The sequence below is a fragment of the Tenrec ecaudatus genome, chromosome 14, assembly GCF_050624435.1.
Source record: "Tenrec ecaudatus isolate mTenEca1 chromosome 14, mTenEca1.hap1, whole genome shotgun sequence".
Taxonomy (NCBI): Eukaryota; Metazoa; Chordata; class Mammalia; order Afrosoricida; family Tenrecidae; genus Tenrec; species Tenrec ecaudatus.
In genome coordinates this window covers 110,943,470-111,065,365 of record NC_134543.1, presented here as the reverse complement: position 1 = coordinate 111,065,365, position 121,896 = coordinate 110,943,470, and the positions used below count along the sequence as shown (strand labels likewise).

The 121,896-nt window shown below is 39.8% G+C and overlaps 2 protein-coding genes and 1 pseudogene across 5 annotated transcripts; 2 read left to right on the top strand and 1 right to left on the bottom strand.

Moving 5' to 3' along the window:
* Positions 1-24,056: 24,056 nt before the first annotated feature.
* DTWD1 (DTW motif tRNA-uridine aminocarboxypropyltransferase 1) lies at positions 24,057-39,671 on the bottom strand. Of its 4 annotated transcripts, none has more exons than XM_075530522.1 (5): positions 39,545-39,671; positions 36,434-36,750; positions 33,173-33,316; positions 31,188-31,446; positions 24,057-25,982 (listed from the first exon to the last, which is right to left on the bottom strand). In XM_075530522.1, the coding sequence occupies exons 2-5, from the start codon at positions 36,695-36,697 to the stop codon at positions 25,735-25,737; spliced, it is 915 nt and encodes a 304-aa protein (XP_075386637.1). In that variant the 5' UTR covers positions 36,698-36,750; positions 39,545-39,671; the 3' UTR covers positions 24,057-25,734. The 4 variants fall into 4 exon arrangements, with proteins under 4 accessions (XP_075386637.1, XP_075386636.1, XP_075386633.1 ...); XM_075530521.1 differs by having other exon boundaries at positions 39,535-39,664; XM_075530518.1 differs by lacking the exon at positions 39,545-39,671 and adding an exon at positions 39,198-39,522.
* A 121-nt stretch (positions 39,672-39,792) lies between these two features.
* Positions 39,793-96,957, top strand: FAM227B (family with sequence similarity 227 member B). The gene is made up of 10 exons (XM_075531293.1): positions 39,793-39,938; positions 54,097-54,205; positions 57,610-57,663; positions 63,664-63,895; positions 67,419-67,489; positions 71,865-71,900; positions 72,380-72,484; positions 74,385-74,483; positions 83,918-84,044; positions 96,006-96,957. Exons 2-10 carry the CDS (start codon positions 54,152-54,154, stop codon positions 96,149-96,151), a joined length of 924 nt encoding a protein of 307 aa, XP_075387408.1. The 5' UTR covers positions 39,793-39,938; positions 54,097-54,151; the 3' UTR covers positions 96,152-96,957.
* Positions 96,958-108,934: 11,977 nt separating this feature from the next.
* On the top strand, positions 108,935-112,435 carry LOC142426750 (spindle and kinetochore-associated protein 3 pseudogene; annotated as a pseudogene).
* Positions 112,436-121,896: the final 9,461 nt, after the last annotated feature.

Below are 121,896 nucleotides of genomic sequence, written 5' to 3'. Positions count from 1 at the left end.
CAGCCAGGAAGCAGAGAGACGAAGAGATTAGTCTCCCCTTTACAGGTACATTTCCTAATACACTCACAGTAATGGGAAGCAATACCACGACATATCATTTTCTTGAGTTGTGTTAACCCTGCTTCACTTTTACCCCCTTAAGCTATTGCTAGAATTTAAGTATTGAATGTTGGTTGTAGGAGGATGCCGGATACTTGGGAAGATTTGTCCTAAAATCGAAACGGCATTTTGTAAAAGTTAAGGAAGGACTTCAGGATTTTGGGGGGAGACAGGCAGCGACAGAAATGGAGGAAAGGCGATTATTACAATGAGTGTGCACAAGGCCCAAAAGTTGTCATATTTAAGTTTGAGAACAATGTCATTAATCATGAACTGATCTTATCATCATTATCACCTTCCTGTAATTGGACCTCTTAGCCTGTGCCAGTCAGTCCTTAAGCTGCACCTCGAACCTTATTGGTTCTATGTTTAAAACCATCTGACTGTGACTGCCTGCTTTGCCCTCATTGACTGGCACCCTTCACCTTCTGCTCAGATAGTATTTCTCGTTCCACCTCCTTTGAGTTTTGAAAGCCCCCTTGGCTATGCTGCTCCTTTTTGCAGATCCTGCCTCTTGTGCCTGGCGGGATTTGTTCTCTTCTTGTAGTTTTCCCCAAGTGTCTCCTCTTCGAAGTGATCCCTGCCCATTCATGCAGTGGAGGTTAATGAATCATTTTTACTTTTATGAATGTTGTATATTGTCCTTTAATTATAACAAGTATCACGGAATAATTGTTTGTATTTGTTTCATCACTGATCTGTGAATACCTGGTGGGCAAGGGAACAACACGTTTTTTAAAATAATTTATTCTATGGTCAGTTTTTAATATTGGTATTTATATATTAAAATATATAACGTATTTTCAATTATATTATATTTATAATATTTTATATTATTGCCATGTTATTTTTTATTTGCTTTCTTTTTTAAAAAAACATTTTATTAGGGGCTTATATAACTCTTATCACAATCCATACATATACATACAACAATTGTATAAAGCACATCTGTACATTCTTTGCCCTAATCATTTTCAAAGCATTTGCTCTCCACTACAGCCCTTTGCATCAGGTCCTCTCTTTTCCCCTCCCTCCCCGCTCCCCCCTTCCTCATGAGCCCTTGATAATTTATAAATTATTATTTTGTCATATCTTGCCCTATCCGGCATCTACATGTGACCTCCTCCCTGGGGGACGGACAACAGAAAAGGGGGTGAAGAGAGATGCCAGATAGGGAACAACACTTTATTTGCCATTTGGTCATCTGTGTACAACATGATCCCTGTTGTACGATAGGTGCTTGGAGAGTGTTGTTTGATTTAAATATTAACTTATACGAGGATACTTTAGAAAGCTCATGAAAAAATGGAAATAAAAGATACTGAATTTTTTAAATTAAATACCTTTTATTGGGGTCTCTTACATCTCTTATCACAATCCACACATTCATCCATTGTGTCAAGCACACCCATACCTATGTTCACATCATCATCCTCAGAGCATCTTCCCTCTACTTGAGCCCCCGGCATCAGCACCTCATCTTCTTCCCCTCTCTCCCCGCCCCCACCCTCCCTCATGAACCCTTGATAAGTTATAGATTATTATTTTCATATCTTGATCATCCTCTGTCACCTTTAACCCACTTTTCTATTTTTCATCCCCCTGGGAGGGGGCTACATGTCCATCCTTGTGATTGATTCCCCCTTTCTGACCACCCTCTCCTAATCCTCCTGGTATCTCTACTAGTCTCCTTGTTGGCCCTGAGGGGTTTATCTATCCTGGATTCCCTGTTTTTCGGGCTTTTATCTGTAGCAGTGTGCATGTTCTCGTCTAATCCGATTTGCAAGGTAGAATTGAGGTCATGATAGTTGGGGTGGGGGGGGCATGCCGGGGAGGAAGCCTTAAAAAACTAGAGGAAAGTTGGAAATTTCATTGGTGCTATACTGCACCCTGACTGTCTCTTCTCTTCCTGTGACCCTTCTGTGAGGGGATGTCCAATTGTCTACAGATGGACTTTGGGTCTCTACTCTTCGTCCCCTCACCCCCATTCACATTGGTATGATTTTGTTCTAGATCTTTGATGCCTGATACTTCATCTCTTCGACACCCGCGATCACACCGGCTGGTGTGCTTCTTCCATGTGGGCTTTGTTGCTTCTCAGCTAGATGGCTACTTGCTTATCTTCAGGCGTTTAAGACCCCAGACACTATATCTTTTGATAGCCGGGTACCATCAGCTTTCTTCACATTTTCTTATGCACACATTTTGTCTTCAGTGATTGTGTCGGGAAGGTGAGCAGATAATGAATTTTTTCATGAACTTTTTTAAGCCCCCTGATATAATAAGTCACCACATAGACTTTCATTTTTTATACTCTTTGCTCAAACATACCACTGTGTTATGTCAATTATAACATGTAATTTATCTGTTCAAAATACAAACAAAAGTGGAAAACTGTAATGGGCAGAGAGACTTTTTCATGAGACAGCAGCCGGTGTAAGATATGAAAGTAATAATAATAATTTATAATTTTCAGGCATCCGGGAGTTTGGGGGAGTGTGGGGAAAACTATCCAGGCCTTAACCAGAAAGAAAATGTGTTGAAAATGATGATGGCAAGATATGTACAAATGTGTTTTAGACAATTGATGTATGGATTGGTATTAAGAGCTGTAAGAACCCCCAATCAAATGATTTATTAATTTTTAAAAAAATAGCCTTTATATTTTTTAAAGCCAGTTGGCAATGGAGTATTTCTAAAAATAATGCCCCGAGGAGTAGCGGTTATAGAGACTACTAAATCCAAGCATGGCTAGCTTCCATTTTCAGCTTGGAAGCAGTCACAGCTGCGGTCAGCCCAGCCACACAATGGAATGCAGTTGAGAGAGAAAAGTGAGTGGGGTCTGCATAGTTGCTGGGTCCCCAGCTCCCCTCACCGCCTGCCTCCTAATCTACTCATCATGTAGGAAATGTATTTGTGAGCGGGGCAAGATCTGGTGTTTGGATTCTGTTTGTAGTCTTGGGAATATCATGGTTTTAAAGGTTCTAAACATATCAAAGATGACAATATTATACTGTATGTCTCTAACTCTCTCCAAGTCTGAACAAATCCCAAAGTAGGCCACAGCAAATCTGCTCTCTTTTAAAATTTTTCTATAAATGGCACGTTGCAATTTCTCTGAGACAAACACGATAGTTCCAACTTCATTAAGTCTGTCTTTCCCCGAATTATTACAGGTCGTGTGTCTGCTGGAATTGACACACCAGTCTTTACCTGGCAATCTTTTTCTGGAGAAGATTTCAGTGTGGCCTTCTGCCTCTGTCCTTGTCTTCTCCCTGCCTCTTCACTCGTATTCTTCATCAAATATCAAGGAGGGGATGTGATGATCATAAAGACCTTTTCTGTAACGATTATAGGGTCCTTAGCTTCATGGAAATCCTATGTCTGTCCTGTTGAAGTCAGGATAATGGCTACCTGTGGAAGCAAGGTCTACGGAGTAGCTAGAAAAAGGCATGCAACGTCTCCGGGTGCTCCTCAGCTCCTACTTCTTCATCTGGGTGCTGAATACGTGGGTATGTCAAGTGATGCAAAATAAATGAGCTGTTACTCTGTGACCTTATATTTTTCTCTAGTTAAATAAAAATAAATAAGACCCATAGAGTTACTCTGTGACCTTATATTTTTCTCTAGTTAAATAAAAATAAATAAGACCCATAGAGTAAGTCTCCGGATTACACACGCCACACTTAAAAGTTATGACAACAAATAATTTTTATATTTCAAACAATATAACCACTCAGTAGGTTCAGGAAAAATGATTGGAAAAATAAAGATAAACATATATATATACAATGTTAATAGTAGCTTTTAATACATTCTTTCAAGAACTGATATATCAGGCAGTCAGAAAATATAAAGATGTTGAATATATTTATAATAGTAAACACTACAAACAGAAAATTCACAGTTCACATTTTCTGACCAAGATGTAATGATACTAGACATTAATAACAAAATACAGGCCCAAATATTTATCTTCTTAGAAATTTCAGTAAAAAACAAATAAAAGTCCTTGAGCTAGAGAGAAAACCAAGTTATTTGCGGTCTGTTTCATAATATCACCATACATTAAAATTTCATAATACATCAAAACATATGGAATGTTACCAATACATATATTACTAAAACATAAAATAATAAGAATAATAAATAGAAGTCAACTGAAGAATGTATAAAAGAAAGCAAAATAAATCAAAAGAAGAAAACATCAAGAATTCTTGAAGATATTATCAGAAATTAATCAGGTAGAAGAACACAAAAAGCAAATGGTAATGATAGTTAAAACAGAGATAGTACTCTAAAAGACCAGCAAACTCCTGAACAAGCAAAGGAGAGTAGTGTGCGCACATTAATTTACTGAGGGCCACAGTCTTCCAGGCACCGTTCTAAGTGCTGGCATATTGGCTAGATTTTTTGCTTGTCCTTCATTGTAGCCTTTGGCCCTTGAAACTCCTTTCCTTGGCGAGGCTTTAATGACATTGACTTTGACTCTCCCACACCTGGGTCCCCAAACCGGCCAGGTCTTCTTGATACGGTTGATTGATCCACAGGTAGGTGTTTGACCTAGGCAGGTACAAAGAGAATTATTTCTAGGGATTCATATGTGCCCGGGGAAGGCTCTTCTCACGTCCGAGGGGACTTCAAAAAGTTCATGCAAACATTCTATGATCTTTGAGTTCTGTTTTTCCACAAACTTCTGACGCCCCCTCAGATGGTGTTTTCAAGACAAATAAGCCTGAAGTTTTCGGAGCCTGCATGAGAACATTCGTGAGGATGGAGCCTGCACAAAGAATTTTTGTCAAGCGACAAAGAGGAGAAAACAGCACGTATATGCCTGGTCACACTGGTCTCTCTCTGCCTTAAGAGTGGCTTTGGTTCTGGGATTTCAAATGTCCTGCTCTTTTACTTCAAAACAAATGTGCTTTCTTGGCCTTGAAGGTATAACTCTGGGTACACGGGGGACTTTCTTTCCCTGTGATATAATTTTCTTAACCTCTAGGGGAACGCACACGAAGAAGGAAACGATGATGTCCCCCACTGACCATCAGCCAGGCATAGCCAGGTGCTTTGGAAAATTGTGGGGATGGTTTTATCCTTACGCCCACTGCCTCCCTATTTGGAAGAGTCTTACTTTGTGACACAGAGCATGGATTTAAAGACAGCAGGCAGGAGACAGTTTGGTTAAGAAACTGAGTTGTGCTAATTATCCCACACTGGGATTAAAAAAAAAATGTTTCATTGACCAGTGAGTGGGGAAATAGAGTTAATCAACTTTTAACAGATTGACTTGGTATCCGTGGTACATTAAAAAAAAAAGAATAATTCAATGTATGTGGACTCTACTTACCTTAGAAATACTAACTTTGAAACAAGTCTCCAAGAACAATCACACACTTGGCTCTGTGCATATTTACCTGGACCAGCTACAAGGACATAGGATGACAGTCTCCTACCTCACCATTGATAAACCTGGAGATGAACTTATAACAGAATCTCCTGTCTTCCTTTCTTCCCCTTGTTATCTTCCCTTTTATTTGCATGTGAGACAATGTCCTGTGACTATTGTGAGCATGGAGCTAATAAACTTGGCTGCTGAACGTTGAATAACTTATTTGATTTGTGTTTTTGATAAATAGATGTGTTTGATTCAAATGAGCAGAGTCCTTGTGGCAAGGGCTAAATAAACATTTTTGCTTTTGGATTGTCAACTCAAGTGCACTCAGCTATGCCTTCTAGAATTCTTTTCTGTGTGGCTTTTTGTTTGTTTGTTTTTGTTTTTCAGTTCCTATGTAACCTCTTACCAGGAGGAAGGCAAAATAGTGTGCTCTATTGCACAATCCACAAATAAAATATTTACAGAGTCCAGCCAGGAAAGAGCTCTTGATTTCCATCTCCTCCACTGATGGCGAGTTATTGGCAGTGTAACCCGTATGTGGAAGGCGGAGTGAGGCTCCACTCCATTCAGTGCCTCCTGGCCCCTCCTCAGATAGGAAGGACCTCAGATCTCCTCCTCAGAGACTTCCTATGGGGTTTCCTCTCGTCCAGATACATAGAAGCCCTTCATCATTAAGTATGGCTTTCGCTTTAAGTTATAGGTATGTGTAAGCTTACTTCCTATTATGAACAATCATACAATTGCTACCACACTCAGTTTCAAAACATTTTCTTCTGTCTTGAACTCCTTGATATCAGCGCTCCACCAGCCCTCCCCCACTACTGAAGCCCCCAGGACCCCTTATTCAAGTTGTTCTCTCTATAAGTTCATCAATCCTGCATTGAAGGTTTTTCTTTTGTGGACCCTTTACATCACCAACTACAGAGTTTTTCCTCCAGGAATTAGTTCTTCCTGATTACATATTCAAGTTAAGCTAGCCAAAGACCTGACGGCTTTGTGCCTAAGAACTATTCTGGCTGTGCTTCTCCTAAGACAGATTTGCGCTCGCTCTCCTTCTCTCTCTCTCTCTCTCTCTCTCTCTCTCTCTCTCTCTCTCTCTCTTTCTCTCTCTCTCTCTCTCTCTCTCTCTCTCTCTCTCTCTCTCTCTCTCTCTCTCTCTTTCCCTCTCTCTCTCTCTCCCTCTTTCTCTCTTTCCCTCTCTGGCAGTTCTTGATAGATTCAATATTCTTTGCCAATGCCATAATGCAAATATATCAACGCTTCCTCAGTCTTACTTAGTCATGGTCAATCTATGGCAAGTATATGGGGTGATTAAAATGATGTCTTCCATTAGAGGCACCTGAGTCCTCAACGTGACTTCTGGGCTTTTAAACACCTTACAGTAGGTTTTGCAGCAGCTTTGCCCAACACAACCCATCGTGATGTTGCATCTTGGTCCAGTTGTAATGATTTTCCTTTCCTTTGAGTCGTAATCCATAATGAGGGATGTAGTAGCCTTTGCCCCTCTTTCATAAATGCTTCCAAACCTCTTCCTTTCCAACAAGCAAGGTCGTTCCCTTTGCATACTGCTAGTTGCTCATGATTCCTCCTCTAATCACAAGGCCAAATTCTTCTTCACACAGTCTAATTTCTGGATATACACATTGAAGAAGTATGATGCACACCTTTTCCAATGTTAAACCAGACAGTATCCCCCTATTTTATCCAAAGGACTCTTCATCTGTTCAGGTTCTGCATGGGAACCATTAGTGTTCTGGAATTCCAATCATATTCTAATAGATTACTTTTGTTGAGTTGTCTAGATTAAAAAAAAAACAGTGACAGTCATACATGTGCAGGAAATACCTTTAGATCCAGAAAGAATCAGCCCAGCCAAGTCCAACTCAAATCCGTGGGTCCAATGCTACCTGGAGATGCTCAGATTCATGCAGCTAGTATTGGATGAAGCAGGAAGGCAAAGTAAGAAACAGGGAGATTGCAGGCCAGTGGGTGCAGATCCAAAGTCTGCAAGGGACATGGCAGGGTGCTGACTGCTGCCAGAGTCCACAGGCTGCGTGTGCTACAAGTCCAAAGCCAAATGCACAATACAAGCAAGTAGGAAGGTGAAAAAAAGGCAGGAAAGAGGGAAATGCTCAGTGTTTCTCTTCTATGAAAGCTGTTACCCCCAAGGAGGCATCATCAACCATGACCTGAATGAGAGGTTAGACTCCATCCCTACCTGCACAAAGGTACCATCAAAAGTTGACATAAAATCTAACCCTCGCATTACTTACTGTCATAAAGTCACAAAAGGTGTTCAATCTTATCAATTCAAAATAAACTTAATATGTAAAAGGACATTGACTGCTGTTATTTATTGTAACACAAACACCACTAATTTTTAAAAGACTAAAAAGACTCATGGCAAATGGTAACTGTTCCCATAGTGGAGAACGACTGGGAGAGGGAAGCTATGTGGACATCAAGTAGTCCAGATACTTCCTTTGAAACCACAAAGGTCTCTGAATACTTGTAGGGTACGCTGTCTATAAAAAAAACAACTCGTGTTTAAAGCTCAGTCTAGAAATTGACAAGGCCATGGGTCAAGACCTGGAAAAGTGACCTTCATGCTTGTAGATGTGTGCCACTGGGTGGCACAAATGGTTAAGCACTGGATTACGTAGTCAACAGTTCAAACCAACACCCACGCATCTCAGAAGACAGACCTGGTCATCTGCTTCTCAAAACCCACAACCTTGAAAGCTATTCTGTACACGCGAAGAGAGGTAGTCATGTGCTCAAGGTATTCGGTGCACCTTGAGTCTAAATGACTGGAGGGCAGCTAGCAGCAACAAGGGCTTCCAGGTAGAAAAGAAGAACAGCTCCACCCAAATTCACCAATGCATAATCTTATATGGAGAACAATATACATGCTATCCCATGGTTTTTAGGGAAGAACATTTGAAGAGCAAATCTTTTTAATCATTACTAATACATGGTAATTTGCAACAGTTGGCAAATCCGCATCAGTGAGCAATATGCTCTTCAGTAATGTTAGTGGACACATCCAATTTAAAGACCAAGGTGGTTGCTGCATTGGGTTGCTAACCGCAAGGCCCAAAGTTAGACTCCACCAGCTCCTCCTCGGGAGGAAGATGAGGCTTTTAATTTCCATTAAGAATTACAGTTTCAGAAACCCACAGGGGCAGCTCTACTCTGTCCTATAGGGTTTCTCTGAATCAGAATTGACTGGACAGCAGAAAGTTGTGTTGCGTTGAACGTCAGCAACTTTGAGGGAAAACAATTGGAAAATGTTCAGCTTTCTTTTATATTGGCAAAGGCTGTGCCCAGCTAGTGAGCCTGCATTCACATAGCAACAAAAGGATGGACTAGATAAAGAAAAAAATTCAGCCAATCTTTGGTTGCTTGATCTAATAGTGGAGGCCCGGTGGCTTAGTGTGTACACTCTGGGCTGTTAAACACAAGAACAGCACTTCAAAACCGCCAACCAGTCTTCAGGAGGAAGATGATGTTTACTACTTTTATAAAGATTTCGTCTTGGAAACCCGCAAGAGCAATTGTACCCTGTCCTACAGAGTCAATGTGAGTCAAAATCAACTCCGTGGCCATGCATTTGTTTTGTTTTGGTATCGATTTTCGATAGCTGCTTCAAGTGTTGTGAGCTGAATGACTACATTCAGCTGGTAGAAAGACCGAGCTAGAGGTTTCAGGAAGGCCTGTCTCACTTGTCTAGACCTTGGTACTGTTGCCTGGTGTACTTCACTTCCCAATGCCACCTCTTCCTGCTGTGTCCCCAGAAGATCTGTTCTACAGTCCCTCTGTCTACTGGCACAGCTTGGCATTCTGAAGAGAATAGGGTTCAGCTTTCAATGTCTCTGCACATTGATTTCAGCTGAGAAGTAAAAGCACATTACTCTTGGAATAGCTTCTTAACTCCCATCGAGGTGCCATGGAAATTGTTCTTAACCTTACAAAAGTACAAACATATTTTCCAAAAAATAACAAAGACTTCTTTTTTAAAAAATGAAAAAAAAAAACCAAAAATCAGTTTTCAGGGAAATGTGTCTTGAAAGAAAAAAAAAACACTTTTTTTTTCCATCTAAGATTCTTATAAAACATTAGGCCACTTTGTTCAGTCAACATGTTGCCTCCCCTGCCCGGCTTGTTCCCTCTTTTATTTCCTCTTTTCTTTCTTTCCAGACAAAGTGTTTGCTTTAAAATCAGAAGTTATTGTGTTAAAAGTAGTAAGATTTTTCTCTAATTGAGTTTACTAAAATGTTTATGAAATATTTTCTTGAGAAACCCAAGGGGGGCGAGTTAAAATACAGTTATAATAGCAAATAGTAACTTTAATAATTAATTGAAAAAGAGAAGGAAATATTAGTCAACATGAAAAAATTCTCTGTAATCAATGATAAAAAGAAGATTAGGTAATCGTCTCTTGGAATGAAAGACTAGAAATGGTTTTATTTTTATCATCCATTATTAAAAGACTTAAAATGCCCTGAAGTCAACCAAACATTGTTTTTCATATTCCAAAACATTTGATGAATTAAAAAATAAATAGAATCCTCAAAAACTCAGCAATTTGATTCAGGCTATTTGCATTCGCAGCCCTGACAAAGATGTACATTTGTTTAAAGAAACCCTTGTGGTGGTTAGCTGCCCGTAAGTTGCCCCAACTCCTGGCAGCCTCAGGTGTTATGGAGGAGAACTGCTCCCAGGGAAGTCTGAGGAGACTGCTCTTCTTAGCCTTCCAGTTACCAGCTCAATGTTCAATCCACGGTACCAGCAGAGCTACTTCATCATATCTAGGCTACCCTAAATAAGCCATTGTCTTTGGTGATACTATTGCGAAGATTAAGTTCATTCAACGTTTTGTCATTGAGTTGATTGCAACTCCTATCCACCCTAGGAGACAGAATAGAAATGCCCTTTGGGTGTCCGAGACTGGAAATCATTACGGGGGGAAGAAAGCCTCATCTTTTCCCCTGTGAGCAGCAAGTGGGTTCTAACAACTGACCTTGCAGTGAGCAATCAACTAGTCACCCACGATCCGACAGGACTCCTGAATGCCCAAGGGTAAAGATTACTTTCTGAATGTTTACATTTGTGTTTCATTCCAAGCAGAGAACTGGGTTAAAACAACATTTCGGACAAGACACTTAAACATAAAGTCTTCCTTAGACAGAATAGGTGCCTAAAACCGACAGCACCCTCTGTGAGAACTTGGGTTTCATCCTAAGCCTTGAAATAGTCCAAATGCCATCTTGAATATCCCTACATTCACTTTCTGACCACAAACCACCACAGTGAAGCCACAAGGGACAGGCGAAGCAGTGGCCCTGAGCCGGTTCCCTGACAGTTCAAGAAGACAGGGGAGAGTAGGCTACTACAGGAAAGACAAGTAAATGACAATAGGGAACATAGACTTAAGAGGGGCCCCCTCAAGACTCCAAACTCAACTATCATCGAATCAATTCCAATCCTGTGACCCCATAAGACAGCATAGAAGTGACCCCTGTAGGTTTTGGAAATGCAAACTCTTTCTGGAAGTAGAAAGCTCTATCTTTCTTCCTTGGACAGATTGGTGGGAACCACTGTCCATAAGCACTGCACTGCAGGGCTCCTTTTATCCCACCCTCACTTAAACGGAAAGTACTGAAAGCGAATGCAAGCCTTTAGTGGCACCACTGAAAGATCCTATGTGACAAATATTGAATGATGCAGGAAGCATCGAACAAAGACTGATAACTGATACAAGGTGTCACAGGGAATGTACAAGAGGGGGGTGGGAGGGGGTGGGTTGGGGGCAAATCATTAGGGTGGGAGGCAGAGAGAGACCAGAGCTTATTGTGATTTCTCAGCTCATCTGGGGGGAGGGGGGTGAATCAACTGAGGGGGTAGGGAATGCTCTAGGATGGATGTGGTCATTGTTGTACAATTCCCCCTTGATATGTTTGAATGATTAAACGATTTCATTTTATGATATGTAAATTATGTGCCACTAAAACTGTTGGAGGAAAACAATTGAAAGGGTAGACAGCACTGTATCAAAACGTACTAGTCTCCCTCAATGCATGAATACTTTCGTTTATTAAATTGGCACTCTATGATGCTCACTCTCCCGACACAACTGCTGAAGCCAAAGTGGGTGAACAAGTAAATGTGGTGAAGAAAGCTGATGGTGCCCAGCTATCAAAAGAGATAGTGACTGGGGTCTTAAAGGCTTGAAGATAAACAAGCGGCCATCTAGCTCAGAAGCAACAAAGCCCACATGGAAGAACACACCAGCCTGGGTGATCGAGTGGTCCCAAAGGGATCAGTTATTAGGCATCAAAGAACAGAAAATCATCATATCATTGGCTGCACACCTCCATGATAGGATCGCTGAAGACAAATGGGTGCATAAGCAAATGTGGCGAAGAAAGCTGATGGTGCCCGGCTATCAAAAGAGATAGGGTCTGGGGTCCTAAAGGCTTGAAGGTGAACAAGCAACCATCTAGCTCAGAAGCAAAAAAGCCCACATGGAAGAAGCACACTAGCCAGTGCGATCACGAGGTGCCAAAGGGACCAGGTATAAGGCATCATGCACACACAAAAAAGAATATATATATATATATATATATATATATATATATATATATATATATATATATATATATATATATATATATACCATATTGAATGAAGGGGGAAGTGCAGAGTGGAGACAAAGGCCCAAGTGTCGGCCACTGGAGATCCCCTCATAGAGGAGTTTAGGAGAGGAGATGGGTCAGTCAGGGTGCGAGGTAGTACCGATGAAGAACACAGCTTTCCCCCAGAACCTGGATGCTTCCTCCCCCCAACTACCATGATCCGAATTCTACCTTGCAGGACTGGATAGGGCAGAGGCTGTACACTGGTACATATGAGGGCTGGAGGTACAGGGAATCCAGGGTGGATGATACCTTCAGGACCAAGGGTGTGAGGGACGATGCTGGCAGAGTGGAGGGTGAGTGGGTTGGAAGGGGGGAACTGATTACAAGGATCCACATGTGACCTCTTCCCTGGGAGAGGGACGGCAGAGAAGGGGGGAAGGGAGACTCCGGATAGGGCAAGATATGACAAAATAACGAGGTATAAATTACCAAGGGCACATGAGGGAGGGGGGAAAGGGGAGGGAGGGGAAAAAAAAAGAGGACCTGATGCAAGGGGCTTAAGTGGAGAGCAAATGCTTTGAGAATGATTGGGGCAGGGAATGTATGGATGTGCTCTATACAATTGATGTATGTATATGTATGGATTGTGATAAGTTGTATGAGTCCCTAATAAAATGTAAAAAAAGAAAAAGGGGGGAAAAAAAGAAAAGCAAATGATTAGGGCAAAGAATGTACAGATGTGCTTTATACAATTGATGTATGTATATGTATGGATTGTGATAAGAGTTGTATGAGCCCCTAATAAAACATTTTTTTAAAAAAAGAAAGAAAAAAAATGTACTAGTCAACATTCCACCACTTCAAGTGGTAACACGAGCAAGAACTAAAGGATGCAGTTCAAGCTTCACTGAAAGCAGCAGCCAAAAACAAGTCTCCAGGAATTGAGACATCAACCTATATGTTTCAACGAGCTGATGAAGCAGCGGAAACACTTACTCATCGATGCCAGGACATTTGGAAGACAACTACTTGGCCAGGTGACTGAAAGAAATTCCTCTGTACCATTTCAAACAAAAAAGTGACCCAACAGAATGCACACGTTATTGAACAATATCATTAATATCACATGCAAGTAAAATGTTGCTGAAGATCACCCAACAACAGTTGCAGCAGTACATTGATAGAGAGCTGCCAGAGATTCAAGCTGGATTAAAAGAGATCAAGCAACCGATTTCAGAAGGATTGTGGCTGAAAACAGAGAATACCAGAGAGATGTTTTGTGTTCCATTGACTATGCAATGGTATTCATCTGTGTGGATCATAACAAACTATGAATAGCCTTGAGAGAGTTTTGGGAACAGAACAAGGGAATACTGGATGCTTTGGGATCAGAAAAGATATGTATCAGCATTGTATCATCTCATCATATTCAATCGGAATGCTGAGAAAACAGTCTGAGAAACTGGATTATATGAAGAAGAATATGGCATCTGGATGGAAGGAAAGCTTATTCATATGCAGATGGCACAACTTTGTTTGCTGAAAGTGAGGAGGACTTGATGCACTTGCTGATGACGATTGAGGATTGCAACCTTCAGTACTCATTATTCAAGGCTAAGAAGACCAACATACTCACAACTGGACCAATAGGTAGCAGCATGATAAGCTGAGAAAAGACTGGAGTTGTCAAGAATTTCATCTTGCTTGGATCTACACTCAATGCTCATGGAAGTAGCAAAAGATAAAACGAAGCAGTGCACTGGGTCAATCAGCTGAACAAGACCTCTTTATTGAAAAGCAAGGATGTTACTTTGAGGACTAAGGTATTCCTGACCAAAGCCATGGTATTTTCAATGGTCTTATATGCATGCGAAAGTTGGATATTAAATAAGGAAGACTGAAAAAATCAGTGTTTATACATTGGTCTGTTAACTGGAAGGTCAGCAGTTCAAAACCACCAACCACTCCTCAAGATAAAGACAGGCTTTCTACTCCCATAAAGAGTTATAGTCTCAGATACTCACAGGGGAGATGGCATTGACTCGATAGCAGTGAGTTTGATTTGGTTCAGTTTGCAAAGAATAATGTAAGTCCTACAGATCACCGAAAGAACAGACAGATCTGCGTTGGAAGAAGTACAACCAGAATGATCTTTAGCGGTAACAATGGCAAGACCGTGTCTTACGCTTTCTGGACATACCATCAGGAGAGACCAGAAGGACATGATCTTGGTAAAACGGTTGTTGTTCTGAAGCGCCATTAAGTCAGCTCTGACCCAGTGTGATTCTACGCAGAAAAAGAACGAGACCCTGTTTGGCCCCACACCACCCTCACCATTGTTCCTATGCCTGAGCCCGTTGATGCAGCCATTTTGCCAAATCCATCCCATCGAAGGCATAGCAAAAAAGAAGATCCCGGATGAGATGGATCGATGCAGTGGCTACAACAATGGGCTCGAACGTGTGAACTTTTGTGAGGATGGTACAGCACCGGGCAGTGTTTTGTTCTGCTGTACATAGATAGGGTCACCGTGAGTCGGAACCAAGGCAGCAGTTTACAACAATAAACAAAAGCAGATTCACTGCTATTGAGTTCATTCCAACTCACAGAGACCCTGTGGGGCAGGGTAGACCTGCTCCTGTGAATTTCTGAAACTGTAACTCTATATGGGAGGAGAAAGCCTCGTCTTTCTCTTGAGGATAATCTTGTAGTCTTGAACTGCCACCCGGGCTCCTAAAAGACATGCAAATTTATAAATGCTCTCTCCTCTGTCCTTTTCAATTCTATGCAGACCTTGTGGATCAGCAAAGGGCTCATCCAGACTGTCTTTACTGCAAAGGCTTTTTAGAAAGCATAAGCAGAACTTATATTTATGCCACCATTTTAGAAATTAACAGCTGCATGTTAAATGTTGTTCGATGCTTGTTAGAGGTTTCGTTAATGAAGTTTATAATCAAATCTATTCTTGAAATGTTCTTGGCATTCAGATGGAATATACCCCATTATTTGGGCTCTCCTGGATTTGACTCATTGAACACTAATGACAGAAGGTCTGATGATCTGTAGGCTGATATCAAGAACATCACATATGAAGAATGCGACGGATCGTAAAAGAGTTAATAATAATATCAAACCTGCACACGGGAATGGTGCCAGTGTCTAAATCCTAAAGTACCTGGTTGGCAGAAAGCTATGAGCGATATGGTAGCTGCAAATCCATTTACAAGGTTCCTCTGTGAAAGGAGCCTCAGTGACTCCCGAATAGGCTCGGGATGTCATCAGGCCACGGGTCAGACAAAGCGCCTTGTAAAGTGGATTTTAGCACTTGGACTTGGACTGGGATGTATCACCTTGTAATTTGATCTCCTTAAGGACCCAATGTGAAAGCAGTCTAATTTTTTTATAGTCTCTGCTTTCTCTTAGATCGATGTGTCTATCAGTTTTATGTGGTCATTGTTGATAGATCCTTCTTTGTTGTAATCTTGCATTTTTTTCCATATACGGAAACGAAGAGGAGTAGCATTATGAAGTAATGGCATTGATGATTATTTGGGGGACATAGAGGGAGAGGCGAGCTGGAAAAAGGAGTCAACATCAATGTGTAAAAGCAGGTAGAGGGCTAGTCTGCTCAGTGTTAGTGGGTGGGAAGGTGGGGAGGGGTGTTTAAAAAAAAGCAGGTAGAAAAAAATCCCAAAGTGGATTCTAACATGATTGAACTATTGAATTATATGATATATTAATTATAGCTCAATATATAAAATTATAAAAATAAAAAACGGAAAGAAATAAAATGTCAAAGTGGATGTCAGAAGAGACTCTGATTCCTGCTCTTCATCGTAGATCAGCAAAGGCAAACAGAAGAAATGATGAATTTAAAAAGCTGAACAGTAAGTTTCAAAGGGCAGCTCAGAGACGAAGCAAAGGATTACACGTGGAGAGCAAATGTTTTGAGAATGATGAGGGTAATGAATGTACAAATGTGCTTGACACATGGATGGATGTATGGATGGTGATGAGTTGTATGAGCCCACAATAAAATGATTAAAAAATAAATTTAATAAAAAGAAAACAAAACAAAAATAGGAAGAAGATGCCCAGCATATCGTAAACTGAAGGAACTGAAGAAAAGAGTCAAGCCATAAACTTCTAATATTTTATAATGGGCAAAATATTAAACAGTGAAGGAGGCATCCCCAAAAAAGATGGAAGGATTATACAAAGGCACTATTTGTATCAAAAAGAACTGGTCAACATTCAACCATTTCAAGAAAAAACATATGATCAAGAACCAAGGGTACTGAAGGACGAAATCAAAGCTGCTCTAGCATTCACCAAAACACGTCTCCAGAAACTGACAGCATATCAATTGAAATGTTTCAACAAGCTGATGAAGCACTGGAAACACTCCCTAATCTATAACAAGAAATTTGGAAGATTTAAATTGACTGGACCTGGCCAATTGACAGGAAGAGATCCATATTCAACCCATTCCAAAGAAAAGTAACCCCACAGAATGTGGAAATTATTGAATGATATCATTAATATCACATGTAAGTAAAATTTTGCTGAAGATTATCCAACAGCAATTGCAGCAGTACATTGACAGGGAGCTGCAAGAGGTTCAGACTGGATTCAGAAGAGGACGTGGAACAAGGGATATTGTCAACTAGAGATGGATGTTGGCTGAAAACAGGGAATGCCATAAAATGTTTAACTCTGTTTTATTGATTGTTCAAAGGGATTCTACTGTGTGAATCATAGACAATTATGGAAAACATCGAGAGGAATGGGAATTCCAGAACAATCCATTGTGTTCATGTGGAACCTTCAAGGGATCAAGAGGCAGTTGTGTGAACAGAACAAGGGTTGAAAATCAGGAAAGATGGCTGTCAGGGTTATATCTTTTCCCCACACTTATTCAGTCTGTGTGATGAGCAAGTAATTATAGTATATCAAGAAGAGCCTAGTACCAGGATTGGAAGAAGGATTATTAATAATTTTCAATATGCAGGTGACACAACTTTGCTGAAAGTGAGGACCTGAAGCATTTGCTGATAAAGATCAAGGATGGCAGCCTTCAATGTGGATTGCAACTCAGTGCAGAGAAAACAAAATCGTCCCAATTGAACCAAAAGGTCACACCATGATAAATGAAAACAAGATTAAAGTTGTTAAGGTATGAATTTTGCATGGATCCACAACCAATGCTCGTGGAAGCAGCAATCAAGAGATCAAATGATGCAGTGGATTGGGTAAATCTCTGGCACAAAATTCTAAAGTGTTGAAAAGCAAGGATATCACTTTCAGTCATGGTGTCTTCCATTGCCTCATATGCATATAAAAGTTGGACATTCAATCAGGATGACCACCGAAGAATTGATGCTTTTGAATTGTGGTGCCGGTGAGGAATATTGAAAGTAACACGCACTGCCAAAAGAACAAACACGTCTGTCTTGGAAGTAGTCTGAATGCTCCTTAGACATGAGGATGGTGAGACTTCATCCCATGTCCTTTGGGACATGTTATCAGGAGAAACATCTCTGAAAAGAATAGCATGCTGGGCAAAGGAGGGCGGCAGCAGAAAACAGGAAGAGTCTCAAGGAAATGGATGGACACAGTGGCTGCAACAATGGGCTCAAATATAAGAACCACAGAAAAGACGGCTCAGGACAGGGTGACGTTCTTTTGGACAGAGGGTCACTATGCGTCAGAACCGACTTGATGGAACCTAACAATAGCAACAAACTTATAAGTTTATGAGTTTAACTTATGCTCAAGTTAAAAAACTGCATTTGTTAAAGCTTTCATAATGGACCTAGAGAGGAAGGAGAATCAGTAGAATCATATCCTCCTATATTAGAACTTAAATTCTGAGCACTCCATTTGCAGTTGGCCATGGGTGACAGTGAAAATCCACAATCCATTTGCAGCCTTCCCATATACATGAAGCTTTCATTGAATTTCTTCTGACCCTTAACCAAAGACTTAGATAATCTTGCCCCCAGGCAGAGTGCTTTGGAAAGTAGATCACCTCCACTATTCTTCAGTCAGCCCAAGGCGGGGCAGTCTTTTAGGGGGTTGCCTGGGATCCCCTTGATGGACAGTACTGGGGGTTGAATAGTCTTGAGTCATACCCTATCAGTTGTGCCCCAACTACCTTGGCCCTGGACCAATCTTAAAAGCGTTCCTAACAATGTACGTATGGTAACCATGGTCCTGTTCCCAATTCTGTAGTCATGATATAACTGTGATATGCTGATCTGCCACCAGTGATAAACCTGCCAGTTTCCTTTATTGCAAGCCTTATTTCACTAGTGACTCCTTGGACAGCACTATGACCGCGTGCTGATGGCCTCCCTCAATAATGACTCTATCATTTATCTTTAGCCCTTTTCAAACTTAAGAAATGTTCTCCATATAGTGTATTGGAGATCAGGGTCTCTTTCATACCCTAGAACATTCTTCAAAGCTCATAGCACATCTAGAAGAATTCCAAGATAATGTGTTAACCCAACTCATTGCCATCAACTCAACCCATAGCAGCCTTATAGGACAGAGTAGAACTGTCCCTATGAGTTTCTGAGATTGTAACTCTGTAGAGTAGAAAGTCTCATCTTTCTACCAAGAAGCAGCTGGTGGCTTCAAACTGCTGACCTTTAGGTAATTTGTTAACCACTAAGCCACCAAAGCTCCTCACAAGAAATGTCTGATGCTGATGTCTGATAAGCATTGGATAACTAACAGTAAGGTTGGTGATTCAAACACACTGGCCCTTCTGCAGTTGACATTGAGACTGTAAGATCCCGAAGATTGACGGCCTTGGAAACGCTGTATACAGGGTCGGTACAGGCAGGAATCAAATCTATAGCAGGGGCTTGGGTTTTATCTTTTTTTTTTTTTTGCTTTGAATTATTTTTCCTTCAGTTCATTATTTTCTTTTAATTTATTATTAATTTGGAGTTAATACATATATATAATTCCATAGTTCAATCATATCAAGCAACATTATATAACTGATCCCACAGCTTCCAAACATTTGTTTACTTCCTGGACTTCTTGACATTGTCTCTCTTTTACTGCCCTCCCCTCCACAGTAACACCCCATCTTCACCCCCACGAAACCCTCATTCTACTTGCTGTTCCTACAGGCTCATCAATCTTGGGTTTCATATACCAAAATACATAAAAACATATAACACAACATCATGAAGGTGACCTCACAAGACCTCTGAGATAGACCCTACAATGAACAAACAAAAATGAAACAAAACATGGGTTTTATCTTTGGTGAACATAATTCAATTCCTAATATCAACAAAGAACTTTATGTTCTTTGACTAGCTAGTAAATTCACTCATGACAGAATTCTGAAAAATACGGTGAGAGACAGTAAATTAATGTAGAAGTGCTATTTAGTACTTGCCAGTGCAATGTCAAATACACCAATAAAACCAAACCCACGGTCACGGAGTCGATTCGGAGAAGTACTGCTTTTAGGTCAGCAGAACCATGTGTAACCCACTGCAACACCAAAACTCACAGTAATGAAGTTTGTTATGGTTGTTAGGTGCTGTCGAGGCCGTTCAGATGCATCGTGACCCTGTGCACTTCAGAAGAAAACATTTCCTGGTCCAATAGCCTCCTTGCAGTGGCTCTCTGTAAGTCCATTATTGCAGCCACTGGGTCTCATTCGTTGATGGTTGAATGGCACTGTTGAATAAGCACTAGGTACAGAGGGCATCCTTGTCTTGTTCCAGATTGGAAGGAGAACGTGTTCAATCTTTCACCATGAATTATGTTAGCTCTGAGCAGCAGTTCAAATCTACCAGCCTTTCTGAGGAAGAAAGAGGAGGCTTTTTATCCACTAAAAATGGACAACCTTCAAAAACCAATGGGGCAGTTGTATCCTGTTCTATAATGTCCCTATGAATCAGAAGTATCTCCAAGCAGTGAGCTTGATATTTTAGTAATGATCTTAGCTGTGGATTAAAAAACAACACAAAAGCCCATCACCTTATTGAAGAATTTTCCTTCTACTCCTAGTTTGCTGAGTGCATTCATCTTGAAAGGTTAATTTTGCCCAATGCCTGTCTTTTTGCTGCATCTCCTGATTGTGTGGTTCTTTTCCCTTCATCGGATTAGTGTATCTATTGTCTTATGTTGAGCCACTCTTGCATTCCAGCGGAAAGCCCACTTGGTTGTTGTGCATAATCCATTCTATGTGCCCAGCTGTTTTGCTAGTAATTTGCTGAAGATTTCTGTAGCTGTATTAATATGAAAGATTGATCTGTCATCTTTCTGTGCACTTTTTCTTGTTCTAGGAGGTAAAATATTTCAAACATAATATATCCCACATCTAATTTGGGGGGTGTATAGTAACCTTATTTCTCTAGAACCAGAACTGTTCTTTTATTTTAATTATTTGTACCTTTTTTCTTTGTCAATCTAGCGAAGAAGTTAGTCAAGTTAAAAGTGTCATTGTGATTTAGGTGACAGCTTACAAAGCAAATTGGTTCCGTTATGAAATCACTCATGCAAATTTTGATCCAGGACATTGGCCGCAATCCTCATCCCACTTCCTGCCTATGGTCACCATTGTTTTCATCTTTCTTTTCCCTTCTGGCCTTTTGAGAAGATGCTGCCCTTTTGATCTCACATGGCTAATTAAGTTTGTCCGTTTTATTGATCTTTTCAAAAACAGTTTCTGAGTTCATTGATTCTATTGTTTTTCTGTACTTAGGCTTACTTTCCTTTTTTTTTTAGTTCCTCAATGTTTCCTTAGGTTACTGATTTATCACCTTTCTCCTTTTCTAACACAGGTTGTTCATTGCTTTAAAATGTCCTCTGATACTGTTGGTATTGCAGCCCAGAAGGATCACGATTTTGTGCTTTTCTTTTCATTCATTTCTAAGTATTTCCTTATTCCCGTCTGATGTCTTGGTTAATAATAGTGTATGGTTTAATTTTTTAAATATTTGTAAAATTCCTTTTTTGTGTGCAAATGATTTCAAGTTTCATCCCTGTTATTGGAGAAGATAGTTTGTAAGGTTTTAAAAATCTATGTAGATTTGTTTTGTGACCGTTTGTGTGTGTGTGTGGTCTCTGCGGGATGATATATCTGCACTTGGGGGCTCTCTTGTTAGATCTTACATCTTAGTTATTATATCTTCTGGATGAGTTGACCATTTTATCAGTAGATGTCCTTTTTTCTCTATTTTGACTTGTCTGTTTTGTCTGATATTAATATAACCACCCCTGTTCTCTTTTGACTATTTACATAGAACATTTTTTTTCTCCATCCTATACCTATTGTCTTTTGGCTTGAAGTTGGTCTCTTCTTGACATATAATCTGGTCAGTTTTTCTTATCCTTTCTTTCAATCTCTTAAAAAAAATTTTAATCTCCAACTTTTGGCAAGTCTACTACACTTGATCTTAGCTAAAAGGCCGAGAAGCATGGCAAGTTTAAGCTTATGAGAATACACTTCTAATATTTTACTACTTGTCTTCTGTGTGGCATATGCGTGTGTGTGTGTGTGTATTCTCTCATTTCCTGCAATACTGCTTGGTTTTGTGCTTGATTTTTTCCCTAATGAGCCATTTTTATTCTCCTTTTGCGTATTTTCCCACGATGCCGTCTTGGTGGTCATCATATCACAGGGATATTTTCACACTAAACTGTAGATGAAGTTCCTCATCCAGCCTTTCCATACAATGTATGATGTGACTAAATAGGTACCCTACTAAAGGTCCTGTTTTGACTCTCATGGGTTTGATTTTTTTTCCAGCTTCTACCTGAACTGAGGAGTCTGTTCCACAGTTAGCCTTGCTTTACTAACAGTATCTTTCTATAGGTGTAGTGAATTCAATTCCTGTGTATTCCATCTGGCAAGGTCAAAAAGTCATTTATGTTGTTCAAAAAGGTATTTGCAATGGCCAAGTAAAAGTTCTTAAAAGTTCTATCTTGTGACCCCAACTTTATTTCTACCGCTGAGGCCACATTGCTCACTATTATTGATCACTCTCTAAAACAGAGGTCTGAGGAGCAGAGATCCTTGCCCAGACTGGATTTGGCTATGGTGACCAGGACCTGGATCGACTCCAGGCATGTCTCACCCGCCAGCAGGCTAACTCATGTATGCGTGTTCTTCTGGAGAGAGTAGAAACTGAAGTGTAAGTGGAAATACACTAGATCTTTAGAAAGGCATTTGGCCCAGAATCAGAGAGGGTACTTCAAAGGAACATGAAAAAGGACCATGTATTCAGGGAGGGGCAAAAAATGAGGCCACTTTTCAGTCTATCATACCAAAGAAAAACAAGACAAGTACAGCCAGCCCATTGTTCTAGCAGGTATCATCATCTTCTTTTCTGAAGAACTTCAGATTTTATCATGCCTTAGTTGTAAATTAGGCTTTTACGATCTATGTGGGTCATCTTTCTTATGCCAGCTCTGAGATGGAGCAAATAGTGATAATATTGTTCTGTTTCTCTTATTATTTTTTCTCTTATAACTGTTATGTTCAGTTAGCTTGTAGAGCCAGTTAAATGGCAACAGGATTTGGCTCAGAGAAGTCCAGATTTAGCCCAGAGAAATCTAACTTTGGCCCTGTTTAAATCAATCAGGCCTTCCTCTGTTCACAGGGCCAAGTTCCAAATATGAAGAAATCCATTTTAATTCCATTCTTGTAAAATAATTGCTAAAGAGACAAGCTAGTGCAATTGGCTAAGATTACGGGGGCTTATATTGTTCAAACCTTATATAACCCACATTCCTTTTTATGAATAGCAGAGTATAATGGTGGCCCCACTGAATCAAATCATTATTCCCAGATTCTAACAATAGTGGGCCAGCAATAAGTGTGTCACCTATGGCTAAGTCACTTATCCTCCTTAGGCTTCAGCTATCACATCTAGAGTTAGAAGGGTGCTCTAAATCAAAATATTCCCAAATGTGCATTTTTCCATAGGAGCTTATTAGTTGTTACCTACCCAAATAAGTTCAAGAAATACTAGTTTAAGGTTCTAAATTCTTATTTCAAGACTTTTCAGAACCTTTATAATGCTATCGCTTTTGAATCACCAAGAGAAAGAATCTAACATGTAATGAAAACGCATTTTCTCACGTGTCCCAGTGTATATATTTTGAAAAATGCACTGTCGTTTCTAGCATCAAACGGGGCAGGTTTAGCAGTTAGGGTCCCAGAAAGCACACACTTCCAATGAGAACATTTAAGAAAAGTGTAGTAAACTATGTACAAAGGGGCCATATTCAAGGTAACCAGGAAAGGGCATCAAAGTCCCTAGAGGCTTCTCCCAGCTGGGTGTCATTCTCTTACAGAAGTCAAAGGAGGTGAAAGGAGGGTGCAAGGACTAGCAATTGGGATAAATGCTTGGACAGAGATGCCTGCAGGGACCTGAACCCAGACAGAATAAACGGGTTCACTGTTTGGAAATGGATGCATGACAGAACGGGCAAGAGGGGGACACAATCAGCCCCTGGTGACCTGGAAGGATGCAGGAAAAGAAATGCCATGATTTTATTTTTCCATCAATCCCATCTCTTGCCGGTTCTTCCCAATTCTTCATTCCAAGCAGGAGTCAGAGATCACAGTGGCCCAACTAACTCACAGAACAGAAAGCCGAGAGAAGAAGGGAAGCGTGGACAGTTTTAACACGAGCGGGGAACAGAGCTAACCAGCACAGGCCTCCAGTGGTGTGCAGCCAGATCGAGGTGATGAAACGATGTCGTACGGTTAGTCCTATCTTTACCCCTTGACTCTTTCTATCCTTTGCTGGCCAGACTCAAACAGGCTCTCATCACCGGGCAGCAAGATCGCTAATGAGCAACTGCTGCGTTTTCTCATTCTTAGTCTGCAATTCCAAATAAAAACATAAAAGGTGCATATAGAAGAATGTCAAAGATATTACAAAATCATAGGGATTTTTATTAAACAAAAATAGCAACACGGAAAGCTACTGTTTCTCCGCATATCCTCCATCTAAGTCTATACATCTCTGAAGGAGAGGTGCTTTTATCTCTCTCAGGCCTCCCCCAGAGCTCTGTGCTCCTCAACGTACCCCACATCCAAATGCAGTTTCGGCTTCCTTGGGGGATTCAAATTCTCTTTCAACAGTGAGCTTGGGGAAGAGAAGTTTGAAGGGGCAAGATCCAGTCTGTCGGGTGGGTGTGGTGAGCGTTGCCAATGAAATCCTGACTGGACAGACCTTGCCGCCCTGTGGAAGAATGGAAGCTCTCCTCCGCACCACTTCCCTGGCCGTTTTTCTTAAAATTTCCTCATGATCATGCTGTGTCCTTTAAAAAAATGATCAAGACCTCCTCCCTTTCTGTCACTGACTCAATTCTCATTCTTACAACCCTACAGGAGAGGGGCGAGCTGCCCTGTGGGTTCCCACGGCTGTGAATCTTCGCAGGAGCAGAAAGCCTCACCTTTCTCCTGGGGAACAGCTGGTGAACTTGAACTGCTGGTCTACTACACCACCAGGGCTCCTTGGGGATCCAAACACGGGGCAGAACCTTCTCATCTGACCTCTCTCCCTTAAATCGAACTGCGCTGTCCTAGGAAACCTTTGTTTGAGACGAGGATAGGTGCATTACTGAGAGAGTGTGCGCAGGCACTTGGTATTTCCAGGGACAATCTGTTTGGAGCAAGCCCAGGCATGTGTGAACTGGAGTCCTGGTAGCAAAGCTTTGGGGGCTGACTTTGTAGAGCACTTGCGACATGCCAAATGTTGTGGAAGGGCGTTCGGATCTGTCAACTCTGTGAAACCTCATAATGCTGCTTTGGGGTAGCCTTTGTACCATCCTTTCCAGCTACGGCAAAGGCACTGTCATTGAGCTGATGACATGGGCAAGGCCAAGGTGGAATTCCGACACAGGAAGTCTAGCTCAAGAGCCTGCGCTCGCCACCACCACGGTTGCCTGTTACTGCTTCGAGCCTCCGTATCAATGATCCAAAAGGACCCGAGGGCTGTCAGGCCAGGCGCTCGGCTCTGGATCCATCACTGTGTTTAGTGGAGGGAAACATTTAGCGTGTTGAATCACATCAGAGAGCCCTCTCTTGGCGGGGCCACATGATTAACAGCATTTCCTTCCCCTGGGCACAGTCACACAGAAGTCAAAACCAGCCCGTGGCTTTCACATAGGATGTGTTCACAAAAATAATCCTAGAGGTGGGAGCTACAGTTCTAGTTGTGCCCCTTTTCCCCACTAACTTAAAAAAAAAAACAAAAACACTTTTTTTCAGCAAGAAAATTGTGATCCCATCTTTTTTCAAAAGTAGTGAAAGATAGGAAGATCTCCCCAACAAATGTAGAGGATTGCATGAACATAAATTATACTTACGAAAGCATGATATCGCGGATTTGAGCATATAGATTCTGGAACGAGTTTCACAGTTAATGCTAGCTCTGAAAAAATGGCCTTAGGACTCCTTTTAAAGAATCTGAAATAAAATGAAACTAGGATTGTTTTCTAAGGGGTCTTGCAGATATGAGACATGAGCATTTCTACAAATAAGCAAAGCACAATTATATATTTATAAATTTTAGAAAAATAAAATGAGGAGAGTCTTTTGAAAAATTAATGGAGAAGTTTTCCTGTTTGTTTGTCTCCAGAACACTTGGCCTTCTTTATCAGCTGATACATAAAAGAATAGAAGAATAAAAGATTATCATATTGTCCTCTGTATTTCTCTTCTAATAGGTCAGTGTGGTACTCTACTAGAAAATAGTAAATGGCTTCAATTGTGGAAAGGAAGGTCTCCGGCTTTCCCTTTTGATGACGCCAAAAGCACGTTCTTCTGGATTTCAACTCAACTTGTAACAACCCTGCCAAAAAATAAGAAAGGTCTGAACATTTCTTCTTAACCACAGGGTGTGACACAAAAATAATGATTTCTCTCAGGTATCTCAGGATTGTTATCATTTCTAAAACACAAGATACATGTCTTTAATCCCACCTTTAATTCAGTCCTATTAATGTTTTCAGGTATACCCCAAAGCAATGTAGGACACAGAATAAAATCTCAACACATGAAATGACCATTGAGTCTTGGATCTTGTAGAGAGGGATTAAAAGTAGTTAGCATTTAAAATACTCACCTTTTTCTTTCTATTATCTACTAATGCCACCAGGTTTAGTCTGACAGTCCTAAATGCACCAATTTTCAGAAAGGTAAAAAGGGTTTTTTTCTTTCCTTGATAAACTTACATTTGACACATCTTTCTAAAACTCTGAGATGGGCAGCCTAATGGCCTTTAATTAGAGTAAAAGTTGACTTTTAGATGATCTAATTTAGGCTACATCCTAAAGAAGCTACAGTGTCAGGCCCAGAGCACCCAGAGTTGTCTCGGAGACTCCTGTCGCATGTGTGCCCCAGGGCCTCACGGTGGTGCCGTCAGCATGAACGCCGGCGCCTGCACGTTTAAAGAAGAAACGGTTTGTGAAATAGCAGAGCAGGGCTCTCCTCTCTTGAAACACAGAACTCACCCTGTAAACCCAGGGTGATTTCTTCAGTTACTTGGATGCATTCTTGGAAGCGCACCACTTATATCACCAGACTTTATTTTTAACAGATTTTATTTTAAAGTGAGAAAGAGGGTAACATCACAATCAGCCCAGACTTGGAAATATTGACTAACGATTACCTACTTTCACACAGGCCCACTTTATCCCAAAAGTTACTAAAATATTTGGGGTTACCTCAGAAACGTAGCAACATAATGAGACAAACAGACATTGAGCGATTAAGCGCTATGGAGGACTGAACGTCTGTGGAATATGGGGGAAGGAATGGAGGGGAACGTATCCAACTACAAGGAGGAAAGAAAACCTCTGTCTGCCCTCCACCTGTCTTGGGTGGTGTGTATGAGGAGGCACAGGGAAATGTGTGACAGCCAGTACTCAATGGGGCTGCCTTGCTCTTCTGGGACTCGCAAGATTTTCATCTTTGACAGGGCGAGTTCTTACCACTTCTCTATCACTTGTTTCCGTGGAAATATTTGACTTTTCCTTCTCTGACAGCGTCCCATCTTAGAGGCTCCGTCTTCTGTAGGTTTCACTATCTACAATGTTAGTCAGTGACACGTGAAGTACAGTCAGCAACGCTATGACAGGCGCCAAGCTACCGCTTTAGAAGCTGGAACAGTTCAGTTAGTCACAGTCAAGGGACAGAGAGGACTAATGGTATACTAAGGTATAATGCCATTTTTATTGATTCAGACTTGTTCTCCAACAACACAACACAATCCTTGGTATCTCTGTATCTTCCTGGGGCTTCCTTGGGGGGAATCTTCAAGAACGCGAGGTCCACTCTTCCCTTGCAGGTGCAGGTTTACATTGTGTGACTGAACTGCATGCGCCGCCTTCAAGGGCTTTGCTTAAGTACAATCGCTGTGCGGTCTTGGGCAGTGATGAAATAAGCAGCTCAACCTCTCGCCAAACTTGACCAAGCAGCACCACTTTACATCGCTAACGTGGTTCTTCCCCTGGGTACTCACAATGCATAAAGGAAGGAAACCCACAAATCCCAATGTGTGACGCTTGAGGATTTAAACTAGTGTAATCCCAGAAAATGATAAAATGTCTTAAAATTTTAAAGGCAATGATTTATAATAAACATGGATTGTTTCTTGTGACAGTAACTTGGCTGATCTAGAAACCAGAATTTCACATATACAGGGGCTATAAATATGTTCAGAGCCTTAATTATTCCCTGTGGTGCACTGAGGGGTCAGAAAGGGCAAGGGTTGAAACCGGGCACTCAGAGAAAAGCCTGCCTTTAGAAAATGTTTCTTTCATTATGTTAAAGGGATAACACACACACCCCTAAAAACTGTGATGTGGCATAGAATTGGAATACATGACAGACATTTTATGTGAATTTGGAATAACACAACGCTTATGCACAAATCTGATTTTAGGCAAGACTAAAACACAAATGCAGACACACCAAAATCAGACTTTGAATCTCACTTCAAAAATTCCTTTTATAGTTTTTTCAAGGGTTTATACTTCAGTAATTTCATTTGGCTATTTCAATTGCCATATAAGGTAATTTTAAAGAAAAATGGCTCAGAAAAAGCTTCTGACGAGTAACTTGCTGCTGTAACCATCCAAATGAATGTGGCAGGCAATTCTCTCTCTCTCTCTCTCTCTCTCTCTCTCTCTCTCTCTCTCTCTCTCTCTCTCTCTGTCTGTCAGAAAGAGTCTTAGGACTGTCTCTCTCTTAAACACGGCAACAAATCTCCTCCAGGTTTCATACATTCAGTACATCGCACACATATAAATACAGCCTCGCCCTTCCACCCACTACCCAGCCTTTATTACTTTTTCACACACACCTAAGTACACTCACAGGCAATCAGAATACCAAAGAAACTCTATTTATGTATGTAGAGATCTCAGAAGTACAAACTATATAAATTAAGCTAGTTAAAGCTAATATGCATTCATTTGCGTTCAGGTCTAGTTATCATAAACCAGATTCCAAAACCTGCCTTGAATTCCTTTTCTAGATGATGCACATTGTTAACACTAGCCTGGGAGGATGTTCTCCCGCTGAAGCTGCTTTGGCAACTACTACCTGGGCTGTGGCCTTGTTTCTTTGTACATGGCGCACGGAGCCAGTGAAGAGCTACAAGCAAACCCAAGGCTTTTAGCAGAACTACAGGAAAGGCCTGAAGAACTCAGCGAAGTCAAAGGGAGCAAGAGAGGCCGTTTGAGCTCCGGTTCTTCACTGTACTGGTTGTGTTTCTTAGGCAAGTACTACTTTTGACCTACTCTTCCTACACGATGGGGATGAAGCTCGCTCTGCCTGCACAGTGCGGGGGTGAGGATCACAATGGCACTGCTGTGACAAATACAAAACACGAAATGGAACAAGTGCAGCAGCTACATTAATGGACGCAGAGTTCTGGCCTCTGCTTTCTTTCCTCCCCAGCTTATTTCTTTATCGTATTATTAAAATAAATAAATAACCCAATAATTTGAGAAAGTTGGATTTCTAGGATGCCTCTTTGCAAAAGCATAAACCTTCAGATTCCAATGCATTCAGACCACAATAGACATTACTTCCAAATTTAAAACGTGTATGTTCCATACATACTTTTTTAAAGTACTAATTTCAAAAACTGTTTAAAGACAGATGCGCATTGCTATGGACTCAAGTAACTGTATTATTTTAACGTATTTGATTAAAAGCTTATTTTTCAAGTGCCACAGTCAAACAGAAATGATTGAATTCTGAAGTTAGCACAATTATTTCCCCGGTGCCTACTCCAGTACCAAGGAAACACCTGATCATCCGGGAAATTATAACAGACGGGCAGCCTTCTGCAAGGCCAGCAGTCACCTCTGTCCTTCTGTGAAGGCACAGTCTCAGAGAGCCATCGGCAGCTCTGCCCTGACCTCCAGGGCCGCAGGAGTTGGAGTCGACTCAATGACAGCGATTTCCTTTTTGGGTGGAGGGCAGTTTGGTAACAAACAAAGATTTAAATTGGACTGCATTTAAATTCAACCCTTCTATCTGAACGGTGATGCCATTTTCACTGCCGATAGTTAACTGTACCATTTATGTGTTGGCTGTGTACCTCACCCTTTATAGTAAGCAAGCTGAGAGACAGAAAGATGAAATCATTTCCCCCAAACTAGGACAGGAGCCCATTACTTAGAATCTGAGGTTCATCAATCTTGCTTTCTAGCATCCTTCCAAATACAAGGAACCGACTTCTTAGAAAAACTGATGGATTCCAGGCCCGGGGCAGGAGAGAGTACAAATCAATTTGGGGCACATCCTGTAGTACCAGACAGACTAAAGAGGCCAGAAGGGCTCGGCGGTGCATCCACAGACAACGTGGGATCATGGAAAAGAGTACCAGCAGTGAGACATTATCACATGCTGGGTTAGAAAATAAGACCAGTGTTCTCAAGATAGTGGGGCAAGTGGGAGATAAAGGAGGGGGTGAAAATGAGAAACGCTTCTTTACGTAGAATGGATGTTATCTAATGAATGTAGAAGAAATAATAAACTTGGGACATCACTAGTTTACAACACTCGGGGAATTACTAACTTAGGCAAAGGGCGCCATGGATGCTGAAGCCACGTGGTGTTGGCTTGGAGAAACACTTCTGTCTGAAAGCCTGTCCCTGCAGACTGCATTAATTTCAAACAGGAAATAAGCATGTATAATGGAGCAAGCTGGCAGTCACTACTTGAGTCAAGTGAACAACCTGTATTATACAAGGGGGCTTCAAATAGCTCGTGAAAATAATTCATTTTCCATTCACCCATCGGCCATGAACTTTCCAAGGTCCCTAGTGTGCCTCATGACTGGATGCAGCCAGTATACCACTTCCTCTCGCATGGAATGGCTACTTTTATCAGCTAGACAGGTTCATGTCTGTTCACGAGCATGCTATTAATCATGCCATATAATAGTTATAAACTAGAAGCATCATGAATTTAGCTTTTCAGAGAATTATCCTTGCCATAAAGTTAAACGAAACTTAATTGTAAGGGCACCCTCAGATAACTGACCTCTTCCAAAAAATCTAAGCCACGAAAAGCAAAAACAGGGGGATTACTTTAAAATAATAATGTGTCATAATTAACTGATGGCAATGCCAGGCCTTTTTAAATGCCACATCAGAGAGAAAAAGTCACAAAAGCTATTTGGGGGCTATACAAAAATCAGATTATACAGCTTTTCAGGAGTGCTAATAGTTTCGCCACCATGATAATAGTGCTGTTCCTATGCACAGAAGCGCCAATATTCTTAGGAAATATATATTAAGGATTTAAAGGGAAAGTATGATAAAACCTCGAACTTACTATTCAATGGAATAACCCAAAATACCTCTTTAAGTCCACACACACAATAATTAAGCAAATGTGGCAACTCATTAACAACCGTCACTCTAAGGGAGGGTGGACGGGTATTCAGGGCAACTTTATCTGAACACCTGAAGTCTTTCAAGATAAATGATGGAAGGGGAAGAGCAAGAAAAACTTTCTCTTTTTTTCCTTTCCTTACCTTGAAGTCGCTCATCGCTGACTATTTTGTTTGTCTGGTTCCAGGTGCTGTCTATAAATACGATTCTTTTCAGTGCTGGGCCTTCCCACTTGCTGTCATTCAGAGAATGGCCATCCTGCCCTGCCGTTTTCTTGCGTTTCACAGGCGGCTTGTCGGGGTCATCGTGTTCGTCCCTAGTGTGATTTTGAATCCTTTTTTGCAGATGAGAAGAAATATCTTTTACTGAGACAGACTTAGGTCCAGGGAAAACAAGTGCAACCTGAAACCAAGGAAACTCTTGTTAGTAGTTCCTGATGAACTTGAAACTCTGAGAGGGGGAAAAATGTTGATTACATGTACAACAAGCCTTCAGCTCTACTGTACGTTCTTGTAGTAAGCATGGCAGTGTTTCTTCTGGCTCTTTTCTACTAATTTATCATCAGAAATACAACCAAAAAGTACTACAGGCAGTCCCCTGGTTATGAACATCTGACCTGCGGGCATCTCCTACTTTCTCTTAAAGTGAGGTTCGAAACTTAAATATTTAAGTAATTCTGTGACGGTGACGATATGAAACACGAACAGATCTAAATTTTTACAATTTGGTGATTCATTGAGGGAACCAGAACAGAAAAATTACCAATGAGTAAAGTATAAGGCTTCGTCCTTGTTTATTGATTTATAGATATAACACATCTCATCATAGAGCCCCAAAAAACCAAACTCACTGCCATTGAGTTGACTCTGGCTTATAGCAGTCCCGTGGACAGTGCCCAGGGGGCTTCTGGAACTAGATCTTTAGGTAGAAAGCCTTGTCTTTCTCTCACCATCGCAAAACTACTATGTTCTTTTTAAAAACATAAACGTTACCAATTTTTCCAGAGTAGGAAATATAATTTCTTGATTCAAAATGCTCAGATACAAGTTTCCATACAAGCCAAGTATAGATGTGCTTCTATGTATGCAAACTATGGGAGAATGAGGACGCTGTCTGCTCCCATGAAGATTTACTGCCTTGGGAAACCCAGGGAAATCTAGGGAGTGGTTCCATTCCACCCTATTGGGCTCCTGAGTTGGAATTAACTCAGTGGCTGTGGGTTTGCTGAATCTTGGGTTTTGTATAATATGTGTGTGTAAATGTTACAGAGAAATAGAAAGAAAAGGTAATACCAAGTAATTTCTGGAGCAAATGAATATATTAATTTTTATCTTGCTTTAGATCAATCACAGTAACAAATGATCCTCCAGAGAACTAAAAGGACCCAGGGCCTCATGTTCTGAGATCTACTTTAACATTCAGTTTTCAGCACAGTCCGTTGTAGCTCACAAAATCTGCCGATTCCAATTACTCAGACTCTAAAAGTGAGTGAGGAAGATCTTTAAACAACTACAAGAAGCGTTACAGAGACCATATACGAAATCGTCCTTCCCAGTCTTTCTTTTCCTTTTTTTTGAAGGGGATTCCAACAGCTTTTTTCCCAGTTTGCATCAAATTAGACCGGAGAATGAAGGCCGGAAAAAGTAAGGCAGGTACAGGAATTCTGGCAACGAGTAAAAGCCTGAAGAAATATGGCATTTAAAGAAAAGCAGAAAAGGCTCGCAGAAGCATAAAGATCCAGAGCAGCGGTTCTCAACCTGGGGGTCACGATCCCTTTGGGGGTCGAACGACCCTTTCACAGGGGTCGCCCAACTCAGAACAGTAGCCAAAGTGGAGTGATGAAGTAGCAACGAAGATAATTTGATGGCTGGGAGGGGGGGGGGGGGGTCACCACCACATGAGGAACTGCATTAAAGGGCCGTGGCATGAGGAAAGTTGAGAACCACTGTCTGGGATCACCGGACACTTGGACATAAATAAAGTAAAATTCACACTACTCTATGCCACATACGGGTAATACTAGAAATCTAAGAACATTAATTTGTGTTCAAACAGTTTAGTAAGGCAAAATAACTTAAGATTCACTTTTAGATTCATTGTAAAGAGTTGTAAAAAACAAGGCACTTACTTCATGGTCTTTTTCTTCATATTCTGGAATACATGGATACGTGTAAATATTTACAAATTCAGGAGCTAAAAGTTTTGCATGTATAGCAGTACTTTTTCCATCTGTTTCATTTGGATGCTTAATGATATCAATCTTCAATGGAAGCTAAAGTTGAAAAAGTGAATAACAGATATAGCTATTTTTAAAATGAAGAAAGATGGCTTCTAAAGCTTATGTGGTAAGCTCAAAATAATTTGCTATATATTCTCATTGTTTGAAAGTCATTCTTTTCTAGAGCAGATTAAAAGTCAAAGCAAACCTACATTTCTTCTTCACTATTATTAATCATTAATAGAACTATTTTCAACTTTTTAACATAGAATCTGCTCTTGAAACTCCAATGTCACTTTCCTGTAAGTTACATAGGTATGAAATTTCATGTATTTCAGTTTCAGTGCCAAGAACTGCAGACCTTATGCTATTTTCAAATGAAATGTGGGACAGAAGTTTCAAATCAAAAATTCAAGTTACAATGTTGACCCTTGTACAACTACCAATGCCCAAAACAAACTTTTCTTTTTTGTGAATATTGTGATTCTTATTAATGGCCTTAAACAACACAACTGAAATAAAATTACATCTTTTAATTGGAATAACAGAACATGTCTATGGAGTACAATCTTTATGTCCAAATAACTCTCCTCAAAACCATCGTACTTAAAGTCTTTACCTTAAAGCTCCACTATTTGTTATAGATTACATACCTGCCTCGATGCAAAAAATAAAATCTTTTTCTCAATTCTAGAGTTATTTAATTCTATTATTTCACTTGGTTCCTCTGCCATAGCTTTCTTTAGAATGCCCGTTCAAGCCCTGCATTGTCATGGTTATAAGAATGAAAACTGAGTCCTATCTCCCCATGATATGTACAAGCCCTCCCTGAGTTTTACATCACTTCAGATGTCAAAGGGTTTGTTGTTAAAATAAGAACCCTCCTATTGCCTAGCTCTGCAGCTCATCTCAACAGGCAGGGGTCTAGAGATTTACCTGGAGAAAAAGAGTTATTTTCACAGTTAAGACAATGAATTTTTTTAAGTAGCTAATTGAACAAGGTTTCATGTACATGACACCCTGAATCCATCGCTACCAGCAAGAGAACACATCCAATGTTCCCAACACTCTTTGTGCCTTCCCTCTCCCTCTTCCCTTTTCCTCTCCCTCTTTTCTCTTCCCTCTTCCTCTTCCCTCTCCCTCTTCCCTTTTCCCTGTCCCTCTTTCTCTTCCCTCTCCCTCTTCCTCCTCCCTCTCCCTTTCTCTTCCCTCTCCCTCTTCCTCTTCCCTTTCCCTCTTCCTCTCCCTCTTTCTCTTCCCTCTCCCTCTTCCTCTTTCCTTTCCCTTTCCCTATCGCCAACTGTCTCAGTTTTCAACCACTAGCCTGCTCCCTGTAAGTGAGCTGCGTCTTCTAGGACTTTACATAAAGGGGATCACGCAGCTTCGGTTACTGGGCACCTTTAGTCTGGGACTCACTCGTGTTGTTCCGTACGTCATAAGTTCCACAACAATAGCTGAAAGAAACAGCTGCCGCAGTGCTAGTCAATGATCTCAACTTTATATACTTCTATAGTTACATATCTTGTATATTTCATTGATTGGGCAAGGAGAGGATGCTATTAATAAAACACCTTAAAAGGACCCACGCCCACAAACATGTACACAGAATGTTTTTTTCAATTAAAGTTTCCAACAGGATTCCGAGTCTCCCTGTTTGTAACAACAATAAAACCTGGGTCTACTGATCATTTATAAGTTAAGGCCAATTGCTTCCAACCAATTGCTACTTATGTGAAATTCACCCTTTAAGTTCACAGTCATCTACTTCAGACTTTCCTCATGATACTCAGTCTCGGTTGGTACTACTCACTCCCTTTCCCAGGGCCTCTCCCATCAGATCAGCCCGGAGAAGGTGGTACAGTGGAGAGAAAGGAATGCGGATCACAACAAAGTATTCTAGCAGACTGTCTTATATGCAGATGGAGGCAGATAGCCAACATTCCAGATAAACTGGCTCTCTTCAAGGGTTAGCGTTGATAAAGACACAGGACTGAATGCTATTGATATAGTTTACAAATCATGGGGCTGCCCTATTTTTTAAATTATACAATGAGAATTTTTATGAACTAAAATCTATAAGCCTTGGAAAATTATGCAAAAGATGTGCTCAAGAAACATGCTTGGGACCCAGCTTGGGTATCTTTAGTTCTCTCAGAGCAAGCCCGAGACTTCTGATACTTTTAACACAAAAGCTGCGCGTATTTCCTATTTCAAATTTAAGTTAACCCTTAAAACCACTACATTATATAATGTCAAATGTAGTTTTAACTTTTTTTCTTCCTCGCAAGTTGGAAAGAGTACACGTGTACTGAGTTTAGATCTTACAGATAGTTGTCAAACTTCATACTTTATTTGACTTCATCCTAAAGTCCATCACTGTAAATATCCATGAAATACACCTGGTGATTAGGTGGACCTGGTGTCTGTGGGCCTATTATATAATCTTGGTTAGCACCAATAAGTATTAATCTAATCAATCAATTCTAATCAATTCTGAAATCTCGCTTAAAATTACTATAACACAGATCAAGAGATCTGTCATCTTAAGGTGATTTTTGTTTCATTTTGGCCACTGATATAAAACCTGGAACCAAGTCACCAAAAAGTAGGAAAAACCAACCTAACTCTTTGAGGACAGTCTTTGCTGAAGGAATAGTCCTGAAATCACTCTGAAAGCTGCACACTGTTCGTAAACTCGTCTCTTCAGAACACGAAACTCCCTGCTATCGAATCCACCCTGGCTCAAATAAACCAAAAACTTCCCGGGTTGTGTGTCCAAGACTGTTAACTGGTCACGGGAGAAGAGAGCTCTGTCTTTCTCCCATAGCACGGCTGGTGGTCTTGAACTGCTGACCTTGTAGTTAGCAGCACAATGTGTGTAACCACTACACTTGTTTCTGAAAACATGCAAATGTATGCCACATTTTCCCTGCGTCGTAAATAGTTCATATTTATATGTAGCACAATGCTATGTTAAAGAAAATTTTTTTTATATAATTGAAAACAATCCCATTCATTGCAGACCCGAGTATTTAGTCATGTTTTAAATGTTTCGTTGATACAATGCATTTTCATGACATCTAATGTTTCAGTTACGTTAGTACAGATACATCATAAGACATTTTTAAAGGTCTATGTCCCCACTTTCGAACAGTTACATTTCTTACCAACCTTTACAAGTGGAATCTGTTCAACAGGTACATTTTCAACTGGGACATAGCAGGTATAGCAGTAGAACATTCTGGAGCCACCACATTTGAGACACCTGGATCTCCCACTTTGCTGAGCTTGTTGAAGAACTTCTTGTGACGCTAAGCATAGGTTTTGAAGGGGTCCTTCTGAAAGGACGGAAGGCGTTTGTGACGGCTCTATGTCCACACATTTTGAATTACTTTGTTCATTTTCTTTGAGAACCGTAGGTGGGCTGGAAGACATTTTCCATTCAAACTCAAGTTTCACATCTACTTTCAAACGGTATCACAAGTGCACTATAAAAAAGAAACACACATTCTAAAAACTGGGAGCAAAGTAAAATAGATAGCATTTGATGCACTGCTCCTAGAAAATAAATTACTCAAAATAAAACTGACATAATGTGTTATAATTTTAGTACTGATAAATTCAACAGCAACCAATTGGAGTTACCTTTCTCAACTATTCCCTTCATAAAAATAAAAGGGTGGCGATTTAGAAAACTTATTTCAACTATAAAGGTTGGGTGCCAAGAATACAGTTCTTGACAGCCCTCTTTTCTAAAAATGGTAACCTGGACTTTGATGTTATAGGACCATAAATCCCAAATGAACTCCAATGAAAATATATGGTCCCAAGAAATGAGCCAAATTTAGTTAGATAGCTTCTAAAACTAAGAGGTATGTCTTTCTCCAGCTTGCACTAAAACACACACACACACCAGTAAATACCACTAGTGAACAAGAGGCATCTACAGCCAATTATAATTTATAAATATCCCACAAGGTGAAATATACACATCTAGAACACTAAAGTCTTATTATACATTTTACAAAGTCACATTAATGTCCACTCTGAAAATTTATAGTACTTTAAAAAATATAGACACATTCAGATCCTCTGGGATTAAGAGATAAAATAGGAAAATGACTTCATATTTTCTTCAGAATTGGATGGTGGCTGCCAAAATTGTTGCTGGTGGACTGCTTAAGCAAGATAGCTTTTACAGGAGAAACAGAGCCCGGGGCCCTTTTGATTTGATATGCATTCCACAGCTGTAAACTGATTCTCTTTAAATTATAAACCCGTATGCTATTGTGTTTGACTAGGAGGCTCCAAGCACTGACAGGAGAAACCGTATGACTGCACCAGGAAACTGTGGTCTTCTGGACAGAAAGCGAACACAGAATCCTACAGAACATAACAGGCAACATAATTTGTTAAGAAAGGAGTGACACCAATTTAACTACTTATCAGGAGCTTCGGAAGAGTGCAGGGCCCAGGAACTCAGGGTCAAATAAAGAAAATTATGCTGGTCATTGAAGGGAAAGTATTGTATGCTTGCCAAATTCACCCAAGTTTGGGAAACCAAAATACAGTAAATATTTGGGTAAGTACTGATTAGGCACCGGTTTACATTCTGGGTTGCCCAGAGAAAGTGATATTTGAGAAAACTGGTCCAATCCCTTCTTGCTGCTTCACAAATGGAAAGTATGACTTACTATCCCTCTAAATCACTTGCCTGAAAAGTGGGTTCTAGCTTTGTGAATTTTCCCTCAACCAGAGAAGTGTGAGAGAGTAAGCTGCCAATTTCCCTTGAGTCTTAGGTTCTTTGGGCAATTGGACAGGAAACAAGTACCTTAATATACAGACACCGTATTTCATACACAATTGCAGGGGGGTTCTCAGATAGAGCCGATCTACAGACTCAGGTAAAGAACTCCTGACTCAAACGAATAGATTCATTCTAAGGAAAGGAGGAGCCTTAAGATTTGGGGAAGAGATTCTCTTAGCCCCTGGAGCAGGAGCTACAATTGCTGTTGGCCAACAGAATGGCCAACTGTCACCCATGAAAAGTGTAGGAAACTAATGAAGTTTCATCTAAATCGTCTTAGTATGGTGTCACTCAACATGCTTATAGACGAACATTTAGAAGCTATACTTCCTGACCCAAATCATGGGCTCATCTGATAAGCATCTGGTGAATTAGCCTAATTTAAACTAACCCCATTTCACTGAGTATTTTAGTGGATACTTAGTGGGTTCACATGTGCCACCAAAATACTAAGAGTAATGGGGCTATCGAATGCCATCCCATGGGAATGCCATGAAAGTCAATGTGTTTCCGTGATGTTCAATGGGAAGGTACTTGAGAGTTTCTAGAGTTATTCTTCCTGGAGTTTGTTTGTTTGTGTTTTAATCTGGTCACATAGCTGTGCAGGTCCAACATTAATTTTGTTCTAAAGCTGAGATACCATACCAGACTTTTTCATACAGACTCTTGGCTCCTTCCACACCACCCTACCATGTGGTAGGCAGGCTGTCTTGCCTTCTTTTAAAAATTTTATTTTTTTAAATAATAAGCTGGTTAAGAATCCTGCTGAGGCACAGGGTTCAGCTTTGGGCAGCTAACCACCATTGACTGGGTGGTTCCGCCATCATGGGGGGGAAGATGAGGCTTTCTCTTCCCTATGGATTTTCCGTCTTGGAAACCCTGCGGAGCGGTTCTACCCTGTCCTACACCATTTGAAGGCAGTGGGATAGGAGTTCAGTCAGTAGATCTTCAATGTGGCGATTACAAGCAGCCTCTCTGTATCACTCAAGAGCGTGGACTATGCTTGAAATATACCTGAAACAGAGTTTACCTGCCCTACATTCACAAGACATTATTCAGACACAAGAACCAGGCTCCCTGGTGATGTACCCATTACCCTAAATCGTTCAAGTGCCCACAATTGCAAACCTATTTCAGTGTCTGCCCTCAGCTTCTCTTTCGTGACCTATCGCTCCAAATCCATCCGAGCTGCACATTAGAAGAGGCTCCTAAGGCGCCGGGTACCTCCGTGCTGCCTGCTCCCAGGCCGGAAAGCCCTGGACACAAGCGGGGTGGGAAAGGCGTGTGACGCACAACGTGGAAGCCGGTTTCCACCGAAAGGCCCGCAAACGCCCAGAGAGCCAAGCGCTCGCGCGGGGCCTGCGGCCGCGTTCAACGGCGCCCCGCAGAACGGCTCCGCGGAGGCCAAGCGGACGCCGCCGGGCCCACGGGCCCCAGAGTCGCGGAGACGCGCCGGCGAACGGACCGAGACTCACAGCTCCACGCGCCGTCCTCGCCGCCGGCCGGGCAGGGCGCCGGACCGCGCAGGACGGGGATCGCTGCGGACCGCGCCGGACGGGGATCGCGGCGGACCGCGCCGGCGGAGCGCTTTCCCGGAGACACCGGTGGGAGGAGCCAGGCCCGTCGGGACTTCGCTGAGGCTGGGCGTGGCGCGCGCCGGCGGGAAGGCAACGGGCGGGGCGGGGCGGGGTTGGACGGTGGCCCCGCCCCCGCCTCTCCTCTCCGGAAGCCAGACGCCCGTGGACTTTGGTGACTAGGGGCCTGAAGGTCCAGGCCTGGCCTGACCCCTCCTCGGCTGTCGCGGAGTGCGCACCCTACCCTGGGCCCAGCCTCCATTTCCAGGACAGGGATTTCGAAATCCACTCTCAGGTGACGAGTTGTGGGGAAAGAAAGAACGGGAGAAGGGAAAAGAAAAGGTGAACCCAATGTCCAGGAATATTGTATCCAGGGAGATATCCAGGGAGATCTTAGTTCTGCAGCTTTGTGAAGGTCGAGATTGAACAGTGAAGGAGATGGCTGTCAGTGGTGGTCTCAAACAGCCCTGGTGAGGATGGCGAGCCACGGCCAGCGCCCCTTTCTCTTCGCCCTCATACCCAAACCCAACTCATGGCCATCAAGTCTAGACCGAGCCACAGCCACCCTCTGGAGTGGAGTGGAACTTGGCCTTGGGGTTCCCGATGCTTTACGTCTTGATGGGAGCAGACAAGCCTTGTCTTCCTCCTGGGGTGCGGCTGCCGGGTTCAAACCGTTGGCGTCCAACCCCCCGCCTTGTGGTTTGCAGCTCAGTGTGTAGCCCATGATGTCACCCTAAAGCACCTATACCCAACAACATAATATTGAAAGCTACTAATAAGAGTGATAAGAATTGTAAGAGTCCACAATAAAAATGATTTAAAAATTTTTTTCAGGACCCTAAAAAAAATAACAAAAGCTACTATAAAAAAATCACTTCTAGGTAATTTGATTTGAGTGAAAATTAAACAGGGCTGGGATTACTTTGACTATAATCAGTATGAAATTAAGCATACTGTCCACCTTTTTTACCCCTGCCAAACTCCAGAGAAAACTAAAACAAACTATGTAGAACAGTCTACGAGTTAGAAATACAATGGTCAGATATTAAACAGTGAATACTGTGAATTAAGCAAGTAGATAAAACAGAACGTTACCCTGGAGAGGCTTACAATGCTCAGTTAAACAAGGGTAACCGAAAATAAGAGATGCTAGATGACAATAACAAGGGTTGAAGGACTAAACTGTCGGCAGCTAGATCCCACTTGGGAAGAAAGGCCTGGCGGTCCAGTTTGGAAAGATCATTCTATGTCAAACTGGGTTGCAATGACACGGCATACACTGGGGGTTCCCAGGAGTCAGAACAGACTCAATTGCAGCACAGAAAATACAGTCTTGTTGCCTGCAGACCCAGGGTCCCTTGAGTGCCTATCATTCTTTCGGTCAGAGACCAGGTGGATTTGAGAAATTCTAATTTTATGTCTGAAAATGCTGACAAGGAATCAGTGGGGGTTTGCTACCTCCAAATTGCTTCAAAGATCCTGCGAAAGCCAAACAAGTTATACATCTTAAACTATGTGGCAGGTTGATGAAGAAATGATGAAGCCAGAGAACTGAATATACAATTTCAAAGGCCAACTCGAGAAGATAAAGTCAAATATTATAATGAAATATGCAGAGACTAACCAAGGGTTAGAAAGCCCAAAAGGAAGGATATAGCAAATATTAAAGTGAAGGAACTCAAAAACTTAAAGCAATACTGAAAGATTCAAGTCTTGAGTTACAACATTAAAAGATTTTTGGACAAATATATATTTTTTATGTTAATCATTTTATTGGGGGCTCTTACAGCTCTTATAACAATCCATACATCAGCTGTATCAAGCACATTTGTAAAACATTTCCTTTCTATTTGAACCCTTGGTTTCAGCTCTTCTTTTTCCCCTTCCCCACTCTCTCACCCTCATGAATCCTTGATAATTTATGAATTATTTTTGTTTTCATTTTTTCCACCATATGGACAAATATTGATGTAGAAAACATTAAAAGAAGATTAAAAGAATCCAGAGTCACTGTATTAAATAGAACTAGTCAACATTCCATCATTTCAGGAGGTAGCATATGAGCAAAAATCAATGGTGCTGAAGGAAGAAAGAAGTTCAATCTTCACTGAAAGCAATAATCAAAAACAAGTCTCCGGAAATGGATGGAATACCAAATGAAATATTCCAATGAGCTAATGAAGTACTGAAAGCACTTATGCATCTATGCCAGGAAATTTGGAAGACAGTTACTTGGCCAACTGACTGGAAGAGATTCATATTTGTGCCCATTCCAAAAATAGGTGACCCAACAGAATGCTCAAATTACAGAAAAATATTGAAATCACAAATAAAATTTTGTTGACGATCATCCAGCAATAGCGGCAGCACGTTGACAAGGAGCTGCCAGAGGTTCGTGCCAGAGTCAGAAGAGGACACAGAGCAAGGGATACGATCAATGATGTCATGATGTCAGATGGATCTTGGCTCACAGCAAATACCAGAAAGAGGCTTACTTGTGTTTATGTGACTAGGCCAAGGTATTCAACTGGATGGATCATAACGCACTATGGGTAACTGAGAGACTGGGAATTCTAAAACAATTGTGCTCATGAGGCACTTGTACAAGGATCAAGAGACAGCTGCAAGAACAGAACAAGGGGATTTTAAGCTCAGGAAAGGAGTGCTACAGGGTGTATCCGCTCCCTGTACTTATTTAATCCATATGCTGGATTATATGAAAAAAGATGCCGCCAAAGGCTTAGAGGAGGGCTTATTAACAACCTTAAATATGCGACTGATTGAACCTTGCTAGCTACAGTGAGAAGGAATTGAAGCACTTGCTGATGAAGATCAAGGATTGCAGCCTTGAATATGGATTAAACTTATTGTAAAGAAGTCCACACAACTCCTCACAACTGGATTAATATGTAACATCATGATACGTTGAGAAAAGGTTGAAGTAGCCAAGTATTTTTGTCTTGCTTGAATCCACAACCAGTGCTCATGGAAGCAGAGTTACGTGTTGTTGCATTACGTACATTTGCCACATAAGTCCTCTTTAGAGTATTGAAAAGCAAGGATGTTCCTCTGAGGACTTGTGTGCTCCTGACCCAAGCCATGGTCTTTTCCATCGCCCCAGATGCATATGAAAATTGGATATTGAAGAAGGAAGAGGGAAGAAGAATTGATGTATTTGAATTGTGGTTCTGGCAAGGAATATTGAAAGTACCCTGGGCTGGTAAAAGACAAGAAAATCTGTCTTAGAAGTTGCATGGCCAGCATAGTCCTTCAGCGCAGAGATGGCAAGACTTCATCTTCCATACTGAGGACATATTGTCAGGGAGCCTGGTCCCCGGAGAAGGGCATCCTGCTTGGCAAAAGGGAGGAGCAGAAAAAGGACGAAAGCCCTCAAGGAGATGCATTGACGCAGTGGGAGCAGCAATGGGCTCGAGCACAGGAGCAATTGTGAAGAAGGTGCAGGACCGGGGGCAGTGTTTCCGTCTGTTGTGCACAGGGCCAATATGGGCCAGAACTGACTGGATGGCACCTAATAACAACAGATTGTGGCAGGATAGGGTTGGGGAAAATCATTAACGGGTTTTGAGGATGATCAGAGGACCTTCGAACAATGAAACAAAGGGAAGAGGTTCACAGGAAAATTCTTCAAAGAGATTATCAGACTATCAAGTGTCAGCATTACCTAAGGGGCTGTGGGACCAGTACCACCTAAATGTTTCAGGCTCCACTGCTTATCTAAATGGCCCTACTTATCCCCTTCTTGAATTAGAATATCCTTACTGATTAAGTTTAAAAGGAATTTTTACTACAAGGGATGGGGCTGTTACTTTCTAGTGTTTGATTAAGCACAGGCAAACTCTTTCGCCCCTTCTAGATCAATAGGATTTCTAAGTTCCAGGAGGTTTTAAGTTCAAAATAGGGAGATCAAGGGGGGGGGGGGGGGGGCTAAACTTGTAAGGCCTTGAATGTTTATGGTTTACAAAAATAAAACAGTTAAAAACTCAGTGCCATCAAGCTGATTCTGACTCACGGCAATCTTTTTGGACGGAGTAAAACGGCTCCGTTGTGTTTCTAAAACTGCAGGCATAAACGGCCTCAGATTGCTCCGTTGTGGCAGCTGGTGGGTTTTAACCACTGACCTTGTGGTTAGCTCAATAAGCAGCTCACACAGCGCTCTTTTCAACTGTGTGTGATCTATGAGGAAGAGAACAGTGTGGTGGTTTGCTTCCATAAAGATTGGCAGCCTCGGAAACCTTATGGGATAGCTCTATCCTGTCCTATAGGATTAGAATCCTCTTGACAGCTCTGGAACCAATCGGGGGTCATCCTGATCTATGTGTAAGTGGGATATATTTAATTAAAAATGCCACTTTGATCAATGAAATGTCATAAAAATGGAAATACCAGTGCCCAATAGCTCGCAAAGTTAAATATATGATTGGCTAAATGAGAGGGCTTCAAAAGTTGATGGAAAAATGAAATTAAAAGACAAGGAAATGTTTCCACAAAATTCATGAAGCCTGCCCAGATTCAAGAGGAGGAAACATAGACTCCACTTCTCAAAGAGTTTATGATCATTTTTTAAGAGCCATCACAGTGCGTTTACAACAGAAAAATCAAAAGTTCAGTGGGTTAATACATATATATATCCATGTTAGTAAAATGTTTAGGTTATTGTAGGTTGAAAGCCTCTAATGTAGGGATAAAGGTGATCTTGCTGGGTGGAGTAAGTAGTAAAACATTATCTTCAAGCCAGGAATACATAGTTTACTACCCCACTATCCTTTTAAACTTAATTTCTAGTTTTGTCAAAATAGTTCAAGTGCACAGATTAAAAAGCAATGAGTACTAATTTCAAATTAAGGTGAATATTCAGTTATGATTGTTATACAATACTCTAAAATATTGAGGCTTAAAATGGCCTTGGTCATAAGTAGTTGGGGCAGGGCAGATGGACAGCTGTTCTCTAAGAATGCAGAGGGGCAGACCAGGAATGGTAGCAAAGCTGCTGTCTAGGCCTCTCCAGGCAGCCTGTCCTCTCACAGCTCTGGAACAGGAGAGGCAGACTTCTGAGCTTTGCCCCAGAGCACCAAAGCTGAGCCTTGCAATGACTGACAAGAAACAGCATGTCCTTTGCAGACCTCACCTCAAAAAGGAGCCCAGTGCCTTTTCCTGTGCATTCTTTGAGCTACCAATGAGTCAGAAAGCCTTGGGGACTCAAGGGGAGGGGACGGAGTTCTACTTCTCAAAGGATTCTGAAAGAGTTTATGGACTTTGCGTTTGATATAACCACCACAGTACATTTATTGCTGTCAGTGAACCCAACATTTCAATGGGTTAAAATAATAAACGTTTATTTCTCAGGGAAATTCTAGTGTGGATGTTCCCAGACAGCTGGCCATTTCCTAAAGTTAGACTTTAGGACGCAGATTTCTTTTCAGTGATACTGTGCTTTGCTAGGACTTGGTGTCCCCAGCTTGTCCGACAAGAAAGAAGGTGTAGCGAATGACGCAAGACGCCGAGCCGTAGGTGTCGATTCTTAAAAGTGACATGTGTCACTTCACCCACATCCCATTAGTCAGAATTCTGGTCCCCAACATTGCTTTCCAAGTGGCCGTACCATTTCACGTGCCCACCACGCAGGAGTGGGTGTTCCCAGTTCACCGGAGCCTGGCTTTGTTTTTCTGAGCATAGTGAGTGTGAAGTGCTACCTCACTGTGTACTTCCCGCAGACCTAAAATGGCATTGAACCCCTTTCTGTGTATTTATTGGTTACCTACATAAATGTGTATGATATGCACACATCTACATTCATGAATGTTATGGGGAAAGTCCATTCTCTTTTAATGCAATGATTTCATGAACTTTTGGAAGCTCCTTTGTGTGGATATCCTGGCTGTAAATTTCTGGAGATATGTACAAATTGATGATTCCATTCAAATGAAATTTAAGAATGGACAAGACCTATCTAGAGTAATAGTTTCATCTGCAGGACAAATGACTGTAAAGGAGCGAGTTTACTCTGGCTTACAGGTAATATCCTGTGTCAACATCAAATGCTGAGTGTGTTTTTCATTGAAGATTTATAAAACTGTTATCTATTCATGCTATTAAGACTTGTGAAATCCACTCTACAATGCTCTATTTTAGTAAAGGTTAAGAAGTCTCAAAATGGCAAGGTACTGGTACAAGGAGAGATATAGAGACCAATGGATCAGAACAGAAAATCCAGGCATAATGCATCAGCCAACAGGCAACTAATTTTTGATACAGGATCTAGAAATATCCAATAGGACAAAGACAGCCTCTTCAACAATTGGTATTAGACAAACTGGATTTCCATATGCAGAGGAATGAAGCAACCCATATCTCTTCCATGCACAAAAACAAACTCAGGATGGGCCAAAGACCTAAATGTCAACACCAGAGCTATTAGGACCATCCGTGAGAAAGCTGGGACAAGCTTAAGGGCCCTATTACAGGGTATACATCAAGTACCAAGTATAATGAAGGAAGCACACATAGCAGAGGACAAGAGATGACTGGGAGAAGCTGAAAATATACCACTTTTGCACAACAAAAGACTTTATCAGGAGAGCAAAATAAGAGCCCACAGATTGGGAAATGTTTTTTTACCAATGGCACATTGAATAGGGGTCTACCATATATACTCGTGTATAAGCCAAGTTTTTCAGCACATTTTTAATGCAGTTTTTGTGGTAAAATTAGGTGCCTCCGCTGATATTTGGGTCGACTTATACTTAAGTATATATGGTAATTACCAAAATATACAGAACTCTCAACAGCTCAATAAATAAATGGCCCACTTAAGAAGTAGGATAGAGACATGAACAGATAATTCACCAAAAATGAAGTACAAATGGATCACAAATGCATGAAAAAATGCTCATGATCACTAGCCATCTGGGAGGTGCAAATTAAAACCACAATAAAATACCACCTTCCACCCACAATGATAGCTCAATTAAAGTTAAAAAAAAAACACAACAGAAAACAACAAATACTGGAGTGGTTGTGAGAGAAAGGAGCCCGTTTGCATTGTTGATGGGCTTGTAAATACATATAATCACCATGGAAAATAATATGGCAATACTTAAAGCAACTGGGAATTAAAATCCCACAGAATCCAGAAATACCACTATTAGGCATAGACCCTAAAGAAATAAGAGACACAACATAAGTGGAGGTGTGCTCTCCAATGTTTGTAGCAGCACAGTTCAAAAGAGAAAGAAACTGGAAGCAGCCCGATGGCCCAACAGTCGAAGAATGGATAAAGAAACTGCTGTACATACACACAATGGAATACCATGCATCCCTAAAAAACAGAGATGGCAACATGAAACACCACATGATATGGAAAGACCTGGAAACCATTACAGAGTGAAGTTAGTCAATCACAAAAGGACAAATATTGTATGAGCCCACTACTATAAGGACAAATACCAATTAAACAAATCTTCAAGACCAATTCCCAAATATAGGCGTATAAAGTCTGCCTATTGGCCATGAGCTATACCTCACTCCCCCTACGTACACTTCATAAGAACCACCTGGAAAGAGTAGACCTCACATCAGCTGGGGTCACTCCTTCAAGAATGGGGAAAGGGGAGATGACCATCCACTTGATGCTCTGCAACACCAAGGCAAGGCTACAACAAATCGACAGCTCTTCATAAGAATGAGAGAAGAGTCTTACTGGAAAATCATGTGAAGGCCGGGGAGGGGAGCATCTACATCTCAGAGGAGGCACTGATAGCCCTGTTGGTAGGTGCGGTGGGTCAATGGGGAGGAGCAACCTCACATTTGGAAGGGATACTATACAATAATTGTTGGGAACCCAAGAGGAAAACAAACCCGGTTCTATGTTCCTGGGTAGACACTTTGAATAACCTTCTACCCACTCCTCGGTGAACCACGCCATGCAAGGGACTAAGCTCTGTGATTGCCCTTGGATGCTGGCCTTACAAGGACCTCGGCATCCTCCAAGGACCACTCCAGAAGGACTTGACATGGAAGCCCAACTGAACTAACAGGGCCCTACCTCAAAACTACCTGTAGCCCTTGGACTCTGGACTGAAATTTCTTAATGGGGAAGAAAGCAAAGAATAGCCACCCCAAAAGTGTGGAAATGGCAGTCATTGGACCTTGGGTGGGACCCTGGGCTAAGTGGGCATCCAATGAAAGGTTACCCAGAACTACCATATATATAGTATCTCAATGCTCCTCTGGCATTAAAATGACAGGTATTAATCTCAACGGCAAAGATCTGCCCTTGTAAGAAATATTACGGTAAATTTTCCCTTAGCACTAGCCCCATGCTCAGTGTAAACAGAGACCAGTTAAGAAATCAGTCTGTACAAAGCAACAACTCATAGATCACAGCTCATAGTTGGACTATACTTGCATAAATTCCTCATATCAATAGTACCTTAAAATCTATGACATTGGATATATATTGATGTTATCAATGCAATTGCCTTATACTCCAGGGGGCGGGGGGGATGATTGACAATGCTTTTCTTTTGTTGTTCAGATTTTGGAAGGGGGAGTAGGGGTGTTGTTGTTGGGTTTTGGTTTTGTCATAATATGACCAATGGATTCTGGATTCCCACTTAATTCTAGCCCCAATCCAAGAACAGTTAGTTATTATATCATGGCCCTGCTCGATATTCGCTTTCATGAAGAAATTACTGAAATAAGGGGGCTACAGCACAGGGTGGTAAAGAAAGTGGAGGGTGCCCAGCTATCAATTGGAATAGTTTCTGGGGCCTTAAAAGTTTGTATTCAAACAAGAACCACTTAAATGAGACATCAACTTAGTCCACATCGAAGAAGCACACCAGCCTGTATGATCCAAAGATGATGATAACAAAATGTGAATATTATGACAGAGACGTATCAGTGCTTAAATTGTGAACACCCAATTTGTAGAAGGCTCTGAAGGACAGGAGGAGTCCAAAATCCATCTTCAGAATATTTAGTCGTATTAAGCGTCTGGCAGACCCCCTCCAGCCTCAGGCAAGGGACTCAAACAACTTTACTATCAGACAGAGATTATTGTAGAGTTGATTATGGTATAATATGATACTTGATCAACTGACCTACCTCTTGGCCCAACCTGAATTTGCTCTAGGCTTAAATATTTCTTACTTGCTCTGTGACAGAGATTTCTTCTCTGGCTTTTAAAATATTGTTTGTCATCTTTTCTTTCTTTTTATTTTTATCATTCTTACTTTTTTTCTTTCTAGTTCATTTTGGCTTTGTTTTTTATTGTTTCTCTCAGGTTTCCCTGTTTGTGAGTCCCAGAAGGAGTGGGTGCCTAGAGACTGTAACTGATGCAATGATTTATTGGCAAGGGGGGTCTTAAGGGGAATTGGGGCGCAAACAATGCAGGGGAGGGGAGGGAGCACTGTAGCTGATTGTGATGATGTACCAATCACTCTTTTTTGAAGCAATTTAACTATGCAAGTGTACGATATGTGAATGTTATATCGAGAAAATGACTTTAAAAAAAAAGAAAGAAAGAATCACAGCTTGACCTATGTTAGCATGGATGAGGAGGAAGAGTTTTTGCTTAGGGAGCATTTAGTTTATGTCAATGGTGGTGGAATAATTTGGAAAAAGCTATCACTAATGGTTGTACAATGAGAAGAGTGTAGTCAATTGCATTGCATTATAATGTGGAAGTTGTTGAAATGGGGAATGTTTTGTTTTGAATATTTCTACCAAAATGAAAAAAATCATGACATGAATAGCTGAGTAGTACAAGGGAGAAGAAAATGTTCCCAAATTGATTGTGGTAATGATTGTACAACTCTTCTTGATCTGACTGAACTATTGAATTTTATGATATTTTTTTAAGAAAAAAAATCAAATGGACAAGTCATTTGCATAAACACATGGTAGCTTTTGTTGTTAACTGCCATTGAGCTAGCCCCTGCTTGTACAGTCCACAGGTTTAAAATCGCTCCAATGGGATTTCTTCACTGTAATCTCTAGGGAAGCTATTTATCGGGCCTTTCATTCGCAGTCATGGGATGCATTTGAACCATCAAGCTTTAGGTTAGTAGTCAGTCACAAATCACTCTATGCACAAACATACAGGATTTAAAAAAATAAGCAATAAAAAATAAATTATAAGCAATTAACAAGGGATTGTTATCAGCAACAGTGGAACTGCAGGGGTATTTTGGAAAATGGGGTGCTATGAGTCCATTTTATTTGGACTTTGATGACAATGGTAAGGACCTTGGTTTTTATCCTAACTAAATTCACTGCCTTTGAGTCAATGCCAACTCACAGGGACCACACTGGATGAACTAGAACTACTCCATGAGCTTCGGAGGCTTTAGTTATTTACTGAAGCAAACTGCCTCATCTTTACCCCCATGGAGTGGTTGGTGTGTTTGAACTACTGAACTTGTAATTAGCAGCCTATTGCCTAACTCACAATTCCACCGGATGTTCCTCCACCCTAATTACAAAACACTAAACTCACTGCCATTAAGTTGATTCTGAGAGGGCACAGTAGAACTGCCTCTGAAGGCTTCCAAGACTAAATTTTTTGCGGAAGGAGAACACTTCGTTTTCTCCTTGAAGCAGTTGGTAATTTCCCACGGTTGACCTTGCTGTTAGTGATCTAATGGGATACCTACTATACCACCCCCACGAAACACATGCACACGATCTCTTTAGAGTATTGAAAACAAGGATGCTACTTTGAGGACTAAGGTGCACCTGGCCCTTGTCACAGTATTTTTGATTGTCTGATACGCATGTGAAAGTATGGCATTAAATAAGGAAGACTGAAGAAGAATCGATGCATGTCAATTGTGGGACTAGCGAGGAATATTGAAAGTACCCAGGACTATAAAAGAACAACCCGACCTGGCTCAGATGAAATAGCCAGAAGGCTCCTTAGCGGCAAGGATGGTGGGACTGCATCTCAAGGACTTTGGGCATGTTGTCCGGAGAGACCAGTCCCTGGAGAAGGACCTCACGCTTGGTAAAGCAGAAGGGCAGCAGAAAAAAGGAAGTCCTGCAAGGAGATGGATTGACACGGTGGCTGCATTAATGGGACACTTGTGATAATGGCTCAGGACTGGGCAGTGTTTCATTCAATTGTAAACAGAGTCTCTATGGGTCTGAACTGATTTGATGGCACCTCACAACAACAACTATACCACCAGGGCTCCTTAGTAGTAGTAAATGAATTCGATCCAGGAAGATGAAGGAGATATCATGATAGAGCCTCCAGTTATTAAAATGACTAAAGCATGCATGTAATGAAAACTCATGTCAGTAAATCAAGTTCTAAATGACAATGCAGAAACATTTAGACAAAAATTATGAAAACTAAAAGAAGAAGGTGTATTAAACCTCAATAGGGATTTTAAAGATCATTTTAGGTTATTTTTCCTAAAATTTGAGTTAGTAATTATAAATACACCTAAAAAGAAATTCAAGTATAGTATATATAGCAGCGAAAAATTAATGGAAGAAAGAATACCAACTTAATACAGACTCTTCAAGAAACAGAAGGGCAGAGTTCCTAAATCATTTTATGAAATCAGTATAACTTTAACATCAAAATCTGAGAAGAATAGTACCCAAAAGGGAAAGACACTGAAAGTATATACCAAAATCCCTCAAAAATACAGAAAGAAAAATTCCTGACAAGATTTATTCTCTTAACCCAAACCCATTGCTGTCAAGCTGATTCCTGTAAGACAAAGCAGGACTGTTCCATAGGGTTTCCAAGCCTATAGGTCTTTATGGAACCAAACTTCCCCACGTCTTTCTCCCGTGGAGTGCCTGCTGTGTCCGGGCGAGGACTGCTCTGTGTGTGTTGCTGTGTGTTTGTGCTTTGCCATTATTTTATTGTTGTTTTTTTATTTATAGAGAACATTTATTGAGCCTTAAACAGAACGACCAGAGTGCTCCAGAGATATATCATTTGGGTGAGGGAGATCATCAGCCAAGATTATAATGGTGTCCAATGGTTTGCTGAGATATAGAGCATTAAAAAAGGTTAAGGATATGGCGGTCAAAGGTTGTCCCAAAACATGGTTGTTAGCAGATCAGTACCTCATTGTTAAGGATGTATGTAAGAGTCATGATTGGGACACAAACACTATGTTAGACAGAGGGGCTTACAATATTGGTCCATGAGCTTCGCCAAGGCAGTCATGACCATGATACTCATAGTACGGTGGTCTCCATCAAAGACACGCCCAGGCAAGCTTCTAGAGCAGTGGTTGTCAACCTTCCTAATGCTGCAACCCTTTAATACAGTTCCTCATGTTGTTGTAAACCCCCCAACCATAACATTATTTTTGTGGCTACTTCATAACTGTAATTTTGCTAGTGTTATGAATCGAGTGACCTCTGAGAAAGGGTCATTCAACCCCCCAAAGGCATCGCGACCCGCAGGTTGAGAACCACTGTTCTAGAAACTGTTCTTTTAAACTCCTCCCAGAGGTAAAGTAAGTTCTAGGGATGGCTATATTAGATTGAGTTTACCTGTAATTAACCTGAACTCTGACTTCCCCTTTTATATTATATCAACATTTGAACTGGTACTAATTTGTACTGCACTTTTAGGTATACTTTTATTCAAAATATCTTTGAACCAATTGTTTATCTTCAAGACTTTACGACCCCAGATGCTATATCTTTTGAGAGCAGGGCACCATCAGCTTTCTTCACCACATTTGCTTAGGCGCTCACTTTGTCTTTAGCAATTGTGTTGGGAAGGTGAACATCATGGAATGCCAGTTTAATAGAACAAAGTGTTCTTGCGTTGAGGGAGTACTTGAGTAGAGGCCCAATGTCATTCTATCTTAATACTAACCTATAAATATATGCACATAGATCTATCTCCCCATCATCATATATAAATATATTTGCATATGTACATGCCTGTATTTAGACCTCTATAAATGCCCTTTGCCCCTAGTTCTTTCCTCTATTTCCTTTTACTTTCCTCTTGTCCCACTATCATACTCAGCCTTCATTTGGGTTTCAATAATTCCTCTCAGTTACACTGCCCTTGATCAAGCCCTCTAACACCCTCCTTCCCATCGATTTTTGGATCCCTTGTTGTTCCCTTGTCCCTGGGTTTGTTAACACCCACTTCCTTTCTCCCTTGTCCCCCTGGAACCATTGGTCCTGTTGTTTTGTCCTCTAGATTGTTTATCCCGCCTATCTTATCTAGATAGTCCTGCAGAGATGATAATATGCACATAAAACAAGACAGAGCAGAACAAAGCAACAAAATAAAAGAAACCAACAACAAAAATTGACAAGAAAAGAAAAACCTGTAAATAGTTCAAGGTCTGTTGACCTTTTGGAGTGTTTTCTAGTCAAATCTGATGGGGGTGCCATGCCCTGGACCCAAAAATCTATTTTCTGTATTTCCTTGGGACTTCCTTGTGCTGCTCTCCTTGCTCTCCTGTTGCACGCCCCCAGTGTTTTGTTTTGTTTTTGGCCTTTTCCCTGAGCTGTCGCTTCAGAGAAGCAACAAAGCCCATATGGAAGAAGCACACCAGCCTGTGCGATCACGAGGTGTTGATGGGATCAGGTATCAGGCATCAAAGAACAAAAAATCATATTATTGTGAATGAGGGGGAGTGTGGAGTGGCGACCCAAAGCCCATCTGTAGGCAACTGAACATCACCTTACAGAGGGTCATGGGGAGGAGATGAGCCAGTCAGTGTGCAGTGTAGCAATGAGGAAACATACAACTTTCCTCTAGTTCTTCTATGCTCTCCCTTACCCCCACTATCATGATCCCAATTCTACTTTACAAATCTGGCTAGACCAGAGGACGTACACTGGTACAGATAGGAACTGGAAACACGGGGAATCCACAACCCCTCGGGACCAATAATGAGAATGGTGATTCCAGGAGGTGAAGGGGAAAGTGGGGTAGAAAGGTGGGCCTGATCACAAGGATCTACATATAACCCACTCCCTGGGGGATGGACAACAGAAAAGTGGGTGAAAGGAGATGTCAGACAGTGTAAGACATGACAAAATAATAATAATTTATAAATTATAAATGTTTGGTGAAGGAGGGGGGCAGGGAAGGAGGGGAAAAATAAGCTGATACCAAGGGCTCAAGTGGAAAGCAAATGTTTTGAGAATGATGAAGGCAACAAATGTACAAATGTGCTTGACACGATGGATGTATGTTTGGATTGTGATAAAGAATTATGAGCCCCCAATAAAATGATTTTTAAAAGATTAAAAAAAACATCTTTGAACCTTGGGAATCCACTCTGTCAATGACCTGGAAGCAAGTATGATGATCATTTATTGGTTTCTCTGATTTCTCCGTGCTCTGAGCTCTTCCTCCACTGCTGCTTTCCTGGGCGGTATGTAGGGATATATGACTGAGTCCTTTGGTTTTGCATGTGCATATCTTTCAGACTCCTGACTTGGGGTGTAGCTGATTTCTCTTCATCTCTGCAGACTAACCGTGTCATGGCAGGCCCAGGCTTCCTGCCACAGGTACGCAGAGCCACCATTAGATCCCAGGTAAGGAAAACTGCTGCAACTGCCGCTCACGTATGAAGCGCACATTTTGCTCTGGGTTTCAACTCACCAAGGCGTCCTGAGAGGGTAAGCTTAATCGTGTGGCACCTGGAGAGTTCCCTCCTCGGCCTTCAGACTCAGCAGGACCTTGTTTAATACTCTGCTGTCAACATCTTTCTAATTTTTAAGCAAGGATCCCTGCTTTGAGATTTTTGCTCTGGGCCACACAATATATGCAGCTAGCTCTTTCACCTGACACCTGTTCCTTCTCACTAGCCCCATGGAAACATGTGATTTGCCTTTTATCCACTCTTTTTTGTTGTTGTTCCCATGGAAGTGTACCTCATTGGAAACAGGGAAGTCTATTTCATGTCTGCCTCACCTTCCTTTTAAGTTAACCCCTAGAGAACTAGAGAAATTTCTACCTGAAACGAGCTTTAACTTTCCTAAGCAAGTGACACTGTTTTATTCACTTTTCTAATATCCCATAATTGAAGCACGGGAACTACTTTGTGTATTTTGTGCTAAAAGAGGTTTGACAGCCATTACAAGAAAAAAAAATCAACATCTAAATTGTTTAATTATGCTCTTTTATAATCTATGTATTTCAAAACTACTACAAGCTTCCTTTTAGCCAAGCTGCCCTGTTCACTGTCTGGGAAGATATGCTATCATTGCCTAGTAAGCAGCACCATGAAGCCGGTCCCCACCCAAAATGTGGAAATTGATGTGGTGCTTACATTCACCAGCCACCCCACAGGATTCCCTTATTCTAACTCTAGTTGCTCAGGGCTGGGTCAGCGTTCATAAGTTAAAAGGACACCATATTTCAGACTGCCAAATAGGCAGACACTAGCTGCAAGTTTGGAGAGTCAATATGATAACCCACCCTAAGAACTGCTAGCCACAAATTAAGGACTGTTTTCCCCATACCATTTCAGGACGGCAGCCTTGCTCAAAAGAACACAAACAAAGAGAAAAAAAGAGTGAAGCCTCCATGTCCCAAGGAATATGTTATTCTCCCAGGAATATATGTCCTTATCAACCAGGACTCTAGTGTTCCAGGCTTTTATCAGCCAGTCCTGCGTGATAGGCTAAATAATGCTTCCTGTGAAGAGTTGATCTCAGGTCCCTAGGCGAGTCTTTTCTGGTATGGCCAGCCTCATTTGCCAGCACAGTCTCAGGTGTGGCCTGGAATCCTGGACCAAGGCACGCCAATCACTCAAGAATCATTTCTTTGGAGTCAAGGACAAAAGCCATATAACACATGACAAACTGAGAACTTTACTCCACAATCATGAACATTTTTCTATTCGGAAGTCTTTTCTGTACTTAATGCATCTCATCTCTCTTGATGTGACTAGGCCAGACATTATCCATAAAATTTTATTCACAGCTGTATGCATCTTTGTTTCTGAGCGTTCGTTTTCTGTAATAGTTATACAGGGCAAATCAAAAAGCATTGCTATAAAGGTTTCAGCTCACATATGCTCATGGTTTCTCCTACCAACATGTGTTTAAATGTGTCTTTGCAGCCAGTAGAAGGCTACAGACAAATTCCCCAGTAATACATGTGGCTTCGTCTCCTTAGGGTGCTTTTGAAAAAGTCCGTTCAAAACAATGTCTTCTGAGAGGCCCTGTTGGGCCAGATGAATTCAAGGTCAAGGCCAGCTAAGAAAGATATGGTATATTTGGAGGAGATTCCCAAGGGATCATCTTTATGGATTTTCTTGAAGGAATAAGACGATTTGGGAGTCTTAATAGAAAGAAGTCTTTTAAAATTGAAAATGACATTGGTGAAAAAAAGGTCAGGAAATTTGCACCAAGGATTTTTTTTTTTTTCATCGTGACAAGGCACCTGCTCATTCTTTAGGATAGAATGCCCTTAGAAAGTCTTAGTCCATCCGTTCTAGAGTCCTGACCTTGCCCTGTCCAACTTCTGTTTGCTCCAAATGCTCAAAGGACATTTCAAAGGAAAATTGCGTGAGTCCCTCATGATGCCAAAGCCACTCTTTTAAAGCCACTGTTTTGACACGATGTAACTTGAGCAGCACAGAATTCTCTGGGAAAGGGTTAGAGACGGGCACTAAGCACACCTTCAACAGGGTACAGGCCTCGCGGGAGGACATGTCAATAATAATCGCTTCCCTGAAACTGATTGTGGTGGTGACTGCACGCTTCTCAATATGATTGGATGGTTAAATGGCGTGATACGGTAAGCACAGGCCAAGAAAACTTGTTTAAGAAGAAATAATAGCTTCACATTTTGATATATTTGCTTAACAAAAGGTGTGTAGAAATACTTCTTGTCTCAGTAGGTCCTTTGTTTTATTATTGTTGTATTAATAGTTAGACTTTAGCTATATTCACTCTACACTTTAAATACTACTAAGAAACTGAAATTTGTAACTAAATTGTACTCTTCAGCCTCAAATGTATAATTAAATAATAAAACACGGGCTTTGATTTTACAATCTTGATCTTTTAGCTATTAATATAAAATGCAGCCCACGTCTCCTGCTGCCTCATCATCCGACCATTAGGCGAATAGACTTTGGATTCTGAGTCTTTACCGCCTTCTGATGGCCTTTCCTTTTCTGAAAGCATTTTGGTCATTTCTTTCCCCAGTACACACACCCTTCTTTCTCATCCGTCTGCTTATTTACCCATTAATTGATTCACACTATAAGTACTTATTATGCACTGACTGTGGGCCAACCACCGTGTAAATGTGTATTCAGTAGTGATTGCACCATTACTTCTGTTTCAAGGAACCATAGAACAGCTTTTTGGAGGCCAAGGAAGGGTTTCTAGAAAAAGTGACTTAATTTGTGATTTGAGGTAACCATTAAATAGCCCAGCAGGTTTCGAAGGGGAGGGCTTGGAACAGGGAGCTTTCTAGGCGGAAGGAAGACTGTATCAAGTCTCTAAGTAAAAGAAAATCAAAATGTGGTCAATAAGAATTCATTTGGATAATAGAAGAATACATTTTCCTCTAGCCAAGAAGCTACTAATAAACTACTTATGAGACTGAGACATCAAAAGATTTCAGTTACTTTCACCAGTTCCTGAGTGTGACCTTTAAAAGTATTTCAAAGAGCAGAAAAGAGAGTGTTTATGTATTTGCCTCGGGTTTGATTATAGAAGCCATCCAAGATGACGTAAAATGTTGCAAAATACAAGGAGATTTTACAGAATTTTGTTTGATGGCTCAGAATTTAAAGAGAAATGTGTATATCTGACCCTTTAAATATGCTTATTTTAAAGAGTGAATATTTAGCAATATCTTAGTTCTGAAAAATTATACCTTACGTTCTGAGTCATATTTTATTTAAGTAAATTATGTATAAGCAATACTTAAAAATCCGAATTTATGTGAAAGAGCAATGTTGATTTTCCTTCCTAAGATAATTCAAGAACCTCCAAAGACCCTTGAAGAATTCTTAGAGTCCCAGAATTGGGTGAGTAGAGCAGCCCATTTTATATGATAATGTACATTTTAAAGAAATCATTCATGGATGTGAGAAACACATCTCAGTATGAATAGTGTTTATACATATTTATCTCCTTGCAGTACAGTCTTTTTGTCAACATTTCTTCTTGCCAACATGCTGTCCTCTGTTTCATAGTTTAAAAATTCTAACCTATATCCCATCAGAAGAATCATATAGCCATTTCTACATGAGTTTGCTAATAAGATTTTCATCTTCTATATTTATACCTTGAATCATCTCTGAGAAATATACCTCACATAACCATCCATCATAGCTGAGATGCACAGGTAACCTTAGAAATATTTCATCAACATTTTCTGATCATTGAATAAGAGTGAAATATGGAAAACGTGTTCACATGGACAGCAGTTTCCTTTGTTATGTACAACTCCTAAAATATTCTGAATTTATTAGCTTGGTACGAGTTTATCTTGGATCCAAAACAAAACAAGCAAACAAACGTACTGTCAATGAGTCAATTTTGACTCATAGTGACCCCCCAAAAAAGGGTAGAATTTCCCATGTGGGTCTCTGAGACTATAACTCTCTATGGGAGTAGAAAGCCCCATCTTTCTCCCTCAGAGCAGCTGTAGTTTCCACCTGAAGCCCTTGCGGTTAGCAGCCCAATCCATAAGCACTGTATCAACAATGTCTTTGCAAATCTGAAGGCCGAGTTGCTTTTGTATTGAGGAGTGTTAACTAAGACTTAAGATAAAAACAACGGTTTAGAAGATCGAAAAGGAGACTGTGTGTGTATGTGTGTTGGTGAATTGAAATATAAGTAAGTATTATCTATATCTGCCCAAGGACAAAGGTCAGAGGGCTTGAAGGGTTAAGAAAGAAAGAGGAATGAAAAGTGGAAGCACAATGTTTTAGACTGGCTTCATGCGAAAAGCAAAGCCTCTACGTATATTTATATAGAGAGATAAATATATATCAGTAAAATGGCTTACACAGTTGTAGAAGCTGGCAAGTCCAAATCCAGGTAGGATTCAAGTCTGTTAGGCTGGTGATGAAGAACCCAAGTTCAGGCTGGTGGCTACAAAGGCAAATGAATCCAAGGTCAGCAGATGAGCCTTCTGACTGCAGGGGTGGTGAACGAGTCCAAGGTCAGCGGGTCTGATTTGTAGCTGCTGAAGTGAATGGACCCCAAATCAGCAGGTCAGATGGAGGGTGCAGATAAATCCCTGGATTGGCAGACAGTATGGCAGAGAATTGGTTCAAGTCCAAAGAACCAAGTCAATGAGCCAAATGCAAGATTCAGAGTGAGCAAAAAGCAAACAAGCTTTTCCAGTGTTCACTTGTGGAACAAGCAGGCTACTACCCACAGGAAACTTCCTTTCAATTGACTGCAGTCAGGGCTGTGACCTGAGAAAGGGTGTTACAGCCCACCCTAATCTTCCTACTATGCTACTAATCGGCTGTGATTCCTTTGTGCCAGAGCAGGTTTTGTGTATTTACTAGGTGTTAATTGCCAAACCACTTACCCAGTCAAGTTGACACAAAACCTAACTCTTACACACAGGAATGAAAGGAGACAAATATTATCATATTGTGGGGATTTCCATCAGTGACATGAAATAAAATGTGTATAAATTACTAAATATAAAATGGATTTTCTCTGTAAACATTCACCTAATGCACATTTTAAAAAAGATGTAATAAAATAAAAATCAAAGTGTCTATCTTATTAGTGCCATTGTCATTAGCACTATCCTTATATGCAAAGCATAGCATCTATATTTATGACTTTTTATTTGATCATTTATAACATTTGATAGAATAATATTGTCTAGTTGAAGTATCATGAAAGGCGTGTGTCAATGTTGTACCCTCTCTCCATACTTATTCAATCTGTACACTGAGAAAATCATCAGAACAGGTGGATCATTTAAAAAAGAATGTGTCATCAGGATTGGAGAAAGACCTGGTAGCAACGTTCAATAGGCTGATGACACAAGCTTGTGTGCTGAAAGTCAAGAGGACTTGAGGCACTTACTGTTGAAGGTCAAGGCATGCAGACTTCAGTATGGGTTACAGCGCAATGTGAAGAAGACGCCAATCTTCACAACTGGACCAGCAGATCACGCTAAGGTAGAAAAGGTTGATGTTGTCAAGGATTTTATCTTGCCTGGCCCTACAATCAAAGCTCATGGAAGCAGCAGTCAAGAGATTAAAAACCCATCACACTAAGTAAGTCTGTTGCACAAGACCTCTGTAGAGTGTTCACAAGCAAGGATGTTACTCCGAGGACTATGGTATGCCCGACCCAAGCCAGGGCATTTTCAATTTCCTCATATGTGAAAATTAGACCTTGAATCAGGAAGACCTGCGAAGAATTGATGCATTTGATTTGTGGCGCTGGAGAAGGCTATTACTGCTGAAAGGACAAACTGATCTGTCGTGGAAGAAGTAAGGCCAAAGTACTCCTTAGAGGCAAGAATGGCAGGACTTCGTTTACATGCTCCGGACCTGTCCGTAGAGAAGGACATCATGCTTGACTAAATAGAGTGGCAGTAAAAAAGGGGAAGGCACTCAACAAGCTGGATGGACGCAGTGACTGCAACTGTGGGCTCGGGAAAAGAAACAGTTGTGATGATGGCCCATGGCTGTGCAGTGTCCGTTCTGTTGCGTGTAGAGTCGCTAGAGGTCAGACGTACTCAATGGCACCTAACAGCGGTAGTTACAGAACATTTACTACTGATATGCTGATGTCATATTTGCCTATAGAATTTATTCCTTAATCTTTTTCTAGATTTCCAAAAAATATATTCATGTTTTGTAATTTTTTCCATTTTTCTGGGGCTTGAATATGTTTATGTGTTGCCAAACTATTAGACCTATGAAAACACACAGGAATGAAAGAATTTACTAGGTTTTAATCCTGACCTGTGTGTTACTTAGATCTTTATTGTGACTTTTCTCAGAAGGTCAAAGATATTTTATAATAGAGAGAATATTTACCTCAATCTTATTCCTTTTACTCAGGAAAGAGTCCACACTTATTTTATTTACTTGCTTGTCTTCATTTTGTCTATTTACATATAGGCTCATTAACTATTAATTCATTCAAATCTCTTCATGGGAAAGCTTCCAAAGAGAGAAGTCATCCCAATAAATAGCCCCATCCTCCTCTAACCCTTGTCGTGATTCTTATTATTTACCCTTTGTCACAAAGTTCAGTACTATCTTTTGGGACTGAGAACATGACTGAAGCTCTATCTTCGGTAAACAAACCTCTCTTTATCTACCCTCCCTCCTCCATTTCTTTTCTAGTCGTACATAAATAAAACAGTGTACTTGGGTCACTGCCAGGGTTAATTGCTATCATCAAATTAAATATAACACACAGTCAAGAAGGATTCCTTCACTCCCCTTGTTTTAAAGGAGATAGCTGTTATCTGGAGTCGGGACTGAGTACCACAATACTAACGGAGCCCCGGGGCACTCTCGGGGAAGTGCTGTTGGATTAATTACTACCCTCAGGAGCACTGGTTCAAACTTACCACCCACTCTATGAGAGAACGATGATGCCATCTTCTCCTGTAAAGGTGTGTAGCCCCCGAAGCCTTATATAGGGTCACTATGAGTGGGGAATCGGCTCGATGGCTGTAGGTTTGGGCTTGCGGACAATAGTGCTCTAATGAAAAAGGACACTTTCCAATTCAGTTTTTTTGTCCCTTTATTTCCTTTAAACGGATGTCATCACTGTGGCCCTGACTGCTTAAAGTTGTAGAGTTAATTTCCCCCCAAAGGCAATGCCACCATTACAGCCTAACAGCTCACCTGCCCTTGCCTGCTTGTCCTCCCCAAGTCTGTCTGACTGCAAACTATACTTTCAGACAGTGTTCTATCCAAGGGGTAGCTGGTTAGAGACAAATAGAAAGAAAAAGGAAGGTATCACCTATTTATCTGATATCCATGCCATCGTGCAATTAATAAAGAGCCCAGTAGAGGGTCATTGCCTTCTTTGTGTTAATCAGTTACTCTCCTGATTTTCTTGTCAATGAGGAGGAGAGTCTCTGGTTTGTAAAACTTGACCATGCTTTATTCACCATATAGCACATTTCAATATCATGGGACCCGATGAATTATATGTCAACAAAACTGTTTAAAAAATTTAAATGCATATTGTGAGAAAAAAGATCATATTACCTCAAATCCAGAACAAAGGGTACATGTACATAGTATAAAGGGTGTAGTTTCATAAATGTTCATACACATTTTAAACTCTTTTCCATTGTGACCTAACTTTACTCTTTCAACTTCCATAAGAACAGATCCCATGACCTACAAAGACTGTGTTTCCAGTTTGACTCGCCTCCCAACAGAAGGATGTTGGTCTTGGGGATTTTAACATGGGACCTTGTCTTGTTCTTAGGAGAGCTTACTTGAGTGTGTTGTGGTGATTGCTTGACATATAAAGCCTGAATATCTACCTTTTACTGCTGGAAATTTACCCCCAGATGGTTATGTGTTTTATTTAAGATACATGCTTATGAGTTTTGGAAAGGGAAACTTGTCTTTCTAAGTAATATGGTTTTTACAGAATAGCAAGGGGGTCTAGATCCCTATGGGGAAATCTTCAAGAAATAAAAGCTGAGTATCATTCAGCACCTGTTACCATTAGAAAGCACAGGTTACATATAGGGTCATGGGTGATGAATCTTAGGGAACTTTTGAGGGAACAAAAAGGGAAGCAGAATATTGACCAAGGCAGGTTTAAAATTTCGCATCTGCAGATCTCTCATCTTTTCATTCAGCTAAATTCCCAGTAGGTCTTACCTGAATTCCATGGCAGAGTTTCATTCTATTCAAGTCTCCGAATAAGACAGAACGTATGATCTCATTCACAAACCTTTAATCATCTTGGGTAACTATCTTTGATTTGCTAGTACTTGATTATTCTGAAAAGATGACCTGTAGATGGTTTTATAAATATTAGTTTTTGTGGCTCTATTCCCCTCATCCCTTCCCTCCCCTTGCTTTCTCTTCCTTTCAAGAAAGCATGGAAACACTCAAAGAACGTAGACACATTTCACTATCCAAATGTGGGTTATTTTGTGCATCAAAATAAATAATGATCATACCTTATCATAACCCATTGAGTACACTGCTCTTACGTGCCATGGAGTTGATTTCAATATTCACAGTACTTTGAATAAACAAAATGAAAGTTTGATGAAGAATGGAATTTGTATATAATTTAAGCGTAACCCTGCCCACAAAGGAATTGTTCATTATGAAAAGGGGGCAAATGTACCTTTTTAGTAGAAACATTTAATAAGCATGACCTTAATCATTTTGTCAAACCCATTGTAGTCAAATTTGGATAAAATCAAAGTTTTACATCAGCAGCTAGAAAGCAACAAGGACACAGCACTATTTCTATGATATTCTGTCCCCCAGAGATACTATAACCTAAATCTAATTGTGAAAATATATGAGACATGCTTATGTAACAGAAGATATCCAAAATAACAACCAGTCTGTAATCTTCTAAAGTATCCGTGTCATAAAAGTCAAGGGAAGACCAAGGAATTGTTGCAAGCTTAAGGGAATTAAAGAGACACGATGCCTAAACACACGTATGATTCTGAACTAGATCCCTTTGCTCAAAGAGCAGTATGGGTTCAATGGATGAAATTTGAATAGAGTCTGAGGATTAAATAGGAATAAGGCATCAATGACAGCTTCCTAATTTTGATAGTCACAGTATTTTAGGAGAGCGTAATTGTTTTTAGGAAATATCGAGTGTGAGGAAATGAAAAGGTATCAATCAAGTAGACTACTTCATCTGAAATGAATAAGGAAAATATATTGTATAAATCATTCCTGACTATTTCAAATATTAAAAATTAATAAATGTTCTGGAGAATAAAATCTCAATCTAAATGTATTTGAACAATATTATTTCAATTTACTGAAATTCATTTTAGTTGTATTCTCTGTTTCTCACTTTTGCAGGACTATTGGCCAAGGGAAGTTCATTTGCATTACGATCCTACATGTGAACACATTTTGAAAACTATTAAAGAAGATTGTTCATTTATTTCCATTTACACATATTTATGGGAAAAAGTCCCTCGAATATTTGAAGAATGCCTGGACATGGAAACAAAATTAAAAGAATGTTCACTACTTTTGGAAGACCACGTCTCCAAATTACTTGAGTGGGACACCACGATTTCTAAAACAGGTGAACTTTATTTCATTAAGAGTAATCTGTGTGTGTGTGTGTGTGTGTGTGTGTGTGCACGTGCACCCACACATTCACATGTGCATGTGTAAGCACATAAATGATGAGAATCATAGAAATGGAATAGCTTTATACATAAGAATTAGTCTATCTGTACAACCTCTTCATTCAGAATGGTCTGATATAAATATGTAATTGAACATGAACCTGTAGATTCCAAGAACACGTTACTCAGACACAATAGTAATGCACTTTACAAAACTGAAGATGGAGATATCAGAAAAATAACAGAGAAACAAGCAAAGGAAGCAAAAAGGGAAAACCATAAATATTGGTACCGGAGACAAGCAAGCCAGGAAAGGTCTGATGGATTCTAGATGGACTGCGAGAGAGCCAGTTAACAATGACCTTGTGTGTTGCTGTTGCTGTTAGATGCCATCGAATTGGCTCCAACCATGAGCAACTCTCTGACAACAGAACAAAACTCTTCCCTGTCCTGCACCGTCCTCAGAATTGTTCCAGTGCCCGAGCTCATTGATGAAGCCACGGTGTCCATCCATCTTGGTGAGCACCTTCTTTTTCACGGCCTTTCCACTGTACCAACATGACGTCCTTCTCCAGGGACTGGTCTCTCCTGACAATGTGTCCGAAGTGTGTAAGACGAAGTCTTGCCATCCTTGCCTCTCAGGAAAACTCCGGCCTTACTTTTTCCCACACACATCAGTGTGTACATTTGGCAGTATATTTTCAATATTCTTCTCTAGCACCATTGTTCAAATACACCCATTCTCCTACAGTCTTCCTTAGTCAGTGTCCAACTTTCACAGACAAATGATGCAATAGAGAATATCATGGCTTGAGTCAGGCACACCTTAGTCCTCGGAGTAACAGCAGTGCTCTTCAATACTCTGAAGAGGTCTTGTGCAGCAGATTGACCTAATGCCGTACATCCTTTGATCTCTCGACTGCTGCTTCCATGAGCATTGATTACAGATTCAAGACAAAAATCCCTGACAACTTCGACCTTTTCTCTGTATATCATGATGTTACCTATTGGTTCAGTTGTGGGGATTTCGGTCTTCTTTATACTGTGTGGTAATCCATTCCAAAGACTATAATCCCTGATGTTCTTCAGCAAGGACTTCAATCATCCTCACTTTCAGCAAGCAAGGTCGTGTCACTTGCCTATTGAAGGGTGTTAGCAAGCCTTCTTCCAATCCTGCCACCACACTCTTCTTCTATGATCCAGCTTCTCTGATGATTTGCAAATTTTCTGGCATAGACAAGTGAGTGCTTCCAGTGCTTCGTTATCTTTCTGAAACATTTCAATGGGTATTCTGTCAATTCCTCATCAAAACCTTATGTATAGCTTTGATTCATTCCCAATACTTACCTTAAATACAACAGGACAACGCAGTCCTTTCCGTGTCCTCAAAATAGCTGTCATGTTCAAGTCTATTGTTGCAACTATTACACCTATCTGTTTCTCTAAGCATCTCCCTCACCCTAGCTGTCCTCTCTCCTCCTCACCGGCCCTCGATTTCACAAAATCTGATCCCTCTAGCACACAGACATACCAATTTATCCCCTCTGATGACATGTCACAAGCAAACATTGTTCTCTTGTGAGCGAGAAGGGTTTTTTTTGGATAAATTTTGAAAGATGATCACCAGGCATTTCTTCCTAGTCTGTCCTAAGCTAGATGCTCCATGAAACCATTTCAATGTGGGTGACACTTCTGGTATTTGAAGTAGAAGTAACATGGTTTCATCATCACGGAAACATGCAAGCTACCACAGTATGACAAATTGATAGGCATATGGTGGGAGGTCATGAGAGGAGGAACAATTAATCAGGCAAATACTGATTCATGGCAATCCCATGTGTTTCAGAGTAATCCTGTGCTTTAATGACTGTGATCATTTGGAAGCAAACTCATGTCTTTCTTTCAAGTGGCCTCTGGATAGATTCTAACCACTAACCTTGTGGTTAGCAGCTCAATATATGCCACTAGAACTCTGCTTGTATAAATATGTTATGAAATTCACTAGTTTATTTTCAATTACCTTATTGAATTTTAATTGATTTGTCATTAAAATGTCTTTATAAATTGAACAAGCTATCTATACATACACATTCTTTCTTATGAAAGAAAATGTTAATCTACAGAAGTGAAAAATATTAATATTTCCATTCATATCTTACTCCCGCTTTAAATTTTTGGAAAAAAATTCATTGTCATCAATATGTAAATACAAAATTTTCTCTCAAATCTGGGCTGACTCCAAAGTCCCTGTAATCTTCCATTAAGCCATACTACTTTGTTCAATCTAAGGTGGCCATGAAGCAATCAAATGTAAGTGACTGAACTACCTGAAAACGTGGGCTTATTTGAGTAGACAGGTACTGAGCTGTAAAACCTGAAGGACAGACATTTTCTAACACTCATATGTCAGCCTGAAATACTATGGTGGCTTGCCTGTGGCTATGCTGCTGGAAGCTATATTACCAATATTTCAAAGACCATCAGGGTCACCCGGGGTGAATAAGTTTCAGCTAAAGTTGAAGTTGAAGCAAATTAGAACAAGTCTGGGAGCCAAAGTAAACTCTTGAGTATATCCCACCTGAACGTACAATCATAAGACTAGATATGATGCACTGAAGACTAAAGACGAGACAAATTGGGAGGTGACACCAATGACATCTTACACAAAGAAAGCAAAAAGCCACGAAAAGAGCGGGAAACAAAAGAGCATCTTAAAAGTCAGACACTCCAGATCTTGTTTTGTAATATAAAAATCATTGCTTTCGGGTCAACCCTGATTCCTGGTGTCCCTAGGACAGGCAGAACTGCTCACTGTGGGTCTCCACGGTACAGAAAGCCTCGTCTGTCTCCATTGAAATGGCTGGAGCTTTCCAGTGCAGACCTGGTGACAGCCCAGCGGTAACACACTGCACCCCCATGGCCTCTGCTCTGGAATACGGAGAAGTTAATGCAGAAAGAGAAGAGGGTGACATCAAAGATTTGACTACAATATTTCAAGGCAATATTTTATCTCATATGTGTTGAATGACTTATCAGGGGAGACCAGTCCCTGGGGAAAATCATCATGCTTGGTAAAACAGTGAGTGAAGAGAGTTTTAAAAATCCCTCACAAGATGGATTGGCACATTGCTGGCCACAATGAACTCAAATAAAATAGTGAGTGCAAGAATGGCTCGGAACCAGGCAGTGCTTTGTTCTCTGGTACCCAGGCTTGCTAGGAGTTAGAACTGGCTTGAGGGCAGCTAGCAACAACTGCCACATTGTCTGCATCTTACTTATAACATGATATTTCATAAAAATAGGTGAAAATTAAAATTATACAGTATAATAACTCATTCGACTCAATGTGCCTAGCTTTATACTTATCAAATAATTATGTAATCATTTAGTTATTTCATGTATATCTCTTTAAAGTTTAAAACTAATGCTTCATTTTTAAGGGAATATATATGTTGTAAATTTTAATTTTTTTTAAAGCTTCTTATGGAGAATTGGAAAAACACAAGAAATTTCTCAAGAAGTACTATAAGAAAACAAAGAAGATAATGGTATGGTCTTTATGTTTTTCCTTTTTTGATAATGTATATTTCCACCAAAAGTATGATTTTAAAGGCCTTTTGTAATTCATTCAACGTGTCATGAAAAATTTTATCTATAAATAGCACTGTATATTATTTTCGAAATGTGTTTCCTAAATAAATTTTAGTGAAAATGCTCTTTTGTTGAACACTGTTTTCTACTTTCATAATTATTTAGTAGGGTTTTGTGAACAAATTAGAAATAAAGATTAGGCTTATCCTTGATTTTTTCTTAAGATAAATTTGTAGAAGTAGAGCTACAAGGGAAAGGAAATTTAGAATTGTAGGCTAAGTATTGTCATATTTTTCTCTAGAAAGGTGGCAAAAATTCTGATATTTTAACAGTAGTGTTTGTGATTGATCGATTGTTTTTCTATTCCTTTGCCAACATTGCATATTACCATGTTTATACACTTGGAGGCAAATATATTAGAAACTGTGGGCCTTTACTAATGATGTTGACGTGGGGATTTGCTTAGCCTTTATACTTTTATTATTTAGAATTGATTATTTGTGAATTTTGACCATTATTTTTCATGTGTTCCTTTTTAATAAGAGCTCTAACTTTTAAAAAATTATTAACTCTTCTCATTAATATTTGTTATAAACATTTAACTATTTATCTTTCGTTACATAGAATTTTATATTTTGATTGATTTTTAAATCTGTGTGAGTCAATAAAGTTCCACACATTCATTGTTAAATATATTAATATTTAATATATTAATAGCAATATTTAATATATTAATAGTAATATTAATTTAATATTGCTATTGTTCATTGCTGTCAAATAAATTCCAAGTCATGGCGACCCCACATGTGCAAAGGGGAATTACTTCTGGGTGTTTTCAAGGCTGTGACCCCTTCTGAATCAGATTCCCAGGCCTGTCTTCCATGCAGTCTGCACTTCCCACCTTCCAGCTGGTAGTTAGTTGGCCCTAAACATCTGGGTCATTCAGGGACTCCAATTTACTCTTAATTATCTTAAAAATGTATTATTCATGTCAATGGGATTTTTCCTCCCACTGCATTATTAAATAAGTATCTTTGTGTCATGGTCCTGTTTAAAGAGCAAAAATCTGTGTATGAGGTTATATATTGGAAGCACAAATTCAGGATGTCCACTCTGAAGGAAGATCACTGTCAATAGCCAGAGAATACTTTGTTTGCATCTGTCTCCCCTGGTATTCTGCTTGCTCCTCTGTCTCATCTGCCCTTTTTATAACCCAGAGGTGATTAGGTTTAAGACACCCAAGACAGGGAACACCTCACGAGCATAACAAAGGAAGCTCTATTCCCAGGTAGGGTTACATCTACAACACGGGATTTGGGATTCCAACACATATGTTTTGGTAGGAGAACATTTAATGAACTACAGTGGGTTGTTATTGGTACATAAGAAGGTGGTGTTGCTCTGTGAATCTTTTATAGATACAGCTTTAAAAGATCACTACCATGGCCTTTTCCATCTTGTCTAAGTTTAATGGAATGGACGCCAGTAGTTTCTGTTAAGAGTAAAGAAATGCATTTTTAATTTGCTAAAGACATATAGATATAGAATTGGATACAGGTGCGAATAGAGATAGATGATAGAGAACTAGAAACAGCTCGAACACTTTGCTCTAAAACTTGAGGGAACTCTTCTCACTGTAGTAGTGGAGAAGGGATGCTTGCCCTTGGTGACAGCAAAAGGCGACTTCATCTGTGAATGTGGCAGACTCCCTGGATGGCTTTGCAGATTCTCCTGTTACTAGGGTCTAACTTTGGGGTCACTAAGTATTTTAATGCATCACTGAGTTTTATTTTTTATTGGTTTATTTGGATTTTTATTCCTCTTCTTAAAATTATCCAGTCAGGACTTTGAGATTAATATCAGTGCCCCCCTAGATATGACTCCATCTTTATTATCCAATTGTATCTATAGCTCACAAGCACATAACCTTCTTTCTAATCATAATGCATCTCATTTTCCCTAAATTGTCTTTTTTAAATCCTTTATACTTTCCTAATTGGCAATAATCTGATCCTCCATTTGCTAGCAAATCATTCTTGTCCTTTCAAATCTGTTTCATAGGAGGGACTTTCAAAAAGTTTGTGAAAATGGAATGAAAAGATAATAGAAATTTTCCATATACTTTTTGAAGCCTCCTCATATGTCTTCCTCCTCTGTATGTGTAAAACTTGCTTGAATATTTGCTACTTCTCAGAAAAATGAGCACATGGCAATTACTAAACACTATATATACACCAACATGCCTACATGGTCAAAAACTAACACATGCATAGACAGCATTACGTATTTTCTGTGTAAAGCAGCGTACTGCACATGGAGATCGGGCGCCCAGATTGCCTGTCAAGGAAAAGGTAATTTCCCTAACTTTTAGAAGAGGCACTAAGGACACCCATCAGCTGTCAGCCTCTTCATGGGCTACCTCAGCTGCAGGACATGCCTCTAGGAATTCTGGGTACCCAATGCCTCATTGAAATGGAGGCAGTGGGGACTGCCCATGACATGCTATGGCAGGGCGATTCTGATGGGAAGCTTTCAGCTCCACGGTGCCTTTTGGGGTCACCTGAGACTACTGAGTTTATATCACAGTTGATTTATCTAAACTTCACAGGTACTGATTCCAAGGCCATTCCCTAATAAGCGTGCTGAACCTCTACCTCAGAGTCTGTTTCCCAGAGAGCCCAGAAGTGTAACAGGAAGCTTTCTTTTTCTATTATGACCCTTATCTCTTTGTTTTGTTTCTGTAGGTCTGAGACTCCTTTCTGCGGACAGAGGGGGGCGGGTAGTTCCAGTTGTCTTTAATTGAGAGAAATGAACAAAAATCAAGGTTTTACCATTTTTCCCCCTGAGCCATATAAACTCAGTAAAGACTCTGGTCAATATGCATGTCCATATAACACATCCCAACACAAACAGGACCCCACTGGAACATTTACCAGTTAACATAAAGCCAATTTCCCCCTTCCCAAAATGTTTTCATGGTTTTTAATTCCCACTGTGCACCTCAATGGGACTGATATCTTATGGCTAGGGACAGTAGAATTCTCTCCAATTTTCACTGAAAAAAAGATTCATACGTTTTTCAAGTTTGAAGTGCACATACTCTTTTCCCTTAAGATGAGATTTTAGATCAGAAAGGAGAGTGAATTTTCTTTGGGAGGTTTTAAAAAACTACTGTAAGGATAAAGTAGAACTGTAAGTTCATCAAAGTCCACTTGTAATTGCCAAAGTGCTGTTTACTTCAGGTCCCATGAGGTCAGTAATTCTGTATGAGAGAGTTATTTTGTCAAAAAAAAATTGTAACCATTTTTAAGATATAATGGTGAAAAAGGTAGTAAAGTAAAGTGACATGGCTCAATTCTTAAGAACTCATCTCATTTTCATATTGATCATCTATAAAGTCAAGAGCTCCCCTAAAGACAATTTCTGACAGGGCTCCAAGCTTCCAAAGGATTTCTAAATCCTTAGAAATATACCCTCCTTTCGGAGCACGGTACCCTCATTCCCACCATTATTGTTTGTTTTTTTTTCAAAGTGCAGAAGATTAAACAAAAATTAAGTGATCAGAATGAGATGCTTCGGTTCCAACAATTTACTCAGGGGCTTGTGCTGAGTTATGTTTCTAACCCAAACATGATGGTCCCATACCAAAGCACATGGCCAACGAAAGCTGTTCCCATCTCCTTCTGAAAGCAATTGTTAGCAACCAACAACCCCTCCAAAGCCATTGGGACCATGTCCTGTTATGATGCCAGGACTAATATGAAAACCATTTTGAGACATATTTAAGTTTCCTCTCCTTTACTTCTTTACATGAAACATCATTTTAGACTCAGTTTATTACATTCCTAAAGATATGGCAAGAGCTCTTTTCCCTTCCACACCTGAACATGGAAGGGAAAAGCAGAAAGCTAAGCCACGAGGCAGAGTGTATAACAGTCCTTGGAATCCATTACGCAGGAGCACAGCTACAAGCCACACAAACGGGCTGGCCCAGGTGAACCAGTGGAGCAATACAACTTCAGAAAACAATGTCCAATAGCAAATAACACTCCTCATTTTGAGGGGTGGTGGTGATGGGATATTAAAAACCAAGTGTTTTGACATCGCCCTTAAAGAATCTTTCCATTTAACACTTCATATTTGGTGACTCTTTTGAAATGAATTCCTTGAAGGTATAGACTATCTTTGTTTTCCCAGCATCTAACATGGCATTTAAGTCTTAGTAGGATGTTAATATATCTAGTCTTCATTAATTGGAATGACTTTTTTTTAACATATAAACATTATTTAACAAAGTGTAAATGTTTGTGTTTCGTTTTCAATGTTTTGCAGCTTTCAGATGATATGGAGACAAAGAAGAATATAGAGGTATTTAAATGTTTTGCTTTGCCAGATTCCATATCAAAATTATTATGGTGGTTTAAAAATGTATTTCATAGCATAGATACAGATATAGACCTACAGGTACGTACAGATTTCAAAGGAGGAAGGGCTGTGAACAGGACAGGAGCTTTCTTTTCCTACCAAATCCATTTCTTTATGGACAACTTAAAAGCCATTTCAGTATATGTCAAATTGAGTTCTCCAATATGAAATTGTTTTTAGCTTTGTCATATGAATATATCAGGCATCTTAATTTTGGAGAAACAAACAAAAAGTGATTTTTCTTAGGTGAAATAAGTTTTTTTCCTTAATTATGTAAAAATGAAATCAATAATTTATGTTAGGAAATTACTATTAAACATGAGCTGGAATGAAGTCGATGGTAATGGGATATTAGGTAGGTAGGGAGCCAAATGAGGTTGCTATACTAAGAACAGTGTTTTATAATAAATCCTTCTTCCTAGGGCTGCACCTTCTCAGGATTTAAAGCAAGTGAACTTCCTCAACTACCCAGGCATTTGGATGCTGAACGAATTTATCTTTTCATTCTGAAAGCCCATAATTTTGACGTATGTAAATATTATTTGTGTTATATGATCGGCTCTGAGAATATGATTTAATGAATCAGGACTTTAGTTAGAAGCTCAAACAAGTTAGGTGTTACACAAGATTTGATCTGACAGTGGGGCAGTGAAGGTGGCAGGAATGACCGGTGATGTCTCACACACTCACACCCAACGAGACTGCATTGGACTGCGTGCTGCCTCTAGAGGAGTCTGAGGTGCTAGTGTGCATCATCTTGGCAGTGACTATGACCTGGGATTTCCCCTTCCTATTCCTGCTCTATGGCTTCCTATATTCTAACATGCTCAAATGGGCATTGTTGGTGGCTTTGAGCAAATATCGATATATTTTTTAAGAATTTAGAATTGTCTTTGAAACAAGTTTTCCATGATAGCAAACATAGTCAAACTGAAAATTAAAGCAACTGAGCTATTAGTTTACCCTAAAAAAGGCCTTTACTTGAAAATTTAAGTTAATTTTTAAAGTAATCTGTCCCCTTCCTGTATTTCAAATTTATATTTTTTCTTTATGTGCATATATACTTGACACATTTTTTGGTAATTAAATAGGACTAAATCTAAATTGAAGCAGTTACCAGTACACTCCCTACTCTGAGAGCGGTATAAGACAGAACTCAGCGCAAAAAGCATGGCGAAGAATTTTTACAGTAGGAAAGTTTCCACACTGTCCTTCTTGTAGACTTGTGTGTGAAAAACAGGAATTCATGCCTATTGGATTTCACTGAAGGGAATAGTGAATGTTTATGCATCTGCTATTTTAAAATAAGAAGATAAAATAACCTATGAAATGTGCTCACTCAAACCAAAATGTATAGTCTCTAGTAGTGTGGTAAATAGATTTAACCTTACATGCCAATTATGATCCATTATCTACGATACTGTGATCAGAACACTGTGCTTAGACAGATGCCATGGTCATGAAATAGCCCCCACAGTGATCTCAAACATATCAGAAATTACGGAGAGGCATGAGAGTGGTTGACTTTTTGTTCTATGAAGGTGACCATGAGTCAGAGCCACATTGTCAGCAAGTAACAAGAGCAAGGGTCATGGCCAGGCACACTGTAAGAATGTCATTATTGATTGTGGTGATCTATTTGTAATGTGAAGTGGGGGGAATTACAGTACATATCTTGGATTTCTATTGTTCTTAGTCTGTACACATTCTCACTGTAATAGCTACTCAGCAGCTATAGTTGTTGATCTTTTAAAATGTGATTCAAGTGACTGAGCAGCTAACTTTTAAATTGTATTTCCTTTTAAATAATATGAGTACATATTAAAAAGTTAATACATTCTTTAGTTGATGGAAAAAATTTAAGTGTGGTTGGAAAAATTATAGCCCTATGTTATGCGAAATCTAGCTACTACCTGGTTCTTTTTTTAAAACTATAACTCACAAGTTTATTGGTCAGTTACATTACAGGTACGCCTCGATTTCATAGTTCAATTTAAGTGCACCAGCAGCTTATTGTTTATGATCTTGTACCTCTGATAAAAATGTATTGTTCTTATTGAAATGGGCTAATAGTGTAAAAATACCTCTCTTTGAAAACTTAGTAACAAAAAAGAATGGAAACCATTTTATTAATTGGTACTTATTGAAAATATAATATCCTAAATATACTTAGTTGAATAAAGTGTTATTAATTTTATGTTTTGATTTTTACTTTTTAAGGTAAGTACTAGGAAGTTTTAAATGTCATATGTGGACCACATTTCATTTCTATTGAATAGTGCTGATCTATACCTATTGAACGCATACTTTTTATAAATCCTGTTTACATTGTCATATTTTCTTACGGGTTTTAATTTGATCTACGTGTTTATTTTTATAGGACACGATTTTAAAATCTGACTTTAATCTACATATTTCTTTTTATAGGAGAAAATTTTTAAAATCTGGAAAACTCATTTTCTCTCAGAGCCTTCTATTGCTCTTCTGCATGATGCCTTTTGGTGGTGGTTTCTCTATAAATTTAAGGTATCATAATATTTTTTAAACTTCCTTTTAAAACCTGATTTTCATTATAACTAGTCTGTCAGTAGCAGTATCACAGCTATGAAAATGTTTTTTGTGGATCCTTTCACAGAATTTAGTTTTTGAGTATTCTATACATGTTAGAAAGGATGTCAAGTTCTCCAAGAGGAGCTAAAACTTTAATATGGAATTTAACAATCATCAAACTTCGGTTAATCCAAAAAAAGATTAATGAAATTAACTAGCAAAGATTGTAGCTTGCATTTCCCACTATAAATTAATCAAGGAATCAAACAGTGTAGTGAATAATGAAGCGGCCATCCATCAGGGAAGCAACAAAGCTCACATGGAAGAAGCACACCACCCTGCGTGGTCATGAAGTATCAGCAGGAATAGGTATCAGAAGTTCAAAAGAAGTAATCAAATTGTCATTAAGGAGCATAGGCAAAGTGAAGACTCAAACCCCACCTGTGTGATAATGGGACAGTCCCTCGCAGAAGGGACAATACATCCAGTCTGCCATAGAGGGATGACGAAAGACATAACTGTCCTCTAGTTCTTTGCAATTTTCTCCTCCCGCTGTTATGGCCTTAGTTTCACCTCACTAGTCTTGCTAGACCTGCATATACACATTGATACTCGTAAGATATTTCGATGCACAGAATCCAAGCTAGATAAACCCCTCAGACACAGTAATGGGGGTAATGATCCCCTGAGGGTGCAGGGATAGAGGAAAGGGGGGTAAGGTAGAACTGATAGCAACGATGACTGTATGTCCCTACTTGAGGGGAACAAACATCAGAATTTTAGGTGAATGGCTTCATTGAATGGTGTAAGTTATGACAAACTAAAATTAAAAACCCAATAATAATAATAACATATAATTTATTAAGGGTTCAGGGGCATGGCAGGGTCGGGAGGAAGGGGATAAAAGGGGCTGATGTCAAGGAGTTCAATAAAAAAGAAAATGAATTGTAAAAGATGATGGCAACAATTGTACAACTATGCCTGATCTAATGGAACTATGGATTGTAATAATATCTGTAAGAGTTCCCAATAAAATGTTACTTAGAAAAAGAATAGATAAAAATACAGACAATATGCAAACAAATTCAATTTTTAAATTGTGATATTGATGACTTTTAATTTAATAAATATTTTCTTTTATTTTAAGCCCGACACAAAAAATCAAGATTGCTTGTTTGACAGAATTGCAGAAAGTTATGTGACACTTTTCATGAGCATACCACTAAGTCGAAAAGATGCATTCTTCCAGGTAAATTTATAGAAGGTAACAAATTATGCTAACCGTTTTAGAGCGAGTGAAATCGTTATTTTGTTTGAAACATATATGAAAATGTATTTGAGAGTTTCTTTAAGTGAATTATCTGAAATAAAGTGATGGTAGTACTTAAAAAGTGATTCTTCTCCTTCCCCTCCCCCCCAAATACGTACTCATCTAAAAGTTTTACAGAATCTCCAAAGTGATGGCATAGGTCTTCTGTGTGTATATTATTCACTTGAACACTATCTACTTATTCTATGTAGATTCTTGTCTATTTCATTTATCAACAAAATTATTTATCTTATTTTCTTTCCAATACCTAACAACTGTTAAAGGAGAAACCCAGGAACATATTTTTAAATCAAATCTCTTTTTTTCTACTTTTCTTTTGGTATACTAACCAATAAATATGATTGATTTTAGTAATTTTATACTGTGCACTAATGTGAAATAAACATGTATAAGAATTGCATTGCTTACTTTTATATTTAAAACTCTAGGATTTCAAAACAGGAACCATGTTCAAATAATTCATTGAACTGGCATTTGTAAATACAAAGTTCTTAAGTATTTTGGACAAAGAAAAGGTCTTGGCATCATTGTATAGCTCCCATTGTACAATTTCTGATTCTGCCAAGACACTTTTGTGGTCCAAATAATGACCTCGTGTTTTTAGACTTCTATTTTTAGTTCCTTTTTCCAAGAGAAAATTAGAAGTTGTTGAATCAACATTCAAATCTTTGCTTGAGAAGCAGCGAGACGTACACACTTTAGTGTTTTTATCATATAGTGTGTACTCAATCCTCATAATGGCCCCCTCTCTTTTTATGCATAAGAATCAGTCCAACTCCCAAGATGTCTTGCATCTCTAGAGCTATTTAAGTAGCCTCATAGCTCATTAATCAATTTCCATTATTTTTAACCCATTCAAATAAGTGGGTACTTAGTTACTATCAAATCATATGCTTTATCTTACTTAAGGAAAACATACTTATTAATATTTAAGAATTTTAAAATCTTCACGTTTCACTAATTAGAACAAGCTGATATGAACCTAAACATATTTCATATGACTTCTTTATATATGTGTGTGTGTATTTGTGAAATACACATATATCTATATATGAAATACACCTATATCTCAAACTCACTGCCATTGAGTCAATTCTGACTCATGGGAACCACATAGTGTTTCTGAGACTGTAACTTTTATGATAGTAGAAAGTCTCTTATTCCTCCTGCAGAGCAGCTAGTGGTTTCAAACTGCTGACCTTGAGGTGAGTAGTACAATGCATTAGCAAACACCCCACCAGGGTGTGTGTGTGTGTGTGTGTGTGTGTGTGTATTATTCCTTCAAACTTTTTTAAACAAGTGTGATACTTCATCTCCTTGTACCTTAATCTCTTATAGGTGGATAATCACACATGCCAAAATTTTTTTAGAAATTCACTTTGTCTTGTTTGAGATTTTAATTTTAAGCCTCATTATGATTTTATATATCACAAATGTAATATGGGTTCACTACTGGTGGTAAATAATATTAATAATATTAATAACTCATTCAATAAATTTAAATACAACATATCAATATTTTGCAGAGTTTTTTCCTTGTTCCAGTGAAAGCATGGGGTTCTGTTTTAATCATTTTATTGGGGGCTCATAGAGCTCTTATCAAAATCCATACATCCATACATTGTATCAAGCACATTTGTGCATTTGTTGCCATCATCGTTTTCAAAACATCTTCTTTCTACTTGAGTACTTGGTATCAGCTTCTCATTTTTCCCCTCCCTCCCCACCCTCATGAACCCTTGATAATTTAAAAATTAATATTATATTTTTCATGTCTTACACTGACTGGTGTCTCCCTTCACCCACTTTTCTGTTGTCCATTCCCTTGGGAGGGTGTTATATGTAGATCATTGTGAGTGGTTTGTCCTTTCTGTCCCCACCTTCCCCTTCCCCTCCTGGTATTGCTCTCATTATTGATCCTGAAGAGTTTGTCTGTCCTGGATTCCCTGTGTTTCCAGCTCTTATCGGTACCCGTGTACATGCTCTGGACTAGCTGGATTTGTAAGGTGGAATTGGGGAGAAGCATTAAAGAACTAAGGGAAAGTTGTATGTTTCACTGGTGTTATACTGCACTCTAACTGGCTCGTCATATCCCCGCGACCCTTCGGTAAGGGGACGTCTAATTGCCTACAGATGGTCTTTTGGGTTTCAATTCAGCACTCCCCCTCATTCACAATGATGTAATTTTTTGTTCTGAGTCTGATACCTGATCCTATCAACACCTCAAGGTCACACAGGCTGGTGTGCTTCTTCCATGTGGGCTTTGATGCTTCTCAGCTAGGTGGCTGCTTGTTTATCTTCCAGCCTTTAAGACCCCAGACACTGCATCTTTTGATAGCCGGGCACCAGCATGGGGTCCTTTAAAGAGTGCATCGCCACGAAGAAGGCTGAGCCCCACTGGCTTAGATGGCTATACTATCTCCCTATTGCTTCTGTAACGAATTACCAAACATTTGCTGCTGGTGTTGCTCGGTGCCATCAAGTTGGCTCCGACTCAGAGTGACCCACATACAACAGAATGAAACACTCACTGCCAAGTCCTCTACCATCCTCCTAATCGTTATGTCTGAGCCCACTGTTGCAGTCGCTGTGCCTGTCCATCTTGTTGAGAGTCGTCCTTTTTCCCCACCCCTCTACTTTACCAAGCATGATGTCCTTTTCCAGGGACTGGTCTCTCCTGATAATATCTCCAAAGTACATTAGGCAAGTCTCACCATGCTTGCCTCTAAGGTGCACTCTGACCGCACTTCTTCCAAGACAGAGTTATTTGTTGGTTTGGCAGTCCTTGGTATTTTCACTATTACCCGCCAGCACCATAATTTAAATGCATCAATTCTTCTTTGGTCTTCCTTATCCAAAATCCAAATTTAGTGGTTTGAATAACAGAAATTTATTCTTTGTTTCTAAATAATTTTATTGGGGGCTCTTACAGTTCTCATAACATTCCATACATCGATTGTATCAAGCACATTTGTACATTTGTTGCCATCATCATTTCCAAAACATTTTCTACTTGAGCCCTTAGTATAAGCTCCTCTTTTTTACCCTCCACCCTCCTACCTTCATGAATCCTTGATCAATTATATATTGTTATTATTATTTTGTATCTTACATTGGCCATTTTCTCCCTTCACCCACATGTCTGTTATTCATCCCCTTCAAGGGTAGTTGTGGCTATATATCCACCTGTGGCTATATATCCAACCTTGTTCCCCCTTCCCCCTCCGTGATCATCTCCCTACCCTCATGATATCGCTACTCCCACTACTGTTCCTGAGGGTTTTATCTGCCCTGAATTCTATGTGTTGTGAGCTCTGTACCAATGTGTGTTCTTCGATCTAGTCAGATTTGTAAGGTAGAACTGAGTCATGGTAGCAACGGTGGGGATGGGGACATGGAGAAAACATTCAGGAACTACAGGAATGATGTGTGTTTCACTGGTGTTATACTGTATCTTGTTTAAATCATCCCTCTCTTATAACCCTTCTGTGGGGGGATATCCAATTGTCTACAGATGGGCTTTAGGTCTCCACTCCAACCCCACTGGTTCACATCAATGTAGTTGTTTGTTTTGGATCTTTTGATACCTGATCCCGTTGATAACCTCATGGTCACGTAGGCTGGTGTGCTTCTTCCATGTGGGCTTATTAGCTTCCCTGCTAGGTGGCGGCTTGTTTTACTTCAAGTCTTTAAGAGCCCAGATGCTATATATTTTGATAGCCAGGTGCCATCCAATCTCTCCACCACATTTTCTTATGCACCCACTTTGTCTCCAGCGATCCTTCGGGGAAGGTGAGTACCAAAGAGTGTCAAGTTATTAAAGCAAAGTGTTCCATCCTGGCCCACCAAACCCTGAGGAAGATATTCCCGCTCAGAGCACCCAAAGCACAGAGAGAACTATAGAGCCGGCCCCACCATGAGGCAAGTCGTCCCTCACTGACCCATATCACTATGAGGGACAACACTAGAGACACAGTGCGGGAATTGTGCCTGATCTGACCCCACCACACTCGGGTGAGACACTAAGGACGTGCAACAGAGCAGCAAGAGGAGCAGAGCAATGAAGTCCCCGGAGAATACCAAAAATAGACTTTGGGGCCAGGGCGTGGCACCCTATCAGACTCAACCAGAAAACACGCCTAAAGGTCAACAAACAGACTGGAACTATGTATAGGCTTGTCTTTTTTGTTGTTGTTGGGTTTTTGCTGTTTGGTGTGTTTTTATTTTTGGGGGGGGGGTGGGGGCATTGTTTGGTTTACTCTGCCTTGTTTTTGTGCTTATTATTGCCTCTGCATGTCTCTCTAGATAGGATAGACGGGATAAACAATCCAGAGGAGAAAACAACAGACTGGTGGCTCAGGGTGGTGGTTCGGAGGCATGGAAGAAGGGAGGTGGGAAAAGGAAGTGGGTGTTAACAAACCCAGGGACAAAGGAACAACAAGTGATCTAAAATCAATGACGAAGAGGGCATAGGATGGCTGGTAGGGCTTGATCAAGGGCAATGTAACCGAGAGGAATTACTGAAACCTGAATGAAGGTCAAACATGATAGTGGGACAAGAACAAAGTAAAAAGAAATAGAGGAAAGAACTAGGGGTAAAGGACATTTATAGAGGTCTAAATACAGGCATGTACATATGTAAATATATTTATGTATGATGATGGGGAAATAGATATACATACATATATCTATATGTTAAACATCAAGGAAGCCGATGGGCATTGGGCCTCTACTCAAGTACTCTCTAAGCACAAGAACACTTTGTTCTATTAACCTGGCATTCCGTGAAGCTCACCTTCCCGACACGATCACTGAAGACAAAGCAGGTACATGAGCAAATGTAGTGAAGAAAGCTGATGGTGCCCAGCTATCAAAAGATACCATCTGGGGTCTTAAAGGTTTGGAGACGTTAAACAAGTGACCATCTAGCTGAGAAGCAACAGAGTTTCCATGGAAGAAACACACCAGCTGTGTGATCATGAGGTGTCTATGAGATCAGGTATCAGACATCAAAGACCCAGAACAAAAAATAATATCAATATGAATGAGGGGGGGGGGTGCAGAATGGAAACCCAAAGACCATCTGTAGACAATTGGACATCCTCTTACAGAAGGGTCACAGGAAGAGATGAGCCAGACAGGGTGCCGTATAGTACCAAAGAAACATACAACTTTCCTCTAGTTCTTTAATGCTTACACACACACACAAAACACACACACACACACAAAACACACACACCGATATCATGATCGCAATTCTACCTTACAAATCCAGCTAGACCAGAATATGTACACAGGTACAGATAAGAGCTGGAAACACAGGGAATCCAAGACAGATAAACCCCTCAGGACCAACAATAAGAGTAGGGATACCAGGAGGGGAGAGGAAGGTCGGGGAGGAGAGAGGAACCGATCACAAGGATGTACTTCTAACCCCCTTCCTGGGAGACGGACAACAGAAAAGTGGGTGAAGGGAGACAGACATCATCAGTGTAAAACATGAGAAAATAATAATAATTTATAAATAATCAGGGGTTTGTGAGGAAAGGAGGTTTCGTGAGGGAGGGGGGAAATGAGGAGCTGATACCAAGGGCTCAAGTAGAAAGAAAATGTTTTGAGAACAATGATGGCAACAAATGCACAGACGTGTTTGAAACAAGGTATCTATGTATGTAGTGTGATAAAAGTTGTATGATCCCCCAATAAAATGATTTTTAAAAGAACCGTGTTCTTATATTAGACATATATTCTTATCTTGCTAGATGCCATAAGTCCAAAATGATTTTTTTCTTTTTTTCAATTGACTTTTATTTTCATTTTTATAAATCATTTTATTGGAGACTCTTACCACTCTTATAACAATCCATATATACATATTGTCGAACACATTTGTACTTGTTGCCATTTTCATCTATTTGAGCCCTAGGTATCAGCTCCTTATTGTTTTCCTCCCTCCCTCATCCTCCCACTCTCATGAACCCTTAATAAATTATAATTATTTTCATATTTTACACCTTCCGCTCTGTCCCATCAACCATATTTTTTTTGTTTGTCACCCGGGGCGGGGGGCAATGGGAGAGATTTAAATGCCAATTATTGCGATTGATTCTCCTTTTATCCCCTCACTTTCCACTTACCCTCATGGTACTCTGCTCCCATTATTCTTCCTGAGGGCTTTATCTATCCTGGATCCCATGTGTCGAGAGCTCTTATCTGTTGAGTGTACATATTCTGTTCTATCCGATTTGTAAGGTAGAACTGGGGTCATGATAGTGGGGGAGAGGAAGTGTTAAAAAACTAGAGGAATGTTGTATATTTTGTTAGCACTATACTGCACCTTGGTTGACTCATCCACTCCTTGTGACCCTTCTGTGAGAGGCTGTCCAATTGTCTACAGATTGGCTTTGGGGATCCACTTCCCGCTCCGCCCCCCCTCCCCCAGTTGAAATCGATATGATTGTTTGTTTGGGATCTTCTGATGCCTGATACTTGTTCCTGCCTATACTTCATGATCACACAGGCTGGTGTGCTTCTTCCATGTGGGCTTTGTTGCTTTCCAGCTAGATGGCCATTTGTTTATCTTCAACCTCTAAGGCCCCAGATGCTATATCTTTTAACAGCCAGGAACTATCAGCTTTCTTCACTACATTTGCTTATGCACCCAATTTGTCTTCAGCAATCGTGTCAGGAAGGTAAGCATCACAGAATTTTGGGTTATTAGAACAAAGTGTTCTTGCATTGAGGGAGTACTTGCGTAGAGACCCAATATCTTTCTACTACCTTGATATTTAACATATAAATATATGTACATAGACCTCTATCTATATCATTATATATAAATATATTTACTTATGTATGTGCCTGTATTTAGACCTCTATAAATGTCCTTTGCTTTCTAGTTCTTTCCTCTATTTCCTTTTACTTTCCTCCTGCCTCACTATCATGTTTTTCCTTCATTAGGCTCTCAGTGATTCCTTTTGGCTACATTGCACATGGTCAAACCCACCAGGCATTCCCTGCCCTCCTCACCATTGATTGTAGATCACTTGTTGTTTCCCAAAATAAATTGCATGGGACTAAAGTCAAGATGTTAGCCAAGCTGATTTCTTCTTGAAGAGGCTCCACGGAGAATCTTTCCTTGCCCCTTCCAGATTCTGGTGCTGCCAGCATTTCTTGGCTTCTGGCGACATCACTGTCTTTCTGCTTCTGGCATCACATTGCCTTCTCTTCTGTAGCCAGATTTCCCACAGGTTCTCTTTTACAGGGATCGCAAAATAAGGCAGAATCATTCTTGTTGAAAAATATTTAATTTAATCACATTTGCAAAGTGCCTTTTTCCATATAAAGTAACATTTACAGATTGCAGTTATTAGAATACTTTACCTTGATGAGAGCTTAGAATGTGATTATAGACATTTATCTGAATCCAGAGTAACAATTTAGGAAATATGAATTGCTAAAATACTTGACTAAAAATATTTGATATCATTCTCACTTCCTAAAAGAAATTTAATAGTTTAAGTATTTTAAAGATAACATAAATAAGAATAATATCATATTGATAATATAGGTTAAGGATAATATATTTCTTGTGCCATAAATTTTTATATCTGATCATGTTTTTAATATTTAAATAACATGATACCCATTATAATATGTACAATAATTCATCTAGGCAAACTTTCATTTTTAAAAATGCACTTTAATTATAATGCACATTACTTTTTAAAGGGAATAAGAATCAAGTCTAAATGAAATTAGTAGACAATAATAAAATCATTTCTTAATTTCTAACTCCATTCTTTACCCAAATTTAAAAGTATCCTCAAATGCTAATAAATAATCATTTAGCAAATTTAGCAAACTGAAATAATCAAATTTAACTTTCAAATTTGTGTGTCAGCCTCTTTACTTATATCTTTCAAATGGAAATAGAGAAACAATAAAATAGCTAGAAGCAAGCTGCAAAAGGTGCATGTATCTTTAATAAACTTTGATTAATCCATTTTTGACGTCTTTTGATAAGTAATCACTTATCAAATAGTTACATTGTTAGAATGATAATCTTTTATTTTGGTAGCTGTATCCTGATTGTTTGGCACAAGCTATCTATGCAACATTTCAGGAAGCGTTCCCAGAATCCAGCAACCTCTTCAATGATGCGTTTAAAGAAGATCTAGGAAATAACATTTGTCTTTGGATGTCAGGTATGATTTTGTCATTTAAGTGACGGTCATTCTTTGGGTACTGAAAACTTTTAGATTCAACCTGGTTTTTTTTTCTTTTTAAAACAGAAAGGAATGTCAGTATGTTGCTTTACAAACTGCCCTGTTAATGTCTATGTTTTAAAATAATGGATTTCTTCTGAAAAAGTTTAACCAAAATAAATATATAATTGTAATTATAGAAAACGGAATTGCCAAAAGGAAAAAAAAGGCATGTCATACATATCTTCTACATTTGGAAGATTTTTAGTTTAAGATAAATATGTGTATGTGTTTATAACAAATCTTATTAAATGCAGATCCTAGAGCTAATTGAGCTTCTCACAGTATACAAGGTGGTACCACCACGCCCCCCCCCAAAAAAACCAGAATTTTTTTCCCCAAAGCTATGTAAATTTTTTTTGACCAAACAGCCTATCACCTTCAAAGTAAGCTCCATTATACATTTGTCAAATCTGCGATTCTATTCTTGGAAACAGTTTTTAAATTCATCTATTTGGATGGCTGACAGCACCTCATTGTTTTCTTCACCTCTTTTATGTCGTCAACTTGCTTTCCTTTCATGTCCCTCTGCATTCACAGAAACAAAAAGAAGCTACAAGGAGCAAGGTCATGTCAGATATGGGGCAAAAGAGGCGTGCTGGTTTGGTGCCTATAATTGGCACACTGAGATGGCTGCATGAGCGGGTGCGTTGTCATGGTGACAAACCAGTCCCCCTATCTGCCAATAAATGAAGCCTCTCCCCTCCAGCCCCACTTCGCGCACAGTTACACAATCTGTTTAGAACCTCCAAATAGAAAGCTTGATCAACAGTCTGACCTGGTGGAGTGAACTCCAAATGCACTACCTGAGGGCATTTTCATCCATTCGGACATCCACAATGAGGTTTGTCATCAAACAACATTTCGCCTTGTTTGCAATGAGAACACCACTCATCCACTTGAGTTTTCCCCACAGCCCTGTCCTTGTAAGCTGTGTTCAACATCACTATAGTTTCTGCACCATTTTTCTGGAGCAGGAAATGGAATTTCCCAGCCCCATGCTGTTCTCTTACATCAGCCATCACAAAAAACAAGTTTCGAGCGAAACTGCTTTTATGAAAAATTTCACAGTGACCAGAGAGAACTTTCCCAGGGAATGAAACTGGTTGCCTTAACTCAGAGCGAGTTGCTGAATGCTTGATTACTGGGAATTATGCATAGTACTGTGAAAGCTCCGCTAGGCAGAGCTTAGTCCCATTTTGGCGGGGAGGGGTACCGTACCCCCTTGTGTACAATAAATCATTAAACAAAGGGAAAAAATTTTAATCATCAAGTGTGTTGGAGACGGGAGTGGTAGGATGGAAATGCTGAAAGAGTGAAACTCTATAGTATAGCATTGAGCTAGAGTTGGACGTTGTTTTTCTCATTTAAGAGTCCGTTCCAACTCATTGGAACCCTGGAGGATAGCTGGAGTAGTACTGCCCCAAGGTTTTCTCTATGAAGGCAGGTCACCCGGTGTTTCTCCCATGGAGCCACTGCCCGTATTTAAACTGCCGACCTTTTGCTTAGCAGCGGCTCATTTAACCATACTACTACCAGGCCTTCTTGAGAGATTTATACTTAGGTTTAACTTGAAAGCACAATGAGAATGCAGGGGTGGGGAATGGGCAATAGGGAGGGTAAGAGGATTTCGGAGTAAATAGCAAAGGCAAGAGGGGAGAAGGGGTACTAGAACTGATCCTGATCCCACAACTCATTTTAAAGGCAATTTAACCATGAGGGGCAGGAAGGATGCTCTAAGATAGATGTGGTGCTGATCGTACCCTTGGTAGACTGAACAATTGAAGTATTCGATTGTATGACATTTAAATTATGTGTCAATAAAAATGTTGAAAAAATAACAAAGTATAATGATAAGTTAGACTAAGTTTACTAAGTTATATGAGTGTCTTGTCCATGGAATGGCCTACCTAACAATTTTTCAAAGAATATTAATTATATTAGCTCAAACATAATGACAATTGGAAGGATGGTACAGAACCAAGCACTGTCAGAGGTGACTCAATGACACCTAACAATAAAACGAATTATGTTAGCATGCTCTATCAGAAGCTAGTGAGTATTTTAAGTAGTTCTTCATCTGAATCCTTTAGTATACATGTTGACTTTGGAATATTCTATGTCAATTCTTAATAGCAAAATCATTTCTATAATAAAACAGTGCACATTTAAAAGCAGGAGCCTTTGAAGGACAAAGACTAGAAAACAACCATGAGGGAACATCTCTCTCTCTCTCTCTCTCTCTCCTCTCTCTCCTCTCTCTCTCTCTCTCTCTCTCTCTCTCTCTCTCTCTCTCTCTCTCTCTCTCTCTCTCCCTCTCCCTCTCCCTCTCTCTCTCTCAAACACATATGCATACACATATGTGCACACACACCAACACTAGCATATACACAAAATATAACTAATTCAGATATAACAAACAAAAAATGAATAAGCTCAGCATTCATAAAGAAGACACTATGAGAAAAAGTATGACGAAAAGCAGAAAACTATGCTGCAGACTATAGGTAATTTTCATATTTGTTGAGAGGTCTAGATCCAAGTTAAATTTTGTGCAGATGTAGATCCAATTGACCACCATTGACTGAAGAAACTGACACAGTGGCTGCAACAGTGGGCTCAAACGTAACACTTGGGAGGACGGTGAGGATCCGGCAGTGTTTCACTTTGTGGTGCACGGGCTTGCTATGAGTTGGAATCGACTTGATGCCATCTAACAACAATAACAATATTCTTTCCCCATTGTATGAACTTAACACCCTAGGCAAAAATCGATTGACTATTGATGTATGTCTTTTTTTCTGGACTTTATTGTAATTTCTAGATTCTATTCCATTGTTGTTTGCGTCTATCGTTACACCAGCACTAGGTAGTTGCGAGGAGCACTGGTGGTGTATGGGATTATAGGTTGGGCTAACAACCTCAAGATCTGCATTTAAACCCATGGGAGAAAGAGGAGGTTTTCTGCACCTTTAAATATTTACAGCTCTGCAGACTCACGGGGACAGTTCTACTCTGTCATATAGGGTTGCTATGAGTCAGAATTGACTAGCTATCAGTGAGTGGGAGAGTTTTAATTACTTTATGGTATCCTTTGAAATTTGGAATGCAATACCTCCAACTTTGGTCCTTTGTTCTTTTAAAATATAGTTTTGGCTATGTTTTGTCCCTTGCAATCTCAGATAGTTTTAGAAACATCAGTTTCTACGAAGAGGCAGCTACAAAACACATGTGAGTAGAGATAAAGACTGCCTTCACCAGTCTCCCAGGCAATGAGGCAGTGGCCTGCCAAATCCTCATGGTCCATATATCATCCCCATACATAACCCCTTTTTGTACATCTTAAAAACCATTTTGACAGAGAGAACCTAACATCAGCTGGGGTCAGTTTCTCATGTTGGGGGGTGGGGGGGGGAGAAGACCACTCAGCTCATGACATAGAACATTGTTCCACAACAACCCAAATCAGCAGGTGCTCCTGCACGGGGGCTCAGGGAACCTCAGTGGAAATCTAGAGATGGGTGTGCTAGTCTGGGTTGATGAGAGAAACAATTCATAGACACTCATATATATGTAAGAAAGAACTTTATATCGAAGAGCATGAAGAAAACATCCCCGCCCAGTCCAGATCAAGTCCCTACATCCAGTGTTACCCCACGTGTCAATACTAGTCCATAAATTTCTCTTTAGACTCAGACAGCCACGCAATGACCCAAATGCAGGAAGACCACAGGCCAGTGGGTGGAAAGTCTTGTAGATCCAATGGCGGTGGAAGCATTTCAGCGCTGGCGTGGTTCTCCACATGGCTGCTCCAGCTCCAGGGCTCTGGCTCTATCAGTGTGGCTCCCTGTGGTTTGTCATCAGGAATGGCTCGCAGGGAGACTGTGTCTATCTGGCCTCCAGTCAGCTGTTTATCTCTATAGTGCCTCCAAATGAGGTCATCATGCTGTGATCTGATTGACAGACTAGACTCCACCCCTTTGCAAGTTGACGGGAGATTATGTAACTGCCACAATGGGGGAGACATGTCTCCAAGAAGGTGATTCTACTGTAGTGATGGGGAAACCAGGTGGGACAACCTGCCCCTGGGGAAAAAGCTCAACATTATTTTTATAGACCACCACACTGGGAGAATATGCCCAATATTGTAGTCCTAATCGAGCACTTTTAACTGAGTTTCTCGTCAGTCCTTGGTGATCCAGGCCAGGAGTTATAAATTGAGATTCTGTCCTTTCTAATACAAAACATCTTTCATAGGACACATCAGAAGGATATGATTTAGAAACCCCATTAAGCAAACTGGACTTAACTTTAAACATTTTGATGTTTTTATTTAGTAAAACTTTCTATGATTTGGTAGTCACATTTTTTACTTATATTTAATGAAGGTTCATTTTTTTAGAAATACAAATTGAAAAATTCCCTTCATTTTCTTAAATCTCTATGTCAACCTTACAAGTCTTATAATTTTAGTAATATAGTTTGTGTATTTTTACAAGAATTAAAAGAAAGCTTCCCTTCATTGTATTTTTACTAATGTTCCATTAATTTTTGAATTTAAAAGATTATCCTAAACAGGTATTTTTAAAAATAATGTTTTGTAATGTCATCAAATAGGCTTCACACAGTGCAAGAAAGAATACACTGACTTCAGTATACATGAATACAAATATTTAAATTGAAGCACATATGCACAGGGCATCTGAAAGCTGCGGGACAGCACCAAACAGTTTCACATACATATATGTCATTGGACCTAAAAGAAGAAAGAGAAAGTAGAGGGCAGAGGATAAAGTTGAAGACAAAGTTGCCAAAATTTTCCAAAATAGAGACAGGATTATTATTTTTAATTGTCTAGGAACAACTACAGATCTATGTTTTAAAAATACTCATTACCCTTTATCCATAGTCACATGCACAAATAACTGAAATGGATTATAGTTATAAGTATAAAATCTAAAACTACAAAGTTTTATGAGAAAACATTGAAAGAAATTTTCGGGACCTTAGGGTAGGCAAAATTTCTCAGAACATGTCGCTGGAAGCATAATGCATAAAAGAAAAGTCTTGATAAATTGTACTTCATCAAAATAAGCAAATTCTACTCCTCAAAAGACTATTTAAAGAATTATTAGCCACAGACAGGAAGAAAATATTCACAAATATTCTAAAGTTTTTGTATCCAGAATGTATGAGCTCAAACTTCAGTCAAAAGAAAATAATCATTCCAATAATAAAGGAAAAAAATATTTGAAGAAGTACTTCATCAAAAAGAATATATATAATCTAGTATTGCATTTATAAATTCTGAAATAACTATAATAATTCAGGAAGATTGAGACTACTTTCTGAATAACTGACAGAGCAAGCAAGCAAAAGGAAAATAAACAAAAAGCTCAAGAAGAGAATAGAATTAGAATTAAATATGATTAACAAAAATAAAGCAGTGAATAGGTAAAGAACACCACCAATAAAAACATGTATTCATTTGAAGCACACAGCAAATATTTCCAAAATGTTTCCATTTATTCAGCCAAAAATAGAATCTACAAACATTTCAAAAGATTTAAATCATATAGAGTATGCTCTCTCAGCACAATACAATGAGTTACAAGTCATGACAAAAGCAAATAAACACAATAGAAAAGTCTTCACATATTTTGGAAATAAGCAATACAAGGGTAAATCAAAAAGTATTACTACTGGGGCTCCAGTTCACACATACATGGTGTGGTAGTTATATAATTGTCAATTTAAAGATTAAGCATGTAAAGGCGGAGTCTAGCCTGTCAATCAGCCAATGAGGCCTCTGTGTGGGCATAGCCTTCCCCTAAAGACTCTGGGAGTTCTGATATTTCCTCCTTGGAAGTGGGAGACTCTCTGCTCACACCCTGGGAGACATAGCATCTGACAAGACACATGGACCCACCCTGATGCAGACCTGGGTGCTGGAGAAGCCATGCAAAGACCCCTGCAAGCACTGAGATGTTTCCAATGCCACTGGACCCAAAGACTTTCTACCCACTGGCCTGTGATCTTCTACATTCAGTGTCACTGTATGTGTTTCGTGAGTCTGAAGAGGACTTTATAGATTGATATTGGACAGATGGGCTAATATCTACTTATATGCTTGATCTGGACTGGGCTGGGGTGTTTTCTCAATGTTCAATTGCTCTTGTCTATAAATCTCTTTCTTATACACATATGTGTGTCTATGGATTTGTTTCTCTAGTCCACCCAGATGAACACACATAGGTTTATTATAAATAAGATATGTTTAAAATGTGCCTGTGTTTGCTGGAGTGCTGCAGACAGGTTCTCTCATTTGTCTTTGCAATACATTTATTACCAAGTACAAAATGCAATACATTTGTCTTAGTCTTGGTGTGGTGTCCTCAAAGCAGGACCAATGCAAACACGCCTTCTGCTGGACCAGTTACAGTCAAGACAGAGAGGTCAGTTCAGGGTACAGTGACCATTGACTGGAGGGTTGCAAAGACGTAATCTTGATAGATTTTCTCAAAGGACGCAGGACAATCTTGAGGGCTAATTATGAAGACATTTTAAGAAAATTAAAAATTGCTTTGGGAAAAAATGTCCAGGAAAGGTGTGCCGAGTGAGTCTTTTAATCATAAAAACGCAAGTGCCCGTTATTTGAGGGCATCAAGGGCTATGCTGTGCGAATTTCATTGGGGAACATTACCCTACCCAGCCTTCAACGCCAGTCTTGCTACTTCTGAGTTCTTTCCATCCCCCAAACTCATGGATCATTGAAAAGGGAGATGATTTGAATCTCTCAGCAATGTTAAGACTGACACTTGACATAGCAGAAATGGAAGAGCGCAGAGTTCTATAGGGAAGGGTTAGAGTGCTGAAAACACACCTTCAGACTCGTTTAGATAGAGGAAATGTCAAGAAGGAATAGCTTCACTTTTTGGTAATTTTAATAGAAGTCTCTGTGATTTTGTAGCAATATTGCCCCTTCTTCATACAGTCAACCCAGTGATCAATGAAGAAAACATAAAGGAAATTAAAAAAAATAATTTTGAACTGGCAAAAAACCCACTAACATACAGAAATATGTGATGTACATTAGGTTAGGCTGGGTGATTTTGAGAGTGTTATTGGTGGCCCTGAATGTATCATTTTATAAAATATTAAATAATAAAGAAATGCCCTCCATCCTTCTGATTTTTATGCCTATATTCTCTCTATGATGTTCAAAAAGAGAAGCTAGAGGAAAATGAGAGATGGAAATAATAAAATAATAGTTCAAGAAAAAAATTTTCCCAAGGATTGAAAGACTTTAGTTTCTAAAGTGAAAGGGGTAATCTGGTGTTTTGGAGTATCAAGATATAACCACATAAGAATACATTATTGTGAAATCTCAGAATTCTAAAAGCAAAGAGAAAAGCTTTCGTAGAGCAGAAGGATACCGAAACATGATGGTGTCAGCCTTCTCACCTTTAACTCTGAAAGCTAAAAGACAAAGGAACAGTGTCCTTGAAATATAACTAAGAACCTGACACCACATATATTTTTATAGATACAAGTCATAAAAAAGCTACCTTGCATATATCCTTTCTTATGGAGGTATTGGAAGAGATACAACAACAAAATAAAGAGTAATTTAAGGAAAAGGACAAGATGAGATCCAAGAAATTGAGGCTGCAGCTGAAGGAAAAACTGAATTCCCCCAATTAGTGAAGAGAGTTCCTAAGAGGACAGGTATTACTCAAGTCTAATTACAAACGTGTTCATATTGAAGCACATACGACTATGAGCGATGTGTCTTCGAGAATATTAAATCGAAAGAGTGTCTAGAGAATTTGAATATATTCAAAAGCAACTTAGACAATTGGGAGGTGGAGAGGAATTTGGAGCTGACTGATACATTTACATAAAATAAGCAAGCAAAAAAATCACACAGTTACTCATTTTGGAGGCAATTTTTCTAAAGAAAGCAATGTTTATCACACAGCTTAACTGTGAACAGAATGTGCTAGTCCACGGGTAAATATGAAGAAAGATCTAATGTGAGCAATGAAACGCATTCAATTCAGGTTTTACCATACGACTTTTACGATGACGTGGAGAGAAATGTAGTTTGTGGTGACAGTGATAGAGCACAGAAGACGGCTAAACTGATGTCTTCCACAGTGCACACCAGTAGACACTGCCTGAAGTTGAAATATAAAGAAGTTGCAGTACCACCCGTTTAGGGAGGGGGAAGACGTGGATATGAAGTAAGCTGGTTGTTTCTGGGAAGCAGTATATAGTGTTGAACATACATGAGTATAATAATATTTGACTTTTTATAAATGTGTATAAATTTAATAAAATAATAGAAAATTTAAAATATATGTAATTTACCAGGTAACTTCAAAGATAATTATATAGTTTAATTCCATTAATTGTCATTTGCTTCTAACTCCTTGTGGTGAGGTGAAATTACTTACTATGGCTCTACTATCTGTGTCTTTGTAACTCCCACCAAATGATTGGATAGAACCATGCAAATAAAGTGTGTAAAACACTAATAGGTGATTGGTCAGTTTTGCTATTCCACTTGATTTATGAGTGAGCCATCTCAAAAGCAGGAAGAAAGAGAATTCCATGACTATTAAGAAAGAAGAGGCATCACCGAGTTTGTGTGAGATCTCTGCCTGAGAAAACAGAAACTGAAGCATTGAGACCATGAGACAGAACAGAGGAAACTTATGGGGACCATGAGGCAGAGTAGTGAGCTTTCTGGCCCATGTAACAAGGCAGAGACCAAGAGATTATGTGGCTGAAAAGCTATGTTAGGCCAGATTGACTAGAGAAACAAAGCCAGGGACACGCATACATGTATAAGAAAGAGCTTTATATTAAGAAGTAATTTTATATCATGAAAGCATCTAGGCCTAGTCTACCTTAAATCTAAGTCTGGTATTAGTTCATGGGCCCTCTTCAGATTCATGTAGCCAGATGCAGGGAGGCAGCATGCAGGAAGAGCACAGACCCATGGTTATAGTTGTGTCGATCCAAGGTCAGTGGACACATGGCAGCCTCTGGCAGCTCTCGGGGTCAGTGACAGTCTCAGCAAGCAGGAAGGCAAGGGGCAGAGAGAGGGGGGTTGTCAGGATCTCCCTTACAAGAAGGCAGCACTGTCAAGGAGAGGTGGGATTCCACCCTACACTTTTAAACAGCTTCAAGATGACATCAAATTATCTAACTACTACAGAGGCCAAGGACCAGAGGGAGCCATGGCCGCTAGCATGGTTGAGAAGAGACATTGCAGACAAAAGAATTGTATCCTTAACATTTTGTAACCTGTTAGCTACCCAAATAAGCCCCCTTTTATGGCTATTGTCTTTGAGTTCTGTGTGATAATAGCAATGAATTATTGAACGCAGCAGAGAATGAAAGGTACTTTAGGAAGGATGATTGGTGTTAGGATAGCATCAAGAAGGTGCAAGGGTTGAGGCATGTCTGACCTCCGCATCATGGGACTTGACCTTAGGCTGATGTGAAGTGCTAATCTTTTTATACATATGCCATTTCTTTACCTTTGTAGTGTTAAAAAATTTCTTAGGAAAACTTTTAATATATCCTTTCAAGTTTTAGAAAACCTTTGAAAACTAAAAATATAGAACATATTTCATTTGAAGGTTGTGGTTTGTGTTAATGCTATTTTTGGAACAATCAATGTTTAGTAACTAGTTAATTTTTTAATTTGTAATTAATATTGTAAAGTAGTCAAAGCTCAGCCATGAGTTGAAAAAGTAGCAACAGGGAAAGTAACGTGTACTAGGACAAATGGTTTCACATCTGCCTCTAGAGTAGGAAGGGACAATGTTGAATGGAATGTCATTGTCCCTTATGTGTAGGATATAATACATAGGGAGTGTTTGTGGAATGAAGTGATGCTATTCCTCTTTATATAAAAGGGTTAAATAGGATGTATTCCAAAGTGTAACTGAAGCACTCAAAAGAATCCAACTGAAGGCTTCGGCATATTTTCTTCTGTTAATTATCTGTATCTAAAAATTCAAATTTAATCGTCCCAAATACAAAATAATCACCATTGAATGAACATGCCACTGAGAAAATGAATTAAATTTATTAATATATGTATGTATAGTTCTAGTTATGTGATAACATTAGCTCAAAATTACACTACCACCTATTGAACACGTTAACATACATTATCTTAATCTTCAGAAGAACCCTATGACATATACAAAGGAATCTATGTTACTTTCATTTCTATTGCTGCCTGGTTAAATCTAATCATACATACCTTAAAAGTAGCATTTTCTTTTAAAATTAAATTTACATTTATTAATTTTTGTTTACTATCTTGTACCCCTCTAACAAAACTGCCACAAGGGAATGGCTTTAACAATGGCAAATTTATCTTCTCACAGAAATCAGATTCTGGCAACAGCTAGGAGAATTTCCTTGTCTCCTTTCGACGTCTGTAGGCTCAACATTTCTTGGAGATCTCCTTGTGTCTTGGGAGCAGTCTTCCCGCTGGGTATAGGAGATTCTCAGCCCAGGGATTCCTAAGGACGTGCTCTGCTCCTGGCTCATTTCTTGGTAGCATTGATGTCTAATGGTGCAGCAGGTTCCTTGGTTCAGACCCACCAGCTACTCTCCAGGAGAAAGTTGAGACTGTCTGCTGTCATGGAGACTGATAGTCTTAGAACCCCTCTGTAGCTATCCTATCCTGCTCTAAAGGGTCACTTTGCATTGGATTTGACTCCGTGGCAGTGGATTTGCTCTGGTTGCTTGAGGTCTTTCTCCTCTCTGCTCTCTTCTCTCTTTGTTTATTCCTTGTGCGATGAAAGGGGTTAGTCAAACAAGGGTGTGACCCCTAAGTAAGGGTGCAGCTTGAATATGGGTATGACTTGGATCACACTCTTGTAAGGCTGTGACTCAAGACACCTGTGTGTGTGTGTGTGTGTGTGTGCGTGCGTGTGTGTGTGTGTGTAGGGGAACCTTGCTTCATTAACATTCGAGGTTAGAATTTACAACACGTGGCAAATGAAAGCAGATCACAAACTGGAGGACAACCACACAATACTGGGAAGCATAGCTTCGCTTGGCTGGCCCATATTTGCGGATGACATAATTAAATCAATGAAAAGTACTCGAATTTGTTTATAAATATTATTCTAAAAAGCAATGATCACCTACATTCATAGGCAGCCATGTTATTATTTAGGCAATAGCTGTGCATATACACAACAAAACCACACACAAAAAATAAAGTTCTTCACATAGGTGCCTTTCTATGTAAATAAATACTTAAAAGATCATTTTTAATACCTCCTTCATATTCCAGTGTATGGATTTGCTGTTGTGGGATACTTCAATCCTGTTCTAGTTTTTGCATTTAACTTTATGTCCATTTATAAACTTGGCTTAAGAACCCTGGTGGTGTGGTGGTTACATGTTGGGTTGCAATCCTCATGATGAGCAGTTCAAAGCCGCCAGCACCTCCAGGAGAAAGACTGGGCTTTCTACTTTGGTCAGCAGTCATAGTTTTGAAAAACCACAGGGGTTCACTATGAGTCAGCATTGACTCAAGGGCAGTGAGTTTGGTATTTGGGGTATTTCTTTTTGAAAAAACATAACTTTGTCTTGTACTGAGATCTTCTGGCCATAATTATAAAAGTACCTAAGAGTATGAGTCAGCGATGCTATCAAGTTTTAGCTCCTTTCTGGGTCATTTTTTTGCATTACAAGACATTAATATCTCCGTATCAGAGTTCCCTTCTTTGAAACTTTAGGCTGCCAATACTCACAGTACTTTTGTTAAGTAAAAATGAATACGAGTAACAGAAATTCTTGGACAAAAAACATTTTCAAAATAGTCATTTCTTTTACTAACTGTACATTTTATAATAATAGGTTTAAAACCTCAAAAAGGATTCTGGAAAAAATGGAAACTGAAAAGACTCACAACAACAACTATACATGGTAGCATGAAAACCCATGACAAATCTGTACGGGAAAGGATTACAAGCAGTCACGAACGCATAATGGCGAGTAAGTAAAGTTGCTGTAAACTGCACGATGGAATCGATAAATCAGGTATATTAGGTTATTTATTAGGTCAGAATGTTCTTCAGTAGAGGATTGTGTTAGTCCGGGTAGACTAGAGAAACAAATTCATGGACACTCATATGTCTATAAGAGAGAGCTTTATATGCAAGAGCAATTGAACATTGAGAAAACATCCCAGCCCAGTCCAGATCAAGTCCATGAGTCCAATATTAGTCTATATGCCCGATACTGATCTATAAAGCCCTCTTCAGACTAACAAAACAGATGCAATGACACCGAATGCAGGACGATCACAGTGGGTAGAAAGTCTTTGGATCCAGTGGCATAGTAAGCATCTCCATGCTGGCAGGGGTCTCCATGTGGCTTCTCCAGGTCCAGGGTTCTGGCTGCATCAGGGTAGGTCCAAGTGGCTTCTTTCCTCGGGGATGTCTCAAAGGGAGTGAGCCTTGTCAGTAGAGAGTCTCCAAGGAAGTGTCTTGAGAGTCTCTCCTGCCTCCGAGGAGGAAAAACTAGATTTCCCAGAATTCTCAGGAGAAAGCCATGTCCACACAGAGGCCTCATTGGCTATGATCCAATTGACAGACTAGACTCCACCCCATTCACTCTTAATTCTCTCAAGTCTCAAATTGACACCAGGTTATGTAACTACTACAAGGATGTTACCATTTTATTTTTAGATCGGTGCCAGAGTAGTTTGAACATTGCTTATATTTCATTTTTTATTATAAAAATGTGATGTACTCAAATCCTTTTCCCATTTGTCTGTGATATTTTAAAGTTATATTTTTAGGAAATTTTAGCTCTTCGGTTACAGTATGTTTTTTTTTCTTATTTTGACCTGTTTTTTTCTCATTTTAGCCCATTGCTAATGGTTAATAATGTGTTTCATTTTGATAAAACTTAGAATGTGTTTAGTAAATTTATGTTTTCTTAATGTAAGATTATAAAAAATATCTACCTATATTTTTTCCCAGTAATTTTTATTCCCATGTTTTATTTAACTTTTTTAATCTATGTATTTGGAAATCATTTTGTTATAAAGAATTGTATTCCAATAGTATGTTTTATCTCTATAAAATTCACTACTCACATCAAATAATCGACTCACAGATTATTTGAAAAAACATAGTATTTGGATATGTTTTTTATTATCTTCAGTTGCCTTGAGTTGCATGCCAAATCATCCACCAGGACCAAATTTGTTAGTTGCTCTCCATTGCTGAGCTTCAGGTGGCTGTCGTAGTTGTTAGGTGCCATGGCGTTGAGCCAACTCACAGCACCGCACAGGAGAAAACACTGCCCTGTGCTGAGCCAGCCTCAAGCTCTTTCCTAGGTTTAAGCTCATTGCTGCAGCTGCTGGGCAAGATTCCTTGGCCCTTTGCCTCCTTTTTGCTGCCTACTGTCCTCTCCCAGAGGCTAGTCTCACGTGACACTGTGTCCAGAGTATGTGAGACAGTCCCATCATTCTTGCTGCTAAGGAGCGTTCCAGTTGTGCTTCCTCCAAGACAGACTTGCTTGTCCTTCTGGCAGTCCGTGGTACTTTCAAAAGTTTCCCCTTATGCCATCATTCAAATGCATCAATTCTTCTTTGGTCTACTTTATTTAACATCTAACTTTCACATGCATGAGGTGATTGAACTAAATACCATGACTTGGGTCAGGCACACAGTAGTCTTTAAAAAAGGATATCCTTACTTTTCACATTTTTTTTTTGAGATGCAAAAGCGGCAAAAGGAGTTTATTAGCTAGCTCGAGCTAGGGCTTCCTCCTTCCTCTGCCCAGCGTAGCGGGGATGCAGCGTCCAAAGGGAATCGGCCACTTTTCAAGGTTTTAAAGAAGTCTTGTGCAGCAGATTTACGACCAGCACTATATTGCTTGATTCCTTGACTGGTGCCCCCACAAACCTTGACTGCAAATCCAAGCAAAATGAAATCCTTGACAACTTCATTTTTTTTCTCTGCCTAACACGATGTTAGGCAGATCCAGTTGTGAGGGTTTGTTTGTCTTGACATTGAGTTGCAAGCCATCCAGAAGGCTGCGGTCCTTCATCTTCATCAGCACATGCTTCACGTCCTCCTCACTTTCAGCAAGGAAAGCTGAGTCTTCTGGAGATCTCGGGTTGGTAATAAGCCTCCCTCCAAACCTGATGCCGCATTCTTCTTCCTATAATCTACCTCTGGTTAATTTGTTCAGCATATAGATTGAGTGAGTACCGTGAGAGACCACAACCATGACACGCACCTTTCCTGATTTTAAACCATGCAGGATGGTTTTGTTTAAACAGCTGCCTCTTGGTCCATGTGCAGGTTCCACATGAGCACAATAAAATGTTCTGGAATTTCCAGTCTCTCAGTGTTAGCCATCGTTGTGATCCACACAGTGGAATTGCCTTGGCGTCGTCGAAAAAACACAAGTAAACATCTTTCAGGTATTCCCTGCTTTCAGCCAAGATAAATCTGATATCAGCAATGATATCGCTCAAGCCAGGTCTTCTTGTGAAGCCAGCTTGAATTGCCAGCAGTTCCCAGTTGATTCCCAGATGCAATAATTATTGAATTGTCTTCAGTGAAATTTTATTTGCGTGTGATAATAGTGGTGTTTGGTATTTACCACATTATATGTTTGTATTATTAATGGATGTTTGTAGCTATTTTTGTCTTATTTTGTCTTATTTTTGTCTTATTTTGTCTTATTTTGTCTTATTAATGGATGTTTGTAGCTATTTTTGTCTTATTTTGTCTTATTTTGATCAGCAAATAAAGATTCCAAAAGGTTTATTTATTTATTTCATCCACATTATCATGGTAGTCTTCACCATGGGCTCCTTTCTCTGGAATAGGCAACAAGATTGATCGCTATCGTTCAGCTGACCAGACAACTATCTTCCAGATTTCTTGGCATAAACAAGTATTGCCAGCACATCATCGGCTTGTTGAAACATTTCAATGGGTATTCCATCAATTCCTGGTGCCTTGTTTTTGGCTAACGCCTTCAGTGTGGCTTGGAGTTCAATTTTTAAATTATTAATTGGGAATTAATATATATCATACCATTCCATGATATGTACATATACAGGGATGTGTACATATCCAGCAGAATGGTACATGTGCTACCACAATCAGTTTCCAAACATTTCTTATCTACATTGACTCCTTGATATCTTCTCCCTTCCCTCCTGCCACCACTGTACCCACCTCCCCGCAAATCCTTATTCTATTTGCTATCTCTATAGGTTGATCAATCTTGGGTTTCATATACAGGTAAATGAAAAAAAAAACCATATAACACAACTTCAAGAGAGTGACCCCCAAATGACCTAACTACTCTTAAATACCCCTAATATGTATAAAGAAACACCAAAAAAAACCCCAAAAAACAATGCAAACCAAAAATACAGAAAATGTTGGAAACCAGATCAGTTCCAGCGTGCATCAAAGGTGGGGTCTGCTGACAAAGTTTTAACTAAAATTTCAGGTCAAATTTATGCCTTTGATTTTCAGTACTCGACTCTCTAATGCACTCTGTTTAGTAAGCCCTTTGTCCTATTCCTCAATTGTGGATAGAAGGAGTTAACTGGAATCCTTAAACAGCATCTCTCCCTGCTCGGGTGCTACCTCTTGGAATGGCTGGATGTTGACTGGATCTTTTTGGTGCAGTGTTGTTGTGCATTCTCCATCTTCTTTTAATGCTTCCTGAAACACTGAGTATTTTCCCTGTGCAGTTCCTCGTCATCGCTCCTCCAGGCTTGGGTTTTTCCTCTGTGCTTTTAGCTTGCGGTATGCGGAGCATGTTCTTCCGGTGGGCCCTCTGACTCCAAGTCTTTGAACATTTTGTTATGATACTTTATTTTATCTTTTGGAGTTCCCCTTTTCATTTTCTATCCATCTTTTTCACTTCATAATTCCTTCCATTTGCTTTCGTTACTCTACATTCAGAGCAAGCATCAGTCTCTCCTGACATCCACTTTGACATGTTTTCTCTTGGTTGTCTGTTTAATGATTTTGCTTCCTGCTCATGTAATGTCCTTGATGCCACTCCACAGTCAGTCAGTTCTTGTGTTATTAGTGTTCAGTGTGTTACATCTACTCTTGACACGTCCTCCAAATTCAGACGGGATATATTCAACGTAATATTTTGTCTGTTGTGGATGGACTTGTTTAAATTTTGTTCAATTTCTGCCTGCATTTACATATGAGTAATTGATGAACTTTTCCACAGTAAGCCCTGGCCTAATTTTTTTTCTGGGGGGGTTTTCTTAGGTTTTATTTTTTTTAACAATTTATTGGGGTTCATACAATTCTTATCACAGTTCATACATATACATACATCAATTGTATAAAGCACATCTGTACAGTCTTTGCCCTAATCATTTTTTCTCCTCTTTTCTTTTTTTACATTTTATTAGGGACTCATACAACTCTTATCACAATCCATACATATACATACATCAATTGTATAAAGCACATCTGCACATTCCCTGCCCCAATCACTCTCAAAGCACCTGCTCTCCACTTAAGCCCTCTGCATCAGGTCCTCTTTTTTTCCCCCTTCCTTCCACGCTCCCCCTTCCCTCATGAGCCCTTGATAATCCACAGATTGTTATTTTGTCATATCTTGCCCTATCCGGAGTCTCCCTTCCCCCCCTTCGCTGCTGTCCATCTCCCAGGGAGGAGGTCACATGTGGATCCTTTAAATCAGTTCCCCCTTTCCAACCCACTCACCCTCCACTCTCCCAGCATCGCCCCTCACACCCCTGGTCCTGAAGGTATCATCCACCCTGGGTTCCCTGTGCCTCCAGCCCCCATGTGCACCAGTGTACAGCCTCTGCCCTGTCCAGCCTCATTTGTCTGCTGATATCGAGCTTCTCTTTCTCCTCTTCCCACCCACGTAGTCAAGTTGATTCCTTTATGTTCCATCCGGCGAAGTCCACGTGGAAAGTCACATTTGTGCTGTTGAAAAAAAGGGTATTTACAATGATGACGTCTTTATTCCTACAGAATTCTGTCTTGTAATCTCCAGCTTTATTTCTATCCCCAAGGCCATTATTCCTTCCTCTTTGTTTCCATCTTTTGCATTCCAAATGCCAATAATTATGACCCTATCTTAATTGTATGTTTGACCAATTTCAGACCGAAGAAGTTGGTAGAATTCTTCAGCTTCTTCATCACTAACTTCAGTGGTTGGTACATAAATTTGAACAAATATTTGTAGTAACTGAGGTTCTTTGTAGGTTTATAGACATTATCCCATCTCAGACACCATTGTACTTTAAGACAGATCTTGAAAGGTTCTTTTTGACAACGAATGTGACACCATGCCTCTTGAATTGTTGTATTCCCAGCATAGTAAACCACATGACTGTCAGATTTAAAGTGGACAACGCCAGTCTCTTTCAGCTCACTATAGGCTTAGGATTGAATTTTATACGTACCATCATTTTTGATGACTTCCAATTTTCCTTAAGTCATACTTAACATAGTCCATGTTCTAATTATTAATGGATGTTTCCAGCTATTCTCAGTTTGAGTCATGCTTCATTAGCAAATAAGAGCTCCGAAACCTCTGCTGCATCCACAACGTGGCCGTGGACTTTTCGGTGAAGAGAAAGCCCTTCCTCGTCTTGGTTTGAATGCCTTTCGACCTGGGGAGTTCATCTTTTGGCACCAAACCAACAATATTCCAGAACTATTCATAAGATTCTCAGTGACAAGCGCCTCAGAAGCAGACAGCCTCTTTCTTCTTTGTAGTCTGTTCTTGGTCTGGAAGCACACTCAAACCTGTTCGCCTTGGTGGCCCTGCTGGCATTTAAAATATGGGTGACGTAGCTTCTAGTATCACAGCAACATGCAAGCCACCCAGCCTGACAAACTGGCAGACAAGAGACGGAATACGTTTCCTAAGACAAGTTTCTTTCCCTCTTTCTTATGCTGCAGTATTTAACATAGGTCTGGTGCTTAGGCTACATTTCTGACCAGTTAAGTCAGAATCTCTGGCAGGGGACATGAAGCTCAGATTATTGGACTTTTACACACGTTTTATATTTTTCTGTAATCATTATAAAATGTTCCTTTGTGTCTCTGATAATTCCTTTTTGAGTTCTGTTTGGTCTGATATTATGATGACAATTTCAGCTTTGTTGCTCTTGCTTTCCCATCAATTTCCTTACAACCTGGTGGTGTTTCCGTGTTGTAAGTATACTTCTTGTAAAACCCTATCACTGGGTCTCTTTTCTTTAAAACAGTCTGAGAATTTTATGTGAATTTGAACACTTATTTCATTCATCATTAATGTAATGGTTGGTATGATTTAATTTATTTCTACCATATTCCTATTTGTTTTTAATTGTTTCTTTTTTTTAAATCACTTTATTGGGGTGTGTACAACTCTTATCACAATCCATCCATCCATCCATTGCGTCAAGCACATTTGTACATTTGTTGTCATCATCATTTTTATTTATTTCTTGTTTTCTAGTCTCCTTTCCTAACTTGCTTTATTTAATCAAATATATTGAATCTTCTCTTCTAATTCCTTTATTGGCTATTTATGTATACCTCTATATTTTGGAGGGTTGTTATATAGTGGGTTTTAAAAAATGTATTCTTTAATGATTGATGCCCTACTTAAAGTTTGTATTATCCTAGTTCATTTGCCTCTCCCCCTCTCCCACCCTTGCCGTCTATGCTATAAGAGCTCTGGTGGCCTAGTGGGTTGTGCGTTGGGCTGCTAACCATGAAGGATGTAGTTCAAAACCACCAGCTACTCTATGGAAGAAAGAGGAGGATTTCTACTTTCATAAAAATTGATGGTCTCAGAAATCTACAGAGACAGTTCTACCTTGGTCTACAGAGTCACGGTGAGTTGTATTAGACTCAATGGCAATGAGGATGAGACTGTGCTATTACTATATGTGTGTGTGTGTGTATACATGTATACTGATTATAATTTTTCTTCAAGTAACTACATGTTTTAGTCAATTTTATTGAAGTCTGATTGATGGACGATAAACTCCATATATTTGAAACATAACATCATGTAAGTTTCAGCAACTGTCAAGAAGGGAATGTATTCCCCATGCCTTTTGTAATTCTTTCCTCTTGTCTCACCGCCATCTTCAATAAACCAGTGATTTACTTTTTGTCCATAAGGGTTAATTTGTATTTTCTAGAATTTTATGTCTCGACATAAGCAGCCCTATGGGACCAGGTGGAACTGCCCATGTTTGCTCCTGAAGCTCCCACTCTTTATGTGAGTAGAAAGCACAGTCTTTCTCCCATAGAGCACCTGATAGCTGTCGTCTGCTGACCTGGCAGTTAACAGTCCAGCGCACATCCTCTGTGCCAATTAGAAATGACAAAAAAAAATTAATAAACACTTGACCAAAAATGATATACAGATGGCAGATAAGCACATTAGCAAGGCTCACCATCAGTGTTCATTAGAGAAGTTCACACAAAACCCTAACTGGATAAATTTAAAAGATCATACCAAGTGTTAGTGAGGATATGGAGTAACTAAACCTCATATAACTGGTAGAAATGTCAAACCATGCCCCTCGTTTGGGAACCTTCCTGCACTTGGATTTGCCCATTCCTACAACTGCGTAGACCATGTTCTTGATATAAATTTATATAGAGAGATATAGGTATATACATAAATATAATATTTATACTTCCATACACATATGTGTATGTGACTAGTTTAGCTTTTCTAGAAAATCAGCTTAATATATACCTAACAAAGACCACAGTCTTCTACCTCATGCTTTAGGGCTATGAAAGACTTGCCATTCGATGAGGTTCACTAAACTGATGAGTTTAATTAAAGGGCTTTTAATTAGATTGTCAACTAAATGCAGTTTGCTTTTGCAAGTAAGAGTCTATCTACAGATGTGCATGGATGTACCCAAAACTCTTCCTATGTGCTTTCTCACAAAGAAGTGATAGATGTTTATTATCAAAAATTTTGCTATTACAGTTTTCAGATATATTATCAATTTTTTTAGAAATGGTGGTGACACACTTTTTTTAACCTATATTCATTCCACCATTTTACGTATGAGCCTTGCTTTAGGTGTTTTATTATTATATGTTATTCATAGTTTCAGAAAAGAATAATATCTCTCATATTAAATATATATTTCTACAGTTAAATTATGTACAACTGCATAACATTATTTCTCATGAGTATTGAATATTATTAATATCTCACACAAGTCAAACTGCTGTAGATGATTAAAAAATGGTTGTAGCAGTATGTTGACGGGATCTGCTAGACAGTAAAGCTGAATTCAGAAGAGGATGTAGAACAAGGGAACTGATTTCTCATGTCAGTGTTTCATTTTATTGTCCATCATGAAGTCCACTGGGCAGCATCTAACAGCAACTTATGTGCTTTGAGCCTTTCCCGGATGCCATGCCACTCTGTAGTTCTTCCCTGCCTCCCCAGAGGTGATGATTATACTAAAATTGATATGTAATATATAATAGTGTTTTCTGTGTAAAATGCAGAAACAATATTATGTAATATAGAAAAGTATCTTACTACATGAAACTATCATTGATTAACTTTCATTCAACATTGTTTTTTAAATTTATCCATCTTGATATATTTGGATTAAATGCATCCTTCCTGCCTTAATTTTAATATTTTATAATATTCAACTCTCAATAATTAAAATTAAACGCCAAATAGTGACTGCTCTTTTTTACCACCATGTGAACATGATCAAGTTGGTAGAGAAAATCCACAAGGTTTTGTTTTTAACCTTTTTCTAGGCAATACTACCAAAAAAAAAAGTTTTGGGTCTCAATTTATGTGTTTAAAATACTCTTTATTTACATATTGTTTCACATTAGTCATTTTTTTCAGAAGTTGTTATTTCAATATCCATATTAGGCAAGTTAAAATAAAAATTGCTCAATATAGTGAACTTCATTGCTTATAAGTGGTCTTAAACTGTAATGAAATGAACATTTGTTGTTAAAAGAAAAATAAAATTTTATTTACTTAGAACACATTTGACTTTATTCAAATGGAAAATCTTGATTCAATGTAGTTTACATTTTCAAACAACTGAGCTCAGTTCACTGCCATCAAGTTGATGGCAACTCATAGCGCCCCCATAGGTTGGGTGTCTGCCCCTGTGGGTTTCCGAGACTGTGGCTCCTTACGGGCGCAGAAAGCTCTTTCTCCCTCAGAGTGGCTGGTGGTTTCGAATCACTGACCTTGCAGTCAGTAGCCCATCTTGTAACCACTACAACACCAAAGCTCCTAGTGTACGCTTCATGTTCCCCTAAATATTTTAAAGATACTCTTTACTTTAAAGCATGACTAGATTGTTTTTTCACCTCAGACTGATGCAATCTAAGTCTAGGAAAAGAATTCAAGATGTAATACACGTGTGTATAATGCTCAGATTTAAAATTTAAGACAACCTTTTGAAGCATCCTCATTGTCTTTGTTCAACTTGTAGAAATTTTCCACATGAGACTTCATTAAGTATCTGTTAATTTATTGGAACCTTAGTAGTATCCTTTAATTAACACCTTTAGACTTATGTTCACTGACATCACAGAATTGCTTCTGCTAACACTGTGAGTAAGTGAGTGTGTCAACTTGGCGAGGCTAGGGCTACGGAGCCAAGTCTTGGATCAATCGCGTGTCTGCATGTTGTTATGGACTCTTTAATGGTTACCATTTGAATCAGTAAAGCAGATTATCCTCTGGGCCTTAACAGCAAAACTGGAAGTTTCCCCAGGAAATGCTCTGCCTCCAGCTTATAAATAGGTATCTTGCCAGAATTCCCCACACTGTCTCCCTGTCTGACCTTCCAATTCCAGGACACGAGAATTTTCAGCCTATTGCTTGATCTTCAGATTTTAGACTTGCCAGCCCCTACTGTCTTGTGAGAAATTCCTCAAAATAAATATCTCTTTAGCTCATATTTGCTCGAAAGGTAGTTAATCTTTCTCATTCTGTTATTCTGTTGTTAGACACTGTCGGGTTGGTTTGGGCTCATATGCACAACAGAACAAACACTGCCCGGTTCTGTCCATTCTCACAGTTGTTGCTGTGTTTGAAGCCATTGTTGAAGCCACTGTGTCAAGCCATGTCATTAAAGCCTTGCCCTCTCTAGCTGACCCTGCACCGAGTGTGATCTCATTCTCCAGCCACTCGTCTCTCCTGATAACATGCCAAAGTTACATAAGATGACTGCTCACCCTCCTCACTTCTAAGTACAAGACATCACTGCTCACTGGCCTTGCTTCCCAGGCGCGCTCGGCGGTATACTTCTTCCACCGCAGTATTGTTGTTCTTCCAGCACCCAAGTGCACTCGCTCTGTTTTTCCAATATCAGGATTCACGGGCATCCGTTTTTCTTGTCTTTCTCCTTCGTTGTCCAGCTTTCCCATGCTTCAGGGGCAGTTTAAAAGTACCATAGCTTGAGACAGGTGCAGCTTAATTTTCAAGATGTCATCCTTACTTTTTATACTGTAAAGATAAAAAAGAAAATGATTAGGGCAAAGAATGTACAGATGTGCTTTATACAATTGATGTATGTATATGTATGGATTGCGATAAGAGTTGTATGAGCCCCTAATAAAATGTTTTAAAAAAAGATATCTTTTGCAGCAGATTGTCCACAGCAATTTTTAAAAATGTGTTTCCTACTGCTAGTTCTGTGGAGGTTGATTGTTGATCCATGGAAAACAGACTCCTTGAGATCTTCACCATCTCCTTATCATGCTGTTGTGTACTGATTCGTTTATGTGCATTTTTGTGCTCTGTATAATGGGGTGTAATACATACCTAAGGCTGTAGTCTTTGATCTTTATCAGTAATTGCTTCAAGTTCTCTTCACTTTCAGCCATCAAGGTTGTGTCATCTGCATATTTCACATTGTTAATAAGTATCCAAATCCTGATACTGCATTCTTCTTCATCTAGCCTGGTATCTTAAAGAACCCTAAGACAAACTCAGGGCATATTTAAAGTCTACCTTCTTCTTAACACCTGAAATGATCATTGCCATTCGTGTCTCGTGTTTCTCCAGTATTTTAACTAAAGTAATTTTGTTTTCGCTTTGAATGAAATAGAGAGTGGTTGTTGTTGTTGTTGTTGTTAGGTGCCCAGTGGAGTCTGTTCTGCCTCCCAGGGACCCTCTCACAACAGAAAGCGCTCGCCCAGTGCTGCAGCATCCTCACGGGTCTTGTTGGGTTGCAGCCTGCTATCTACGGTCTAATCAGAAAGCAGAGAGATAAAATGTGCCTTAAAACAAAACAGCCCCTCTCCCTTTGGGGCCTGGAATGTAAACAGAACTTTAGTATCTGGAACAGCTCAAGATTCACAAGTCATCTCCCCTAAACCAGTGTGTTGTTAGATCATTTGCATGACTAAAGTTTAATGGTCATTTCTCGCATTGTGGTACAATACCAGATATGGTTTAAACTCGAAAATTGATGAGTTTTGCAAAACTATTTTGATGTTTCTGCCCCCAGATGTTAAACCTAGTATTGCCTCCTCTTCTGGACTTGAAGGCATTATTTCGTGAACCGCAGCAATTAAAAGGTACCTCTCTATTTAACTAGCATTATATTCCATTAACTTTTCAGTGTCTAGGTGCCCTGGTCTTGGTGCTGTGGAGAGAGAAAGATAAAAATAAAACCTGGTAGTTATTGATGCACATCTACTGGCTGATGTATTATCAGGCTACAGAATTAGGTCAAAGTAAAAGCCACACAGATCAGAACTGCCCAAGTTATGAGCAGCTACTTGAACTTTGGTTTGTACCTCTATCATTTTACTTCTTTACTTTTGGAATGTGTAGACACAATTTTAAAAAAGAACCCTTAAAACTTGGAAACAGGGTAGCTTTCTGAGATTTAAGTGAGTAAAACCTCCACATTATGCTCTTAATCCTACATAATGACAAAAATATCAAGAAATTTGCATGGCTACAAAGTGAGAACCCCTCCCCTCAATAGTTAAATGGCCACAGGCATACGTTTCTAATGAGGCTTTCGATTAGTGAAAGCCTTATTGAGTGTATATTATACTATGTGCAAAAAGCCGAGGGGGGCGGGAAAACAACAATTCAATGGACAGAGAAAGCCTGAAGAACCAGAACTGTTCAGGTGTTTGTTTGTTTGTTTGTTTACAGAGCTGTCATGATTTGGTCATTATAAATTAGGCTGCACAAAGATTTAGATGATTTTTTAAACAATTTATTAGGGGCTCATACAACTCTTATCACAGTCCATACATATACATACATCAATTGTATAAAGCACATCTGTATATTCTTTGCCCTAATCATTTTCTTTTTTTTCTCCTCTTTTCTTTTTTTACATTTTATTAGGGACTCATACAGCTCTTATCACAATCCATACATATACCTACATCAATTGTATAAAGCACATCCATACATTCCCTGCCCCAATCATTCTCAAAGCATTTGCTCTCCACTTAAGCCCTTTGCATCAGGTCCTCTTTTTTTTCCCCTCCCTCTCCGCTACCCCCTCCCTCATGTGCCCTTGGTAATTTATACATCGTTAACCATGCTTTGAAAAAAACATTCTAATTAATTTAGATGCCAAGGTAATTTCTCCTAATCGGCCATAGTATGATCTGCAGATTCTTCTTTCTTCTTGGTGAGTGGATTGGTAACAGTGATAAAAAGTCACTGAGCAGCATGAACAAGCAGTAGGCTTGTTTTGAAGTGCTTTTTTTGGTTATGAAATGAATTATTAATATTTCATTGAGTGAAATACCATGACAATAGCATACTACACAGAAAAGACTGACAGGAATACAAATATCTTGGAGAGCTTTAATCTTCAATTGGTACAAAAGAAGACTGTGTGTTTCCATTCACTGGAAACCCCCACGATTATGCTGAGGCATTAAAGTTCGGGAGGGGAGTTGTGCTCACTTCTCTTCCAATGAATAAGAAATGGCTTATTCACTCATGAAACAAGTATTTACTGAGTGATTTTGGTGTATACCCATAACAAAACTCATTGCTCTAGCAGTGATTAGGAGCCTTAGCAACCTATGTGACAGAGTAGCAGGGCCCATTCGGGTTTCCAAGGCTTTAAATATCTATGGAAGGCAGCCGGCCACATTTTTCTTCCATGGAACGGTTGATGGGTTGAACCACTAACCTTTAGCTTAGCATCCAAGGGCTTTAAACATGGGGTTCCTTTCTCTGTACCAGACTTAAAAAGGTGCTGGAGCCAATATAAGTGAAAAAAGGGAGAGAGATAAGATCCTCTTTTCTCATAGAAAGTATGTGCTAGTGAACAGTAACCAATAAACATTATGAAATAAATTATAACATGCACGGTAAGCATGCAGGAGGAAGTTAAGACTCTCTGTTCCCATAAAGAAGTATAGCCCCAGAACTCCGTGTAGGGTCACTGTGAGTTGGAATCAGTGGGATGGCAGTGGGTGTGGTGGTTAGGGTGGTCGGCACATGCAAACTCCCACACACCTCCTACTCTGTGGCATGAAAGGTGTAGAAGAAAAAGAGCCTCCGCCAGCTAGGGTTGCAGTGTCCTGAGAGAATAGCATGTTTCTGTAGGATTAATTCAGTTGAAGATATAAATCGGACAAAATGCTTAAAAAGCTTTCCATTAATAAAATGCATCTTACAACACAGACTATCAGGACAGTCCTGGACTCTCTTAAGCAAACTAAATGCGTCACCCAGAAAGGTGACAGGACTTGGTGAGTCATATTTCTCTAGAGACCACTGAACTTGTGGAATCCACTGTTGTGTGCATGTGTCCCACCACAGAAATAGAGATACATTGGTTTGGCAGTTATTTAAAACACAGGTAGATTCTGAATTACAATGAGGTTCTACTCTGATGACTCCATTATACGTAGGAGACGGGTCAGTCAGGGTGCGAGGTAGTATCGATGAAGAACACAGCTTTCCCCCAGATCCTGGATGCTTCCTCCCCCCAACTACCATGATCAGAATTCTACCTTGCAGGACTGGATAGGGCAGAGGTTGTACACTGGTGCATATGGGAGCTGGAGGCACAGGGAACCCAGGGTGGATGATACCTTCAGGACCAGGGGTGTGAGGGGCAAGGCTGGGAGAGTGGAGGGTGAGTGGGTTGGAAAGGGGGAACTGATTACAAGGATCTACATGTGACCTCCTCCCTGGGAGATGGACGGCAGAGAAGGGGGGGAAGGGAGACTCCGGATAGGGCAAGATATGACAAAATAACAATCTGTGGATTATCAAGGGTTCATGAGGGAGGGGGGAGCAGGGAGGGAGGAGGGAAAAAAAGAGGACCTGATGCAGAGGGCTTAAGTGGAGAGCAAATGCTTTGAAAATGATGAAGGCAAAGAATGTACGGATGTGCTTTACACAATTGATGTATGTATATGTGTGGATTGTGATAACAGTTGTATGAGCCCCTCAGAAAATGTAAAAAAGAAAAGAAAAAAATAAGTAGCTTCTGATATAACTAGAATTCTTTTTTCCTTCTTCTAGTTTTTATTATTATTACAATTTACTATCTGTGTCTACAAACCTGATCCTTATTTTACTTTGGAGGTAGGAAACATTACCTATAAAATTATAGATCTGTATATTTTCATACATACATAAAAATACACAAATTTTTAACAATGTACTTTAACAATGGAGAGGAACTGACATATTTAAACTCTTCAAATGACTAACCCTGTGCGTGTGTGAACCGGGAACGCTTGTAGCAATACTTCTTCATTCAGCCTTGTATGTCGTGGCAAGATCTCACTGCTTCCCAAATCTGCCTGTCAACTTCAGCATTTGGGTCCATGTTTCAAGCAACTGACGACGCTTGTTTAGAGATTGTACAGGTGTGGGGCAATGTTTCTCCCGTCTCTTCTTCATTCTATCTTTCTTCGCTTCTTTCCTTTTCAAGATCCCCTAAGTCCTAATCTGCCAATTCCTTTCCTTTTTGGTGTGAGTCATTCTCCCTGCGCGACAGCAAATTCTCCTAAACTCCGGGGAGGAAAGCCCTGGTGAAACAGCCCAGAGGGGGGCCTGCCTGGAGCTGCCTCGCTAGGTCCTTAATGTGGATCCCAGCGCAGTTTCTACAGAAAACTGTGGTCTCTGGCCATCGCCCTGGACTGCGAGACTGCCCGACTGCCATTGGGGAGACTTTGAAGCATTTATGTGACCTGCAGTCAGACGTTCAGGGTCTAAAGAATGATGTGAATCATCTTCTTCCTAAAGCAAGTTTAGAAAGTAAAGAAAGCACTCAGCTCCTAATGACAGCTAACGTACTGATGAAAAGAAATTCAGTGGAGATCATGAAAATAAGAGATTTTTTTTCCCAGAAGACAGATATAATCCACGGGCCAAAGCAAATTCAGTAGATGGGCATGAAATCGTGAACTCCGAACCCAATTTGGCTAAGGGTGAAAACCTTCAGAAGTCTGATGTGAAGGAGGACCTTCTGGATCTCTCTGTTCCCACAAACGTTCTGACTTTGGACTTGCGTGTACATACTAGCCCATGTTCACCCATCATCCACAAGAAGTAAATGACGGGAAGGATGATCCCAGAGACTTAGCCCCACCTGCCAAACAATCACCGGCCAAAGTACTCCCAGGTGCGCACGAAAGACTGGTGATTTTTGACTGCATGACCCCTGAATTGGAACACTTCAGTATCTCTGAATATGCGTATTTAAATGAAGACTACAACAGTGGGGCTTAACAAGGTGGAAATAGTAATAAGAGTTTCCCATGACTCATGTGAGTGAAGGAACCATGAGAACAGAACCACTGGCCAATGATGACTTCATTGTCTCCCCTGGTCCCATCAGCCAGAAATTGGGGAAAACTGGTGCTGAGTATACCCTGACACCCTTGGCCCCCAACATTCTGTACTCCGGCCTTGAGAATCCCTCCCATAATCAAAAGTGAAGATTTGGAGCCCTCAGATTTATCCACTAACAAAAACAAAGAGTTCAACCAATGATTTGGAAAAGAACATTTTTACCTCGCTAGTTTTAAATTCAACGGAATGCTTCGAGAATGTGGCAGACTCAGCTTCCCCTACGATTTCTTGTTATGAAAATCTCCTCAGAACACCCACGCCACCAGAAGTAACGACAATTCCAGTGGATTTCGTCGAGGGACAATTCAAACCCAGCTACTCCAATAGCCATTCCAGCAGCCCCGCCCACGAAATCTTTCTGCCTATGCAGGTCGGACAAGATGTCGAGATGTTTGCAACAAAGAAAACCGATGAAAACATTCTAACGGACCCATCCATTAGAGAAACTGAGTAAAACTAAATGAAAGCAGAGATGGACTTGCTGTCTGTGGCCCATCATCCCTAGCTGCTGCTTCCTTCAACCCAACCCAGGCTGAAAAGCTGATGGACAGCTGACGTCATCACAGGCTTCTGATTAAGCTCTGATTTGGCTTGACCTCAATTTTGTTCACATGTACTATAGTCCATCAGCATGTGATGCTCATTACTGTTTGGTGATTTCAAATTCACCTTAATCTCACAATTCTCACAATGGTGTAAATAAATCAGGAAGCAGATCAAGTAATTGAAAAACCGTGAGTGGGCCTGTTAACCATGAACATAATACAAACCATGATTTTCTCGTGCAGGCAGGGCTTGTTAGCCTTCCTCGCCTCATCTCTTTAGATTCTGCCACCATCTTTCCACCTTTTTCCCAAGCCATCCTTCATCATTAAGACACTCATTTGCAAGTGAGAGCAACACTGTAATGTGCTGACTTTCCACGGGAATAAGGACCTGGCTGAATGTGCAGTGGTTTAAGAAGAAACCACTGGCCAAAGTCAAGGACAAGATGACCCTCTAGGATAGTGCTGGAAAGTCCACTAGGAAGATCTGGCCTGTTGTGTGCTGTTGTCAGGAAATCGTCACATTTGAAAATTAAGCATTTACTTCATTTTTGCCCTAAGAATTAGCATGCCAATGCAATGATAATTTTTTGTTAAATATAAGGTTAAAAAAATGAAAGGCAATATTTTTTCGTTTTCAAGGCCAACCTTAAATAGGCTGATGACTGGCATGCTTATATCAATCTTTCTTACACTATTGGACATGAAATGTATGTTTTTAAATGCACAGATCTGGGCAAGATGGCTTGGGAGTGAATGCTTTCAATGAACACTAAGTACTGACTCCTGGCATCTCCCAGCTTAGGCGTGTGATCTAAAGGGTGAGATCAGAACAAAATATTGGAAAGTGTGAAATATATATATACAATTCAGGGTCCTTACCATATGAACCATTTTCCCACCAACTTCTTTAGTCAGATCACCTTGACCAAATGAGAACGTGAGCATGTTCACATAACTGATGTCTCCTGTATGCATTTTTCTGTAACATTTCTCCAGGAAGAGGCAATGTCATGGCCACACTGATGATTCTAAGTGTGGTTTGTTGTGACTTGAATACTCCATAAGTCTTTAAGTCTCAGTAGGACAATTAGGTCTAGATATGACCCAATGGTGATGCTGATTATATTATTGCATGATATTGCATGAGCTCCACAGTTGACATACTAATGCTTTATGAAAATTTTCCCCTGACAACCTGTCAGCTATTACTTAGGGGTGTTAGTGGTTCCAGAGTTCCATTTATTCCAAACCATCCTGATCTTCATAAAATGTATTGTGTAAAGTAGCTGTATGCATAAATTATGTTTTAAATTTTGAAACATTAATCTTATGATCACTTTTAGTTCAATATCTGACTCTGAATTACACACACACATGTGCTTAAATTAGATATAGGCCTAGCATCATTACTCTCTCTGTACCAGACATGTATTTGTTTATATTTATGTAACTGAAGTAGATATAGGCATAAAATATATATATATATGTACATGCACAAATGCTTAGGTATATATGTAGTAGTTGAAATGGAAGAGGTCATGTAGCCACTAAATTATTATTATTAAAATCAAATCATATTTATATGTATTAACATTGAATTGTGCATTAATAACACACTGGAGCATAGTGGGAATTTAGAGAAGAAAAACATTCTAAAACTTATGTCATTAAACAGGTGAGTTGATTTTGTTCTTAATGGCAGAGCAAGATGTGGGTAGAAAGTGAGAAGTGGAAATGTTCTAGATTGTAGAAATACACAAATCCCAGGAGAAGGGTCATTTATGGTGTATGTAGAAGATGATATGCACAATGGAAAGGAGACTATCAGGTTTGTGTTGAGCATTGAGAAAACTGGACAGGAAAGGTATAGTCAATTGATTGACAAGTTTGGATGCTACTTGAAAGCACTTGGTCTAAAGCCAATATGAGTTCTTCGGTGGGTATTAACATGATTAAAAGGATCTCTTAGGAGCTGGAATCAACTTGATAGCAGTGAGTGGATTTTTTTTTTGAGACGTATGATTTGAGATGTTGAATAACATAAAATGGAAAAGCAAATAAGGCACCGGTGCTAAATTGTAGGCAAGGGTTAATGAGGTCCTAGAAATAAATAGGAACAAATGAGTCTGAGGCATGTTAGGGAAGAAAAACACTACTACTCTGACGATGTACTAGTTTGTCAAAGGTACAGATTCAACGAAAGGGAAAGAATCCACCCACTACTAAGACTCCAGTGACAATAACATTATTATGATAGAGAGCAGCGATGCAGTAGGGAAACGAGCTGGAAGATGTGAGATCTCTCTATGAAGATCTATAAACATGACATGCTGAACACTGATCTCTCAAGGATGAGAGATTAAGTGTTTGGGGGCAGTGTAGCATCAACCACAAATCACCAACCCCTTGCTTTTACAAATGGATTCCGTTTAAATTGGACATAGGCCTAGCACTGTTGCCAATGCTTTCTGGAATATTTTCTGCATCAAATCTGCTGGGCAGGATCGTACAGAAGTGTAGATGCACGTTTAACTCTCATAAAGAGTACGCATTTATTTAAATAACAAACAAAAGGCATTCTAAAGGCCTTCACAAATATATAAACTGAGATTTGCATGGTGTTACAGGTAGGTTTATTTTCCAACCTGACCAATAGGAACACGTGGGATTCTTCAGGTCACAGTTTGATTGGACGGCAAAGAGATAAATGGCTCTGCAAGCCCCACCCCACACCCTTGCTCTCTGGTGATTAGAGTCTGCTGGAGCGTGCTGGAAAATGCATGCTCCTGCTGTAGCTAGTTCTCTGCCTGAACCTGTGAACTATACTACCTGTGGGCCAGGCCACTGTGGATCGTGTCACTAGAGCTTAAGGCTCCTTCTAGACCTGCTTCACCATTCATCACTTGAGCTTGAGGCTGGTGAGTCCTGTTGCCTTGCATTGTTTGCATTTGATAGCACATCTGGGCCTGCTTCACTAAGCTCCCCAGTTACTGACTGTTGCTGACCCACTGCTGCTTGCAGCTTGTGCACAGACTCTGCTTGCCTTGTCCCGGGAGGGCTCTGCTGTCTGCTTCCTTGACCTTGAACCTAGCATCCAATGTGAGTTGAAGGACTTCCAGTATATTAGCTTTCCCAGAGAAGTAAGTTTAACTGAACTCTCTATACTGCTGTGTGGACTAATTAGCTGTCATATTCCTTCTCATTCTATAAACCTATCCCCATATGTATATAATATCGTTAAGTGCTATGGTTTTGTTTCTCTAGAGAACCCTGCTAAACAATAAAATACTTTTTGAAGGAACCTAAGTTGAAAAAATACTTCCTTACTTATAGAAACTATGACAGAGATTACATGGTAGAATTATGTAAGATTAATATCTTATTCATTATAAATACTTTTTTAACCGATCATTTTATTGAGGGCTCTTACAACTCTTGTTACAAACTGTGTTAGTCTATTGAGTTAGTTTATTGTGCCAACCTGGCCGATAAACACATGTGGGATTAATTGAAGGGTGGAATGATAAATGACTAGGTGAGCCTTGCCTTTCGAGTTCTCTGGTCTCTTGCTTTGTGATGGTTGGACAAGGGTGCAGCTGCCTTTGCTGTTCCCTGCTTCAGCTGGCAAGGCTGACTTCCTGCAAGATATTCCCAAGGGGAAGCCACATGGACCTACCCCGATGCAGCCCTGGGTGCCAGAGCACCCTCGTGGAGACTCCTGCCAGCACTGGGATACTTACACATTCACTGACTTGGCTTTCCTCCTTCAGTCGGCATCATTACTCCTGTTTTGTGAGATGGAGGAGGACTTTGTGGATTGGTCTTGAACATATGGGTTAATGGGTTAATATTGGACTTGTGAACTTGGGCAGCACTGGGTTGGGTTGTTTTCTTGATGAACCTTTATATAAAACTCTATCTTACACATGAGTTTCTGTGGATTTGTTTCTCTAAAGTACCCAGATTAATACATTGGTGTGCCTATACGGATTCTAGGATGGCTGCCCCTTTCTCTTTTTCCTTCTTGATTTGCTTCCTTCTGGATATGGTAGGTCAGTTCCTTTCCCCCACCAGAAGGTCTAATGTTGTTCTCTGTGGCACATGCTTCCAGGGTGGGAGTTAGGCTGGTTCTGCTTGGGGCCGGCCACGTAGTCCAGTCTCTTCGTGCATTCCTCCATATGTTGTGTTTCCCTCCTGGTTTGGTGTGCCTTGGTGGGGTCTCTATGCATGTTCTAATTCTGTGGAGACACAACCAACACTCTCCCCCTGGGTGGGTTAGTGCCCTGTTCCCCCCATGTCATCATCTCAATTTCTCCCCACCTCCATTCTCTCCCTCTGCTTCCCCCTTTCCTCTTCTTTATATGGAAATCACATGGACCTCCCTAGGTTTGGTCTGACCTCTCCCTGACTGCCTATGCTTCCACCTGTGTATTGTGAGATAAGGATAAGTGCCTTTTCTTCTATTCCTGTTGTGCCCATTATACTTACCTCAGGGGACTCATGTTATACTTGTCCTTTTAAGATTGGCTTACCTTGCTTGGCATAATTCCTTCCAACTCTTCCCATGAAACCATGTGTTTCGTGTGATTGTCCATGCTTTTTATTGCTGCATAGTACTCCAATGTGTGTATGTGCCAGAGTTTTCTAATCCACTCATCTATCGATGGAAATTTAGGTTGTTTCCAACTCTTTGTGATTGTGCATTGCACCACAATAAACATTGGAGCACAGATGACTGGTCGTGGTTTATTTCTTACCTCCTCTGGGTATATGCCTAGTAGAGGGATAGCTGGGTCATAAGGTTGATCAATTTCCATTTTCTTTAGGTATTGCCAGATTGCTTTCCACAGTGGCTGTACAAATCTACACGACCACCAGCAGTGGAGGAGGGTTCCTACTTCACCACAGCCCCTCCAACACTTGTTGCTCTCTGATTTACTGATCTGGGCTAGCCTCAGGAGTGTTAGATGGTATCTCATGGTTATATTAATTTGCATTTCTCTTATGGCTAATGGACAGGAACACTTTCTCATGTGCTAGTTGGCCATATGGGTCTCCTCCCTAGTGAAATTTCTTTTCAGTTACTTTGCCCACTTCCTAGGGGTTAACTGTTTTCCTCTTTTTTCAGGCTATGAGGGTATTGTAGATTTTAATAATAAGCCCTTTGTCTGATGTGTCATTACTAAAAATCCTCTCCCACTCTGTGGGTTGCCTCATTACCCTCTGAGTGAAGTCTTTGGAGGTGCACAGGTGTTTTTTCTTATTAAATCCCATTTTCAATTTCCAGATTATCTGTGTGTGTACCCTTCCATATGGTGGTGAGCCTATGAATTCCCTGGGCCAATCATCATAGGCTGGTTCCAATTCCTTCCTTTATGGTCCTGATGGTTTGGGGTTTTACTTCTAGGTCTGTGATCCATCTTGAGTTTATTCTTGGGCATGGGGTGAGGTAAACGTCTCGTTTCATTTTTCTACATGTGGCTATCCATTGTTTCTAGCACCACTTGTTAAAAAGGGCATCTGCTTCCCTATGATGTTTTTGGGCCCCTTATCAAAGATCCATTATTTGTATGCTGGTGGTTTTACTATTGGGCTTTCTATTCTTTTCCACTGGTCTGAGTGTCTGTCATTGTGCCAGTACAATGCTCTTTTGACCACCGTGGCTGTGTGTAAGTACTAAAATGAGGTAAAGCAAGTCCTCGACCTTGTCCTTCTTCTTGAAGAGTTCTCTGCTAATTCGGGGCTTCTTCCTTCTCCATATGAAATTGGTGATCAGTTTTTCCAATTCTTTGAAAAAGGTTTTTGGTATTTGAATTGGAATAGCATTAAACTTATAAAGTGCTTTGGGTAAGACTGACATCTTTACTCTCCTGAGCCTTCAATCTATGAGCATGATATATTCTTCCATTTGTGAAAGTCGCTTTTGATTTCCTGTAGTGGGGGCTTGTAGTTTTCCTTGTATAGGTCTTTAGGTTTTTTTGTTAAATATATTTCTAGGTATTTCTGTTTGCTCTTGACTACTGTGAAGGGTACTGCCTTCTTGATCCTGTCCAATGTATAGAGCAAACCTATTGACTTCTGTTTGTTGATCTTGTATCCCGCTACTCTTCCATATTCCTCTATCACTGTAAGTACTCCCATTGTTGAGTTTTTGGGATTTTCAATGTACAGGATCATGTCGCCTGCAAATAGCAATCGTTTCATCTCCTCCTCTCCCATTTGGATACATATGCTGTTAGCTAGGATCTCCAGTACAATATTGAATAGAAGTGGGGACAAGGGGCATCCTTGTCTTGTACCCTTTTTCGGTGGGATTGTTTTTGTCCTTTTTTCATTGACTATGATGTTGGCTCTTGTCTTTTTGTAGATGGCTTGTGTTAACTTGAGAAATTTTACTTTCCATTCCTACCTTCCTGAGTTTTAATTAGGAATTCTTTTTCTGCATCTATGGATATTATCCTGTGGTGCTTATACTTTTTCTTATAAATGTGGTGTATAATATTGATGGATTTTTTTAATGTTAAACCATCCATGAGTCCCTGGGATGAATTCTACCTGGTTGTGGTGGATAATATGTTTAATATACTTTTGTATTCTATTGGCCAATATTTTGTTAAGGATTTTTGCATCTATGTTCATTAGAGATATTGGTGTGTAGTTCTCTACGCCCATGGAGTCTTTGCCCTGTTTGGGTATCAAAGTTATGCTACTGGTTTTGTAGAATGAGTTTAGGAGTTTGCCATCCTTTTCTATGCTCTGGAATACTTTGTGGAGGATAGGAGTCAACTCTTCCCTGAATGCTTGGTAGAATTCTGCTGTGAAGCTTTCTGGTCCACGGGCATTTTTTGTTGGTAACTTCTTGATAACCCTCTCTATTTCTTCTTTCGCCATGGGTTTGTTGAGGTTCTCAACCTCTGTCTGAGATAATAGGGAGGGACTGTTTTTCCAAGTATTTGTCCATGTCTTGCATGTTTCTGAATTCATTAGAATATAGTCTTTCATAATACTTTGTGCTTATCCATTTACGCTCATTGGAGTCTGTTATAATTGCCGCTGTTTTCTCCTTCATCCGGGTCTTTGATGTTTCCTCCTTCCTCTCCTTGGTTAGGATTGCCAGCTGTCTGTCAATTCTGTTGATCCTTTCATAGGACCAGCTTTTTGTTGCATTTATATTTTGCATCGTTCTCTGTCTTCCCACTGCTTTAACTCTGCCCTGATTTTTATTATTTCTTTTCTTTTGCTATTGGAGGGGTTGTTCTGTTGACTCTGTTCTAGTTGTTGGAGGTTTTGTGATAGTGTATCAGTCATAAGCCTCTCTTTCATATATGCATTTATTTATATCAAGCTATCTCCAATAAGTGCCTTCACAGTATCCCATAAGTTTTGATATGTGGTATTCTCTTTCTCATTAGCTTCTGGAACCTCCTAACCTTCTCTCTAATCTGGGCCTGTACCCATTCATGTTGCAGAAGATCACTGTTCATCCTCTAATTGTTTGCCCTTGCTTTTCTGGTCATCCTTTTATTAATCTCCATCTTTATGGTGTGGTGATATGAGAAAGACATCTGATTAATCTCTATATGTTTGAATTTACTCAGGCCTCACTTGTGTCCCAGCATGTGAGCTATTCTTGAAAATAAGCCATGTGAGCTTGAGAAGAATGTGAAATTATTTTTCTGCAGCTGGATGGAAAACTCTATAAATGTCTGTCAGGCCCAGTTGCCTAATTTGCTTTATAGCCTCTTTGCTGAGCTTTCCCAGAGATCTCTTTTTCTGATAGCAGAGTATTAAAGTCACCTACTATGACTGTTGAATCTGTGATTTCTCTTTTCATCTATTAAATAGGTTTTTTGGCGCAATTCACCGCTCCATTGTTGGCTGAGTAAATATTCAATACACTAACTGGGTTCTGGGTTACTGATCCTTTGAGCATTAGATAGGGTCCCTCCTTGTCTCTTTTTATGGTTGGAACCTTGAGGTCCATTTTGTCCGAAATTAGGATTGTCACCCCTGCTTTTTTAAAGTTGTCATTTGCCTGGTATACTTTCTACCAGCCTTTTACTCTTAATTTACTTTTGTCTGTGCACCTAAGATGTGTATCTTGCAGGCAACAGATTGTTGGATTAAGTTTTCTGAGCTAGCCCTTCAGCCTTTTTCTTTTAATGTGTGAATTGAGGCCATTGGAATTCAGAGATATCACAATCTGGGGACTCATTACTGTCATATCATGTCTTTTGTTTTGGGTGATTTCCTATCTGCCTTCATATCAGTGTGCTGTGTTTGTGTGTGGGGGGCTTCTTTCTTGTCTTCTTGTCCCTCTTAGACCCTGTTATCTTGGTAATTGTTGTTGGCTTGTTGGCCTCTTGATGGAGTTGGGCTATATGGTGGTCTCCTGCTTGTGCTTGGTGGAGGTTGAGTCTCTGGCCATAGTGAGTCAGCCAGTCTCTTCCAGAGGGCAGGGTGTCTTGCAGTATATTCTTTGAGTCTTTCCTTGTCCTGGAAGACCCTTATCTCCCCATAGATCTTAATGGATAATGGATAATTTGGCAGGGGTAAGGATTCTTGGGAAGGCGTTTTTTTTCCCTTCAACTTTTGGAAGATGTTGCTCCACTCTCTCCTCTTCATGGTTTCTGCTGATAGGTCTGAGCATATTCTTGCCTGAGCTCCTTTGTATGTGACCGTCTTCCTTTCTCTTGCTGCTCTTAACATTTTCTCTTTTTTCTTCAGTTGTATATTTTTACGATTATGTGTCTTGGTGAGTTCTTGAAGTTTAGTCTAGTGGGTGTCGTCTGTGCTTCCTGTATGAGAGCCTGATTCTCACTCATTAAGGTGGGAACGTTTTCTTCCAGAAATTCCTTCGCTATCTTAGCTGTCGACTTGTGTGGTGTGTTCTGCTCTGGTAGACCAATTGTTCCTCTTCATTGCATCTGTCATCAATCTCAGGTTATTTTCTGCTTCTTTAATTTTTCTATCTGACTGTCTTTATCGCTTGCTGAGGTCTGTTTGAGTGTCTTCATGATTACTGATATGGTTCTCTGCCTCCTCAAATCTAACCCTAAATTCTGTAACCTTGTGTGTGCCTTCTGCTACCTGTATTTTCCTTTGGTGCTTAGACTTCATCCCCTCTAATGTGAACTTCATCTCCTCCTCTATCATTGCATCCTTATTCTGAGTTGCTTCCCTCAGCTCCTGTATTACTCCAAGCAGACTTCTGAAGATTTGTTTCTGTGGCAGATCTGTGTCTGATTCTTCTATGTGCATCATTAAGTCTGTCACTGTGTTTTGTCTCTGGTTTTGTTGTTGTTGTTGTTGTTGAGAATGATGTGGTCTGTTGATTT

Excerpts from the sequence above, each read along its gene's own strand:
- DTWD1 (XM_075530522.1), bottom strand. The coding sequence starts at position 36,697 with ATGTCTTCCAGCCCACCTACGGTTCTCAAAGAAAATGAACAAAGTAAT. Across the intron at positions 31,447-33,172 it reads ATGAAGAAAAAGACCATGAA|GTTGCACTTGTTTTCCCTGG; the intron begins GTAAGTGCCTTG and ends CCTTGGTTTCAG. Across the intron at positions 25,983-31,187 it reads CAGCGATGAGCGACTTCAAG|GGTTGTTACAAGTTGAGTTG; the intron begins GTAAGGAAAGGA and ends ATTTTTTGGCAG.
- FAM227B (XM_075531293.1), top strand. The coding sequence starts at position 54,152 with ATGGCAGGCCCAGGCTTCCTGCCACAGGTACGCAGAGCCACCATTAGA. Across the intron at positions 67,490-71,864 it reads AGAAAACAAAGAAGATAATG|CTTTCAGATGATATGGAGAC; the intron begins GTATGGTCTTTA and ends AATGTTTTGCAG. Across the intron at positions 84,045-96,005 it reads CATTTGTCTTTGGATGTCAG|GTTTAAAACCTCAAAAAGGA; the intron begins GTATGATTTTGT and ends TTATAATAATAG.